Consider the following 144,179-nt stretch of genomic DNA (forward strand, 5'->3'; position numbering starts at 1 on the left):
GTGTATATGTGTGTGCACGCTTATCTGTATAGTGTTCATGCATATGCATATTTGTTCATTTGTGCATACATTTACATGAATATGTGACTGTGTGTGTGCATGTGCAGTGTGGCATACCACCGTCCCATCTGCCTGACTCAACATATTCTCAGTTCACTCTCCTTTGCTCTTTCTCTCCCCCTCCCTCTCCCTTTTTTCCCCCCTCCCTCCCTCCCTCCCTCCTTCCTCCCTCCCTCCTTCCTCCCTCCCTCCTTCCTCCCCTCCCCCTTCTCTCCCTCTTTCTGCCCGGCTGGCACGTACATGCATGTCTGTAGACTCTGTACTGTGCCTGCTGCTGTGGCACGCGCCAGCCTCACTGCAATGCAGCCCTGTGTGCATTAATTGGCAGAGAGACACTGGGTACGTGGTAAGCTGGGAGGGAAGGGTAGAGAAAGGGAGAGATGAAGGGAGCGGGGAGAAGCAAGAGATGGCCTACGGATACACTGCTCTGACAAAGTGATGGACAGACCGACGGACAAACTGTCTGGCAGACTCACAGACAGACAGACAGAGAAGTTGGACACGTGTCGCTGGGTGTTTGCAGGGAGATAGCCTGACTGTGTGTTTGCATGTGTGTGTGTGAGAGAACAGGGAGAGAATGTGTATGTCTCTGTTTGTGTGCATTAGTGTGTTTGTGTGCCTGCGTTTGTTTGTGTTTTTGTGTGTGTGTGTGTGTGTGTGTGTGTCTGTGTGTGTGCCCGCTCATGCGTGTGTATGTGTGCTTTGCAGATATACTGCTGTGGCAGAGCTCTGCAAAACCAAAGTCTGACTGTATTCTAGCCTTTGTGATATCCTCCCTTTCATATTTCCGCTGTGACTGAAGAGTAAAAGTTTGCTCAGTTTAGCACAACTTTCTCCACTTGAGTTTTTTTTTTTTTTTGAGGTGGGGGGGGGGGAATAAAACATAATGTGTCTGGATACTGATTGGGGAGAAACACAGAAATAAGAATGCTCTGCAACAGCAATAAAGTGCCATCACCTTTTCATTTCTTTACTGATTGTGTGTTGGTGAGGTGATGAGATGGGATGAGATTTTAACATCGTTTACTGAAATGTTCTTTGTGTCTTATCGGAAAGGCAGCAGCATAGCAGTCAGTGAGCTCTATTTACCATTGTGGATGGATTTTTAGGTGTTTACACTTAACATGCAAGAATCGTGTAACGTGTACACATGCACACACACATACAAACACATACATATACACACACACATCACCTACACCCACACATACACACTTGCTCATCTGTCTGTCACAGCGATTTTGTGTTAACAGCCTCCCTCGCACTTCTTTCTGGAAGTTATCCTCTCCGTTAGCTGTTGTCTGTTGTCTTTCCCAGGGCCTTTCTGTCACAGCCAATGACATCTGGCTCCCTTCGTCCCCGCACCCACATCAAGATTTAGGGAGGCCTTCTCTGTGCCAGTCAAAAGTGACAGCAGAAAACACAGAAACGTCATCCGGATGAGCTAAAACGTCTCATCGAAGGGATAAACGTAATTAATTTATAGAGTAACGTAGAAATTCAAAATAGTCTCGGGTGAAGACAGTAGTTCTCCCCACTTGTGTGTAGGTGTTGGCAGAGAGGTACTTGCATGATTCAGAGAAAATACACAACACTTGCTCTATATTGTAGGAAATAAAATAGAACACTGTGTCCTTTGCCCTAAATATCATAGTGGAGTATTCAGTAAAGGATCTTCATGTGATCATGTCCTGATCACATGAAGAAGTCATGCAGCTGTCATGAGTGCATGTATGACTTCCACATGATATTAGAAGTTTAGTCCTCAGACTAGTGTTCATTGTTAGAGACAATGCTGTAAGAATAGACTTTATGTTAGTGTGTATTGTAGAACTGGTTTTGACTAGTTTGAAGCGTGCATATTACATTAGCCATATATTGATTTCTTAGAAAAGGATGAACAAAGCAACTATACATGCTGAAGTGTATAAAGAAACTGACATTTCTACCCTTTGTTGGAGAATATCCCACAGCCCACTTGAGTGTGTGTGCTTAAGGTTTTCTCTCCATGCATGTTTGAATAAAGAATCCACGGAACACTTCTGAACCTTTGCTCATTCATTTTGACCTACGAGGGTGAAGCTCATTTTTCCCCTATGTTATTTAAAACCTCTTTTCTTACTTTTCGTCTGCCAAAGGCTGGTATGAAAATAGGAAATACCTAGAACTGACAGATTGTGTTCTAATGAACCCTACAATGCTACAATTGGCTTCTTGCATCCAGTATAATAATGCTTTGAGTGTAGTAATGGGTTGCTTTACCAAGACATGACTCATCCTCTACTGTCTTGCATCAAACAGGGATTTCAGAAGTTTCAGTATTTGATGCAAAATTGATTAGCTACCGTTATACATTTAGAGGTAATGACCTGCCTTTGCTTTTCTCATTTCTCTTTTCTGGTATTCATTCCTCCATTTCTTTTAGACCATATAGGCTTCTATGTCCAGGGGCAAGTGGCAGAAGTTGCTTCAACCTAATTGTCTTTCTCTACTCGTACTGTCCTCAAATGACTTTCTCTCTGTCTCAACTCTCCTCTCCCTCCCTCCTTTCTTTCTCTCTTGCTCTGCCCAGTCTCTGTCTCTGTCTGTAACTGTAGCCTGTGTTTTTCTCTCCCTCCCTCTCCCTGCGACGTATAGATACTGCATTGATCAGACACACGCACACACACACATACACTCGCAGACACATGCACACACACACACACACACACACACACACACACTCTGAGCCTCCCACTCCTTTCATCATTGATTCGCTCTGCTCTCTCTCTCTCTCTCTCTCTCTCTCTCTCTCTCCATTCTCTTTCTCTCTCTCACTCTCTCTCTCTCTGCAGCGGCACTTGTTGAATACAACCCTTGGAGAATAGAGAGAGGGGAGAGAAATAGAGGGAGAGAAACAGAGAGATAATGACAGGGAGGCAGAGGGAGGCTTTGAGACATTGCGAGATAGAACAGACAGTGAGTAGAGAGAATGGGGCTTTGGGGGATAGAGATAGAAGATAGGCTGGGAAAGGGAGAGAGAGAGACAGAAAGGAAGACTTAGAGAGAGAGAGAGAGAGACGGTAGAGGGAATCTTTTGAGATAGAGAGCAATACAGAAGAGCAGTGGAGGCTCTGAGACAGAGGGAGTGACACTTTAAGCGAAAGAGAGAGGCGACCAGACGGAGTGCATCAGAGTGCTCTCCTTCCACCTCCTACTACTCCTCTTCTGTCCTGGTCCTGACTGCTGGTGTGTGTGTAAAGCTCCATGGTGTGTCCTGACCAGAAGATTGGCTTGTACAGGTCAGAACTGTCTGGGATAGGGGTGAGCGTATCTGTCTGTAAGCGCATGTGTGCGTGCGTGCGTGTGTGTGTGTGTGTGTGTGTGTGTGTGTGTGTGTGTGTGTGTGTGTGCATTTAGAAAGAGCAGAGGAAATGAGTGTGCTGGTCTCTCCAGGTGAGTACTTTTGTGCCAGAACACACGTATTTCCCTCTGCTTGTGTTAAACTATGTGTGTGTATATCTGTGTTTATGCACACCACACTTTTACTCATGTATGACTGTGTGCATGCCTGTCTGTATTAAGTGGGAGCGATTGAGAGAGGCAATGACGTTTTTTTCAGTTAGTATTCCTGGAAACTGTTCTGCAGCATTGCTCAATAATGAAACTAGCAAGTGCGTGTATGTATGTGTGTGTGGGTTGGGAGGGGTGGGGGGGACAATGAACACAAGGTTCAGGGAAGGAAAGAAAGTATGCAAATATGCCTGGAGAGTGTTATTGACAAGGTGTCACTGTAAAGGGAGCTGTCAAAGTTAATATTAAATTGTGTGTATGAAATCAGTTGTGCTGTTTGTTTTGCTTTCTGGCTGGAGTTAAGAAAGAGGTCAAATGCTAACAGAGGTATAGAATAAGCAAAATCAAGGTATGTCTCTGAATGGGACGTGAGGGACTGGTTGAAGTCCCTGTTCTTTCGTCACTGATAAAAAAGTTGTTCTGAAGGCTCACTTTGATATTCCATGCTTCTGCCGTAATGATGTTGATGTCGATGCAGTTATTGTTATAAGACTCGAAACATGCAATAAGCCCCAAGTTCTTGGAATTCAAGTCATGTTAAAACAACATAAGTTATTTCACAATGTTCTCATTTACAGTAGGCACAGCATTTTCTTTGTGTGTACTGACTTGACTCCTCCTTTCTCTCTCCTGCCTCTACTCTCTCTCACCCACTATCTCTGCATATCCATCTCTCTTTCACACACCTCTCACTTCTCCCTCAACTGTATTCATTTTCTCACCTCATCTCAACTCTATTTTCATTCTTGCTCTCTGCTTTCTTTATGATTCTCTCAATCTTCCTTTCTCACCTCTCTGCCTCCCTCTGGCATTTCTTTTCATCTTTCACGCGTTTTGTATTCTCTCCATATTTATCACTTTATCTTCCTTCTCCACCCCTTTCCACATACCCTCCCTCCACAGATGTCTTTCTCACTGGCAGTGTCTGCAGTAAACATCTGAAACCCATCTTCCTCCTCCTCTACATCCAACATGTCCCAGCTGCTCCATGTGGAGATCCCCAACTTCGGAGCCACAGTGCTGGGCTCCCTTAACGAGCAGCGCCTGCTGGGACACTACTGTGATGTATCCATCCTGGTCAAAGGTTGGTTGACAGGAAGTCCATAGGGGTCAAAGGGTCATTTCATTTCAATTAAACATTGAATTTTTTCACAGATGTTATTCTCAACTCACTTAAAGAAGAATTAAGAATAAATGCTTTGATCTTTCAATAGAAGTTGAGAAGTATTGTTTGTTCATTTCCGAATGAGAGAGAAAAATCTTCTGAATTTCTGGAATGGAAAATGTCAAAAGTCATTATAAGTGACTTATAGTGGATTCTGAAAGTACATACAGTGTCATTGACACTCTCTGTTCCCTGTTATCTCTATCGTCCAGGCCAGGCCTTCAAAGCCCACCGGGCGGTCTTGGCTGCCAGCAGCCTCTACTTCCGTGACCTCTTCAGCAGCTCCTCCAAGACCCAATTTGAGCTGCCCTCCTCGGTCACACCTGCTTGCTTTGAGCAGATCCTCACCTTCTGCTATACAGGGAAGCTAACAATGGCAGCTAGTGAACAGCTGGTGGTCATGTACACAGCCGGCTACCTCCAAATTCAGCATATAGTTGAGAGAGGCATGGACCTGATGTTCAAGGCAAACTCACCCCACTGTGACTCGCAAACAGCAGGGTCTTTAGAGGAGACGGGATCTGAGCCACAGAGCCCTAGTAATAATGGAAACGGCCTAGCAGCGGCTGCCCTTCTGGGTACCCAGGGCTGGTCGCCATCACTCGTCATGCCACAACGTAAGATCAAACTAGAGGGGGCTGAACCGACTCCCCTGGCGATACCCTCGGGGACACAAAACAAGACCTCTTCTGCAGAACTGGGGAGTCGGCTGGCTAGGGCCAGTTCACTCTTCTACACAACGGCAGGAGGGACCACCATCTTCCCTGGGATGCCTCCTTACCACCTTCCGGGGGCTGGCGGAGTAGGCGCAGGAGCGGAGAGGTCCAGTCCTGGAGCTTCCAGCCTGCCCACCACTGACAGTCCCACATCCTACCAGAATGAGGATGAGGAGTTCGAGGAAGAGCCATATGATGGGATCACAGAAGACGCCTACAGTCAGCTCTACGGACGCTCGGCTAACCCCTATGGGAGTGAGTATTATATTATCAATATTGACTCAGTTGTCATGTCTTTGTTAAGTCTTGCAGTACCTAGTTGAACAATTTCAAGACCAACTGAATACTCAGCTGGCTACATTGATGATTATGCTTTCCTCTGTCATCTATTTTTCTGCATTAAACAATCCGAAACAATTTCATAGCTTTTCTGTTTTAGTGAGTAAAACATCAGCAACATCAACATCATTACTTTCTTATTCAAAGACAAACTCAGGAATAATGTATTTCATGGTCTATTAAACTAACTATTCTAGCATTTAGTTTGAGTCATTGACTCAAACAACCAAAGTAGACAAATTTCAACCATGAAATCTTACTGGCAACCCTGCATCCATTCCAGCTGTCTAGTAGTGTAATATCTAGTGAGTGCAATATTCTCCCTTGCCCTTGGCTCAGATCGAGGAACTTCATTTGATGTCAGACCATAGAATGAATCGCAAAATCACACTCTGCATGACTTGCAGAAATATACCACCATTTAGGAATTTGGAGCATAGTTTCTCCTAGTCCAGACATGTTATGTATTGTGCATGAAACTAATCCGCATTGATTGCATTCCACTTGCATTATTAAATCTATCACAAATCATGTATCCTGAACATTTTTAAAAAGCAGGATGTTGTGCCTCCAGTGTGTGTGGGTTCTGTAAGCATAAAGATAGCTTTATGGAGTTATGATTGGAGTGCATCGTGACCAACAACAGACTCCTTATCACAGCTACAACAGCTGGTCTGTACTGCTTTTTATCATGGCTTTCTTAGTTGTACGCACTTGCCCTCACACATACACAGATACATACATACAAACATAGAACCTGTATACACTTGTGTTTGCATTCACACACATACACACACATACACACACACACGCACACTTTACATCCTGCAGGAGTTTAACATCCTGCAGCTCAAAGGCATCAGACAGGTTTGTCAAATTCTAGAGTTTCGGATATTTATGAAATTCACTCTATCTGCAATCAGTCAGAACACCCCAGGGTGACATTGTGGGATATTTGAGAACTGTTCACGTCTTCCTCTGTGTGTGTGCACGCTTGTGTGTGTGTGTGTGTGTGTGTGTGTGCGCGCATGCATGAGTGCGTGCATGCACAAACACTTTTCAGTATGTGTGCCTGTGTGTGGCAATAAATGGTTTCATTTTTCTTTTATGTGTTCGTGTGTATGTGTGTGTCTGTCTGTGTGTGTGTGTGTGTGTGTGTGTGTGTGTGTGTGTGTGTGTGTGTGTGTGCGTGCGTGTGGGTGTGGGTGTGGGTGTGTGCACATGCATACACTCACAAGTGATCTTAGAGGTCAGGGGGAACATTTTTGTGCGTAAGAACCTAACACCCAGCTTGAGACCTGTCCCACTCCAAACCTCAAGTTGCTGATGCAGCATTATGACTTATCTAGGATACATCTGCAATGCTCTAAAACATTTATGAAACACAACATACTTGTATGGGATTACACCATCCTTCTATACTGTTTTTGAAGCCTCTCTTTTAATAGGGGGGGGGGCTGATAGTGTAGCTTTGTTTGTACAGTATATACTGTACAGGATGGATGGATGGATGGATGATGGATAGATGGATGGATACGCATTTATCTGTTCCCATTTCCCTATGTAACACAAAACCCTTGCGGTTTTCTGAGCCCTTCTTAACCCTTTCCACACCTGCTTGCTTTCATCAGTCCAGGACAAGCCAGAGATGGCAGCGGTGCCCTTGGCCCTGGAGAACCGCAACTGTGTGCTGATCCGCCGGGACCTGGTGGCGCTGCCTGCCAGCCTCATCAGCCAGATTGGCTACCGCTGCCACCCTAAGCTCTATACTGAGGGAGACCCTGGGGAGAAGCTGGAACTGGTGGCTGGTAGGCATGCACACAGACACGCAGACACACACACATCTACACACGCACAGTCACACACGCGCACACAAGTTGTGGTCAGTCACCAAATGAAAAAACATATCTATTACATGAGTTCTAAAAGGTGTAACTCATTGAAACGAATTGAATTAGATTTAAAAGCAGAGATAAAGTGGAGACAAGATAGAGATTAGACTACTTAAAATATTTTCTGAATGTGATGGTGTTGAAAAGAAAGCAAAAGCCAGTAGTTCAATAACGTGCTTTGTTTTAACAGCCTTTGTCTTAGATTCCTCTCCTGATCTCTTATTCCACTTTGCTTGGCTCCAGTAACGTTGTCCTTGAGCATAAGTTTCAAGTCTAGTTGTAGAATAGGGGATTAAATGGAAATTAATTCAACGGCATCGGTAGAGACAGAAAATGTTGAATTCAGTGATGTTATAGAAATGGGTTGTAATGTGACCAGTTTTCCCAGAGGATGCTCTTTTTTTGTTCTCCACCAGGTACACAGGTGTTCATGACTCGAGGCCAGCTGATGAATTGTCATCTATGTGCCGGTATCAAACACAAAGTCTTGCTCCGTCGTCTGCTAGCCACATTCTTTGACAGGTGAGTACGGGGAGTTATCTAAAATTAAGCTGGAGAGGCATGTAAATAAAATAGCCCAAATATTTTTGGACATGATAGTTCACGATAGTATTATTATTCCAAAAAGACCTACAGCTTGAGTTCTGTTTATGACTCCAACACTACAACTGTTGTTTCAAACTAACTTTCACACCCCATCTGTGGCCATGTTGTGCAATGCGGTTGTTATGTGTGTTCCCATGTTTATCTGTGTGCCTGTTGTTGACTCTGCCCCCTGGTGTTGACACTGTGTCTCTACAGAAACACCTTAGCCAATAGCTGTGGGACAGGTATCCGTTCCTCAACTAGTGATCCCAGTAGGAAACCCCTGGACAGCAGGGTCCTCAATGCTGTCAAACGTAAGTTCATTAAAACTATCCAATATACAGTATGTGATATCATTTTGAAACAATACAATTTGTGTAAATGGAGGGCTCTCTTTTTCTCTTGTTACAGTCTACTGTCAGAATTTCAACCCTAACTTCAAGGAGAGCGAAATGAATGTCATTGCCGCAGACATGTGCACAAATGCGAGGCGCGTCCGCAAGCGATGGTTGCCCAAGATCAAGTCCATGCTGCCTGATGGCATGGAGGTGTACCGTGCAGGAATGGGCATGGGGGCTGCTGTGGGTTTGGGCCTGGCATTGGGTGCCCCCCAGCCAGGAGTAGCCCTCCCATTTGAGCCTGACTTCAAGACCCTAGAGCAAAGGTTGTACCCAGATCGGAAGGACCCACTCAGGACTCACCCACTGCTGGCTGAGGGCAGTCCAGGGCCGGGGGTGGCTGGAGCAGAGGCTGTTGAAGGTGAAGGTGTCGCCCAGGAGGAGCAGGAGGAAGATGAGGATGAGGCAGGGTTAGAGGGTGTGGATGGGTCACTGGGGGCGCCGACTTTGATCCCAGGAGCTGAGGCAGGCGGACGTGGTGACACGCCCCCTGAGCAGGAAGCGGAAGGTTTCGGAGAAGGTCTGAGGGTGAATGGACAGTGAATGTCCTTTTGGGCTGCCTCTCACATTGTGAAATCTGTTTAACACCACACTTTCTTTTGTTTGCTCTCTTACTCTATCTCTCCTCCAGCACTCTTTCTCCTTCTCTGTGCTTCCTCAACGGAAAATATTCAGCACAAACGTTACGCTAGAACGTACAATACAGTACTTCGTTACACACACATGCATGCGCACACATGCGTGCTTGTGCACACACATACTCAAACAACACCAATTATTTTTTCAATAGAAACTGAGTAGACACAGGCATAGCATTAGCACATTAAAAAAAAATAAACCCTTTCTGCTCCACCCTTTTCTTAGTGTACTCAGTATTTACTCAGTATTTCCGCACCCACAGCAATATTACAATGGGCTTATAGCAGAACAAATGCTGTAATGACTCATCATTTCAGTGCAACACAAAAGCTACATTTTTTTTGCAGATTCTCTGTGGAGTGTTGTATAGAAAAAGGTTTGTAAAATGATATTCCGTTTTCTTGGAAAGCTGCCTCTGAAAATAACCCAAGTAACCTTGGTAGGAACAGATCACTCTGTGTCACAGACTGAGCTGTGCTCCCTAATAAGAAGCACATTTGGCACAGTGTTTGACCACTTCAGGTCAAATTATTGTATAAATTAATAATTTTCTTTGATTACATATGTCTGGCACAAACTCCAGGTTTTCACTTTGTGGCTTTGTGAAAGGTTGAAATGTATTTGAAAACCAACGATAACAAGATATTGTCATCAAGATTTTTAAGTTCTCCGCTTAGCTTGTTTAGGGTTTAAGTAAGGACTGGGCTTATAATAAACTCTTAGGCTCATGGTGCTGCAGTTTGTGCAGCAAACTGGAAACAGCTCAGACCCCACCCATATGGCCCTTCAGGCATCACTCAAAAATACATTAATTTATGAGTGGTACCATATATATCTATTATTCGGCTGTATGTAAAATTTCAATTTCAGAGAAAAGTGTAGTGCATTACCACCAGTGAGTTAGATCACACTTCTGCTGAATTAACAACGCAGTTTTATGTTGTGTGAACGGGAGCATGTGATTTTTGAGATGATGAACTCAACTTGTTGCATAAGGATAGGGGTTTTCTACGCAATTCGACCAAGGATCTAAAACACATGAAGGAGTTGTTTGTCTATGGATATTTGCCCATGACATGTTAGATTAGATCGTCAATGTGATGCCTGTGTCTGCTCAGATATGGATACACACACACACATACACACACACACACAAACAGACACACACACAGACTTGCGTGCACATTTTTCCACCTTGTGATCTTAGCCTTTAATATCTGCACCAATGTAATCAAAAACACTGTCCAAGCAGCTTAACAATGCTTTTAACTCTTAAGCATCCTTTTACAATAGACCATTCAGTCTTGGAGAGATAGAGACATCAGAGACATGAACAAAACCATGCACTAACACAGAGCTTGCATGCATGAATACAGAGAATGGATACAGAGAATTATAGAAAACAGAGCCACAAACCTGCATCCAGATAAGAAAACAGCTACTGTTGCCTCAAGATATGCCATTAATACGCAAAAGGAATGAGGGACTTTTTCCATTTCTCACTGGGATGTGACCTCAGTCTGACGCAGGTTAGCCCCAGATTGACTCGGCGCTGACCTAGGTTTGACCCCGGTTTGACTGTGTTTGACGCAGTATTGATCGGGTTCATAACGTAGGTCGGAGCATGCTGTCTCCTCGAGTAGACTCAAGATGTGGAATGGTGAGAGGAAGCGCACTACATAGTATGGTAGAAGAATAGCGCACTACCAAAGTGTGATGCCAGAGAGAAGCACTGTTTCACCTTGATGTGGTGGAGTGATTGGCACTAAGACTACATAGTCCTGCTTCCATCCTCTGACCTGTTTTTTTTTTTTTTTTTGTAAATTATTGAATTAAACTAATAAGAGCAATTTCTGCTGGCTTATTGCATTTGCACTTGAAAAGATTATAGGGTGGGAAACTAAGGAGTTTGGCAAGATGTGACTGTACTAAAGATTGACTGAAAATTTCCCCACATCTTCCTGATGAATTCTGTGATTAGGGGATTGTGGAGTTGGACAAGTGACAAACAGTCTTTGTGACGATGACTGTTCCTATACTTTGGGGCGGAGTGAGGAAATGTTGCACAGGGACTTAAACCTGTTTTTGTTGTACTCATTTTCTTTTTGATATTTGTTTTCATGCTTTCTGCCACGCTTAGGGATGTAGTCTAAACAGCCTTTCTTTGTTGTGTTGCGCATTGGTTTTAAAAGATACAGATACACTGTTGTATGTTTGATTTTATTCAGGTTTTCCTGATCAATAGTCAAAGCTTCACATGTAATCACAAGATCAGACCATCAATTTGAATGTCCGCAAAATATTAACGATCAACCCCCAGATTAATTTAAGCCACCAACGTTTTGGAAAGCTTAGCTGTTTATGATGTGGTTGAAAGATGGAAATATGTTTATGTTTGCTCTGAAAAAACAGTGACATATGGTATAATAGCATTCACCAGAAGAGTTTTCACTGAAAAAATTGGTAGCATAAACTAACAGCCAAGCAGAAAATATATGCCCCCTGTCAAATTTGAGCACTTTGTTTATGCTTTAATGCCGTGCCATTTCAAAGGTTGGGCCAGTTATTACATGTCTGTATTCTACTCATCTTGTTTATGGTTCTTTGGGGGAAGCTTTAAGATGGCCCTGCACAAGGAGCACAGGGTTATAATTGCACTAGGTAACGATAAAAAAAGTTTACAGTATTTTTTGAAGAAATGTGATCTGCCATAGAAAACAGGGCTGTGGGAGAATAACTGAGATCATGGATGAATGTAAACTGTAGCACTGCTTCGGCTAGGGGTCCAAGCCTTGATTGAATATGGTAAAATACTGAATCTCTTTTTTATATGACACACTTTTTCACAGCTGTATAGTATCTACACATCAAAACGGGCCATGAAATAACCCTTATTTGACAGTGAGACTGGGTGACGCTTTAACCCGGAGCTGTAGTGATTTTCACACTGTTCATGTGAATAGGTCTTCCAATGTGATGGAACAGGAGGGAGCGTTTCCCCTAATAAATATAGAATTGAACTAGGTTCATGTGCAGGCCTTTATGATCTTTCTGATCATGTCCTATCTATATCCCAACAAGCTCTTGATTTTTTTTTAACTATCCTGACAATTTTCTATGCCTCTGCTTTATGAGCTAACATTGCAATGACATGTAAGTGTTGTGTGTGTTAACAAGATATACTTAGGAGAGGGATACTGTATACTTTAAGATTTAGTAAATTATTACTTATCTCAGTTTGAGTTTATTCAGGAGCCGCTATCTTAATTCCCTCGCGTACAAAATTTGACATTTGAGAGGATGTAATCACCTACACTTTTGACATATTAGTGCAATCATCATCAGGTATCGATCTGTCCCAAAATGTATATATAGCATTTTGGAATGAAACCCGTCAATTACACAGTTATTTCTTAATTTAGATTACAAATAAAATGTTTTGCATTGCATTTAGATGAAATGCAATCCGGAAATCTGAAATCAGTGTACGACTCTGTTAAGCTGTACAGTAAATACCTTAATATATTTTTCTCTCTTCGTATTCTCATACACAGTAATTCTACTCCAGTATTTCTATTAAAATCTATTTTCTAACATGCTGAATTTACATGGCCACTATTTGATCGAAGAGGAATTTGAAAACAACTCCAGTTAAAATAAAGCAGTGAATAGCAGAGGGCGGGAAGCATTGATATGTTCCATTGTAATGATAAAAGGGTCTGGATCAGTGCCTTAGACTGTGTGTGGATGTTGTGATAAAACACCATCAGTTTATGTTCAGACATTAATGACCTATAGCTGTAGAATGCCGACGATGATGGAGCTGTTTCCTCTACTACAGTTGTAATTAGTGCTGGGTGATATGGTTGAAATCAGTAGCACGATAATTATAAGGATTTTTTTCGATATCGATATATATTGCGATATGGTTCACGTATGCAAAATCACGTTAAATAATCAAATGAATGTTCATCCCATTAAACCAAACGGTAATGTTTGGTGTGATGTCAAACAAAACTGAAATTTTCAAATAATGTTCCTACCACACCTCATTTTGTCAGAGTTTTTAAACAAAATTTGCTTGTTAAATCAATTTAGACAGCAGAATTGTGTATCACAATATCCCAAAATCATCAGATCATCACAATATGATTCCACTGAAGGACAATAAATGATAATATTGAATTATCGCCCAGCACTAGTTGTAATGCTAAACAATGTGGCCGCCAAGAACCTTGGTATAGGCATGTATGTAATATTTTATTCACTTTCTTACACATACAACAGTTTAATGACTTTTCGTTTGTCACCATCTCAGTACTTTGAACCGTTAGAAGAGAAACCGTACACATATCCCGTTGAAGTAATTGTAACATAGATGAACTCAAATGCTTTCATGGCTCATCAACAAGAACAAGTTGGATCCCCTAGACTGACAAGCTCTGAGTTCCTAAGAGTGAAAAACCATCTTAAAAAGTTGTTTTAAAAGTGGAGGTTTATTAATAAAGACTTGCTAGTCGAATGATTCAAGTTTTGATAAAAGTGGCCATCCGATGGTAGAGAAGGTTATAGCACTTTTAAAATAGAGATGCAGATATTTGTACCAACTCACACATGTTCATTGCCTTTATCAGTACCTTTAGGATGAGGCTTTTGGGAGGCTTCAGTCGTAGAATAGTCTTTTACTCATAAAACCCCTTTTTTTTTTAAAAAAAACAAACATTTTCCTTTCACCTTTTTAACTTGTTTCAACCAGCTTGTTTACTATTTGTCTGCCTTACTGCATAATCTGTCTCTGTCCCAGCCAAAAAATACCAACCTTCTTATCAAAAAACTGTTTTCTTGCTTCTCTCCCCGCTTGTAGTCTATTTTCCTGTACAGGGTGAATTTGAAAATGAATGATGTTGCACTAAAAACTGAGTAATTCTCAGAGAATGTCATGGCTAACCCTTAAGAGAACAAGCTCTATTTGAGGTGGCTGAAAGAAAATGTCCTGTAATATGTGTGTAATGTTATGTGCTAATTTACAATGTTTATTTGATTGAAATTGAGGTCTCCTCTACAGCAAAAATACTCTGTGGTTAAGATTTCATTTTTTTTCACCTAGGTCAGTGATGCTCAACTTTTTTCATATCAAGGACCCATAATTTAGTCCACATTGGGGCCACAAACCCATTTGATGAGATTTTGTCTGTCACACCCAAATCTGAGAATATTTTTTATTGTTAGATTTTATCCACAATTCCATGACTATCTGTATTGTAGGTAAAGCGATAACAGTGAAACTATGATCAAAATAGTCATTCTTCTACATTCTGTAATTGTGTTAACTTCTTGTAAATTAAATAATGGAGAAGTTCAACAATTCATAAATTTGCTGGGGACCCCCTGGAACCCCCTCAAGGACCCCCGGTGGTCCCCGGACCCCACGTTGAGAACCACTGGACTAGGTGACCAATGAAAAGGAGAAATTATGAGATATGGTAGGATTGTACATTATTTTGTTGGCTTAAAATACCCTATTTTCACAAATTTTCCTTTACAAATTGACTTTGTTACCCACTGTCCAACCCCTTACATAGTGCTCAACCACCATTGCTGTAAGTCTAATGGTTTTCAGCCCTGTAAGAGGCATTTCAAATGAAGGCCCTGTGATGAGGTTTTATAGCATGGCCCAATCTCTTATAAAATTGCAGATCTATTGTTCCTCCGAAGGGTTGGTCTTGGAAACGGTTAATTTGTACTCAAAGAGACACTTGTATCATAAAATGCATGCCATTCAGACACTCATTGTTCTAACCCAGTGAAACCTATGATCTTTACACACCATGTATTTTATGCTGAATAACAGTGTAGCTGTTAGCTAACAAAGTAGTGTGGAGTCTTGCAATGGCTAGGTTTGCATTTTTATCACACACTCTGGCCCTTTATTGAATGTTTGCATAAACTTAAACTTACTGTAACAACAACAGCAGCAGAGTAGTGACTAAGAGAGGAAAACGTAGACTTACTATTCAGTTGAGTGTGCATTTGAATTCTCAGCAGACTCAGAAAAAAATGCACTAAAAGTTTGTGTATGTAACTTTGAACATAATGCCAGCACTTTAGAATTACTTAGGAAAATGAAATGTCGAGAGTGACTGAAGGTTAGGCAGAAAGGGGGGAAAGCAACCTTCAAAGCCATGTGCTCAGAGCGCTGACAATCAGAGTAGGGATGAGACCCAAAGTGCACTATGGGAGATCTGTCATGAATTGCTGTGCTCCTGCTAATTGCCTTGTCATTCTCCAGCTTGCTATTGGTCTTTGCTAGCTTACTATTCCAGAACGGAGGTACATGGTGGTGTTAACTCAAGCCTCCTTGGTTATAAGTGTATGTCTCTGCAACAAGGACTGATTGATATCTGACTGATACCTTGGTGCTTCATGAACAGAGGTGTCCCATGTTGACATGGGCCATGTCTGTAATGCTCTGGTTAGCATGGGCCCAACCTGGTCCTCAGTCCAGGGTTAGTGGTAACCTCTCTACGGACTAGAGTCCTTATGAAGAAAGAGGATCTTACCATGCGACCCTAGATTTTGGTCATGATAACGATGTTATTCACTATCAACAGGGCTTGGACCAGGCAAACTGGGATGGGAGAATTTCAGTGTTGAGACTGCTTTATGTTTCAAACGAAAGATGTTAAAATGTTTATGCGCCTTCTGACTCAAGCATCAATAATATATACAAGAGAAATGCAAGTTGCCACTTTTGATGTTGCATAAAAATCTTAAAGTAACCTTCATTCCCATCATGGTATTTCCCATCACCAGTTTCAATTGTGTAGTTCAAGAGTAACTGATTTCTTTAAAATGCAATACAGAAAAGTCTGCTTTCTAATAAAAATCCTTACTTCACCATATACTGCCTTCCTCTTTCTTTTGTCTGTGTTTATATTTTTATGTCTTTGAAATATCTATGGTATTACCTCAGTAGGATGGGTACCTTCAGGCAAATACAGGGGTTTCCAAGCTGGACCCAGATGCATTAGACCAGGGAACCCCATTTGACAAGACTGTGCTCTAAGGAACCCCGTCTGAGAAGATTTTTGTTAGTATAGAAATGCATAACTATAGGTGGGGAGATAACAGTGGGCAAAGTATATATATATGCCATTATGTATATTATATTATTTATAATATATATGTATATTATTTATATATTTATATTTATATATCATAGTGTGCCAATGTGAGTGAAATAACCGTGAAATTAAATTATATCCTTAAAGGCCCTTGGAGGACCCTACTTTTGGGACCACAAGGTTATACACAGTTTTCTTTTTTGCGGAAACTGTATTCTCAACTGGCTTCAATTTTGTAATCACATTATTTTCAGAAATTTTGTCTGGAGCTATGAAAACCATTGGGAGGCTACATGGGACATCATGGTCTGCTCCCTGCTGGATCCACAGATAACCCCTGATATACCAACAGTAGCACATAAGCACCTCAACATACTGACACTCACTCACCGAGGTGAATAAGAGGATGGAGATATTGATTATTATTGGAGAGGGACGTATTGTCCCACCCCTGTCATAATAGGCTGAATCATTCAGAGAGATCTCTGTGCCATAGATGTATTAAACGGGTCTGTGCTCTGTCTGTGTATCTATTGCTCTGGCGTCTACTTGTAGTCCTACGCATTACGTTTCTGCTGGATAAACCGCGCGGCTCGGCGTGTTTTCCCTCATCTTCCAGCAGTCAACAGAGTAAATCTTAGCGGTAGATAAGCCTTATACAGTCTATCTGAGATAGACTGTATAACGCCGGGTAAAAACAACAGTACTCCAGGTCGGAGAACAACAGCTTCTGTCGTTCAGAATGAGTGACGACCCGGACTCTCCTCCCGAGAGGGAAATGAAGGCAAGTTGTGCTGACAAGTCGGCATGTGTAAGCTAACGTTAGCTAGCACTAGTTCGCTCTAGAATTGCTTGGTTAGCTTAGCGAGTTGGCTAGCCAGCTGGCTGGTGTTTAAGCTTACACTGTCTTTACTAGTAAAATACCACAAAGTGGTCACGGAGCCAGATCGATAACAGTTAGCTAACTACTCGGATCACATATCAGTAACGTTTTAACAAACGAATAGCTAAAGCTCTTTTGGCACTGTAACTTTATCTTTTGCGAGCTAACGCAAACTGTTATTGCTGTTATTAGCATGGTACTAACCAACGTCAACGTGCAGCTTGAAAGTTTTATGCCGGTGAGTTACATACGCTTACATGTGTCAGTTAAGTTGAAGTAATCAAATCCTGGTAATCGCATAAATTAAGCGAATATGCAATTCCAGGTTTTAGACAAGCGAAATAACGTTAGCAAGCGTTAGCCAAGGCTTTAGCTGGCTACATTGTACTCACATATTTTCTGTCTTGGGTCACGCATATTTATATTGTTATGTTTTTTCTCGACTGTGGAAAGTCACAGTAGAATGAAGTTAACGCTTGCAATTACTGAATTGGGACCGCATACATTTGCCAGCCATCACCTGTCATCCGGAAACAACAAAGTATTAACGTTAGCTAAAATGCTGGTTTCTTTTTCTGTTTCAGGATTTTCAGTTTCGTCAGATGAAGAAAACGAGAGTTTTTGAGTCGCCTGATGATTTACCAAAAGATAGATCCAGTCTGCTCGCCCTCTCAAACAAATTTGGACTAACATTCGTCGGGCTGGACAGGACGCTAAAGGTTTACCTAACACAACACATCCTGGCTGCTGACGAAGTGGAAGGCAACTCCAACGAAATAGGTATGGACATGCCCCTCTAAGACCATTCAGGGCTTTGAGTTTTTATTTCAGTTTTGCACTACCTTGTCATCCATTTCACTGTGACTGTCAATCAATACACTGTCAATCCCTTCCCGTACATCTCTCCTGCTTACAACCCATCTTTCCTCTTTTTTTCCCCCAATCCTCCCCTTCTCTCCAGTTGAGGGGACCGCAGCGTTGGTGGAAGTACCGGTGGCGCTGCCTCTGCATAACTTGGCCCTCAGCTGCGATGAGCTTACTCTGTCAGTATGTGGCATGTCTGAGGAGGCCGGGCTGTCTCTGGCGTTCTATGACGTCCGCACCTTCATGAACAAGGTACTGCTTCTCTCAGTTTCCTCAGTCTCTGTTCTTCCTCACGTATGCACCTTCTTTTTTTGGATAATGCTCCACAACATATAAGCCATTACAGTTGTCTAAATTAGATTGCTATTTGTGAAGCAGGGTTAAATTTGTTCGGTTAAAGTCACGACTTTGTTAGAAATCCTGATTCAAGAGTGTAACTTTTGAATTAGCTGGGGAGAGACGTACAGGGATTAAGCTGCAATCCTTGCTTTCACAAATGACACCTGTAACCATCAGTTAAAAAAAACAGCATTTGTTGATGATATTATTATACATTTTATTTGTATAACATGTTTCAAAATAGTTACAAGTACTGTAGACAATAAAACAATATTATTATATATTATTGGATGTGCCTGGATGACTGAACTTGATGAGTACACATTTTCCACATTTTTTCCTCCCCAAAATCATCCTGTGATTGACTGGTAGATTCAAAAACCCATATTGCCCATCCTAGAATTTAACAAAGGTGAAAATATTGCACACACTCATTGCTTCTACCGGTAACTGAGTTCATAATACCTATTAGCAAAAATGGATTGGAAAAAAAGTAAAATAATTTTCTTTTTTCAAGTATTTAATATGTGGGTATTTGGTAAAGTATGGGCCATACTTCATCAGTCTCATCAGTTTTTTTTTTTAAGTTTCGAAATGTATCCAATTCATAGTATTCTGTTACAGCACCACACGGCCATCTTGCTAGGAAATTAACAGGTGATTGTAATAAATTAACAGGTGATTACAATTACATGACAAACACAGCCAATGAGCTGTGTGTATTGTAAAACGCCATATTGGTAGGAAATGTATGTGAAATCATGAGAAAACTATGAATAGAGCTGCATGATAAGGGGAAGAAATTATGTTGTGACTATAAGTTAACATTGATTTCTATTTGAAGTGTGAAATGATAAACATTTGAGTTAATCTTATTTCCTTGTTACAATGATAAAGGCAGAGATTCGTTTGTCTACTCAAAATGGATCACTAAAATGAACATACCAGTATCATAACTGAAACCATTTAGGCTATTTTCAAAAATGTATATACTGTGACTGGCTGATGCTCTCAACAACTGTTAAAAAATACAGCTGTCATCTGACATGACATCATGACATGACACGCTCATTCTCTGTAAAGTCCTTTGAGACATACTTGTGATAAAGGGCAATACAAATAAATGAACTTGAAGTTGACGTGAACATCACCTTCTATAAAGTACAACAGGTGGCGACATCACCTGGCACCAAAGATCAGCCAATGGACATTAGCCATTAGATGTCAGGCTTTACAGAATTGGATTTGGTGTATTTTCGACAGCTCTAGTAAATGCAATTTTATTAGCTATTACTACTTACAAAGCGTTTGAAAACAAAGTTGGATGCTATTTTACAAGGCGCTGTCAGGTTGAATCACAGTTTGGGTTACATTTTTACTGGTTTGTTGGTATTTGGTCACTATGCATTCTTTATACAGCTCTCTGTGGTGGTGTTGGAAGCGTAGTCATTACAACTGCTTGTTATTTTTTGTATAGTTCAAATCTGCTCTCCTAAACTCACACTGCTGCCTAGTGATGAGAGTTTTTCCTGGCTCAAAAAGAGGCTTCAGAGCGGCCGGTCTGGCTTTGTCATCGTGGCCAATTTAACACCCAAACCCCCTCTATTACAATTTTATGCTTTGTATAGACACCAACTTTTGGCATAGACTAACATAACATTGTCCTAGATGAGCCATTCTTTAGCTTTTAAAATCGAGTTTATTCATATTTCCATGGCTAAGAGGACGAGAACAGACACCTAAGTTTGTAAGTGTTAATTCACAACTCGATTTGTCCCCAACAGGGAAGTTTATAAGTGGCGGGGTGGCTTCTTTACTTCCATAAAAGATTAGTGCCATTGCAATTTTGTTAATGTTAATAAAAAAAAATGTATTGAATCAGGTGTCATTATGCTATGATAAATCAGACATGTACAAAATATTTTTTTTTCTCAAAATGTTTGTTTTTCTTTCATTTTTTCTTTCTAATTAAAACACAAGTAAACAACAATCACAATTCTTCAGCTGTGTAATTAGAGCATACAATAAATGAACAAATCTCCCAGCTGTGTGACTAGAACATAAAAAAGAACAATTTACTCAGGTGTGGAAAATCATATGAAAAATAAATAATAGTGATGGAATCATTTATTTTTAGGATAACGTGTGCTCGATGTGTGTAAGATCACAACCGAATAGCTAAGCTGGTGGTGAATTATTTTTGGGACCGATTCATCCTCATTAGTAACGGTGTTACTAATAACCTCCTCTTCCTCAGTGTCATTCATTTCTTTAAGTTGGCTTGCTTCTCTCTGCCTTTCATACTATCCTGCTTTCCACTCACTCTGAATGTTAGACACTGCCTCTCTGGTCTGATTGGTTAACAGCTGGCAAGGAGGCCTATGATTGGCCAACAAGTCAATATCAGTTTGCACTATGCACACTGCACTAAGTGTGATTCTCCAACAAATGCGGGTAGATCAGTCTGGTAATAATAATTAAGGTAGTGCAAAATAATATATTTGGAAAAAAAACCAACAACCCTCAAATCACAATTTTAATTTGGATTTTAATTGTGGAACCCTGGTAAGCAGCTCTTTAAAGTCCTCATCATTTTCTAGATTTTGTCACTTGACCTCTTTCTGTTTTTTTCTGCCTCTCCAGATGAGACCCCAGAAGCTACCTTTTGCAGCTATGCACCCAGCAGTAGAACCAGGCACTTGTGTGCTGGACCTGAAATGGAACCCTGTTCAGGCGTCCATGTTGGCTGCCTGTCTGTCTGATGGCAGTATGATGGTTCTGGACGTTACTGACAGTGTTGCATTGCAGGCCGAGCTGCCTGCCTCCAGTGGCATCACATGCAGTGAGTGGGACACTGAGAGTAATCATTCTGTCTATGTATTGTCTTTTGGGATGGCTAAATAAAATGGTCCTTCTTTCTTTAGTACTGACAGTTTACTCACGTGTTGTTTAATGGTAAATACTCATGTTTTGTGTAGTACTAATAAAAAACAAATGGTAAGCATTTCAAGGAAATTAAGTTAGAACCGCCTGTATCTCCATTTTGCACTATGTGAGACAGATCTAGTAAATTTCTCTTGCTTCACACAGTTTGCTGGAGTCCCAAAGGAAAACAAGTGGCTGCTGGAAAAATGAATGCCACAGTCAGTCAATACACTCCGGTGAGTGGATGTAATTCACTGTAAGAAAATAGAAAAAAAATAGAACACTCATTGATCCCTGCTGTAACGAATACCCAATAACTGATAGAGTTTCTCCTCTGGTGAATAGGCACTGCAAGAAAAGAAAGTGATCCCCTGCCCAAACTTCTACAGCTCTGACAACCCTGTCAAAGGTGAGGTCGCCACTGCACTATGTATAAAATCACATTTTACCAATCGAGGCCTGTATACTGAGCTTTTTGTCCTCTTTATTGGTGAGAGATGATGCACTCTAATGTCATCTGCCTTACACGTTCTCACTCTCATTACTGCTCTCTACAACCCTCTCTTTCCCACGTTCTCTCACAGTTCTGGATGTGCTGTGGCTGAGAACCTATGTGTTTGCAGTGGCATACGCTGCTGCAGATGGGTCCCCCGAAACCCCTCCTGAGCTGGTGGTGATCTCTATTCCTGTGAGTTTACCCTGCAGCTAAGTTACACTTAATTCAGTCTACACCACCACTGCGATCCTTTAAAGCCTTGGGGCAATATAAATGCAATCAATCATTTTCACCCAACAGATACACCTAATCACTACACAAAGAAGAGTTGGCTGCAGTGTAATCTAGTCTGTTCTCTTAACTTTTCTCTTTTTTCCTCGAAGTCTCATTAAAGACTTCTTTTTATTCACAGCTATTTGAAAAAAAGAAAGAAAATATGTGTTCACAAAATGAGCACAAACAACAGGTTTTAAAAAGGCGTATCATACATTTGAAGTCATTGGAATTTTCTGCATATACCAGTGAAGTTGAATCTTGACTGAATTGGGATTCAGTCTATTTAGCTCCATTTGGGAATGGAGATAAATAGACCCCCTTTCCCTAAGAGCAATAAATCTTTTTTTCAAGTAAATTAATTGATAATGGGAAGGATCCATCTGTTTCCAATCTTGCATCATTTAACATTTTGCTACTGTCAAAATAGTAGGCAATAATTTATGGTAAGAACTACTACTAACCACTACTAACGGTCATCGAATCAATCCTTTTAATACCGGGAAAAATGCAATTCAGCGCAGTTCCATAACTTGATAGCTTGGCATCTCAGTGTCATGTCCAACATTTTGACAAAGAGCCAATTTGATTGTGACAGAAAAAGGATGATAAGGTCGAGGCGAGGTATCTGAACTTCAACGACCTGGTGTACGGCACCTGCGCAGAGAGACAGCACCACTACTTCCTCAGTCACATAGAGGACTGGTAAGAACAATCGCAACACACAGACATGTGCAGACACTACCCACAAGCACACACACACTGCATACACTCCTTCTGTTCACTGTGAAGAATTGAATGCGTTTCCTCCTTTTGCACCATTTTTTTCACCCAGGGACGTCGTTTTTGCGGCATCAGCAGCTTCCATTGAAGTCAGCATCATTGCCAAACAAGAGGAGAAGGTACCTAATGACATGAACTGCATCTTTAGCACCTTAGTGTTTACCATGTAGTTTTAGCTTCACATCCACACATTATTAGGGCAATAGACATGAATTAAGGTTTTCTGCCACTACGATGGATTTCCATTGTTTGGATTTCAGAGAGGCAGTAGACTATAAGACATGAGTCTAGATTTGCATAAAAGGACGCAGGAGAGGTAGGTGGTGTAGTATAGTGACATTCTTGTTTATTTTGAGATACTCAAAAACATAGAGGCAAGTGAAGATGCCTCTATCTCCTGACTGAGATGACTGATATACAAATTAATTCCCATTCTAAATACCAGGCCTATTCCTTTTAATTTGAAGATAATTTAGGTGTGTAGAGCACCTACCTGCCTACATTAATCTCCAGCAAACCTACTGACAGGCCACATGCCCTTTCCAAAATATATTCTGAAATATTTTCTTTGGGACAGTGAAGCCCGATTGTGGGCCTATCAAAAGTTTTTATGCATTTTTGTCTCCATTCCCCCACGTCTCGTACTGACTTGAATGGTTGGATTTTCTGCTGTGAATGATGGAAGGTTACTCGTATTAAGATGGTTTGACAAAAATGAAGTCACTGAAAATGTGCAAAACTCTGACAATGGAAAAGGACAATCATGGATAACTGCAACTGAAAGTAATGCTGTGTTTTCTGGTGGCTGCTGGCCAGATAGCTGATTGCCGACTTATCTCCGATCACCTAGCATTTTAACGGTAATTTTTGCTTTTAATGTAGGATATTTTCCTAAGTCGGATCCCCGTGTCGTTGTTAGGAGCATTGTAGTTGCACAACAGACAGACCTATCCTCACACTTTGTTTTAGTTCTTTACCACATAGACCGTAAAAAAAAAAACTGACACAGTGACTGGGCACGCAAGTGACGTCACTTCATTTGGTTTCAGCGGGGTGTGCGCAGCATGGCACTGAATCGCACACTTCTTGGTCACCATTTTGCTTACCTCTACCCATAGAGTCAACACACTGTTGACCACTAGCAGCTGTAACCATGGTAACAACGAGGGCGGAAAAGTGTTGACGTAGATGACAAAACATGTTTTTAAAACTGCTTTAGCTGTACAGATGTCCCAAATATTAAGTGAGATAGGTTTTCACATCATTAGGAATACACTAGTGGTTACAGGTTTTAAAACTTGAGAACTAGATTCAATTGAGAATTAAACTCTTAATTCAACAGATTGGATTACACTCAGCTTTGGTGTCTCTTAAGGAAGAGGCATGATTTTGATATGCTTATATGAGATTATTCATCTCATCTCAGTGGCTGATTACAGGGCCTGGGACAACCACAGAGACTGGATTTTTTTTTCTCAGCATTTGATTTATTGATAGTTGTTGAGATGTAAAGAGAATTTCACCAAATGTTACCAAAATGGTTCTAAAAAAAATTGCCTAAGTAAGCGAATTAACCATTAGGAAGTTTGCTTTTGGTGCACCTCAAACAATATGACAGTTGTCTGCTATGAAAACAAATGTGAAACTTATGATTGTATGGAAGGCTCCACACTGCTTGTTAAGTGTCAACTTGACACTTTTAGTTGTCAGATGTGTAAAGTTTCCCAACATGTAGATATAAGGTGAAGATGAGTGCAAAGCTGCTCTGGTGATGGATCTTATTTATTGCTTCACCAATAGTAGGCTACAGTAGTGGGACGGTAATAAGCGACCGTCCAACAAAAAAAAAAATATATATTTTGTACCATGTCATAAGAAAGGTAAATGCTTCTCAACACCACAAGAACGTTACTATTACAATCAGTTCATTAATTTGATTTGTTGGGTGTAAAAACTACACAATAAGCCTTGTGTGAACTGTCCCTCTTCCCACATATGCAGCTAAGTTGCTGGTGCTTTTATTACTCCAATGTGAGTAGTGACAAATGTAGCTATTTTTTAAGGCCATGAACAATGTTAATGTTTTGACTCCCAAAGAATTTTGGCAACAAATCAGTATGGCTGATAGATGCATCTGAATTTGCGGTTCTAGCTTGTCTAACCTGAACGTGACACCCTGATGATCTCAGTACCTCCCGTACACAGTGCAGCGCTCCCTCTTGATCAAAGATATTCGTATGCAAATTAGCAGATGTCATCTGGCGACTTTTAACGACTTCTTGAGCAGTCAATAACTACTTTCCTTGATTTAATCAAGCCTGCAGTGAAAAACATGTACAAAAGGATCTTGTGAAACCTAAATGCTCAAAAAAACAAAAACCTAACTTGTAACTTGTCCCGACCAACAGTTGGACTCAGCATTTTATTTTGCTTTGATCCCTGTATAGGGCTAACTTTAAATTGGGAGAACAACACTCAAAAGTTACGCAGACTTTGATGACTGAATGATTTTTGTCCTGTTTAGAACAACTGGGAGCTTTGGATGCTGGAGGATGCCAGCAGGGCCGAGCTGCCGGTGTCCCAGACCAACGAAGACACCCTGCCCCTTGGCCTAGCCATAGACTACACCAGCCAGCAGGAGATCCACATCTGTAAGTTCATTCTGCATCCTATTGCATATGGTGGTCTGTACTTTTTGCACAACCGCATAGTGCGACTACACCGACCCTACAAAGGTTTGTTCAAATCTCTAAATTTGAACATTAAAATGGCCTATACGAACTCCCTCTTCCTGAAAGTCAACTGGCAAATTCACTCCCATATTTTTTACATATATATTTTTTTAAGCATATTTAAACTCAAATGCCTTTAAACCTAATTTTGTTCTTTTAACCATACCCAGTTTTTGCCATCATGCTGATCGATTCTGATCAAAATGTAGTCAATTACCTCACTGTAGAGCCCTCAGTTTGCAGGGAACATTGCTCTCTAATACAGTCCAACAGAGCAAAGGGAAACTCGGAACAGTTACCTCGTTGGAACGGCCACTGTAGAGCACTGTAGATGGCTCAAATATCTTTGTTTTTTTTAGACACATAGGCTACATGCAGAACCATACCTACAGATGCACAACAGTGTGTGATATGTATACATTTACTATCATTCCTTGTCATATTCCATTTTTAAAAGTTCTCCCAGCTCAGGGATAGACTTAACAGGAATGCTAGATGAAGACGTCCAATCACTGAGCTGGTCCCATATCTGTCACTGTTTGGGTCTAAGTTATGTTTCAAGTTTAGATTATAGTGCTAAGAATGTGTTTTAATCATAAAATCATTATTTCTAAAACATTTGGACTACACTGTTTTGGATGATGGTAAAACTAAATTACTATGGTAATATTGATTTATATTTGTGTCTAGCAGTGGTGGTAATTTCCTTGCTGTGGTGGCACACAACTTCTAAATGAATACAGAGGAAACACTAAATTTAAATTACAATGTCCATATCTTCAAGCCAATTCCCATTTGAATAACATTATAACCAAACACAATTTGACATTCTCTAATCTGCATCAAAAGCATAGTTTAGTAGATTACTCATGGAGTGTTTGTCAAAGTTATTTTGCCAATTGGATATGTTTAGTTAAATGCCTTATGCCTAGAGTGACATTTGACATTTTTCACATTCATTTTAATATTAAATAAAATGGCAGAATTGCCTCTAGTGATACAGCCTTAGCAGTCACTCTTGCGTTTGTCTCCGTTCTCTCCTCCTCAGAGAGGAAAGGCAGCTTAAGACGCAGGTCAAGAGCAGAGGCTGTGTAATGAGTGTTTCTCCTGCACACTGGTGTACATCTTGCTGAGATCCTCATTGATTGGTTGCTTTATCTCCAGGACCACTGATGAGTCTCCCATGCTGTCCTTTGTGTCCTGAATGAGTAGAGCATGCAGTGGAGCAGTGTCTGTTTTCAGCTTGTGGCACGGCAGACCTGGTAGCTTGTGCTTCTCCTCAAGGTTGTGCTTTGTGATGGTGCTGCGGTGGAAAAACATGACATTGTGCCTAACCCTCCACAGTAGCCTTGACACCATAGGCAACTTGAGCGCTCAATTTAGTGTGGGCATAATCCAGCTGACCATGTTGGTGATGTCAGTCATAAAGACCAAGTCTTTGGTCGCGAGCTGCTAATCTTCTGAACAGGGGTGGGAAAATATCCAACTCAGAAGTATTGTTAGGGTTAGGGTTGACATTTTACTTCAGTAGAAATAAAATTACTAGTGTAATTTTAAAATATGTGCAGATTAAAAGTTGAGGAGTTACTTTTTACAAAAGAGAACAATGACAGATTTAATCTTTTCCATGCAATTCTAAAAGGCTGAGGATACAGATAAAACTAGATTATTGGCTCCACATTTGGCAAATTGATGAATGACCACTGTCTGATGCACGTTTTTTCCCTTCAATTTAAAAAAAGCCAAAAAGTGTACGCTCGCTTTTAAAGCAGAGGGTCCCTCTCCCTCTTCACTTGTTCAGATATACTGACCAAATCTTATGTAGTTTAACTCGATTTGAATTTGAATGTCAACAGTATACACATTTTCACTTTGGTTTCCATCTTAACGTTTCAGCATTCACTTGGTTTAATACTGTAAGCCCATGATATGGCCTATACAAAGGTTTTTGCAAAAACAGAGCTTTCTCCGCTCTGAGAAAAAAGGTCATGAAGTGCCGTTAGAGCTGCTACAATTTGGGCCATAATTTATGTTCCTTTTCGCTACTTAGTTTTAGTTCAGTTACCATGAATACATACATAAATACAGCTATAGCATGTGTAATGTTGCTGCTCTGCTTACATTTTTTCTTGCAAGGACAGCCATTGCAAAAATGCTTGAGAAAATGTTGTCTCGGATGCACAGCAAGCGTTTGTCTTCCCACCACTGTTCAATGTCTTTTTCGGTGGAACATATTCTATTGCTTTCTCGTATTCCAAAAGGTATTTGTATATGAGGTGATAGAAAAAGATTCCTCTTTGTCATTTGTGGCACCTTTTGGTGCCGTTTAGTTTCATATAGTTCTAAACAAACAATAGCATGAGTTATCCGAGACAGCCGTTCACACGATTCGCTGTCATGCTGACATGCGCCACATGCACCCTCACCCGTCAAAGCTCATAGTCACATGCCTACCGACACTTATTCTCTGACACTTTCTGAATTATTTTGTAGGTCTTTACCAATAATGACTGTAGCTTCAACTTTTTTCTAGATGGCAATATAACAAGGCCATGTGGATTTTTCTAATACTCACGTAAAACTCCTGCTCCTAATACACATTCCCATAATATGTAAATGCTAGATTACTCTTGCATAGAAAACGCTCAATTACAACTGTTTTACTATTTCTAAAACCTAACAAAACCCTCATAATTCCACATTTGTCTGCTCAGATACTGGCAAACGTTTATAATATAATTGTGGTAATTTAGGGACAGTTTAAGATCTTGTCAGCTAAGAGCCAGTGCTGTTTCGGTGTATTGTGTGAACTTTTATTTTGTAATGCACCGAGTGTGTTGAGTACTGCAGTCTGTTTTCTTTGTTTAAGCTTCAATACATTTTATGCCCAACACTCCCCTAATGATCAGATGAAGCTGAAATCCATCAGGTTACTTTGTGCACACAGCATCCACTGCAGTGCTTTGTTGGAGCATGCGTAAAGAATAGTGATAAGCTACCGTCTCGGTACACTGTTTTATCTTAAGCGGCCCAGTCTGCCAGACATTCACGTAGAGCTGCTGTTGCTGTCTAGTCACATCTCTCCTCACTCACTCAGAGAACTCTCTCCCCAGCAAGTAAAACCTGCAATTTGAGCAACATTTTGACATGATTGTAGTCTGATCAAAACCTCTATCTGAAGTGAGACATTAGATATAGAAAGCGAAGGGAGTGCAACGAGAGAGAGTTATTCGCAAAAACCCACACTCATTAAAATGGCTCAGACAAGCTAGAGGACCACAACAAACAACACAGCCCAGACAATCATGTTGCTGAATGCTGATGAGTTTTACCTTGTGCCTCTCCCCTCTGTTCACTCTCGCCCCCTCTCTATCTCTCTCTTTGCTTCTTACTGTCTCTTAAACTTTATTTTTCATAACTGCGCAGCATTAGTTGCTTTTTGTTTGTTTGTTGTTTTTTTTTGTTTTTTTTTTCTCCTCTGGGTAACACTTTACAATGGCCTTATTCCAGTGTATTAACCTGTGTATGCAGCACATGGAATGCATTTAAATTGCCATTATGTTTCCAACCCATTGTCATCACACACTTATTTAAAACCTAAAATAAATTCAGAATTTTTAGACACCAAACATGATAGTGCTATGGTAGCATGCAACATGATTACATCAGCATAAAGAGACATGCTGCAGAAGTAGCAAAAAATTACATTCATCACAATCTTATTAAATTCTCCAAATTTGGGTCAGTTATTTGATGTTTTCGGTACAGACCCTCTTTTGTTCTGTCTTCAGTGTGGTCACTAGTGTGCACCCATGAGCAGTGTTGGGGGTCGTTACTGGAAAATCATAAATTACACATTATTTGTTACTTTATTAGTTACTTACTACCATACCAAAAGTACTGAATTACTTATTTGTCCCTGAGAAAAATAATTAGTTACATTACTTTTGCGTTACACTCTAAAACCATTGTGGTAGGCTTACTTGCATTTAGTATATATACTATATTTATATCATGATCTGGGTGAATACTTGATTCTGATTGGCTGCAGGGTGTCCATTAATTCCTGATAATGGACACCTACTAAGTAGTTCCAGTGAAACTGTTCACCGTTCTAAATTAATGCGCTGGCTACATAGTATCAGCCTGTATCTAAAATGAGTAACCATAGCAACAGGGACACAGTCAAAGCCTCCATTTACAATTTTGTGTTCGTGAAAATCTTGATATTGATTTGGGGACAATGACATGGCTGGAAAGCTAGCTAGTCTTGTTGTTAAACATACTGTCAAATGATATTTTGTTTGTCAACCGTACGCAATGTTATTGACTTTGAATCTTGCTAGCATAACGTTAGCTTTCTGGCTCATAGCTGAGTCAAAGGGTTCTATGAGCTGAGCGGACTAGAAATATCTCCCATTGCCAAGTCGTATCTAAGGTTCGTCCTATTTACTGGAGTAGTGAACAATGTTCCCATTGCATAAGAACCTTATGGGATGGTATTGATTGTTCCAGGTATTAGTCAAACCCTCAGGTGTTACCAGGGAAACTGAGTTATGGCTTGTGAAAAACTTTAGATTTTGATTACAAAACGCATGAAAATATAAATTAATGGTCTTAATTGTTTTTTCTTTGGCAAGTGACCATGGTATAAGCGGGATAATGCTCTTTGAGGTGTCCATTATCAGCAATTAATGGACTCCGCGGAGGCAACCGGTTCTGGCCTCCCCCGTCGTCCATTAATTCCTGTTAATGGACACCTCGTCGGGCATTATCCCTTACATATATATATACACACACACACACACACACACACACACACACACACACACACACACACACACACTCACTGAGCACTTTATTAGGAACACCATTCGCTCACCACAGTTGTAAAGAGAGTTACTGAAGCCTTTCTGTCAGCGCCAACCATTCTGGCCATTCCCCTCTGACCTCTCTCAACAAGGTGTTTCCGTCCGCAGAACTACCGTTCACTGGATGTTTTTTGTTTTTCGGACCATTCTGTGTAACCTCTAGAGACTGTTGTGCGTGAAAATCCCAGGAGATCAGCAGTTTCAGAAATAGTCAAACCAGCCCGTCTGGCACCAAAAGCCTTGCCACGGTCAAAGTCACTGAGATCACATTTTTTCCCCGTTCTGATGTTTGATGTGAACATTAACTGAAGCTGCTGACCTGTATCTGCATGATATTATGCATTGCACTGCTGCCACATGATTGGCTGATTGGACAACTGCATGAATAAGCAGGTGTACAGGTGTTCCTAATAAAGTGCTCAGTGAGTGTGTGTGTGTGTGTATATGTGTATATATATATATATATATATATATCTCATAACGATTATTTTAATTGTCGATTAATCTGTCGATTATTTTCTCGATTAATCGATCAGTGTTTCCCAAAGCCCAAGATGACGTCCTCAAATGTCTTGTTTTGTCCACAACCCAAAGCTATTCAGTTTACTGTCATAGAGGAGTAAAGAAACCAGAAAATATTCACATTTAAGGAGCTGGAATCAGAGAATTTTGACTTATTTTTCTTAAAAAATTACTCAAACTGATTAATCGATTATCAAAATAGTTGGCGATTAATTTAATAGTTGACAACTAATCGATTAATCGTTGCAGCTCTAGTGTCCATGCACACTTGTATGTGTATTGCCTGTATGCCATTGAGTGTTCCTTCCCTTGTGTCCATGGGTATATGTGTATGTAGGGTAAATTTGCTTGTGGGCCCACAGTGTAGCCTCTAGGTCTCTGGGATGTATGTTTTTTGCTCTCCGCCATGTAGATATAATCTTCATGTGCATGTCTTTTGTCTGACCCCACCTCTCCATAACTGTATGACCTATCTCTACCCGTCCACAGCTGATGAGAAGACATTGCCTCCAGCTCCCGCCTTGCTGCTGCTGTCCACAGACGGAGTACTCTGCCCGTTTGCCCTGCTCAACCTCAACCCTGGGGCCAAGCAATTGGTTTCTGCCCCCACCACGCTAGCCCTGGAGGGAGAGAGACTGCCCATGGCAGGTCGGGAAATTTTGACATTTTGGTATCATGAATATGTCATTAAGAAGGCTGTACAATTATTCATAGATAGTCATATATCAAGATTTTATGGTTCAGCGGTAGTGTTGTGTTTGTTATATTTTCAATTCCCCGGAAAGTCCCAGTGTGGTATATCAGGCGCTTCCGTCATGCATGACCAATCACAACCTTTGAATGTGAAACGTGCACCCATGTTACCAAAACGAAAGTTACGCTGGAGAAGCAGGCAGCTCCAGTGGGAAAGAAATAGAGAGAAATCTTACATAAACCATTTTGGAAAAACTTAGTGATGAGCAAAAAGGAAAAGAATGGATCAGCCCATCATTAGTGAGTTTTTGTCCATAATCTGCTTTAGTCTATGTAAATTTCGCCACACACCAAATGTTCGAATATTAATTTAGACCATGCACTGAATAGATGACCGTGAGAAAATGGACTTGTGTACTCCTAGAGTTGGCAATTTATGCCTGTTGAATTTGCTTGCCCAGATGTAACGACAGAAATGTTGCTTTCTGTTCACAGGTTCTTTGGCTCCCCCAGCTCCCAAACCGGCTGCCTCCCTCCCATCTGCCCCAGTAGCTTTCCCAGCCCTCTGTCCTACTTCAGCTACTACTTCTACCCCTCTTCCCACTTCTGCCTCCTCTGCTGCTGCCCCATTCACCATTGCTACTACAGCCCTTGCGTCCTCATCATCGTCATCATCAGGCTTCTCCTTCTCCCTCCCATCTTCTTCCTCCACCTCTGCCCCTTCAGCTTTCTCCCTGGGGGGATCCACAGCTTTCGGTTCAGGCTCCTCCTCGGGCTTCTCCTTTGCCTCTAAGCCTCCCTCTGACACTCCTTCAGCACCTTCAGCGTTTTCTTTCAGTGCCCCCCTCAAACCTCCAGCAGAGGCAACCCAAGTCCCAGCTCCAGCTCCAACACCCCAGTCCCTTGCCACTGCCTCCCCTATTGCTGTATTGAGAGACACTCCAGAGTGTGCCACACCTGCTGTGAAGCTGAACCTCAATGACAGGTGAGTGATTATTCACATATTAGGCTCATCTCTGACTGAGGCACTGAGTGTTGTTTAAATTCCACATATGGGAATAATATTGTTTTTGTTGTGCGTGCCTGTGTTTTTCTGGGCGTCTGTCCACCTTCAAAATGGAGCCATGGCAGTCAATAGACTGCACCATCTCATGGGTCTGCACATGCTGTAGCCCTTGTAAATCATACATGAAATTGGGTATGCAGGTTGAAAATAGAGGTCCGTCAGTTATGATGGTCCAAATTCGATGCAATTCAATTGACCACATTAAGAGACCATTTTATTCTTTTTTTGGCTTTGTGGCCCCACCAGTTTTTCAAAATGACCTTGCGAAAATGGATCCTTACCCACTCTCAAGGTGGTTTGTAATTTTCATAATGATTAAATTGACTGTCATACTGTTAGGACAATTTTTCTGATAGGAGTGGATGTTCTGATAGGATTATGCCATTTCTCAAGATCATTAGTTAATTGTGAGTGTTCTCAGTACATTTGTTTATTTGAGAAAAGTGTCATACAGATGTAGTTGTTGCAACTGTATTTCAGATTGGATGCAATTATATTCCATCCCTATAGGGGTTGGCAATACATTCAGGATCACTTTAATTAGCCATAACAAAATGTAGACAAATTTGTCATAGTGGCACTGGTGCAGAGACATTAGCAGCTAAAATGGTATCACAAGGCATGCTGACACTCACTAATGGTAGATTGCACATATCACACTGCAGATATACTGTACACTAAGGATAAAAGCACTATGCACATTCATGGCGTAAAAGGCATAAAATACACTAACTTTTAGCACATGGACAATTCCTGAAGCTAATTTAGTATAGTCTACAAAGATTTGTGCTCACATGAGTAATGCAAAATTGTGCAAACAACACTTGGGTAATAATAAATATTAGATGATACACCGTGTTGGGGATTACAGTTGGCTATGTAGGAGGAGGTGAGGATGTGTCTGCAGATTGTGTGAGAACATGAAAGTTGAGTCTTGAACAGGACAACTCCTTTGACAATCACATCAAGATGATATCCAAAAGCAGATTATTTCCATCTCAGAAATATCTCTAGCATTAGACACCTCATTTTCTGACCTAGAAATACTGATTCGCGCTTTTGATTCTTCCAGAATCGACTTTTGCGCCACACTACTACACTACTCTCAGGCTCTCCCAGTGTCACACTTAGACAGATACAATTTTTCAAAACTCGGCAGCCCAAGGACTCAAGCAAACCAGAAAGAATGTGCAAGCACCAGGTTGAATGTCAGAATATGGTTAAAATTATAAGAGTCTGCATTCTTCTGTACAGATAAATTTCAAGCTCCTTCAGATGAAAAAACTGCCCTGAGAAGCAACTATTAGCGACCTGGAAACACAATTTTAAACCTGGGCCTACATCTATGTCACTGGTCTAATTTTCACACGGCATGATTGGTGAATATCAGCCCTATTTTTATTTATTTTTTTAAATTGCATACCATAAACTTGTAGATAAAAGTGGATATTTAACTTATTGAATACCAACACTACAACACTAGTTATTTTGTGCAAACTGAGTGAAATAATTCAAAAATATGAATACTGATTTAGTGCTTTCTTATCCTGTAGAAACATTTTTTTTTTTTTTCTTGGAAATGGAAGCTATCTTTCTGAACAAAGAGACTATTTTGATAGGGTCCTGTTTCATATTTCTGAGTTTAATTTCACAATGCATTTCATTTTATACCCGTAATTTTTAGATTGGATTACATAGTTTCAGTGAGGTCAGAAATGCAAGTATGTTGTATTTTGGAATGCCCTCTTTAATTCATCCAGCTCTATCGGGGCATCTAGTTGAGTGGCCTCTTCAATCGATTTAGATTTGATAAAAATTACTTGCATTCATGAATTTTGTCGGTTGTACATGATACTTCCATTTTATTTAAGTGTGTGAAGACCTTGAATGTTGAGTTAATATAATTAGAATTTAATACCATGGTACCATAGCTGGCTGATAAGTTTTTGAGCAAGAGCCCTGCTGGGTCTATCAGCATGCTCATGCTTGTGGCGAATTTTCAATAAGAGGCATTCTGCCTTTGTACTTGCAATATTCTGATATTCATGTTTTAAATGATGCATTGTTGCTCTACTTTTGGTTGGGTTTGAAATCTGTAACTTTAATGGCATTCTCTAATTTGAGCATTTTTTCATTATGCTTTTTCTGAAGATGAGAGGAAAAGATTATATAGCTTCCCCTGATACTGCATTTCATAGCCTGCCCTCCCATAGTACTTGGGACATTCACTTTAGAATGCATATTCTCCTCCAAAAAACCTGCAGTATGTGTCCTGAGAAAGTTGTTGAAATCAGAGTTCTGCAGCAGAGAACCATTAAAGCTCCACCGCTTAAAAGGTTTTTCTTTATTGCTTACATTTGATATATCTAGTATCTATCTAGTGTATATATAGTATGCCTTCAGTACCCCCCCTTTATATGAGACCAAGTATAGATGAAACATTCAGCTGCAGGATCATATTGCTAACATGTAGTTCAAATAATAATAGTAATATTAAAAAAACTTGGAATTCCCCTGACACCTTATCCCTCTGTGTTCCCAGCTGCTAGTCCTGATGCTTTGGTTTATTTCTGGGGAAACACCTAAACTTATGTATTTAGAGAACTTGATCTAATGTAATGTAATTTTCCATTGGGAACACTCTTCATGAAATAATTAAATGTGCTTTGTCAAACAGCAGTGTAGAGAAAATATGTACTATTTGAATGTATTGATTATCATGAGTTCATCATGTGCTTTCATGTGCTTTCCATGTGAGGGTTTATGACTGTCATGCATAGACAAGATCCTATTATTCCTGAGACCCACTTATACAAGATCCGTACAAACACCATCATGAGATGATAGTAGGAGGGGGGAGGCTTGCAGGTGGTTGTCCTTGAAGATATAAGCCTGGATAGTCTGACCCTTGTCAGAGAACTGCACCATTCCCTTTGCTATGATGTACCTCTCTCCATGCAGCATCAGGGTTCCCACGCATCCTGGAAAACCTGGAAAAACTGGAAATTTAGAGACTAGTTTTCCAGTCATGGAAACACCTGGAAATTGATTAAAATGACCAAATATCCTGGAAATAATCTATGTTGTCCTGGAAAATTTTAATTGTATTTTAGCCCCTCACTCAGATCGCCTACGTGTCAGTGGTCATCTGTTTAACAAAAGTAAATTTAACTTTAACTGAAATTAATATTTTATTCTTTTATTTCTATTTTATTTTATCTACATCAATACAGCTATAGGCTACTAGGGGTGCATGTTACAACTCATTACAATACCACCTGTTAAACAATGCTTTGACAATAACACACACCTTACGGTGTACATTATGGTGTGATTTAGTACTTTATTACATTTTGAAATTGTTACAGAGGTAGAACATAGTCAATTTTTGTCCAAGTTCGAAGTTCATATGAGGGACCTGGAGTATAAGCCAGTGTTTGGAGTGAGTATTGTAACTTCCACCATTCAAGTAAGTGTAACACAGAACATGTTGGTGTTTGTTTGTTGAGGAGAGCTTTGTAAGTAAAAAAAAAAAACATACCAGTGCTGATCATATCGAACAAAAAGAGGAGGCCAGACGACCTTATTGTACAGTTAGCAGTGATGAGTGTAGCCATCACAGATAATGAACCTGAGACACTTCATCATGAACCCTGCATCATTAAAAAAGGAGGAATAAAACTGGGGTTAAATGTGTCAATACTAGGCCTACCGGTAAATTATATGACCGTTTGTGAGCAAGTGCTGTCCTGTATTGTCAAGAAAAACTCCTGGAAAATGATTTCTTAAAAAGAGTGGGAACCCTGAGCATGTATCATTAAGGAGATCACTAAATCAACGGACGGCGAACTTGTCTTTATTACAAAATGATTCATCAAGCAGGTATCATATATAGCATATAGTATGCCTTCAGGCACAGGCGTGCATGCAGTTGAACATTAGATCATAGGTGTACATGCAGTTGAACATTAGATTATAAACAAGCTATAGACCTAAGTGACTGACTGATATAACAGATCACAGGCTGAGAAACATTTCGGGATGTTTGGTGACGTTTTTTTCTCTGTCTGCTGACTCTTTAGGTTCTCAGCACTGGAGACCCCAGCACCACCCACCCAGTCTTTCTCCTTCAACTCCTCTGTGCCGAAAGCAGTCGTCGCTGATTCCAGCAGTTTGGCCACCGCTCTGCCCTCAGCCGCCAAGCCACCTCCCATGCTAGGTAACAAAGTCATACCTCATCATCATACCTTGCATAAATATTCGTAGTTTCATTTTTAACCCTGTAATGCTCATTGAAATTTAAACATGGTCTGGTTTGTGATTCTGTTGTTTTTGGTTGCGTTTCAGCCCCAGTACGGCCAGTCCAAACCAACACACCACCCACAATGGTCCAGAAACCCACTCCAGCTGCCCAGTGCCGTGCTCCCACTCCACAGGTACTGTCTGTTCTGTCTGAGAAAGGTTTCTTGCACACACATCGACTCAACATCTTTTGTGGTGTCTTTGATATTTTGGTCAAAAGACATGTCACAAGACAACTCACCGTGACACACTTCACACACACACAGTCCCCACAGGTACACTAAATTGCTCATCACACCTGTGAGGGTAAGAGATGGAATGGATCAAGAAACATAATTATAGAAGAGTCCTTATAGGCTTTGGTGGGCTTGAAGGGGCCATACATCTGGACATAGGATAAAGACTATATAGAAAACATACAAACATAAATCAAAGGATGCCATTTTCAAGTAAATTGTCAAGCAGTGAGTGAGCAAGACTACTCAAACAGAAAGTAGGACTATTTGAGACTTTCAAGATGTTAAGATGTAAAGAATATTTACCTCAATATATTATTCTCAAATTTAATTTCGATAGGCAGTTCAGTACCCTACTATTCACTATTAGATTTGAGGCTTCACCACAGATTTGGTTGGGGTTTAGTTGCTCTTTAATAAGGAATACCACCTTGTGGTGGTGCTGGACATGAGGCCTGAAATTCTGTATTACCCCCTGCTGTCACAGGATGGGATTTAGCTGTATTTTGACATTGGAGACAGATTAGGGGTTTGGTGCCCATGAAGGGTCTCACAGTGTGTGTGTGTGTGTGTGTGTGTGTGTGTGTGTGTGTGTGTGTGTGTGTGTGTGTGTGTGTGTGTGTGTGTGTGTGTGTGTGTGTGTGTGTGTGTGTGTGTGTGTGTGTGTGTGTGTGTGTGTGTTATTCCTCTGCTTTGTTTCATCACCTACCTTTTTTGCACAATGTTGGCTTGACTGCAAAATATTGTCTTGGGGATAATAATACAGTTTAATGAATATACATGATATTTTAGATAATAGAAATTAATATGTCAACTTTTTTTCCATGTAATGCAGGTTGTGGTATTTACAGTTTTGCTGATTCTGAATAGTAGGCTTTAATGTGTCTCTCATCCAACCCTTTACAGGCAGCTCTTAGTGTGAAGGCCCTGGAGAGGCAGCTACAGCAGAAGAGAGACTCTGACCCCATCATGGCTGGTATACTGGAGGAGGTGAGACATAACACTCTGCGAAAACTGCTTCTATCACATTAGTTGTTGCGAACTGATCTGTGTTCATGATCATATTCATATGTTCTTAGGGAATTTTAAACGTGTGATTTCAGGGCTTGGAATAGTTTTGTTAAGTTTTGGAGAAGATATTTGTCTCATGAATATATGTAATATGGAATTCATTAAAATTTTTATTTGCACTCATCATGTACTTATGCGCCTAAAATACTCAGGGAAAGTTTTCTGTCACTATGGTGGATTTCCATCGTTTGGATTCCAGAAATACAGTAGACTGAGATTGGTGTAGAAATGCAAAAAAGGAGGCAGATTGTCTCCTTAAAATAAAGTTGTGTGTGTGTGTGTGTGTGTGTGTTTGAGATGGTCAAAAACATACAGCCATCACCTGACTGATCTATCTATTACTTCCCATCCAAAATACCGAGCCGATCCCATTTTATTACCGATAACTATAGACATATGCCGTATCTTTCTGACTATAGAAATTATGTCACTGACTCTTATCTAGCTGGCTAAGTGAATCTGATGCTTGTATCGATATTAGCAGTCTTGTAGTCTCCATCCGACAGACCTATCCATCTTCACAATCGATTCTTCTCACTTGTGAATAGAGCGCATGATTCACCTGCCCATCGCTTTATGTGTAAATTTAGGCTTAAAATCTCAACTGTATCCATTGAAACGCTGCTGCCACAGACCAGAAAGAGATTTTGTGATGTCACGCACATTTAAAGAGCTTGGTGTTGTCAAAATAAAATAACAAACTGGATGGAAAGAAATTAATCCGAAGGGTGATACAAATATATTGAAATCAGGTCTCTGCTGATTTTCATAGGGTGTGAGCTGTGATTTCCTTGGATGGTTTCGTCTCACATAACAATTTTTATAATAATAATTCATGGAGTAAGGGTTAAGATAGATAGTATTCATTTTTAATACTAACTTAGTTAATAGAATTGACTTTTCATTTTCATAATGGTTGCCACACTGAGCATATACAGCCATTAGTGAGAATTCCATTATTTGATATGGGTTACATATGGGTAATTGTAACAACATTACATAACATAAATGTATTGACATTGAGTGCAGGGTATAATCAATACACATTCATAAATTAGGGAAAGAAAATTAGGATTTTGCTTAACAGGTAGGCGAATCAAGAAAAACTGAAAAAAGGCAATGCAGTTACAATCATCACACATGTTGTTAAAAACAAAACAAAATCATAGATGATGGATGATTACTTTCAAGCAGAGAAGTGTCCTGGACTCTGTGATCTGCTGCAAAACAGTGATGTTACTGCAGAGGTCAGAGGAGGATGAGCCAGGCACAGGAGATGAGGGGCCAGACACTAAAGGTAGAGGAAGATGATAGAATTATAGTAGAGTTAGCCAGATGAGGATTAGCAAAATAATGTATGAGAGCCCTTTGACTCATTATTTGGACACATAGAATGGTATTGATTGGTGCAAAGGGGGTGCCATAATAAACCCTCTCAAACTTGGTACAGATATGTATCTGGACATGCTGAAAATTTTTGCCTAATAATAATATCAATCATAAATTTTCGGCCCGTGTTTTGTATTTTTTCAAAAACAATCTAATTCTCATGACCCGAAGGTCAGGATGACAGTTTACCTGACGAAGATCCCACGCCGTATCGAAACGCTGTCAATTTAACTAAATAAAATTATTGGGAGCATTCAATGAGCCACGAGCCATTTCTCTACAAATTAGATGCCTGTGGTGCACAGTTTGGCTCAGTACCAGAGAAATGGGATGTGCGTAAGGACTATTAGGAACTTAATTGTAGTGATAATCACATTGGGATCAAAGTATTGGCGTTCATATAAATGTAGAAAATAGTATGAAAGTAATTTGATTTGTAAGAAATCTATCTTTCTAAGTAAATTTATAAATCTCTATTTTTCAATGTACTGTCTCTAACCCTGTATTTTGATACACGTTTTTTTGAATTTTGGCATCTCTGAAATAATTTTCATAACCATAGGTTAAATTGGAATTTTCATGCTTATGTTATTGAACCAAGTGTTGCCAATTTTGATCAAGGCAGTTTGGTTCAATGTCACAACAAAGTTGTGGAAATGTCATGCAGAACCAGTGGTGAAATGAGTCTGGACCTTCTTTTTTTTTGTTTTTGTTTTTTTCAAATAACTTCACAAATTATCTGACTAGGCATGCCCTTGACTTGTTGTTGCCAGACTGCACACTTCCAGAAGGAGCTGGATGACCTCAAGGCACGAAGTGTTAAGGCCGACTTCAAGGTCGGCACCAATGATGAGATGAAGGAGCTGAGGAAGGAGTCGGACGACCTCCATGTTTTCACCCTGGAGATCAAGGAGACCACAGAGGTAACACTATGGTTGAAAAAAGAGAAAAATATTCTTTATAGAGATATTGTCCATGTGAAACCATATTGCCATAGTGCAAGACTTTGATAGTCTAATGCTTGTACTTAGACATATTAATTTACCAGTAGGAACTAGTCTGAGTTTATTCCAAAAATGTTCTGTCATACAAATCAATGTGTTTTGTTTATTTCCTTTCTTAGTTATGATCTTCTTGTTAAGACTAGCTTACAAATTGGTATTTTGTTATCGGCCTCTCCAAACCTTTTATGTCTTTGTGATCCTCAGTCTCTCCATGGGGACATTGGCACACTGAAGACCACCTTACTGGAGGGCTTTGCTGGGGCAGAGGAAGCCAAGGCCCAGAGTGAGCTCAGCAAAGACAGAGGTTACCTGCAGCTGCTGTACAAGAAACCTCTGGACCCTCGGAGTGAAGAACAGCTCAAGGTTAAACAAAAAGGGGAAAAACTAGTATTAGAACAGATGACCAGAGCTGCAAACTGAATTTGCTGTTTTTGATCCGAAATATTATTCTTGTTATTCGCGCATATCTGATCGTTGACTCTCCTGCCACGATTTTCCGTCTTCTTTTGACGTTGTTATCATGGTATCAATTGATTGAGGGGAGGGGGTCCCCCATCCCCATTTTCAACCCTGACGAGTTTGCAGCTCTGGATGACTGAAATTAGTTTTTTTTGTGTTTGTTTTCGGCGAAGCCTTTAAATTAGTCATCAACAATTATGTCTGTCTGAATGTTTGGTCCCCTAATCAGGAGATCCGCAGGCTGTATCAGTATGTCATGTTTGCTGTGGAGGATGTCAACGACGTCCTGGATGTGGAATGGGAGAAACACCTGGAGAAGAAGAAAAGGCAGAAGTAAGGATGAAAAATTAAAAATTGACAGATAACAAAATAATCAAGATATTTTATCCTCTGTAGTTTTTCAAAACCTGTTCACACATATTCGCTATATTGAAAAACAAGACAAGTACTTGCTGATAAATGTTACCTTCTGTTGCATGTTTAACCTTAACACATTTTCATTCATTTGACAAGAAATAATGCTCTCCCTCACAGACACATGGTGGTCCCAGGGCGTGAGGCTCTGTTCACCACCCTTGCCAACAACCTGTACATCATCAACCAGCAGAAGAGCAGGCTGGATCAGCTGATCAAGGAGCTCACTTCACTGCGCCTCTACAACAAGAGCTCAGCTTGGACCACTGCTCCACCAGCTATAAACACTCAAACTGCTGCAGCGGCACCTGCTGGGTAGGGGATGGCAAAGAACAAGTGGTTGGAGTGGAGGAATGTGAAAATCTCAGGGATAACTGAGTATTATATTTAGTGGATTTAGAGTTGGCTATGAATATAAGGGAGACCCTGTTCAGTAGGATTGGGAATCAGGATTGGGATTGGGAATGCTCATGCTTCCATTGGCTGCTGAAATGGAATTTAGAATTTTGTGCATTGATGGTAAAAGGCAGACTTTACATCTCACATTTATTTTTATCCCTGCACCGACTCTTCTCTTTAGATATTTGTGGATCACAAAATTGCACATCTGTCAACTAGGGAAGATGAACAAGGGTTGATATTGATTGGTGATATTTGTTCTGTCTTTTAGTTTGGACAGTGAGCTAGAGAGTTTGAGGGATGCACTCCTGAAAGCCAGGCTAGAGATCACTCCTCCCAAGATCACCTCTAAATCTCCAGGTATTATTTTCTTTTTATATATCTTTTAAAAAATATATATATATATTCATAAATGTTTTAATTTTTCTTCATTTCACCAAATACATGTGTCATATGGTAACAGTATGGTTGTCTCTCCTGCAGTCAAGATATCACCAGTAAAACAGTCCCAGCTGCGTAACTTCCTCTCAAAGGGACAGATGCCTCCTGTCCGCTCCACTGCTCCAGGTACACCTTTCCCTTTCAACCTAATATAGCAAAGGTTATACTATCTTTCAAAACATGTCAGCAGTTCATCTTTTAGAGAAGATTTGAAATTGCCCTGCTCAGTGGTGAGTGTTTAGGGCATAGCTGGAAAGCTGGAGATGGCGATGGTTATTTGATTTTCTTGTGTAAACAGAAAAATACAGAATAGATGTTTTAGATTTTATTTACTTACTAGACATTTTTGGTTGGATGAGAATATACCAGTGTGTATCCAGCTTTTTATATACTACAGAATGACTTAAAATCATAAGAAATCAAATTTGTTATGGAGAGTTCAAGAATGTCCTCACTTATATGTGAACAAAAACACCAGAGGGAAACCTGGGATTTCCACATTATGCCATTTTTAGCATTAAGCTTTCAAATTTCTGCCAAAGTCCTGTTGACCGCAAGTAAAATTGTAACATTTTTATTCAGATTTTACCATAAATGAAGAGATGTAACCTTGAAATTGATCTGGTCCTAAAAAATGTAATTACTGTCTTCAGCTGTGCAATTAACAACTGTGGTTGAAAAGGATATAAATCTGAAAACTGGTTTCACACGACAAATAATGTAATCAATATTTAGCTTATGGCAAGACATATAAGTTTAATTGCCAAATGGCAATGAGATTTTTGTTGAAATGACAACAGTTTTGATAGCAGAATTTAGCAGAATATTACCATAATACAGCTATTTCATAGGTGCCTGTTATCTAAATGACCTTTATCTACTCTCTTCCAGCCAACCTGTCTCGCTCAGCCTTCCTCTCACCCAAATACTATGAGGACTTGGATGATGTGAGCTCTACCTCCTCCCTGTCCCAGTCTCTGGAGCCCCACCCAGCCCACCTGGAGCTGGAGGAGGAGGAGGAGCTGGAGCCAGAACCTCTTCCCCTGCCCGTCATGCCGTCAGTATATTCCACCCCCCGCCACCCCACTGTGGTGAGGACTCCTTCCATCCAGCCAGGCTTTGGGGCCATCCAGTCCACTCCCTTTACCAAGGTTCATCCAGGACTGGGCCTGGGCATGGGACTCAGCCCCATTGCCAGCCCAAGTAAGTAAAGTATGCTAGCTCTGCTGCCACAGAGTTCACAGAATTGCATACAGCATGCAACTGAAAATGCCATAAACCGCCTACTTCTCAGTTGCTGTCAGATTTATCACAGTATACCAATGCAACTTACAGTCTCTTAAATGTTGCTCACTGTGTTGATATTCCAGTTCCAACCAATAAGATCAACCTTGGTGGGGCTGATAGCACAGCGCTTGCCACCAAGACAGTGAAACACGGAGCCCCACCAACTGAGAGGGCCGTACCCGTCACCATCCCTGCCCAACAGGCTGCAGCCGCTGCTCTCCGTAGGCAGATGGCCAATCAGAAACCAGGTAGGAGGAACATGAACCAACCACCAATATTCAAGGGCATGTGAAAGCATTAATTATCTTTGTGGAAAACAGTCATGAAGAGGTATTTACTTTCCTGGACTAGATTGTATGTATAATAAGCTCTATTTGTTGAATATCAGACATTGTCATGTCTACTGCAAGTCACCAGGGGGAGACACAGACCATCAGACCACAAATTGTGGTGAACCAACAGCTTTGTGTCCTAGTCCAGTACCCTGATGATCACTGACTGAACTGCAGTTATTTGTATATAATTCAAGCCAGACTTTAAACATCATCCAAACCGTTCATTGGATGATCAGTTTTTTTTTTTTACACATTGTGCCATCTGCGTGTGCGTGTGCGTGTGTGTGTGTGCATTGTGTCTGTTCCAGCCGCAGTCAGCGCTTCCCTGACAGAGTCCACTCTGAAGACGGTTCCTCAGGTAGTCAACGTTCAGGAGCTCAAGGACAAGGGACCTCCCATGCCTGTTTCCACTGTCATCAGGTAAAACTCCATCACCATAAACACTGTCTGAGTTGTTTTATGGAATGCTTTTTTTGCTGTGTGTCTATTTGCTAGATATCTTTATGTGTGTGTCCCTGCTGTGTGCATAAAGCTTTCCAGTTTTAAGTCCATCCATGGACTAGCCAGAGAGATCGCTTGTGCTTTTGTCACATCACAGCTGGCATAACCCAGTCATCTAATTCAGTCCATAGCTGGGGGCTAGAACGTAGCACAAAGAGCCCCTCTACAATTGGACATCACGTGCTGCACCTGCCTGTCATATCTGACATTTAACTCAACTACATTTCCCCCTCATTCTCTCCCACTTACCAGGACACAATGGCGAGCATTGGCCATTTAGATTCATAACTGAGTGCACAAATACAGTGAGCAATAATGCAGCTGAACTTGAGACTACACAGGACCTGAGAGTGCCAAAGATCAGAAAGTAAATGGAGGTTTGTGTTTGAAGGTCAATGGTGTAAACAGCTATAAGGTTAAGTATTGCGAAAATAATGTAGGACCCATAGAAGGAAAAGCATAGGCACTGAACAAAACATTTAGGCCTAATCAACAAGGAGCATATGATGTTGCAAGCTTACTCAATTGTGGTGGTACTTTACAACAGCAAGGCTCAGCCCAATTATTTTTGTAAACAAATATATAGTGAAAGCATTATAGCCGGACTACTGAGCTCTATTTCTTCTTGCAAATTAATCAAATGGATTGAAGTCTAAATGTGCAAATAAAAGCTTAATTTTTCTCAGTATTCCCCATTAATATTACAAGATTATATTGAAATCTGAAATTAAGTTTTAGGTGACCTATCTTCATCATTATCATTCATGCACACACACACAAACTTGGAGGTACTTAGAAGTACACTTGCTGTTCTGAATGAATATGCGCATGCAGTCTGGTGTGTGTTGGTGTGCACATCAGGGATTAGGATCAGCTTTAGTGCTGTGTGCGGTATTTTGTGCATGCATGCCGTAAAAATCTATATGTGTTCATTCCTGTTGCTATCAAGGTGTGTGCCTACGTCTGTGAATGCATGTTATTTGTGGACCTGGCTTTAATTAGTACCACAGCTGTTACAAAAAAGGACTTTAACATCAGCCAACCATGCCATTGGTTAGTGCCCACAATACACACATAGTTGGGATATCACTGCTGACAGCTGTCTGAGTATGAAGGATTATTTCACTCAGAATGAAAATGTAATCTTGGTAAATGCTTTATTTTTTACTGTTGATGAATGATCATAGCAAAATTAAGTGAAAATTAAAAGAGAAAATGGAAAATTAAATAGAAAAGAGAAAAATAAAAGGGGAAAATGAAAAGTAAAATTCAAGAAAGTTAAATGACCTTTCTTGTTTTCACGTTGCTTCCTCTCATTTCCATGTGGCTTTTCCCAAATGCCATTTTTATTTTAAATTGTCAAACTATGCAAAATGAAGAGGCATGGCCCTTCCATCAATCAATGCAGCAGATTGTTTCTCAAATAGCGGAGGGTGTAGTGGCAACTTACAGTAGGTAGGTCAAACGTGATTCTGAGGTCTCAGAAAAAAAACGTTCTTTCTTCTTTTTTTCTGTATTTTCAATTTAACAGAAAAACAGAATATCTACAATATAGAAAACTGCAACAACTTAAAAATCAATAAAATTGGTTATTTGTTTCACTGCTTCAAGTTCCTGTTACTATCCCAACCAGTAGAGAACTCGCTAGCCAAACTATTTGATGAAATATACTCCTAACTCATTACCCATTAAGATAAATAAGGTTATCGTTTCTGAAAACAATTTTATTATCTACAGTAATATGCTGTTGATTAATGCTTAAACAACCACTAATGCAAAACGATGTACCATTTAAATGCCCATGCATCAGTTTGGCTGAGCAGAGAGCAGAGGAGCACCTCGAACTGACCGCTCTATTAAAATGAATGAGAAATGGCACACCAGTAATCTCTCACTGCTGAATGATTCAACCTGTAATACAACCAAAACAGCTTGGCTACATGTGTTATAAGATCAGTTGTGCCACCTCCAAAATCAGTCAATGTGACCTGCTTTATTATGTTTCTGTCCATGTGGTTTCCACCTATGTCATGGATGGACTTAGGTGTTGGATTGCAGCCTCAATAAGCCCGGGCAACAATATGGATGAATAAAGTATGCAAGCACATTGTCTCATCTATTGCAAAGGGTTACTCTTACTCGTATGTCCCAGCAACCTATACTGTACTCCGACATAGTATAGATTATTGGCACTGCCAGACAACGCACCAGTTCGATCATTTCCCTTTACAGACAGCCAATATCAGCACAATGCTAGTAGCCAGGAGAGCAGAATGGAGCAGGGTGACTCTTCAATGTTGTAGTTTGTCTTCCTTTTGCCTAGTCCACTGCGTTTAAGTAGGGCTAAGTTTAACACCTTAGCACCAAATCCACTGCTTTCTTATGAATTTCCTTAGGTTATACATTAATGAATTGCTTTTTAGCGGATGGCCTTCTAATTTCAGGCCTCAGTGGCCATATGATAGTCATAGTGGGATGTGTTCTCAGCATTATGTAGGTGGTTGCTACAGCCTGGTGCTTTGCATTTTGAGAGAGAAGATGGTTAAGTTAGGGCCATATGTTTTCCAGTCTTCCCTGGCTGTAAATCATGCAATTTTAGTTTAAACAAGATTAAGTGTGCCTGTTTGCTGGGCCATTCTGGCTCCATGATGAATGATAAGATACAACGCGCTCGACTCACGATAATACCCTGACAACTGGGTGCTGGGTCCTTAAAGTGGTAGATAATCAAAAAGAAACTAGGACTCCAAATTGACTTTTTATTTGCCACACGGACATTTCGGACAATATTTAATATTTAATTGTGTCTGGCTATTGTGTTTCAATATGTGTAACATTTTTCAACTTCTCTGACATACCAAGCTGATAGCAGCTGTGGCTACTGCTACACATAATGATAAATAAAAACGTGTGTGTTAATATACACACGTTTGGCTCTGTTTCTATCCTATATGTCTGAAATGCCTTGTGTGTGGACTTGTATACTCCCTTGCATGTGTATGTCAGAAAACCCACATGGGTATGTTAAGCGATGAAGCCAAAACACCAAAGTGACAGTCATCAACAATATAGGTATATGAGCAAATGGAGTGACATTGCATTGATGCAAGTAGGCATTTGACTACATGCAAACAGTTTTGCATCAAGGGGTAAATGTGCATGTCTGTGCTATGCTTCTACTGTAGCCTATATACTTCGTTTTGCCATACAATTTTTCAGTTATTATCAATGATTGCACAAACACTTTAGAACAATGCGATAACCCATAGATATTTTCCAAAGTAGGTTTTCTTTGCTGTGTGTGTCTAAGAGAGTGTGAGTGTGTGCACCTATATGAGTGCTCATGTGTATGTGTTCATCTAACATTTTCTTTTTGGAAGTCAAATGTTGCCTCTATTCTTTGATCATGGTGAGCTTTTTAAATATATCCCTGTACCAGAACATTACAAAGGACAAGAAATATTGAAATATAAATAGGTTGTATGCCTGTTGTATATTTACACAACATCGTTGTCGGTAGGTTTGAGTGAAAAAAACAAAAATCCAACTATGTGTTTGTGTTGTGAAGTTGTGACCAATGGTCAGCACAGATATTGGTGTAGTGTTAATGGAGTTAAGGACGTGCCCAATCTTTTTCAGGGCCATCAAGATCATTTCAAGATAAATGAAATGAATAAATTAAATATATTTGAATTGAGTTTATCTGGATGGACGCTTCTTGTGTGAGATGGGCGACCAATTTTTTTTTGTATGAAAGGCTCTCTGATTTTAAAAACCTAAGAGGATAATTTCACCAGACACTTTTTTTTCAATGGAAGAAGAATTGTTGGTAAATATTATACTACAATTTCTGAGAATTACCTGCCACTGTGGCAGATAGTGTTTCCCATCCTGGAACTGTGCTGTATGCATTTATGTGGATGGCTGTGTATGAGGCAACATTAGAGCGTTCCGCTGTCTATGAGTTAGTGATCAGGGCCCATGCAATTTTAATAAACATTGCTAAATAATTAATTGTGTGGGAGTCTGACCTCACTCTCTAAGTTCACGATATGCAGGAAGAGCACAATACAGCACAGGTGTGCACCACAGAGTGGATAGAATTAACACCTCTCCTCACCACACCGCTTTGTGATCTAAGTTTTTGTCTGATCATATTCAAAGCCAGGTCAAATCAGTAATTGGACCTCTGTTGTTTACTGGTGTTATAAACCAGGACTAGCTGAAAGTGAGAAGAATAGAGCACACACCCAAACTAGGTGCTGGCGGTCGGAAAAAGTCACAAGGCCAAAGAGTAAAAAGATATATTGCATTTCTCTCCACGCCAAAAAAGATGGTTTATTCCAACATGTTTTGCCTTATACCTTCATTGTGGATCATCGTCACAGGACTTTAAGTAGGTTAACTCACACCTGCAGAAAATTGGGACACCATGTCACATGTGTAGGCAGCCTATAAACTAGGAGGACTTTTTTTTTCTAGCATCAATCAATAATACACATTGCATGGAGAAAATTGAACATTTTTAGCCCCGCGACAGCAGGGGCTCTATGGATCGCATTGTCGGTCGGTCGCTCTGTTCAACACTTTTGCGTGGGTGAAAGTATACCACAGGGAGTTAGACTGCAGACTCAATCAGGAGACCCAAGTTCAATTGCCGGCAGAGATGCAAATGCAATGTTGTGGGGCTGCTAGACTCGTAGTCTTGTTTCTTGCATTACATGAGTAGAAAAGTATAACTATAATAGATCAAATGTATCTTCGGAATCCCCAATAAGATATATAATAATAAACATTTAGAAAACCTTTAAAAGTCTAATTATATCCCATGTAATTACAAGAGATCTCCACAGTGACATCAGAAGGATAATGAAACACCATACACACAACCGTGTCTTTTTAAAAATAAAAGTTTGTCATCAGGGAGTTAATCCATTTTTAGAGGAATGGTCAGAGATATAACTGGACATTTAAAACTGGTATTGGGTATTGTGGTATCCAAAGGTAACCAAAAAGCTTCCTGTATCAAGAGCATTTTATCTAAATCACCCCCTTTTCTTGGCAGGTTAACTTTTTCAGTACCAATATATTTTAAGTGCAGAGATGGGGTGATTGGCTTCAATAAAATGAGCTGCTACAGGATAATTTTTATTTTTACAATAATCTCTTGTATATAAGGATATTTGTAAGAAAGAGGGTTATTGGTATTATTTAGCCTACATATAAACTTGCAAAGTCCAAAGCCATGGTAGAGCCCATGCAACACCATGGCATTGTAGGTAATAGTCCATTTAAGAAAATAAAATAATTATGTGAGAGTACAAACATGGCCAGGTCCACAATACATTCATTTAAGAGAAGTAGATTCTCATTCCACTCATTAAGAAAATATGCCATCGCTCTGTCCTCCATCATGTGGAGAATATTTGTGTATAATGACTCCACATCACGAGTTACAAGGTTGGTATCCTCAATCACATGAGTAGGCAAGCTTTCAATGACATTGATCATATCCCCAGAATCCGTGTGATTTATGAAAAATCGACAAAAACAGACAAGGCTGAAGTCAATGACTTTATTCCAGAGACTATTGTTGACTAAATTTCAACAAAATTAAAATGTAATTAAAGAAATAAACTTCTCCAATCTCCTGGTTTATCCCGCCATCCATACATTATATTCTGCGCATACTGCACAGTGCTCTCCATGGTGGGGGGCGTGGAGTGTTTGCAGCTGGCATGTGCTTGAGGAGGGGCCAAGCTGTGTATCTTTTTAGTTTGTTGTTCAATTGCTGAATGATAGAGGTCCGCATTGACCCAGAAATTAGACATGGTACCTTTTTTTTAATGTCATTAAATTCCAAAATGCTGTCTCCTAGTTACTTAGACAGGAAAGCCAAGCAGTTTCACAATGTTGCTATTTTGGAATCAAACCAAAAAAAGTTTTTGCACACCTAAAGATGTTTGGGTGACAGTTGAGTAGGACAACAACCAAAAAGGTTTAGATGCTGAGAAAGGAATAGTATCCCACACACTGTCTAAACTTGCATGATAATTTATTTTCGGTCATCAGACCTTCATCAGGCAAATATGTTTGTTGTTTGCTATTTTGGAATGAAATGGTTTACAACAATTTTTTCACATGTGGAAATTAAGCCTAAAATCTGTGCCTTGTCACCACCTGTTGTACTCTATAGAAGGTGACATCACCTGGTACAAAGACCAGCCAATAGCAGGTGGCCAGTTCAGTACCCTACATTTCACCATTAGGTGTCAGGCTTCACCACAGGTTTGGGTTTGGGGTTTAGTTTCTTTAATGTCAACATTAACATAATTGCATTTATTCAACCTTTATTCAACCTTTATTTAGTTCTCTATTCGCCCTCTTTTTCAGTGGTGCTGAGATTTCAGAGAGGTAAACAATTTAAAAGGCCTAAAATAATCCAGATTTAACAAGGATGATATTTAAAAGCAGATCATCCTTTCAAATGAAAACAGAAATAAAATAAATGTAAAGGATATCAATCAAAGCAGTGGCAGTAAGAATAAATTACTTAAAATGTCCCAAGGATACAATCGAGTGAGTTTCACTAGGCATTGTAGGCATTCCAGGACTGAGGAGCACAAACTTTAAAGGAAGTCTTACCTATGTTTGTACTAACTTGGGGAACCTGGATTACTAACCAGTCCTGTGAGCAAGTGTGGTATGCCTCAGTATTCCACTGTAAAAGTGATTTAAAGGACAAGATGGCAATTTAAACAGAATAGCTTTGTAAAGAAACAAGTGCAAATTGTGGTCTCTCCTTACAGAGAGAGAGAGGGCCAGCCAACATTTTTTTAATACAATATACAGTGATGGGTACCATAACTGTCACCAGTAATACATCTCAAAGCAGAATGGTATACTGCATCCAAGGGCCTTAGAGTAGTGTTGGCTGTGTTTCTGTAGAGTAGTGTTGGCTGTGTTTCTGTAAATCAGTATAAGAGAATAAGCCGCTAGGCTCTCTAGTTGCTCTAGTACTTTTATTTGTCACACAGTTTCAAATACAATGCCTTCATCCCTGATTAGTTTATTTCCCAACAGTCAGAACCTCACTGGGTGTGCGGTTTGTCACTTTTTGATATCGTGTTTCTGTAACGTCATCATTATCAAAACTGAGAGAAAAAGTGCTCTGTCAAGCCTCTTTCTTCTGTGAAAAGAAAAGAAAGCTTTGTTTCTGTACAAGTAGCCAAGTTTCATCAACAAATATACGTTACATTTGTCAACATGAGTTTTAAATTTGTCAACCATCAATATGCCTAGGTATGCATAGGTTTATAATAAGGAACTCTTTCAGTATGAGTACCATTGATAGTGCAAATATGAAGACTAGTGTAATCAATCCTTTTTCGTTTTAAATCAACATTTAAAACCAGACAACAATTTTAGACAAGTGGCTTTTGCATTGCATTGAAGGCATGTTGCAGATTTTCTGTGGCCAATTGTACAGAGTTGGAGAAACAAAGAATAGTATCATCAGCGTAATGACGGACATTACAGTCTTTTAAAGACATAACAATGTCATTTGAACAGAACAGGACCATGGATTGAAACTTGAGGAACACATTTTTTTTATCTGTTTCTCAATGCAGAAGCAATGCAGAAGCATTGAGAAACAGAATGTGAAAAGGGCCTATTAAGATGGGTTGGCAGTGGGGTAAAATTCTTAATCTTAGTAATTCTTATTCCAGAACTTTGCTAGGTTTGCATAAGAGCTATCAGCCAATGAGAGGGTACATCAAGTTATGCTGGTATCCACTTTGACACTGGTATGCCACCCACCTACTACAGCACATCTTGAGTATACTTACACTCTCTGCAGGTGCAAACGCACATGCAGACACTCAACAGCTGGACTGTAGAGAGGCAGATGGCGCTCTACGCTTTCGTTTTCAGGAATAGTGAATAGATGCGTCTCTCATTATGAGTCCATGAGGGGTGTTTGTTTTGTGTGTCTCGTCAGCATAGATTTATCAGCTGACTGACTCCATCTAATCTGATCTTGCCCTATGCAAGACAAGCAGAGGCCAGCAGTCTTTATGGCTCTCGCTCTCGCTCTTGGCCTTCAGCACTTTTTGCTCATTCTCCCTGTATTTCTCAGATCAGCTGATGTCTGCTTTCCTAGCTTGTTTTCTCAAGCTCTCCACATCTCTAGAATAGCATCTTTGCCATATGGTCCTGTCAATAGTTTCTTTTTTATTCAGTTTTGTCTTCCCAATGCTCTGTGTTAAACATTCTGTCCATGTCCATACCCTCTCTTGACCTTATAAATTTGTCTTGTGCTTATTTATCCATTTCATTGATGGGCATGTCTCATTTTTCACTATAGCACTCTCCACTTCCTCCCTCAGTGTTAAGCTCTATCTTCCTTTTGGCTTCCCTCATTCACTCCATTATTCACATACTCCCTCCCACCCACCCCCTTCCTTTCTCCTGCTTTGCCTGCATCCCACTCTTTATGCCTGACTGGGCTGTGCTCCACTTTTGTGGTTGATATTTGGGCAGACCCCCCTGGGGCCTTTTTCCAAATTAGCCCTGCTCACAATAACGAGTAAACAAGACATGGCATAGAAAAGAAGTTGATTTATAAAAGTGGGTTTTCCCCTATCCCACACTTTCATACACACTCTTTCACTCTCACAGACTCTATTGGTTCCAAAGTTTTTTAAATGATACCCAGCCCTAGCTAGTCAGCAAATTATGAATTTCTGTGTCCATCAAGCTCCCCAAAGGCATATTTTGGTAGCCCAGACCAGGTTTTTGGTAGTCCATATAGGGCTACTCAGCGACCCCGAGGAAATCGGTGACAGTTGCCTCATCAACAGAGAAACTTATCTTCATGAATAATTCATGAATAATTTGACATTCAGTGATGGTAGACAAACTCTGCCCTCATGCTATAGAAAAAGTGCACCAAATCTTGGTGTTCGCTCCAATATCGGTGTAGCCAGTCTCTTTGCTTGTTAACTGATGTTATTCATGACATTCATATTATCAGAAAGTGTAAGGTAAAAATATTTAGTTTAGATCAGTTCTTAGAATTATCAAGGATGACACATTAAAATCACTTATTTTTAATTTGGTACATGACTCTAGAAGCAGTAGAAAGTAGGTGTCAATACTATATATATAAAGAAAAAATAGTTTCTTTACTTTGTAACCCTTAACTTCCTTTCCAGTTCTTTAGGAATAATCACAAAATGTTAACTTTTCCCCTTAATTATTTCTCACCCATGAGGAGCAGTAAAAGAACAGACACATTGCATGCTAAACAATGTAAATGTAGGCTTAATACTGTGGACATAGTAGACCTCTTACTGGTTTGTTATTTAGGTGCAGAATAGTCTTAGTCCATGATCTCATAGGATGCGTTTTTGAGCAGGCACGCGTCTCCTCCAAAGTATGCACCTTGTGCTTTGCAAGCAGTGAGTTTGGGGTGCTCCAAGCTAAACATGTCTTAACTTAAGCCTCCTCACACACTACATCAGTTTCAGACAGAGAAATAAACCACAAGGAATGGGCTTCTCATCCTCTTCAGCCTAGGTCAGACCACAAGACTGATCTAGGCTGACGGGACAAAGATGTGCGTCACACATGAAGACAAGGGATCACACACTACCTGATTCTGACGTTTAAAAACATTTACCCATTCATCTAGAAGAGTTCACTGTTAATACAGCTACACAATGGGTGTTCTATCATTTCGTGCTCCATGGTACAGCAGCTACAGATCACATTTACATTACAAATGTATTTTGAAGTGACATTATTACAAGAATTTTGCATGAGACTTCTTTCATTGTAATTGCATTGATTCAGGCACATTGCCATTTAATACAATTTTATAAGATGGAAAGAAGATGAAAGAAGGAAATTGTATAGCAACTTCTTAATAGTTGAGCAAGGGGAATTGGGAATCTTAATAATATAAACTATCTACATGAGTGGGCATTGTTGTTGTTAAACATGACTACTCTTCCAGTTCATTCTCTTTTTTCTTCTCCCTACATCTAATCTCCCTTTGCCTGTTGCCAGTGTCATCCTCAGATTTCAGTCTTGCCGAGGCTTGGACAGCTTCACACTACACAAGCTCGACCCGACTTGGCCTGACAAACATGTTTGAAAAATCAGGTTGGGCTAAATGGTCAGTCGGCAGTCTTGAGTCCATTCACAATCAAGGATAATCTGTGCCGACCATTAGGCCCCAGTACCCCCCAGGTCTGACTAGCCCAGACTCTGGATGGGCTTGTAATCGGCATTAAAATTTCCTAGTTGTGACCTAGCCTTAACTTGTTGTTGTCTATTTTCAATGTTATCCCCTTTTTTTTACTGAAGATTATCTAGTTAAACCCAGCATTTATAATTCCATGGCTACAAAAATGATGCAACTCTCCTTGTGCCCTTTGAGCTCTTGCTCTCTCTGTTACTAACAATGCTTACAGCTGCGCCTTGCATTTGCGTAGGAGAAAATCGCATTCCATGTGATCACAGCCTTACACATGCAGTGTTTCCAATATGTTGATTATTTTTTTCAACAGGGAGGGTTGTTGACAATACATTTATCACACCCAGTATCTCATACGTTTAGGCACTAATGTCTCTCACTCTAGTATAAGCCAATGAGGCTAGCATTGACGAATCTGCTATTGCAACATTAGGTGATTGTTATACTCCCATTTGATTATTGCTTCTTTGGTGAAGCAAGTACCAAATACAGCTGATTACGAATTGCTTACCTCCTCAGTATATTGTAGCCTACGTTTCAAACTTTTACTTCTGTTGTCAACTGACTATTGACCAATGCCATGCACTGCATCATCACAACACCCAAAATGAATCTAAAAAATGTTTTACTTGGGTGGGCATTAATTTGCCTGTGTGGGCCAAGTGAACATTTAGGCCTCATTTATACCTGATATTAAAATGCGATCTATATCCAGATATGCTATCTGGATAATGACCAATCCGATCACACCCTTTGCATTTACACCTGACATTTAGATATGTTCTTGTCTGCATTCTGTCTGCATCAGATTTCATTTTTAGCAAAGTAGGTGGGGAGGTAGCATTGTCAATATAAACAAACATGGCGAGTATAGGGTCATTGGACGTGATACTGTATAGATGCAACAGAAATGACAACAGGTCGTTTTTACTGCAATAGCGCTTGCAGCTCCTGTGAGTGCTACTACGGTGACTTCCTTCACTATTGATGAAGGAATGGAATGATGATTGATGGGAGTGGATCATGCTTCAGTGTCTTTCAGTGAAACTGAGAGGATGGCAAACTCCAGAGTGAGCGATGATGTTTCTACCTGAAGAGCAATGCAAACACACCGTACAGATTGCATTTACATCTGACTGACTCGATTCGATTGCAATGAGAGCTGTGTGCATTTACACCTTAAAGTAACATGCATTTTTCTTTTTCCAGATAATCCAGATACAGATCACATTTTAATACCAGGTGTAAATGGGGTTTACCTCTTACCAAATGGAGATACAAAAGTAACTTGAAAAATTAATTTGTGTGCATTTATGGTAAACCTGGCCTATAGGTCAAATAAAAATGAATTCTGTACATTGCTCTCGTCCTCAAACATCCTCTCAGCAGACGGCACATCTCAAAGGTGAATGATGCGTTGTGCTTGTCTTCTTGGAATGTTGGTTGTGTACACGAATACTTGGGAAAAACATTCTCCACAAGGCTGCAAGTAGCCACTTGGAATTCTTGGTATCTGTAAACGGTTAAAATATAGATCACGTTGTTGCTTTGCCAATAACAAGTGAAGCTGAGTACAATAACACTGATAGCAATTGGCTGTGAGGAAAGCAACATTAACAGATTTCTTCAATGATGTATTTATTTTGTTGAAACCTTTGAAGTGTCATTGGTGTGGTGTTTTGCACTGCACTTCCCAGTAATCACATCACAACGGTTTGCCATTACTTTTTACTTTATCACTGGACTGACAGCACCTCCCACACCCCCAAACATACAAGCATGTACTATTCAACTGAGACAAGCGAAATTACTAATGGAATGCTACTATTTAAGCTAGTGCCTAAGAGCAACCATGTCTGCAGAGGCTGTAATATCTACACTATGTAAAAATATTAAGCATGTTTTATGAAACGATGCGATAACTGTTACATTACTGCATATCTATTACAGGCAAATACATGACCGACTTACTGCTTACAGTAATTTTAGACTAGACCTTTTTTTACTTACCACTACTTAGACTAGCAATAGATCTAACAAGATGCAACTCAATTTAGGCATTGGCCTACTATTATAATATAGTTACTTGATGTAGACTGCAGCTTATAAACAACAGTGAAACCTACCTGTCCAAAAGAAAATAAAATCTTTGAGTACTTTTCATGGCCAGGGTGATGTTCACTGTACCTTTGGGTTTGGAGACGATCCCTTTCCTTTTTAGCACGCTTGCCTTCCTCTGAGCAATTAATCTGTTTGTTCTGACTTGTAGTTTCTGTTAATGCAGCTTGGGTTTTTGCTGGTACCGGCCTTATCTTTGTCTGTTCAACCATGGTGGCGATCGCACCAGTTATTAGGTATTCCCAGCACAGCTGGGAATACCTAAGCAAATTTGTTTTTGGTCAGATTCTTATTATTCCCCTATTGTAAATGGCTCTAGCTCCTAGTCTGATTGGTCAAAATTTGTCAAATTTGGCGCACACAACGCAATTCCTAGTAAGCAGGTCTCCAAGCAGTTTTGGCACGTTTCAGCCACAGGGGGCGCTATAACATGCAGCAAAACTTAAACGTTCCTCCAGGCCGCCTTGTTTGACCTAGACACTTGAAACTTGGTATATAGCTGTCATTTGGTCTACTGAACAAATTTACAATTGTGACCCATAACGTCCACCTGGACAGATTTTCCGCCGTCTTGGAAATTTGGAAAAACTTTTGACAATCTCCCCTCCTCCTGAACCCAAATGACACCAAATTTGGTATGCATGGTCCATGGACATGCCCGAACAAAAATACAATTTTTTGGAATGATTGAGAAAAAAATGGTGGAGTTATTAGCCAGTCAGATTTTGACAAAATTCAGCAGAAGAATTTAGCAGAAGTCCACTTCACCACTTCAATTTGTGCTAAGCTAACCGCTAACGCTCAAAATCACACATTAACAGCATCTACTCATAAACCGTGACTCGCATTCACTCCTGATCGCTTGTGGACGCTTCTCACACTGTTCCTTCCTGGGGCGCCCCGTGGCTCAATTGGTAGAGCGTGTACCATTAAGGCAAATTCCTTCCCGCAGAAGCGTGGGTTAAAATCCAGCCCTTGCCCTTGGCTGCATATCCTCCCCCTCTCTGTGGCCTCATTTTACTGTTTCTCTCTACTACCTATCAATGAAGGCAAAAAAAAATAAAAATTCCATCACTTCCAGTGTGCCAGAGGATTTTTCCTGCGAAATGGCTACCCAGTCATAGGTGTTTAGAACAGCAAATGTAAAAGCTTTCATGAACTGTGTATAGGTTGAATCGCTTGTGTGATGTCAATCGACAATAGTTTTTTATGAATTTTTATGAAAATGTGATGGATTATTACTTCAACTACCCAAAGTTGTCACCAAATATTTTTCAGCGCTCAGCAATTTTTATGTGATTTGGTGAGTCCCTAAAAAGCAGAATATTAATACAGAGTATTATATGAAAGAAATAAGACCATTTTTGACTTAGGTTTTCACCCAACCCCCTCGTTCACTGCTAACAAAAGCCAAAACCCACTCACCCAATCATACACACAAGACGTAGTAGTATAGTGTAGTAAAACCTGTACCTACTTGGCGATATATTTTCAGTGGGTAAATATCATATCTTGTCAACTATTTGGCATAAGTTTGTAAAAGATTGAAAATGCACCATGAACATGTCCTACTTTCTCCAGTTATGAAGCATGGCAAAAGAGAAGTCTTTTTCAGGGTCTGGCATGGAAAAATCTGATTTCATTATAGCAAAACCTTGAGCATGTCTCAGGAAGAGAGCCATCTCCTTGTTCAAAATGCAGCAACAATGCTTTTAAGACATGATATGATCACTCAGGCTCAGGTGTTTTTACGTTAGCTTCTGGTCAGTTCAGCCTTGCTTTAAAACAGTGTTTCTCAACGTGGGGTCCGGGGACCACCAGGGGTCCTTGAGGGGGTTCCAGGGAGTCCCCAGCAAACTGATGAATTGTTAAACTTCAGCATTATTTCATTTACAAGAAGTTAACACAATTAGAAAATGTAGAAGAATGACTGTTCTGATCATAGTTTCTCTGTTATCTCTCTACCTACAATACAGTCATGGAGATTCTGGACAAAATCATATCTAACAATAAAAATATTCGCATATTTGGGTCCGAGACACAAAATGTCACCTTTTAGATCTTTTAAATCACTTCTTAAAACATGCTTTGATTAACTGGCACACACTCTCTCTCTCGCTCTCTCTCTCTTACAGTTCCTCAGTCCCAGCTCCAGCAGCTCAGGTGATCCAGCAGGTATTGGCAACAGTGGCTTCAAACCAGGCCAAACGAGTGAGTATCATCACCTATCCATCCACTCAAAGAGTTAACCCTCTATCATTCATCTTTTCATTTCTCTGTCCACCCGCACAGCCATGTCATTCTGTCAGTCCTTCCACAAATATTGCTCTTCTGCTCATTAGGGTTGGGCGATTGGACAAATACATTGGGGATCGGTGATAGACTGAACTCATCGCTGGTGGAAATTACCTGCCGATTTTTTTCTGATTTAAATTACCTTCATATTTGGTTATTTAAAATGTTGCCCAGCGCAAGTCTCTCAGGGTTCCCACAGCCCAATTTTCTGACCACTAGAGGGCGACAACACATTTGTACCCTTTCACACACAGATTACTACTGCTTTTGTTGTTAAGCAACGCAGGACACGCACTAGCCTTTACACAGCTACTACAAGCCTAATGCAGACCGGTCTTGCAGTCCTGCAGGCCAGGAAAAGTTATCATGTAAAAAGTACTCTTCAACGGCACCCGGATCTAGAGGCACGGGCTAGTGCAAGCCATGGAAGGTTAGCCTCTCGACTAGTAAGCCAGTAAACATACGTGATAGTTTGTTGTAGTTTCTGACTGGTTATCTTTGCGATGTAGTGTAACACATCATAACATGCACCTCATATTGTGTAAAGTTCTCCTATCACACAGCACAGAAAGCCGCTCTGAACCGGCTTCTTGACGGTCTGAAGGCTTATTGGTGTCTGAGAAATGCTGCTCTAACCATTTCACATAGAACTCTTAAGTTGCTAATAAAAAATAAAAAAGCTTCATGGCTTTTTTCATTTGGGGCTTATCTCTCCTGGTCTGAGACCATATGACCCTGCACCATGGTGTAATGACCGTCTGTGTTAACACGTGTTTAACCTGCCTGCACATATTTTGCATTAACATGCCATTGTAGTACGCCCTCGTGTGGCTTAAAGTTGATATTACCGTTTTGGCAGATATTTTGATGGTTACTGGACCGGTTTTTAAATTCTCACAGCGGCCCAAGCCTACACAGAGAAAATTATTCATGCTTTTGTGTTGTCGCACATGGACTACTGCAAGGCTTTGTCTACTTGCCTCTGCCAGGCTTCTCTGGGTCGATTCCAATTGATCCAAAATGTGGGTCTCACAAACATAGGTCTCACATTACTTTAGTGCTGTCCTTTGGTGTTGGCTACCAGTGAATTTTAGAATCAGCTTTAAAGTTCTTTTAATTACAAAGCATTATTGCATGGTCAAGCACAGTTATCAGATTATCTGAATCAACATCTTTAAACAATGATTTAAGACTCATTTTTATTCTCTTGCTTTTGATTGCGTCTGATGTTACATCATTATCCCCTAGATTTGGCGTACTTGTTTTGCGCTGTGGCAAATATCACTACAGTAACAAGCAGATGCTGCCTTCAAGTGATGATGGAATATTGTAATTACAGGTAGAGCGTGCTTGACCCAATAAAGTGATAAATGCAGGCAGTGGCAAAAATTTTGTTTTTGTTCTGTTAGGTTGACCTCCAGTTACTTGAATTTTTTTAACTTATTCTCGTATTTTGTTCTCTAAAGTAAGGCATTCTGCTAAATATTCCTTAGCTGTTTTGCAAAGTAATTTGAAGACAAAAGAAAATTTACACAGCAATGTCTGTCTGGAGTAATAAACAAAGTTAACTCCACTAAAGCTGCATGCTATCTCTTAACCCTGAAAATGTATACAGTAGCAATCGATAAGGGAATTTATAAAGAATCTGATTGATGAGGAGAATCTAAAATGGCACCGGATTCAGTAAAATCTTAACGATACCCAACACTATTTAATATTTACTTAAAGGATTATTAAGATTATTTTCAACCTGGGCCTTATTTTCCTAGTTGTTAGCATCATGACGACCGATTGTGTTCAAAATCTCGTCACTTCACTGTAGAGCATTACATACCTCCAGTTCAGAGGGAGCACTGCTCTCCAATACACAATTAGAGGGCCAAAGCAATCTTTACCAATCAAACCCAAAAAGCGATTAAAACGCCCTTTCAACACAATAACACTCACACTGTGATTGAACAATTGTCCCGACAGTTAAGTTACAATAGTCCATTTGATATTTTTTTAGTGTTGATCACACACCGTGCTGGCTGCTGGTCTTCTACCACATTCATGTCGGAATGAGCAGAAGAATCAGGGGTTTCATTGATTCAGCTTGAAAGTGTTTTTTATGTGTTTGTATGGTTGATTGTATTAGTGTGAATATAACTGATAATTTGGATTTTTAATACCTTGGACTGCAGGCATCGGTGGATTCCCTGCTGCGTTTACCTCTTGGGTTGACACTTCCGCAATTTGTGGGCTATGTGGGAGATATCGGAGCCTGCAAAAAATCCCCACATATTCCACTTGTAATTACCACTAGGGGGTTGATCATTCAGCAGTTTGTATTTACAGCTAAAACTATATGACATGAATGCAGAATCAGAGTACTTGAACGGCCTACTTGCCAACCAGCTCAAGCTAGTTGCAATACCATATCTAATACTGCAATATGGGTTCCTTTGCTAATCCTCTGCTTCTTCTGCTTGATTCTTTTAGTGTTGTTTCATTGCTGTGAAGTGTACTGAGACACCCTGGTGTGATATTGCACTTTAAATAAACTTTGACTTGACTTAATCGAGGAGTTCAAAGAAAAGCAGTGGTTGCTGACACACTACTTAGCTAATGCCCTAGAGCTGCCTGAGAGCTGTGCCAACTGAATACTGGTTGAGATAACTACTCACTGGGGAAAATGCCACTGCACTCAGTGATGGAGGAAAAGTTTCAGAAATGCTATGGAATGGAAGCTCCTTCCATTATTACATGTGAAAGTAGAGTGTGTAAATTTCATTTTTTTTAGGCCCGTGACAGCAGGGGCTCTATGCATCACAATGTCTGTCGGTCGGTCGGTCGGTCAGTCTGTTCTCCACTTTTGGTCATGTGGGTTATATTTCAGACTTTCAATCGGCAGACTCTCAATTCCCAGCAGATAAGCTTCCACAAAATTCTATGTCACAGGGCCGTTAGACTTTTAGCCTTGTTTTAGTCTTATTTCTTTGACTTTCATAATAGAACTAGAGAGGAGGAAGTGAACTCATAGCACGCTCTCTGTGTGTTTTCACGCAGATGGAAAGAGGCTAATTCATTTTCCCTGTGAGACCTGCAAGATACAATCAGGGAATGTGATCTATACCAATTTTTTTTTCTACTAGTATTTTTTTGGGAGACTATCCAACAGAATATTTGTTGAATAGATGTTAAAATGGTCAAACCTAAAGGAGAGGAGGAGTAAACTTATTTTACATCATCCTAGTTGTTAACTTTCATAGACCTGCTAAAATTAAAGCCATAACTGTGCTGCCCCTTTAAGAGACCTGATAGACTGTACGTCGCTTGCTGGCGCTGTTGTCCTTCTAGACTTGCCATAGTTAGGTCTGCAGTTACCAACGGCTGTTTTTTTTATTTACTTTCAAATGTTTACTTCATCCCTAAACAACATATGTCTGTAAGTAATAAGTAATATTTCGTTTAAACACTTATCTTTACGTGATTCTTAGCTTTAATACGTACCTGAAAAGTCCCTAGTTTCTTCTTTGACTTTTAATAAATATAAAAACGTTAGCAATGCTAATCGCGTTAGCATGCTATGGCGTTTCTAATGTTAAGTTAGCATTTGCGCTAATCGCTAGCTAGATACAAACTAATAGTAATCCAGTTAACATTTACACCAACTAACCAGCACCTACTGTGTATATTTGTGTTGTGTGTATTTGACATATATTGAGTCAAAAACAAGTAACGTTAGGGGACAATGTAAAAGAAAGGCAGAGACACATTGTAATTTGGAATTTATTTTGTTTCAGTTTCATTGTGCTTTCAACAGTAAACATCCTAATATTTAGTCTACCTGCTGCCTCTTATGATGATGATTATTGAAGAAACCTGTTTAACTATCTGCCAAGCTAGTCAGTACCTCAACACTCCAGTGAGGGCAGAATACTAACAGAATATAGTCTCCAATTATTTGGCCTGATCAAACACTATCTATAAGAATCATTTTAATGGGGCAACTGCCCATATTCAATTTAAATAGCCTAAACCAGATCAAAAGTGTGAGACTCAGGGACAGCCAGCGCATTTCTTGTGCCACTTGTCCATTAAAAAGAGAACTGATTTGTTTTTGTAATAAGTAGATTAATTGCTTGGTCAGCTTCATTTCCGAACTGTTTGTAGATATAGCCGCACCATAGAAATTTCAAAAGGATGAGTAGTACTTTTTATCTGAGGTTGAGATTTCTTCCCAAAACTACAGAGAGCAGCTTCAATGATTAAGAAAAGCCAATCTTGAAATCCTACTGTGTATTTTTGATCCATCTATATGCTCACAACTGTAAAGACCATTCAGCTCCGGGAAATTCACAGTTTGCTCACAGCTTCCCTGTGTGAAGACACACCATTAACTGCAGGGGTGAGAAATGCCCCAGCTCCCTCCTATGTGTTACAAATTGCACTTGGGTGAGAAGGGCAGGGGAATTCCTCACACAAATCTACATCACTGAGGCCCAGGTTCAAGTTTATGGGGATGACCCAAGCGTAGGAATACACAGCCACATTTATGCACATACATACAGTGCGTTTTAGTATTCTGAACTAGAAAAATGCCTGGTTTGTGTTTTATTTAAATGAGTAGAAACAGAATTATGTTTAATAGAAAATGTTATATGCATTAATAAGCATTACAGACTTCTGTGTGTTTATTGCTTGCGTCTGTCTGAGGTTATAGCTTACTGCGCCTGCTATAACCTATAGTGGTCTGTTCATAGGAGGCTATACAGGCCTACTTTTTAACTCCCCCATATCAGGGACATTTAATGTTTTTTTTTGTTTAAAGATTATATAGAGTAAAGCTATAAAAGTCAATGTTTATTTGGAACTGTCTCCTCAGAATCCTAACCAAGGTATCCTGAAGGTGTCCACTGAAAGTGCAACTGCCCCCCAGTCAAGCTTCGTTTTTGGTAAGTATGGTGTTATTTTACATATGCATCTTATCTAAGTGGTCCTTTTCCTATTAACTGAGTGTAGTCCATAAATAAATACAATTGCAATCCAAGGGTTGGTTATGATCCTTGAGTAAAGGATTGTGTAATTCTGAATAATGCTGAATAATTTCCAGTTGTGTGTCTTCATTAATTTCTTTTTCCCATCTGTATCTTTCAGGTGGACCGCCCAAAGCAGATGTTCCTGTGGTCCCCACCAGTTCAGTGGAGCAAAGCAGCAGTAAAGGCTTCTCCTTCGCTGCAGCGTGAGTCGACTTAACGGTTATTTAAAGAGGCATTCTGAGATGCAAAGGGCACCTGACATTAATTATTTTCATGTTCAACAGTCTGGTCTCTTTGCTGATTTCTTTTGCAGGTCCTCAAACTTCAGTTTCACTTCAGTTCCTCAGGGAGCTGGAATCTCACAAGGTACAAAAAATACAACCGCTTGATATATGGTACATGCAATAGAGTGAGATTTAATCAAACTTGGATGCCCTGATCAATCATTTCCTTTTTTTTTTTCTTCTATCTCCCCTCTATAAATCTTTAACTCCAGTGAAGGATGCTAGTAAATTCTCCTTCAGCGGAAGTGGCAAGATGATGTTTGGCCAGACAGGGGAGGAGCCTTTTTCCCTCACCCCCAAGTCCACCTCCCCTGCTCTAGGCCCTGGCTCCCCCACCCCACCTCCCAACATGTCAGGAGAACCAGTCAGACCCTCCTCCACCACACCTGCCCTCAGGGTAGAGCCCCAGCCCCCTAAAGCAATTGGAGGAGAGACTCTGGGCAGCTTTTCTGGACTACGCGTAGGCCAGGGAGAAGAGGCTAAAGATCCTTCTGCCAAACCCACTGCTGCCTCATTTAACTTTGGGGAGAATGGACTTGGTCTAGGCAAGGGAGCAGCACAGTTTAGCTTTGGTGCAGCTGTCCAGAAGCCCACTGAAGATTGTACAGGCACAGACTTGTCCAAGGGGGCAGCGTCAGTGAGTTCAGGCGGTGTCTTCAAGCCTCCTGAATCAAATACTAAGCTGGCCTTCTCCCTTCCCCAGTGTAGCTCAACTGCTTCAGCTTTACCCACGTCTTTCAGTAGTCTTCTTGCAGCCCCTCTAGACTCCCCAGAGGAGCCTAAAGCTCCCACACACCCTTCAGATCCCACCCCGACCCCTGAATCAGAACCCGCCCCTGAACCCACTGTAGAGAGAATTAGCCCACCTGCTATAGCTGAGCCAGGTCCTGCAACAGACACAGCCACCACAGAACCTACAGCAACCACAGTTAAAGTCCCAACACCTCCAGCATCTGCGCCCTCACCTGCCCCCACCCCAGTCCCTCCTGCCTCCATCACCCCACCAGCTGAAGCAACCCCTCCAACACCAGCTGCTGCTGTCCCCACAATAGAAACCACCCCAGAAACGACCCCTGCTCCTGCACCCCCCCCAGCCACAGCCACCCCTTCGCTAGAGGCTGTTTCCCAGTCGGCCTCACCAGCCTTCCAGGTGCCCAGTTCTGACAAACCAGGTTCCATCTTTACTCAGCCTGCTCCTGCAACAACAGACAGCAGTTGCATTGGAGTCACACCAATTATCAACACTGCTGCCCCTGCAGCCACCACCCCCACCCCTACCATTGCTAACGCTGCAACTGCTGTTGCTAGCACTGTTTTTGGGCAACCTGCTGTGCCCCCAGCCTCCTCAGCCCCAGCAGCTACAGGATTTGGCTCAACTGGGTTTGGTACCCCCTCCGGAACTGGCTTTGGCAAAACCATATTTGGCCAGGTGAGTGGCTTTGGCCAGCCTGGCAGCAACACCGGCACATGCAGCAGCTTTTCTTTTGGCCAGGCTGGGTTTGGAGCAAGCTCCAGTAGTGCTACCACAGGAGGTGGTGGTAGTCTGTTTGGCGCTTCCACTGCTAGCAATGCCAGCTCCTTCTCCTTTGGCACCAACAGCGCCAACACAGCCAGCAGCACTGGCACAGGGCCGTTTGGGCAAAGTGCCACCCCAGCATTTGGACAGCCAAGCTCTGGATTCGGACAAGGGTCTGTGTTTGGGAGTAACACTATCACAACCTCATCTACAGGATTCAGCTTTGGACAGCCCTCAGGTGAGTGTGTGTCTGTACTTTGTGTTTTACTGCTAAATGGTAAAGTAAGGTAAGAGTTTGGGCTCAATGACTGTATTTATTAGCACTGAACAATGTGACCTAACAATTCAGACTTCTTTAACATATGTAAACAATATAAATGGCTGTGTGGAAGTGTGTGTTTTGTTATGGTAATCGTGCATAGGGAGGCTCCATGGCCTCTGTATGTAAATATAGTGCCTAATTCCAAACTACCTAAAACATGGTTATATTATTTATTTTCAAATAGGATAGATTGCATTATATCTATTCCGGTAAAGTACTGCTGTATTGAATTACAAGGTTACATGAATTGGATCACAAACTCGATTATTCCATCATATCCTGTCAACATAGGCCTGTTATGAATGACTGGGGAAATCAAGTTTGTTTATTTATGTAGCCCTGTATCACAAGCATGTCTCAGAGGACTTTACAGAGAATGAGCCTAGCTCGGTCTAACTAAACAATATCAGTGGTGAACAGAAAGATATAGGACAAGCATAGTGAAAAGCACAAGGTAGACAAGAGGAGATTTTAGCAAGACAAACAATCTACCTACTCTACATAGCCTAACCTACCCGGCACCCCCAGCCTTAGACCCTAGGTGCACACAAGGAAAAACTCCCAAGAAAAACCTAGTAGGAAAAACTTGGAAGAAACCTTGGGCAGGCTGAGGCAGCCCAACACAGTTGTTGAGATACATCCAGGAGGGAACAGCATCAGGGATGGGACCAAGGCCAGCGCTGACGACCGCCAGGGCCAGAGCAACGCCTGTCCAATGGCAGGTAGAAACACTGCACCGGAGTCTGGGAAGGGGAGAGAAGACAGCTGCACACAGAACACACAGAGTCAGAACACGTCGGGAGGGAGCAGCAGCAGGGATAGGACTAAGGCCAGCACTGGCGACCATTGCACTGCAACAGAGTTTGAGAAAGGGGAGAGAAACAGCTGCGCACAAAGACAACGAACACATCCAGGTGGGAGCAGCATATGGGATGGGAAGGCCAGCACAGACGACCATCAGAGCCGAGGCAGTACCCGTCCGCTGACAGCAAGAAGACTGCACTGGAATCTGAGAGAAGGGGAGGAGAAAACCAGCCGCTCAAACACACACACACACAGCTGTGCAAAAGCAGCACAAAACACAGACATATTTGGCCACAGACACACTCGTACACAAAGCAGATAGGAAGTGATTAGACACATTGTAACCAGGAGGCAGCCCTATGCTATGTTCCCAACGGCAAATTGCTATATAAATACTGTCTAAGGTAAGAGAATAGACTGTGTCGATCCCAAGCCAATGGTGCTATGGTAGGTCGTATGATTGCGAGAATAAATATGTTTTGAGTCTAGATTTGAAGATTTCAACAGAATTAGCTTCCCTGACTGTAACCAGCGTCCTGCGATCGGCGGGCACGAGGGGAAATATAAGAAATGTGGCCTCTTTGGCAGGGGCTAATTTGCGAGTTGGTAACTCCACTGGTTGTACTCACCCCTGCCAGGCTGAAGGCTCTGGTATTGGCTTGATGGAGCCACTCTGAATTGTATCATTAGGAAAGGCATCTATCATGGTGATAGGTCGCATTCGGGCCTGACAGTTGGCATAGATTATCCTATAGTGTGAACAGGCTCAAGACTGCAGACTCTGGCCATTTGCCCCGAATTTTTTAAACATCTTTGATTTTGTCTGGCCGAGTCTGGTCGGGCTTGTGTAGTGTGAAGCTGCATAAGACTCAGCAAGACTGAAATCTGGGAGTGACTGTGGCAACAGCCAATGCAAGTTAACTCAAAGGGGAATTAAAAGAGCTGTGGATATGTAATGGGAGGAGTGTTTTTTTCTTTTTCTAGTAGTGTTTGATGTTAGTCATAAAAATCGAATATTCATTCGCAGGATCAACATAGAGTTTTAGTTTGCTTGTTTTTATATATTGAGCTACATCATAAAAATAATTTAAAGAGTGGAACTATGGAGTGTGCAAAAATCTTGAGTAGCTATATCTATAGACCAGCCACTAGAGAGCTTCTGATGTCATTTTAAAAAAAATTGTCCATGCTTTCTCTGGATTTGTTTTGAACTCATGCCCCAGTACCTGCTTTCGGTAGCAATTGTGCCCTTATCAAAGCCACAGAAAAGCGTAGCAATGTTCCCCATACATAGGTTTATTTGTTATTTTAAAATCAAAAGTTGGTCAATACATAGAATTTCATCTAAAGCGATCTCTAATGTTATGTTCTTGTTATGTTCTCTGTCACACCAGAGACTAATCTCGCTAATCTTGCTTGTAAACTCACTGCACACACATGCCTTTCTTACCCATCCGCTTGTTTGAGACCAGCAGCATTGCACTCAATCTGACAGAGCCTCCCGTTGTTAAAACGCTCCCAACTCGCATGTGTTTGTAATGGTGTGTGTAAGAAGTAAGTTGACACGTTTTTGTTATTGGAGATGTGTGAAACTGCTCAGCACTCAGATAGAGAATTAACATGAGTGCAGTGTAAAGACTGTTAAGGCCGATGTCCACTGCCTCTAACTAGTGTGCAATCCGTATCCCTCGTAGTCATGTAATGTTGGGGTCGTGGATGTAATCTGTCCACCAGCAGTGTTTACAGCACGCATGCAGCAGAGCAGAGACAGCCAGACTTGTGTTTTTTCGTGGTGTTTTTCTAAAGTGTTTTTTGATATTTATTTCACTATGGGTGAGCCATGCATCAGCTGGAATGTATGTTTATTTAATAAATTTTAATTGGTCGATCTCACATTTTTTTTCATCTCAGTCAATGGCTTCAATCAGGAGACTGAACACTTGACTCAGTAAAGTGGTTATTGACAACAACATTTTTAGGCACAGAGCTGACAAGACAGACAACAAACTAGGCTACAGAGCAGGTTTAGGAAAAAAGGCTGTCAACATGCATTCATTGGTTTCAATCGGGAAACTGACATTTCGGGAAAAGAGATCATATAATACATTGATTTTCTATTTCTTTATTGTGTTTAGATGGAGCCACAAGTCAAAATAATTCAGTACTACATCCGCAGCCGTTGGACACAGCAGCACTGAATACAATGGCTCAGTGTTGGCTCCGACATACGCATGTCTAAAAACCAGATCAGAAACGCTTCTGGTGGATGTTGGCCTTTATTTTGTTAAAATATTGCTGTGTGTCTCAACACGGTGTCAAAACCCAAAGCAAAATGCTATGCATCGAAGACACATGCACCTACTCCCACTGGAAACAACTAGAGGAAGGAAGGAATTGGTACCTAGTGAGATTCAGGGCCCCTCTTTACTTTGTGGCCACATTTTAAGAGCCATTCCTTGCCCCTTGGTAAAAAGAGTGAGTGTGTCGCTGTCCAAGGGGGTTGGAGGTGTGGCAGTGGCTATGAGATTTGGGGTGGAGTGACATTCTCAGACAAAGAAGGGTGGAGATGGTGTACATTCTGTCATCAACCAGTCATCAACTAAGGCACGATGATTGCTACTGAGACGTAGCTTTTAAATGAGCAAGGAATTGTGTTTGTACATTTTAACTTGCAGTTTAAGTCCTCCTAGTCATGAAAAAAATTAGCACGTACTAAATTTAAATTCAACTTGAGCATTAGGTCTATTTTTGGACCTTTGTGTGTGTCCCCATTCTGTTGTTTCCCACAATGTGTTAGGTTGTATGTTATATGTAGTACGCATGGGCAAATAAACTCAAATGGGTTTGCATTGTGATTGAAAAGTCCACTTTGTATCAGCATACTTGCAGCCTAAATATAGGGAGGAAGGTAGTGCAGTCGTGGCTTTGGATCCCTGATGTATCCAATCACCCAACCCTAGGTGGCAATGAGGGAGTTGCCCCATTCCCAAGGATTCCCTGAATTCCCAACTACTCTAAACACACACACACATACACACACACACACACACACGCAGGGCTGTGTAGGCCACAGACATGGACAGCTGATCTTAATGTATCAGCTCAGCAGTTAGTCACAGGCTGTCACTGACCTGACTCCTGACTATGCTGGGGGTCTGGCTTCCCAAAGTCAGCTCATTCTGTTGTACAACAGTGGGTTAAGAAAGGGCATGGCAAGTCATATAATAGTGACTAGAAAATTTGTGTCGCTTGAGATATGTGTTAAGCCACTGTAATTTTTCAAACTTTTGTCATTCCCCACAGCTTTCATGCCGCTTCAGTGTAGCTGCAAAGGAGAAGGAATAGAATGGGTGAAATTATATTTCTCAATATGAAAAATAATATTTCTTCTCTCATTTAAACACACTCATTCACACACACACACACACACACACACACACACACACACTCACTTTTCACATATGCCTGCAGGACAAAGCATTGTTTCTGTGGGAACATCACCAGGATGGGAAATGTGTCTTCAAGGGAGGATCATCACACAGGGGATAACACTCCTGCCTTTGTTTTTTTGTCATTTTGTATTTAGGAAATTTAACCAGGGATTAACCAGGGATTAGGTTATAAATGGAGCTACTCATAGATAATATAACATTTCCTGATCTCAAGTTAACATCTGTCCTGGACAGTCTGTCTTTTCTAACTTGGCTAACATTCAGATTAGATTATTGTTATTATTATTATTATTATTATTATTAATATTTCAAGTTGAGCAGTTGATACCAATATGTAAGTCATATTACCTGGACACATCCTCTGATTGGTAATAATCACTTTGTCATCGAGTTTAATCAAGTTTGTGGCAATCTTCCATGACTGAAATTGGTAATGTAAAAATTGGAGCAATCATACAATATGCCTACATTACAGTCTAGAGGTCTGCATGAGTTGTGGTGGCCCGTGGGTCTCCTCACAGATGGTCTTGTTATGGTGGTGGTGTTTTTGTTTTTTTCAATAGCCATGGGCGGGCGTGGGCAGGCAGGCGGGCACGTATGAACCTGCGGACATTATGTGGAAATGATGCATGCAGGCTTACAAATTTTAATTCCACTAGGAAATGTTTTCTGTAGTTGTCACGTTTTAAACTATCCACAGCAAACCAAGACGTTTTTACAAGCGTTTATACAAATAACTATAGTGTATCTCTCAAAATCTATATTCGCATAGGTGATTTTTCTAATTAGCAAATGTCTATTTTTAAGAGCAAATGCAACTAAAATACTTGCATTGTTGAGTCCTATTGCCAAGCTGCACTAAATTTGACTCTGCTAATCGGTAGCATTACATTACAATGCAATACGCTGTGGCATTTATGATGTGTTTGTGGCCCTTCCTTTTTTTCCTCCCTGTAGGGCACAGTGCCTGAAAATAATTATACTAAGGTTTGCTGCTCAGAGGTAATGTCCATTGCATGTCATTGTTGTTGTTGTTGACTGGGGGTTGACTACCAGCACTTTTGGGACTGCAATCGTTTACAGGGTTCTCCACATCTTCCAGCAAAATGTGGCTGAATCAGGTGCTTCTCAGCTCGAGGACAGCAAACTTCCAGAAAACAAAAGGGACTGGAGCACACTGATTGATTCACAGCCTTTAATTGTGCAGACTAACGTTTCAACACTACTGTGCCTTCATCAGAGTCAAAGCGGACAAAGACATGAAGCAAACAATATATATAGTCAACCTAGACTAGGTGTACAATTGTCATTGGATAATTGGTTGAACAAGGTTTCAAATCTATTGGATAATGAATCCAATGGTGGTAGTTGCCATAGTCAGTGTCCAAGTGCCACACCTCTAACAACATGTCAGAAACAAAAGAACATAGACCTCTCTTAAAGTTACAAAGATAAAAGTACAAATACAAATATCCATCAGATGGCATAAATGAAGAACTGACTTTGTCATGTTTCCTCTAATTTGTCATATCTGACGGATATTTGTACTTGTACTTTTTGTACTTTTACCTTTGTAACTTTAAGATAGGTCTATGTTCTTTTGTTTCTGACATGTTGTTAGGGGTGTGGCTCTTGGACACTGACTATGGCAACTCCCACCCTTGGATTCATTATACAATAGATTGTAATAGACCCTGTTCAACCAATTATCCAATGACAATTGTACACCTGGTCTAGGTTGACTTTATATGTTGTTTGCCTCATGTCTTTGTCCACTTTGACTCTGATGAAGACACAGTAGTGTCGAAACGTTAGTCTGTTTGCACAATTAAAGGCTGTGAATCAATCGGTGTGCTCCAGTCCCTTTTGTTTCTACAATTGTTTACGTTTAGCATGGTGTAAAGGTTGATACCGTTCCAAAAGATGAAACGGGTTTGGCACAGATCTTTGACACCGTTTACAATCCATACTTCTGTTTCTTGTCAGACTTTAAGTAGCCAAAATGTTTCTGTACTGGTGAACTTGAATGGCCTCTCATTAATCTCTTGCTCATTAGAGCTAAATTTAAGGATTGAAGCCGTGGGGATGTCTTTTTCTTTGCTGTCACTTCAGCTTTTGTTGTGAGGGACAGTCATTTTGTTCATAATCATTGCTAGCCTAATAAATGTTAACAAGCAAAACAGTTGTGCGTGTCACAGATTTTCCCCCAGGAAAGTGGTTAGTGGAGGAGCTAAATGCCTCAGAGGGAGGGGGCAGCTGAGCCAATAATAATCACAACCAAGGAGCTTTGCTAAGTCAAGCAAGCTGGATAGGCTAATTGGTGTGATGTGTAATTTCATAATTGAAAAGCCAGTAGAGGCATCTAAAGCCACCAATGATGGTCACATTCTCCATGGGAATGGTTGGATGAAATCCATCCTGGATTGACACATCTGAAATAAGTATGAAAGCAGAAAGAAATCTTGAATGTACCAGAAATGTAATCATTCAACACACACACACATTACTGCTGGCTATTTGCACATCTCAGTTCACTTAAGAAAAATGCCTTGTCTAAAGATAAAATAGTGCATTCTTTTAGATTTTAAAGTTGCCAAGCCAAAACGAGCCTTGTGGTGCTCTGTCCTCATGGCAGCTAAGGTTATCCTGCCTGTAATTGGTCCTGAGCACCTATACAAAGGTCAAAAGTCTGTCTGTCTGTTCTGTCCTGCACAGTCTACAAAATATCCCTGTGAACAATAAATTGACTTACTAATTGAAACATAAATTTATACAGCTTTATACAAAATTGGTAACATTTATATTTATTTTTCATCTCACTGTGTCCTGTTTTATGAGCCACCCACTATAATGATCTATAGTGACTAGCGGCAGAGTGATCTTTCTGGAATTCCAACCAGACACCTCCAAGATTTCCCGACTGGGGAAAAAAGCTTAATATAGTTTTTCTGCTTTTTCTCTGACACTGAGACTTGCTGCCTTGATGAAACCTGCTACAAACACATAATGGTAACTGAGTCTGACAGACTCAACACACTGCATCTCACCTTTTTGAGTTAAGTTAATAAGACCCGAACAACACAATCTTTGCTGGGTGAATTACAGCCTGTCTTTCTCTGGAGGTCGTCTTGATAACGCCGTTTTTTTTTAATGCTTTGCTTACCATCAACAAATCCTATGAAAATAACAAAATCAACAATGCGTTTGCTCTACTCCCGTTACTTTCTGACTTCCCACGTACCGTTTTTAGCCGTCAACCCGGAAGTCATTGGCTCCAATTGTAAGCTAAAAACCTTGAAATACAGCTCACAAAGACATAGTTTCAATTTTAAAAATTGCTAACTGTTACCGCGAAAATTCAGGCTGTTGTAGTTATTACCAAATCAAATTCAAATGGGAACAAATTCTTCATTACTACGGGGTCTATTTTCAGTGCTACGGAACTACTTTCCTGAGATCGCAAACGTGTTTACAGCCGGCTTATTAAGTTGTTTGAGGAAAAAGTCAGCTGGCCCGGTGCATCGCGATGATGAAATATGTTGCCCAGAGCAACGGCATGGCTCTTTGACGTGTTTTTAACCGTTTTTTAAATACAATGGAGTTCTATGGCTGCTGGGACATGGACGAGACTTGTTGGCAAAACAAAATCATTGCTGATTTTGTTATTTTCATTGGATTTGTTGACGGTAAGCAATGTATTAAAAAACACCAGCCTTATCCTTTAAGTCTGGGGTTTTATGTTGTTGTTTTTTTTTTTTTAAATGTAGGCCAGTGTATAATATTTCAAACTTTATTTTAGGCCCTCTGGAATTAAGCAGGGGCACTGTGCCTTCGCTATAAACATTTGGGAGAAACTAAGTTGCTGTGTTGCTGTGGTTGGTGTGTACCTCTCACTGTGCAACTTGCGTAAAAAGTAGCTCTATTTTTACCACACAGTGAGCTGTTAATGTGTCAGCTTGCTGTCAGAATGTGGAAGAAAAATGATACACACCTGAAACTGAATTTGTTTTTTTAAATATGTTTACGTTTCTCACCCACTCAAATTCATTAATGAAACATAGCTTGTAGTCACTATTAAGTCTTAATAGTTATTAATACTTATTTGTATTCAGGGTTACAGGGAGGCTTGAGCCTATCCCAGCATGCATTGGGCAAAAGGCAACCCTTGACAGGTTGCCAGTCCATCAGGGCCCAAATGCACACAGTGCTGTCATACATTAGTATTTCCTTATCTGTGTAGCTCACAGAAAAAGTACAGTATCCCTCTTTCCCACTACTTCCCTAACCAGGCTCCTATCGTTTCAATTGCGACGCTGTAGGCTTAGGCTCAATTGCGATGCTGTAGGCTTAGGCTGAATGCATGGTACACATTTGCAAGAGGAGGCTGCAGGGAAAGGTGCTGGCATCTATGGACAGTGGTTGGATCTATAGTGGGCTACCATTGTGGACATTACCACAGAAAAAAGGGAAGAGCTTGGGGATTTATTTTCACGTTTCACTATGCCTTTCCCCCTAGGCATCTGTAACCTACAAGGAAAATTGTGCTCCTGTCACTTTATTCTAATGCCACTGGAATGACACCATCCAGCTGCACACCTACAGAGTTAAGATTTCATAGAATGCAAGATTTCATAGGATGGAGCCAACTCCATTGTTCATTGAATGTTCACACATCTGGTTTCACAGGCTATGCGACTGTTAGTAGGACAGAGTTTGCAGAATATGTCTGTATCTTCACTGTATTTTTCCTTTCCCTCTCCTCACAGCTTTCGGCAGCTCCTCCACCAGCTCAGTGTTTGGCCAACAGCCTAGTGGGGGGAATGTGTTTGGACAGGTATTGTCCACTGATTGTTCATTTTACTTCATGGAGCAGCCTATAAATAGCATGGTACTACAATTCCTATTTATCCCATTCTCCTGGACACCTTGCATGACAAAGATTTCTCTCCCAGCAGCAGCCGTCATCTGGTGGGAGTCTGTTCGGTTCAAGCTCAGCCAATGCAGCGGGCTCCTCTGCTGGTGGAGGGTTCTTCAGTGGCCTGGGGGGTAAACCCAGTGAAGATGCTGCCAACAAGAACCCATTTGGCACCGCCGCCTCTCCCGGGGGTTTTGGCCAGCCTGGTCAGACAGGTAGGCTTACACAATGAATAAAACAAGACTGTAATGCCTTTAATTAATTATTAAAGGATACACAGGCACTTATTAAGTGTGACACTGTTCACATTCAAAACTGTCTGTATTAGAACAAGAAGCTTTCAAAAGTGATTTATTTACATATCAAGGAAGTAAGACAGGAAGGACTATTGTTACTAGCAAATGGAGTCACAGACAAGATCCCGGTTTGCTCCAAAATCAGGGATAGCCACTGCTTACAAACTCATTACACTGTTGGCCTAGCAAGTTACACAGCATGAGTTTGACATGTTCGAGGGGGTTGAACACATAGGCTACGATGTAAGCTATCGCTATGTATCAAATTTTTCCGCCAAACAACTCTGTGTCCAGGCGCTTCGGTTCTGCAGCTATAATGTATGTGTATGTTTTCTCCACCACCGACGGCGCACAGCCTCGCTTACGCACAGAACAGAAGAGGCTGAAAACAACTTCGCTTGTGTGACTGGCATTTCATAAAATTTTGAAATGCCACAGGAGCCGTGGTAAAAAGCTTAAAGTAAATAATCTAGACGTGTTGGGAAATGAGAGCCGAAGCGAGTGGGAGGCAATCGCATCAAAGTGTAAGCAGAGCTTGATTTAGTGGTCTCTGACTGGCCCTCTCTCACCAAGTTCACACATGTGCCTGTGTTCCGTCTCTGTGATTGGCTAGGACGCATAACCCAAATCCAGCAGCAGGCACACTCTCTAACTTTTTTCTTTTCCTTTATGTCTTGTCATTATCTTCTGTCTTCTTTTGCCAGTGGTTGCCATTGTCTTGGTATTGATCGATTTTACACTTGTTATTGTCTATCTTTATGCTCAAAGTAATAAGGACTTGTAGTTGTAAAATCGTATCAAGCGGAGTACAACACAAATAGTAACCCTTTGGGCTAGAAATTAAATATAAAAAGTTTTATAGCCAGGGAGATGTGATGCATGAAGAGGAATGCAGCTCAGACATTTTGCAAATCTAGCATAAAGAAAGAGGCATTGTAGCCTGTGTGAAGTGCAAGCAAATGCCCCCGAGTCCCAAACTCAGTCCCCGTTTTTTTGCGGGAGCTAGGGGTTTCTCAGGTTATGCTCTCCAATAAGCCTATTTTGTCCCAATTCTCAACATTTGACTCATCTCATAGGTAGTTTAATTGCTGATAAAACAGTTTTGACATCATTTGTAGTGAAGCCTGCAGCTTTTTTGTCTCTTGAAAAGTAAAAGGATGTGCAAATTTTTGAAGTTTATTCTAGGAAGAACAGAGATCTAAGGGTAAATCAACACAACATTTCCAAGCTGATTTAGAGGTTATTGGTAGAATTATCACTGTATTACTGTAGAATTTAATGAATTAACAGGGAGAAACGCTTAGTCTTTACGCAGTGACTACCAAAACAGAGACTAAATGACTTAAAATGAGTCAATTATGCAGGCACAGCCTATTGGTTATGTGCAAAATAGATTAGCTGTACACCTATGACCTAGGTTAACAAACATTGACATGCTGAAATCTTGTAAATATTTGTAGCTCTATGTGCCAATAAATGACAAATGTCAGAGGGTGCTTACCGATGCCAGAGTGGCCTGATTCAGTGATCTCATATTGAAGAATTGCTATAATCCAAGACGTATGTTCAAGGTAATAGACTCTGTCATCAGCCCCTACCCCAGTAAAAGTACTGAAGCAACTGCAGAGAACTGAGCAAGCTTTTAAAAAATGTTTTTACCAAAAAGGGTGAGCATTTAATGCTCCAAGTCACTCCCCACAACTAGGTTATATGTTACTAGGGGAATTCTGGTAGTCTTAAGCTGTTTTGAACCCATTTCTCTTTCATCTCTATCAGAAACATCTCTATCAGTCTCACCACATTCCCACTTGATGTTGTTCCTACAAAATTCTAGAATGAGATCTTTGACACAGTTGTTCCTGGTATTTTATTGATAATCAATAACTCTCTGGCAACTGGCACTTTCCACCTCTATTTTCAAAAATTCTGTAGTTCAAAATCATATTTTCCTAGTGGGCCGCAACGCCCACTGTGCATTTGTGCATTTTCCGTTTTCCACAGTTTCAAGTCTTTGAAGATTCTCTGATTGACAGCTGAGAGTGAGTGACAGTTGGCTTGGTCCTCTGGCTTGAAACTCATTGTTTTAATATAGGGTGAGTGCTTATCATGATGCATCCTCAAATGTCTGCCATTAACAGTCCAAGAACCAGAGGATTTGGGTAAGCTATAGGACAACTAGCCATCCATTTATTAATGGACCCCTTTCATCTGCTTTTTGATCTGATTATACTTAATCAGATTCTTGTGAAAAACTGTGCTTTAGACAAGTATGAAAGTGCCTCCTAAAAAAGAGCTGTAGCTGTCCTCTGGAGTTCATAATTTATTAAGCCTGGGTCTGTGAAAGAGTTGAAATGATCGCAGGAAATCAATCCTCTGAACACCTACACTCACTTTATTAGGTACACCTTGCTTTACGGAAATGTCTCACTCCTCCAGACATTGAGTCATGTATAAATAAAGCATAGTATAGAGCATGCTGACGGGGTTGAGAGGTTCAGTTACTGTCTGACTAAATATTAGAATGGCAAAATGCATGATTTAAGCGACTTTGATTGTGGTATGATCATTGAAACCAGATGGTCCAGCATCACATAAATGGCCACCCTCATGGGAGTTTTGTGCACTACACAGTCTAGAGTTTACTGAGAGTGGTGCATATAGTCAGCTGCAGTCATGAGGGCGAAAATGCAAACAAGTTGTATAGAATAAATTATTTAATTTACTTGAATTTTAATTTCAATTTTAATTTAATTTAATTGCACATAGAGCAACAGTGTTTCATACTATCAATTCTTGTAGTTTCCACTCTTTTAAAGGGTCTAAATTAACTTTTTTTTACTTGAAAGCACCGATGCTCCAAATTTCAAACTTTGGAGCACCAACAAAAATATAGATGCACCCCAAAAAATGATAAAAATGGAAAATCATAATATAATTTCATAATCTGGATATTCTGGATATCCAGAAACAAACATCAACACTAATTATTTGTATAAAATGCCAAATGATAAACAAATATTAATATACATCACTCTTACCATCTGTTGTTGACATGGCTTCCATCTTCTCCACAGCCTAAACCGCATACCCACCAGTGCGTCTTGAATTTAAATTCACACAATTTCAATTTTGGTTGCATCTCGAAGCCAGAGCACTGTCTTTTACATACATAGCTACCATAGAACTGCATTGAGAGGAGGTGAAAAACTTACCTGACTTAACTGATCTGATCTTGTTCCTTCATAAAACGTTTGAAAATGGCCAGCTACTTTTCATAGGCTGGCTCTTCATGAACCTATATGGAAGTATGTGTGCCAGAAAGTTAAATGTTCTACCAGAGTGAAGCATCTTTTTGTATGGGTCTTTAAACCTTGCCTTTAGTTGCATGGTCTTGTGTGAGCACTGAGCTGATCCAAGGTCAGTGAGTAACACCAAATTGACAACCAATTAAGGGAGAGACATGCTGTGAAGCTCAAATGAGGCAAGAAAGACCAAGGTCAGTGATTAAGTTTGTGGTTGTTGTGACACTCCCTGAAAGTGTTATTCTCACCATGTTCCAGGGATGAACATTAGAGGAGCAGAGAGAGAGGCAGTTGTAGATAACAGTGGTGCATATTGATATATTAGTACTTGGTTGAAGTCCAAACCTTCAGATTTATAAGGATGCAGTATGAGACAGAATATTTGCATTGTGGGCTTGCCAGCCCACAGTGCCCAATAGTGTTCTTCTCGCCGCTACTCCAAGAAATCTGAGGTGAAGAGTTTATATCCCCCCTGGAGTTGGACAGAACCCATTGCAACCTGGCACCCAAGCCTGTCACTGGGTAAAATATATCAGATAGTGGGCAGCCACAGGTGGAGAGAAGACTGAAAAGTCCTCAGTGCTCTCTAGACTACATAAGAGGCTATTTAATATCTACCATCTCTGCACTCTGTGTTGGTAGGATCTAGCAGACAAGTTTAATGAGCACTCTAAATTAAGACTGTCCAGAGATTCCTTTAACCTCTGTACACAGATTGTGGAGTGAGTGTTGAGTTCTGCTGTAACTAGAAACCATTGAGCAAGACCACTAGAAACGGTAACTCCCTCATTTTACCATTCTTGGAAATCCTTAATTTAATCGGCCCATTTCTCCGCTAGGTGCCACTAGCCTGTTTGGGAACAGTGGTGCCAAGGCCTTTGGTTTTGGACAGTCCTCCTTTGGGGAGCAGAAACCTAGTGGGACCTTCAGCACTGGAGCAGGGAGTGTCGCATCCCAGGGCTTCGGCTCCTTCTCCCCCGCGGGAAAATCAGGTACAGCTATCCCCACATTCCCTTATATTCCAATAGTACTTTTATTCGTCAGCCTTTAATGTATCGTAAGGAAGCTACTCTAAACAACTACACAAAGGTGATGTCTGCTTGTACACTGTGCTGCTGTTCACACAACATCAGATTATTTGTCATCCTGACTTTTTGAAGCCAGTGGTCTTGTTTCAGTGTGCTGTTCATAAGGTAATTAGAATTGAGCCCCGGGCCTAGTTAAATGTAGTACCATTATTAGGTAATTTGAGTCTGTCTTTAATCATTTAATTATGTTGGTTATAGCATGCACACACACATGCTGGTGGTGATGTTTGGTATTCTTTCACACACTCAGTCTCTGATTGTGCTCTGGCTTAGTGATCATTAGGTTCAGTGATAGAGGGGCTGGCAATAATAGATGAACAACCCCAATAAACCCTGTTCTCAATACACACACATACATTCACCATTTTGCTTAGCAGCCCACTCCCCCAGCCCACATTGTGTCCTCCTTTGTCATCTGAGTTACAGCAAGAGTCCCCTTATCTCCCCACACCAGCACAGCAAAAAAGTGAGGTAGTAGATGCTCTGTCATTACATGCCAGAAGTACTGTTGAATGCACCATTACCTCTCAACAATGCTAAGTCATAGTACAATGAGTCAAAGATGTCACATATTTCAGTGTTGGATGCATATTTATTATATAAAAAGTATGTAATTATTTGTTCAAACCATATCATTTCAAAACTGTTGTTTTTATCATAAGTGATCTTGGAGCCATTTTACACAAGAATCCTTACTGTTAGCCATGTGACAGGAACCTGGAAAGTTCACATAAGAACTCCAAGCTGTGCAGAGAGCTTAGTAAGTCTCCCCTAAAATGTTGATAGTTTGACGTTTCCGGTCACTAGTACAAAATTGTGGCCTTGGGAAGTTGAAAGCCAAGGTTATTTTTCCATAGTCAGCCAAGCTATTGCTTGATAAATAAGTTAAAATTGATGTTCAATAATTCCAGACAACAATGGCATTAACATAAATTTCACAATGGCATGTGTGCCAGCCATATTTAATATATAGCCTATAATTGGTTTATGTGCTGAAAATTAGATTAAAATTAAAAAATAAAATTAACTGTTTTAACCAGTTTTATAGCTGCTGTTTAATCAAATACTAGAGTGGAATGCTATCTCATTGCAACTTATCAATTAATAAAAAAAATAAGCATCCACTGCTTCTCCATTATGTCATTCATAGTTTCACATGTATAGAACAGTAGTGTGTATGCAGGTTTTCATTTCAACCAGTCACTATAGCAGCTGATTTCACTGATCAGTTTCTCCTCTCTGGAAGGTGTGCTATTAGTGAAAGCAGCTGCTCTAGGGTTTGGTTGGAATGACAACCTGCTTACACATGGTTCTCAATCCAGTTTTGCACTGTATTACACTTATTGTCCTGATGGGAACACTACAAAATTTCAAGTTTTGAAAGGCCATAACTGCTACATCACCCGTCCAATTTTTATGAAACTTCAAAACACCGTCAAAACAAATCTGATTTGAAGCCTATAACTTGAGCCAAGCATGTATGTCTGTGCCATTTGCCTGAATTTACCCTCTCTATTGTTCATACCAGTTAAGAACACATGAAGAAGTAGCTGAATATGAGCATTGAGACAAAAGTTTGCCCTAATTGTTTCATTTTGTTATGCTAGGGTTTCTGAGCAAGAGTAACTGTTGGCTATGATTCATCTCCTTATAACCATGAAACCACATGTTTGGTGTTGTTTCCTGTAGTTGGTTCAGATTACATTTTAACTCATAACAAACCTAAGAAACTAGCATTGCAGTTTTCCCGCAAGAGGACGAGACCTGCAAGGCGTCTCAGTGTGGTTATTTGGTGTGCACCCAAGTTCGAATGGCATAGTTCTCACCTGCGCAAACAAACTGAAATACAGGAGTAAATACTCCAAAGTTTGAATAAACTGTTCCAAGCATACTTGGTGTGAATTTGCCTTAACAGGACAATGACCTCAAGCGTGCAGCCAAATCAACACTGTCTGACTTCAAAACAAAAATGTGAAAGTCCTTGATTGGCCCAGCCAAAGCCCACACTTGAATCCCATTGAACATCTGTGGAATGACTGCACGATAGCGTTCACAGATGCTCTCCATCCAACTTGATCAAGCTTATGCAAATCTGCAAGAGAGAATGGGAGAAAATCCCAAACCCGAGATGTGCCAAGCTGATACAGACATATCTAAGAAGACTCGAAGCTGTAATGACTGTCAAAGCTGCTTTTACAAAGTAGTGACTAAGGGGGGGTTGAACTTATTTAAATATATATCTGTATTTTAGTTTTTTGTTTTTTTTTATGCTAAAATTTCAGTGAACATGTTTTCACTTTGTCATTATGGGGTATTTTGTGTATGGGGCGATTTGTGTAGACTGACAAAAAAAATCTCAATTTAATCAGTTTTGAATTCAGGCTGCAGCACAACAAAATGCAAAAAAGTCACAAGGGTTGAATACATTCTGAAGGCAATGTACATTAGCCCATGTTGGTAGGAATGGCCAAATTTGTGTTTTAATTCTGTAATTAAAAAATGTTGACTCGTCTCTGTCAAGAAAAAATTGTTACACGTCTCCATTGCAAAAATGGGGCTTTAGTATTTGTTAATTACAGGCCACCATAAACTGTGAGGTTGATAAAAGTTGTAGATTACATAATTCCCCTTTAAAGAAATATGAACCAGGGAGTTCTTTTAGTATTCTATTTATTTTTACAGCACAGGAGCAAGATCAGGTGTAATTAGGTGGGAATTTAAACACCCAGTAGTAGCAGCGTGTAGGACATCTGATTGACTGAGTGACTGAAAATTTGAGCTTTTTTTTTCCTCATATCTTCATGCAACATGACTATCACTCTACAGCTGAGGTACAAAACCTAAGGCCATAACGTATGGCTGCTAATGGGAGCAATACCAAACACGTGTTCAGTTTATTAGCTTATATTGCAGCAGTGGCGGATTCTCCCCTTAACAGACTAGTTGTGAAAAAATTGACAGCTGGCCTATTTAAATCAACCACAAGGTTTAAACTCCCTGCTACCTTCCTACACACTAGCTCCTAGCCTACTTAGCAGATTAACAATTTTGACTGGATCAACTACAGATAAAATTAAATGTAGAACAAGTTTAAGCACAAAGAATTAACTTAATCCCTCCCAGATAGGTTACTTGGTTTTCAAGATGGAAATTGAGTTTCTTTCATTTGAACCTTTTGCTATCCTTATAACATAGTAGTATAGCCATAGCTAAGCTATTCCCTAGCTCCACTGGGATATTGGTACCACTCAACACACTAATGCCCTATCACTGGCCTACGTCCAGGGGATATAATCTTGTTACATTAGCACAATCAATTATTTACTGGGGCATGCTGGTAGCCAGGCTGTAATTTCAATACTCGCTTTTTTCCCTGCTACTCCTATCTCTGAGGCTTTGAGTGGGTGGCGAGTCCTGTCATGCACCTGTGAAAATGTGGTGTTGCTGAATGAAAATATACTGTACAAAGCAGATGATACAATATACGTTTATTCATCCTGCTCAGGCAATTGCTTGCAAGATACAATGGGAAAAATGTTCACATCACTGAAAACTTGAGATTGGAATTACCTCTACAATATTCACTTCCTTCACTTATTCCATTGTGCACTATTGTAATCCTTGAGGTAGGTGTGAGCTTTGGTTCAAACCAGATGTGGGACGGACACGTAGTGGAATTTACATGTGTGAGACATGGCAGGACTGCTCACACAGAAGCGTATTTCTATATGTGGCCCAGCAGCGGAAAGTGAAGTGGAAATCATCCACTTTACTTTCTCAAAAGATTCGCACATCAAAGCAGTCATGTGTATTTGTTTAGGATTATTTTTGAGTCAGTGTTGTGACTTGTGATTGGGCAATCTCTGGACAAGCTTATAGGACCTATGTGTGTCTGTCTTTCTCATGCGCTCCAAGTAGCTCAAATATTTGCTAAACAGCTAATCTTATTGTTTTTTGTGATAGTTCAATAGCAGACCTGATGTTCATTTGGCATGTGATATTTCAAAAGCAGATATGACATTCATCATCCCACAGTGACTTTTAAATGTTATGTCAATGCAAATGTATTCATCAACAACAACAACAACAGTAAAGACATTGGTAGGTTGGTCATCAAATATATATGGTTCTGTGGTGATATGATGCAAATATGACCATCTATAGTGTATTTTCACTGCATATTTCTGTGACATCCGCACTCAGAGAAAATGGATTCAATTCCAAAACTATCACTGCAGGTCAGGGTTTAGCTCTGCCCCACGGCCAGTGTCTTCACTCCAATCTGTTAACATGGGTGCCTCAAGGACACGGGCTGCGCTAGGCGTTTGTTCTACATGTGGTATGAACCAAACCTTAGAATCTGGCTGTTCTTCCCATCTGGAGTAATACAGCCTGTATACACCTTTTATCCTTTTTTACACATATTTATACTCATAGGCCACAGTCACATTATATTTGAAATCCAATCAAACTAAGAGCATTTGTCAAGCCTGTCTAGATATCCAAATGACCAGATTCTGCACTACTAAAATGATTATATTGAACTCTAATCTCTCACAAAATAATAAAACCTTTTACCAAACTACTTTTGTACTCTCCTCTACAGCTGGTTTTGGCAGTGCACCCGTGTTTGGCAGCCCCCCTTCCTTCGGTGGTTCTCCAGCATTTGGTAGTTCAGCATCATTTGGCACAAACCCCTCCTTCAGCAGTCCCATGGGTTCCTCGGCCAGTAAGGTCTTTGGAGAGGGAACGGCAGCTTCCAACGTGGGAGGATTTGGGTAAGAAACCTTTTTCTTTCTGTAAAATAAATATTTCCTGTAAAAATTATAATTTTTTTCTTTAGTCTCAGGTTTTTGGAGTATGACAGGCTGTCCCTTTCTAAATTGGCAAATTTTTGAGATACAAGACATTTCTAGAATTTACAAACTGTGAATAGAGCCCAAACGCAGAATGTACTTGATATATTTGACACCCATAGAGTAATTTATGATATAGATTTTTGAGCAAGCAGATCAACATGTCCAAGCTTAGAGCAAACTGACACCTCAGAGCTACTGTTTTTATATTTACACATGGAGCATGTCACCAACACCACCAGTTACAAACCCCAGCTGCTCCAACTGTATTTCTACTTTGAAACAGTATACAATTGAGCAATATTGTAATACAATCCTTACATCATTTATTTTTAAACAAGCAACCTTTCGAGTGTGAAAACTTAAGTCAACAATAACTTTGAAACTCTGACGTTTAATTGACCAACATTTTACTGCTAAATATTATACACCAGTAAATGGGAATTTCTTAACGGCCTGACTCCCAGCAAGTCAGCCTTAGAGCGAAATTTCATTTTAAGATTACAGAAGATTGGATTAATTCATCCTCTATCTCCCTACCACCGCTTCAACCTCTTCAAATGATTTCTCCACCCTCAACCCACCACATTAACGTGTGCTGGGACCAATGGGCACGGCTACAAAACCATGGAGCTCTATGCAGTACTAGATTATTCCACTCAGATAATCCCACTCTGGGGTCATGCTGCCTGCAGATTAAACTGGCCTGCTCCCTCTCCCTCTCCCTCTGTCTCGCTTGTTCTCTCTTTTCTCTCCCTTGGGAGTCTTGTATTGGGCGTGGGTCCTGTAGAAGGGATTACCGCCTAAACCCCCAACTCTCAATCCTCTACTACCCTCATACACACACACACACACACACACACACACACACACAACAGCTGACACCTTCTGTCTCACATGCATGTTTACTTCAAGGGAGATAGACAAGGAAATTACCCTGGACACTGTCTCTCTTTCCTGTCCTTTTTTCCTTCTTTCTCTCTTTGCTGTAATAAGATGTCAGCGGGTTTAATCCAGCAAGGGCTGTCAAATGGCATCCAGCCCAATGGCTTAGTGTTTTCTCTCATTTTGTCTTATCAGCCCAGCTCAACCAGTTGTTGTTTTCTATTTTATTTCAGTCAGTTGTATCCTTTTGTTGTTAGGTCATATTTTTCATACTCTTGTTCAAAATCACTGTTTCTTGGAGAGGAGAGGATATGTTTGATAAGCTGCACAGACATTGTTTTCCCAATTTTCAAAGCCTGCTGCATGTTCTTATAAGGGTTCTGATAAGCACCACCCTAAACCGCAAGTGATGGTCACACTCAACAGTTTAATGTAATTACGTTACATATCTAAAACAACAAAACATAGAAATAAGAGAAGGATTTACAGAAAAAAAAAACACAACTCGATCAGAGAACAAACACTAAATGAAAAAAAACCTCAAAACTGGAAGAAGACAAGATGAAGACTGAAGAAGACAAGATGCAGCATCATATCTTTCTCTCTATTGTACTTTCTGTAGCACACTCTTCCATAATGTGTCCTCTGCTCTTACTTTCTCATTCTGTATATGACTGTCTTCTCCAGGCTGCACATTTGCTGTCAGAAGTAATCTAATTTTGGATAAATGCTGTATGTGTAGAATCCATGATCAGAAATGTCAAAAAACTGGAGACCATGGATTTGATTACATTACTTTACGTTAATACTCTGTGTTGGGCTCTGAAATTTAATCTCCTCAATTTTCTCTTCTCTCCAACCAAAATGCGGCTCTGCCTTCTAGAAGGTGGGGAGGGAGTGTTGACAGAGCATAGCTACATCTTCTATTGCAATTCAAAACAGGTCTCATAGCATTAGACCTTGGAAGTAATGGGCTCTGATATTATTTGCCCACAGGCAGTTTCCCTGCCCTGCGTATTGTTTCATCATTTGCTTGTGGGGGATGGGACGGGCAAGTTGATGATGTTACTTGTTTACTCTGAGTCCAACCTCATAGAAACAGGTTTTTCTTGCCCTTACAATATAGAGCACCATCTCATGGCTGACAAGCCATTATTGCAACCCATGCCACATCCTCTGTGTCTACTTCCTTCCTCAGCTTCGCCTCACCCCCCAGTGCTCCCTCCTTTGGCTCTATAGCCAATCAGAGCGCTCCATCATTTGGGAGCCTGGCCCAGCAAGGCTCAGGGTTTGGAGCCCAGCCCAGCAGCTTCTCAGGTTTTGGACAACAGCCCCAAGCTGGAGGTGAGTCCTTGCAGGATTTCAAACTACTACTTTGTTGACTACTACTTCTCTTTTGCTTTTTTTGCTTTTCTTTTTTCTTCGCACATTCAACCGGCTCAATAGTGCTGTCCAGTGAAGCCGACTGCTGTTGCATGTCTTTTCACTTCTGACACCATGTTGTTATGTACAACTTATAGAGCTAATATACAGAGTAATGAATTGACACAAGGCATGTTCCCATCTCTGAACAATCTGTCCGTTTTTAAACATTTAAACATTCCCTCCACACACAAATAATATCAACTGATACTACTGGGCAGAGCTGAAAAAATAATTGAACAGCATCTGCACTGATTCAAAGAACTCTGCTGCTCCTTGTATGTTTTAAACGCAGTCCACCAAAACAAGATTCAGACTATGTGCATGGCAATGAATGTACAGTGCCTATGGAACCTCTTTTCGGAATTTGTATTATACGCAGTCACTACACCCTGTGCCGTCGTACTACTTAGCAAAACAGACATGGTCAAAGTTGCATTTTTTTTAAGCATCTATTGATTGTTTTGAAAAGCGATTCGGCATCTAAGCCATCGGCTGGAATGAAATGGAGGAATTCTTCCAGCGCACCATCTTACTGCAAGTAGCATGCCACCACAGACACCTGTTATTTTTTTACTAACGTCCTTACTTTCTTGAACCATCAATGCAAACAGTCCAGTTTCCTCTATTTCACTCCTTATTTGGTCCCTAATCATATTTGCCGTAATGTCAAATAACTCGTTCTGTATGTCATGGTGAGAATGCTTCACATTTGTAGGATTGTCTGAGATGTTTTGCGCAACAGTTTTGTCGAACCTCGCCTATAATGTGTGAAACTTCAATAAAGTTGCCCCTGTTGGCAATGTTCATCTTCCCTGTACCCTCTTTGTGCAGCTGTTTGGCATTCTGTGAAGTGCAATGACTGCACAACTGCTTGCATGTATTCCCTGTTTTCTCTCACTGTTTTTAAATGTCCATCACTCAATGTATTGCTTATTTTTGAGCCGGCTTCTTTCCAAATATTGAACTACTGAGGTACTGCAGCTAGCAGTGGCTGTGCTACTATGCGGTTATGGTATGGCTAGCGGCAGCAAACTGCTTCTTCGGTGGCTACCTCTCGATCCTGTTCCTTGGCACCCTTAATCTTTCTCTTGTCAGTGATATACGTATTTCAAACTGTCCAACCTTCCCCCTTATTCATCCATTCATCCTTCTATCGCCGTGTTCTCCCTCTATCCCATAGTATTCCCAGGTGGTAATGGTTTGCATGTGTCTGGTCATGTTATGTGCACAGCACATAGACGGAGACATTAGTTCTGTTTGTCTCGTGGATAACTGACTTGCTATGACATGGGTGTAGAAATATCATTGTTATTGTTATTCAGCAAATCGTTTTTTCTGTTTTGTAGCATTCTCTGGAAGCAACTTTGGGTCCACAAATCAGTAAGTATGGTTCATGTATTTGTGTGTGTTTACATGCGTGTCTGTTTGCAAGGTTTCTGTTTTCAAAGTGTGTGAACTTATGTGTTTGTTATAGACATACCAACTCTGCCCTGTTCCTTCTCAGCAGCAGTATGTTGTGGCTGTTGTGTGAACTTTTCCTCCCACTACACTGCCTTCTATATAGAACCCTTCAGCTTTTACAGACTTCATATTTCCATATACACCCTTTTCTGTCTCCTTTGTTTCCTCTTCTCTATCCTTTGTCTTCTTTTCTATTATCTTTTTTTCTTTGTGTCTTATCTGTCCTTGGTCCTTGTTTTTCCCTTTCCCGCCTATTTTCTCTCCTACTTTTCTTTCTCTCATCCCTCAATCCCACTTTGTACCTCTGCTGCTCTCATGCCTCGTCTCCTCTCCCTTTGCTGCTGTATGTCACATGGCAGCCAGTATCCCCCAGGGTGCATTGCAGTGGAATGCAGTCTGAAGTGTGGAGACATGGCTTAGCCTATTGGAGACATTCACATGCTTCATTCTGTCTCTCTCTCTCTCTGTCTCTCTCTGCTTTAGACTCATTCTGTACCTCTTGTTCCTGACCCGACAACTTACACACATTTTACGGATTGTAACATCAAAATACTGGTCCAAGTTGTGTTGTTGAAATATGAAAAAGAAGTCTTTAACAAATTTTTGACTCAAACTAAAAAATAAAATAAAAAATGAAGCATAGCCAATCCAGGCCCAAAGCATTGCTAACCAGTCATGGCAGGAGCCCTCCGCCATCCACGCCTTAGCCTCACTGTGTGCAGTGTAAAGCTTCTCTTGTCTCGGGTGAGCATCTCCATTATAAATTGAGACAGCAACCTACATTGTCTCAAGATGAAAGGTGGGAAATTAACTTTTTAATCCAGAGACTTTTTGATTAGCCACTGTGTGGTAGATTTCTAAATTCTACCAGCCATTTATATTTTTACCAGCCATTTTTTAAAATCAATGTTAATGCCTACATATGATACATGGTGTGGCTAGACGGTTCGAAACCCAACCATTCGTGCATCTTGCCTTGCTTGTCATGTCGCTCCTGAAATAAGGTATTGCTTATTTTTCTATGGCCCCAATGTCGTCTCCTTTGCTTACTGCAACGCACCACCTCTCTTATTATCTGTGTCTGCTGGCCTCTTAACTTGCCACATAACTTGCCACATTCTGCTTCCAGTTTGACAGTTTTATTTTCAAACTACGTTATAAGTGTGGTGCCCAGAAGTGGTCATTGGTTTTGAGTGTTAGGAACATACAGTAGACCACAACAACTAGCCTACTCCTGCAACTGTATGCAGCTAGAAAGATGGCGTATGCTATGTTCTGGATGAAGGTTAGATACATTGATAAGTTTAAATCAGGAGTGGCAGTTGATCTACATAGCAAATGATCATGCCAAAACTATTGGAAATCCTATGGAAAAGACGCTATTGGGGCTCATCAGAATAGTGTATAGTGCATGACATTTAAGGGAGGTTGGATCATTTCACAGTTTTATTTATGTTGGTAGAAAAAATTGAGGAAATCCCTTATCTTTTTTTCATCCATCTATCCATCCAGTTTTTAGCCACTTATCTGGGTCAGGATCGCAGTGACAACTGGGCAAGCAGAGCAGCCCAGATGTCCTTTTCCCCAGCAACTTCCTCCAGCTCCTGGGTTATCCCCAGGTGCTCCAAGGCCAGCTGTGATATGTAGTCTCTCCAGCATTTCCTGGGTCTACCCTGGGGTCTCCTCCCTATTGATTATGCGTGGTACACCTCTAAAGGGAGGTGGCCAGGGGGCATCCTTACAAGGTACTCAAACCACTTCAACTGGCTCCTCTCAATGTGGAGGGCGTCCTCCCGGGTTACTGAACTCCTCACCCTGTCATGAACGGTGATGCCAGCTGCCTTGCAAAGAAGCCTCATTCCCACAATCTCGTTCTTATAGTCACTACCCAGAGCTTGTGGCCATCGGTGAAGGTCAGAACGAAGATCGACTGGTGAATCAAGAGCTTGCTTTGTAACTAAGCTCTCTCTCAACACCACAGTCCGATACAAAGCCTGCATTACTGCAGCCGATGTACCTAACCAGTAGTCAATCTAATAATCTTTCTTACACAAGATGCTCTCAAGTCATTCATTGCAAGTCCAAGTCAAGTCTCAAGTATTTGAGGGACAAGTCTGAGTCAAGTCTCACGTCTTTGGTCACGAGTCTGAGTGAAGTCTCAGATGGTCTGCTTAAACCATAACGGTTATTTCTAAGAATTGTATAGCCGGCTGATTACATTGTCTTATTTGGATATTCAAATATCAGGCACTAAATTAAATGGTAATGTAACCTAAATGAAGCTATAGATAGGAACCACAATTGTACAATAGCAAAGCTCAGCTTTTTATAGATAAAAACTGTAGTTGGCCTTGAAACATGAACATCTGACGAATATGTCAGATCAGGAACAGGAACCTATAGATTTCGTTTTTCGGGTTTACATCACTCTTTCCTTTCAACCCTTGTAGTTTCCCCTTCTCTGGTCCAAAAAATGAGTACTGAGGTCCTAACTCTTACACACTGGGCTTGTCTCACAATGCAATTTCAACATAGGGTATCTTTGTGATAGCTGGCTTCACAAAACCATGGCAATCCCAGCGAACTGGTTACACAAGGGTGGTTATCACCTTGTTTTGTTAACCCAGGACTTTCCAATCCAGCTGCGAGCATGTTCACACAAAAGGGGCGGTGTTTGTATCAAATCCAGCATTTGAAATAAGATGAAACTTGATTGATGCCCATGGGGAAATTAAGTTGTTGTAGCAGCAGAATATAATAGCATTCAGCAGGGAAAAAGAAATAGAATGTAAGCACACAATTAGAATATGAAAATAAGCAATAAAATAGTAGAAAAATATACAAAATAATACACAAACACGATAAACTAGACTATGTAAACATTTCAACATTTTAAGTAGAAATTATGGGAAAGAAATGGATTACCAAAATTTATGAACAAAGTAGTATAATGAATAATAATGAGCAATACAAACAAAACAGCAAAACGTAACACTGTTTCTGCTGCCAAGACCTAGAGAGGATTACCGGAGAGAAGTTGCAGAAAGGGTGAATGCATAAATAAATAGGCTCATCACTGCCTCATTGTTAAAGTGTAGTTGGCATACTTTTAATATTTTCATCATTTTATAGCTGTGAAAAGACTTTCTATTCACAAAGTCCACCTCATGTCCCCCAGGGCTACAGTGATGAGAATATGAGTGCAATCTATTGCACTAGTCACTCTAGAAATAAAGCATACTTATGCAATTGTAAATTTCATTCATTATTGATAACGATCGTCAAATAATTAAGGTTATGTGCTATTTGATAGAAGCCCTCTTTTATAACCAGAGTGGGAAAATGGCCTCGAACCGCTACAAACCTGTAATATCTCCGATAAAACATCTGGGAATGCAAAGGGGTTCTGCCGGTCTCTAAACATCCTCACCTCGTCTTACTATTTGTTAATTCATTAGTATTACCTGTACAGTTCTTTTTACTAGTCATCATTCATTTGAATGCAATGTTTTTGACCATATCTGGTTTTGTAAATGGAATTTTTGCAACAAAGGATATTTAAAAAGTCTTTCCAGCGTTGATTTGTCAGGAGGCAGGCTTTGTATCTTTAGATCCAGTAGCCTCAACATAACGGAATAGGTTAGGTGTGCAGTCTAAGTTACCATGGCAGATGTACCCAGTTTAAAAGTGAGCCACCATTATGAGATGGAAAAGCCAGGGTTACGCCCAAAGTTAGTTTGCTAACCAACCAATCTTGCCCCTGGCTCTCCATCGGTGATAACACATGTAAACATTGCCTACAATAATGCTGGCATTGTGCAAAAAGTGATCTGGATGGGTATGTTCTCAAGTGTCTGATAAAATTTGACGTTGCCAATTCAGCATCCTTTATTGTGATACCGCAGGCTTTGCAAATTGCAGTCTTTTATTGGTTCCAACAGATTTAGCCAAATATTACAAAAGGCTCTGCAGCTGATACCGTGCTGTTGTTTGTCCGTGCAACAAAGTGACATTTAGATACATCATAGTCACGCACAGCCTAAAAATATTTTTATACAGTCCATCAATGCCATGCTTTTACAGACGGTCATTGTTCACAAGTCACTAATCTACAATCCAAGTAGGGTCTGAAGTCATTTGACAAGTCTAAGTGGAGTCTGAAGTCAATTTGTACGTAACTTGAGTGTAACTTGAGTGCAAGTTGCAAACTCAAGTCCCTATCACTTCTCACTCGTTAGAGTTAGTTAGTTAATAAGACCCTGAGATATCTGAAATCCTCCACTTGGGGTAGCTGCTTAACCCTCACTTGTATGGGACTTATTGGATCAACTGGGCAACTGGAAGAGAACGTTGGCCTCAGACTTGGAGGTGCTGATCCTCATCTTGACTACGTCATCCTCAGCTGCAAACTGCTCCAGCTCTCACAGCTCTCACTCCGAGGATAAAGGGATAGAGTGGCTTGCAGCAGCTACTCCAGCAGTCCATACTCCTGCAGCACCTCTCGCAGGATATTCAGAGAACGCGGTCGTAAGCCGTTTCAAAATCCACAAAACGCATGTAGACAGGATTAGCGTATTCCAATGACCTCTCGGCTATCTGCGAGTGGGTAAAAAGTTGGTCCACTGTTCCACTACCAGGTCAGAATCCACATTGCTCATCGTGAATCTGAGATTTGACAGTCAGCCAGAATCTCCTTTCCAGCACCTTGGCATAGGCTTTCCCAGGAAGCTAAGTACTGTGATTACTTGATAGCTGCAATACACCTTCCCGTCCCTTTTTTGAAAATGGGGACCACTACTCCTGCCTGCCAATCCAAAGGCACTGTTCCTGAAATCCGTGCAACATTGAAGAGATGTGTCAACTACAATATCCCAACAATATCCAGAGCCTTCAGCATTTCAACACTACTCTTGTCCAACCCCGGTGCATTGCTGCTGAGGACCCTTCTGACTACACCAGTGATCTCTGCACAGGAGATGGGCTCAGATGCCCCCAAAAGCTTCCAGCACTGCCTCCTGAACAGAGGGTGTGTCTGTCAGGTTTAGGTGTTTCTGAAAGTGTTGCTTCCACCTTCCAACAATGTCCCGAGGCGGGGTCTGCGTTTTCCCACTCCTGATGAGAAGACCCTGGGTTCTGTCCTGCCTTCCCCTCTCGAATCAACAAATGTTTTTTCAGAACCTCTTTGAGGCTGCCCAAAAGTCATTTTCCATAACCTCTCCAAACTCCTCCTACACCCTGGCTTTCGCTTCTGCAACAACCACACCTGCAGCCTCTCTGGCCTACCAGTACTTCTCCGTTTAGTCAGGATTCCCCTGTGTCAACCAGGCCTGAAAGCCTCCTTCAGTTTAACAGTCTCCCTCTCCACCAATGTCCACAAGTGGCTTCTTGGGTTGCTGTCATGACAAGCACTGACCACCGTCTGGCCACAGCTCCTTCCAGCTGCTTCTATAACAGAGGTTTTCAACAGAGTGCATTCCAACTTCATGTCCCAAACCTCCACCAGAATACAGGAGACGTACAGTCGGAGGTGAAAGTTGAAATAATTCTGGACAGGCCTCCCTGCCATCTGATCTAACTCGCCACCAGATGGGGATCAGTTGACAGCTCTGTCTCTCTCTTCACCCGTATGTCTGCAACATAGCCTAAGGCCTGATGAAAGAAGAAGTGCTGGGCGTTTGTGGGGATACTCGCAAGTCCCTGGCTGGCTGCCACACAGTTGGAGTTGGTGGATCAGAGGGCCAACTCAGTGGCAACTGTGTGTTACAGACAGAAAAACTAACAGTACTTTGGAGTACTTGGTCTTCTTGAAGACTGGGGAAGGGGTGCTGCAGAAGGCTTCACCTACTGACTCCCTAGTTCTACCAAGAGTCTTCAGCGCTCACATTGGCAACAACTGGGTTACCTGGAGGGGTGTGATTGGGAGGAATGACCTCCCTGATCTGAACCCAAGCAGAGTGTTATTGGACTTCTGTGCTAGTCAGGGATTGTCCATAACAAACACCATATTTGAACCTGAGGTACATAAGTGTACATGGTACCAGAGCACCTTGGGCCAAAGGTCGATGATTGACTGTAGTTGCTTCATCAGACCTGAGGCCTTATGTTCTGGACACTTGAGTTTCTTTTTTTTTTTTTTACCTATTTATTTTTTGTTTTATCTGTATTACTTATCCAGTAAACCTTTTACTTTAGGTTGTGAGCTATATCTTTCTAGTGTCTGGTTTTTATTTATCCACGGGGCATTTTACAGGCTCAGAGCTCGTATTAATAGTGAAGCCAGAGATTTAGTTTCAGGACAATTCCTTATCAAGATTAGACTCAACATCCAAAAATTGTCTTGGATATTTCCAGATTTAAATTCAAATTTATTTAAAATATTTATTTATACCATTTCATTCACAAAGATGGGAATATTTTCAGTATTTGTTGGGGTGTAAAAAAAAAAAATTATTGGAATACAGTGAATCACAATTCACTACTGCAGTTGCAACTGACCATTTGTAACATTTCTGTTAACTTCCGCCCCCCCTTAGTTACTGTTGCTATTTCTGACAAACTTTGAAGATGGACACAACCATCTCAGTGGTTTCCCAAAAACACATTTTTACCATGTTATGTCCTTGCTGGAGTCAAACCACTGCAACAAAAGCCATACTTTTGTACTTCTGAGCCATACTCTGTGTGGTGTTGGGGGCTCTGTTGGAACTGTCGGAATTGTCGGAGCAACATGTTGGAGGAAGTAGACGGATGCTAAGCACGGATTGATGGATCGCTATCTCAATCATTATTTTGCAAATGGTCAATTATGGTGGTTCATCAAAATAAAACTGCTTCAAAATAGTTAACATAACAGTTAAAATAAACAGACCTTAGTCCCAAACACATCAAGAGGCCTGTAGCCTATTGCCTATTTTTATTAATTGAACTACCTGATTAAACAAGGGTCAAACAAAATATATAAAATAAGAAAACACAGAAGCAAGATATTTCATCTATTTCATTTCTCCTTGTGTGTATGTGTGCACGCAAATGCCATTGTTAATATGTAGCTGTCCTTCCAGCACTGCTGCATCTCTTCTTTATTTATTATGTCTGTTTTCCTTCTTCAGTCTAAAAGCCTTGTATTGATTAACCACTGCATGAGGTCCAGGCTATGCTGGAGGAAATAAGCCAATTATTCATAGTTCTACTAGTAGTGCCATCTCAAACAAATAAGAACCCTCTTTATTTAAATAATCTCTTCATTTCTGGTTTGTGTCTTATTCTTTTGTTCCAGATCATCTGCTCAAACGTTCGCCAGTTGGAGGAGCTAGTTTTAGCAAGACCCCAGTGCTACAGTGCTTTCTGCAATCAAGCTCTATGTACCACACATAATGAGAATGGAGGGAAGATTGTGTTGCATGGGGATGGAAGGGCTGGTTAAAGCAAAGCTCTATTGTCGGATTTACAAACATTTTCTTTGCGTAAAACTTCTCAAGATTTGTAAGGAATAAAGTTAACAAGCTTCCCAAGAAGCTTTAAAGGTGCACTTCTTTATTCTTTTTTTTTTTTTTCATTTATGAACTTAATGCCCTATTAGCAGATCATAGCATTTGCGTACGACAGAGGAAAATTTGATCCTAATATTAGCCATGCAAACAAAAAACAGGTCAATGTGAGGTGGCATAAAGAATGGCACCTTGCCCTATGCCATATTTACGTGTGAATGGTTGGCTAATTAGCATTGAAATGCAGTCACTCTTCCATCTTCATCTCCAAAAGGATTATTGACCTATTTTCAATTTTATTTTCAATACTTAAATCATCCCACCTGACTAGGTGGACTTTGCATTTTTTGTTTACATAGATTACTAAAGTCTCCTAAACCTGAAACACAGATTGCAAACTCTCATCCAGGAATAACTACTAGCTTCAGTATCACAATCAGCACTTTTTGTTTTTCCTCAAATAGTTGAGTGTTAATATTGGATTGTAAACATTACCTTTTTTAATTCTTTACTCAAGACAAATGGAAGTTATCCAATTTAGGAAAAGCATAAGTCCTGATATAGCAAGGATCTTTTTCTTATGAATATACATAGGAAAGTTGAGATTGTTTTTCCCTAAGGTTTTGTGAGTCCGGCACCAGATTGACAACTTTTGAAATACCAATTTTACTGTTATTATACAATTACAACCAGTACAAATGATGGACTACTATGACTTGGTGCATTTGGATGAATGACTGTGTATATAAACAGTTGAATTGAGAGAATCCGAACATAAGAGCTAAAAGCACGTTATTTACAACCTATTTGCAAATCCTAAAATGGTACAAATGGTCTTATAAAAAGATCCATAACTTAACTAAGAAAATGTAGTTGCATTGGTAAACATTTTTTCAGTTTCCAGGAACAGCTTGCAGAAAGACTTACTGCATAATCATATTCTTTAGCATTTCTTCAGCTTAGATAAGAGTTGATAACATTCATATATCTGAGTAACTTTGTATTTTAGAATCATTTTGAGCCCAAAATTTTAAGCTTTATCCTTTGCACTTTGATTCAGGGAAAGTTCAAAATCTCCAAGTTTTACTTCTCTACTCAAAAATTCCTGTCTTTGGAAAATGTATAGTCTGTTTCATAAATCATACACATTGGTGTTCACAACATGGCTCTATAAATGAAAACCCTATCCAACTATCATTGTAGGCTTTTTTTGAGATAGGTGACAAAAATGTACAACCTCGTAGAATGTATCAAAATGAAAGTTTTTCCACTATGATGGAAATAATTATTGTCAAAAGTCGATGATTGTCAAAAGTTTTTTGCAGTAAACCCCATGCTGATGTATATTTTTACATGGAAATTTTGAAATAAATGTTGCATTTCTCTTACTCAATCTAAGTAGAATTAATTCTTTGTTGTTTTCCAACTACTCCCAACTATTTATGCCTCTGTTTTGTTCATACAAAAACTAGACATATTCCACTTATATGATATGGTTTCTCCTTAAAAAAAAAAAAAAAACTCCTACAGTAGGCTTTGTTAATATAAAGGGGCTTAGGGCCTAGTCTCTCCACTATATGCATGAACTGTGGCATCTCCATGCTTAGTATTTGCTAGGACAGAGGAAAATGAATTCCTAATATTGGCCATATTAACAGAAAACAGGTTAATGTGAGGTGACATTAACAATGGCGTGGCAGCTATCCCTAGGCCATGTTTAGATACTGATGATTGGCTAATTAGTGTTGAATCCAGCTTGATATGCATTTCATCCTTCCATTTTCAGGAAGGAATTCATGGACTGGCACAAAGAGCTAAATTGGGCTGTGGGAGAATGTGGCTAGTTGATGGGAACCAATGGCTTGTATCAGAGCCTGGATTTTGTGGCATGTGGCTGCCATCAACAGAATTACTTGCCTGGCTTATAGCCGTGGAGCATGTCACTGTCACTCTATTCTCCCTTATCTTGCGTCTCTCACTTCAAGGGAGGGTAGGGGTTCTGGCCATCCTGGAGTGGCAACGGAATGTCAGGGTCATAGCATGCGACCTGCGCTAGCTGCCTGCCGAAATGGTAAAATGTAAAATGTACCTGTTACCCACCAGACTGGAGCCATTGGCTTTGGTACCCACATCTCCGAAATAGATGGCTAATGAATCATATGGGCATAAATATTTTGTTTTGAAACTGGTTAAACTGGTGGGCTAAGTCAGCACAAACACTTTGAATCAAGCCTTAAATATTATCTAGTTTGTTTTGCATGTGTGCCTGAGGAGGAATAGTGACGGCCTAGTACACATCAATTACAATTATGTATAATCAGCAGCTGATATGTTTGATGTCTCACTTAAAGAATTATAATTAGACACATGGGCAGTTACAGAGCCCAAAGTCTGTAATGCTTTCAGCTAAAGCGGATAAGCTTATGAGATTTTCTGCACCCACCCCACAACTGGCCTCTCTGAAAGCATCAAGGACAGAGTAGTTTTTTTTTTTTATTGTGCCACAAATATTAAAGTGATACTCAATAGTGACAGGTTCCATGGCAGACTGCTTTTTCTTTTGTCCTGTTCTGCCTCCTTTTATTCTCGTATCACTGCTTGTGTCACTGTTCCATGTGATGGAAAGCGCAGGCAAGTCTCACAGACACTCGGGAGGACGGCAGCTGTCTTCGTGGAATCCAGATAAAAATAGCTTCATCCTACCACCCCACCCCCCAGCCTCATTCTCTTTTTTTCCACCTCCTCCCCTTGTAAGAGATGATTAGCAGCACCCCCTCTCCTAACTTGGTCACCTCCTGCTTTGCTAGCTGGCATGTCCATGGTCTCTCCATGTGTCTGCGCTTCCCCAATGTAGGGGTCCATTGGGTCTTATGGCCTCCCTCTCCAGAGTGGTCCTATTGGGACTTTTACTGGTTCTGGCTATTCGCATGTCTCCCACTATGTACTCAAACAAGCCTGTTTAGGTCACACCGTCATGTGTGAAGGCTCTGAGGGAATGGAAAGCACCGGGTCTCCCAACTCAGGATGCACCCCTGTGCAGAGTGCTATCCAGAAAGTTTGTGCGCGCCAGCTCCTCTCCGAAAGAGCAGGGTGCAATTTTCCCTAACGAGTAATTTTGTGTGCACAAATAATTCAAATCCAATAATCCATATAAATAAGCAAGGGAGAGCTCGCTCCTTTCCCCTCTTCACTCTGCACACTGTGCTGACTTAGTACAGAACAGATTGCTTCTCCCAAGGAGACCTCCTACTAGAAGAAGAGCAACTTCACCTATTGGTGGCCTTACAAATGTGAAAAGGTTCAGAGATTTAAATGGATAGATGACTTAAGAACAAAATATTTTTTTACAATAGCAACTCATGGTTAGAAATGAAAATGAAAGAAAAAACAACAACAACTATACTGCTGGATCAGAAGGCCACAGATATTTCTGAGATGACAAATGTAATTTATTGTTTGGAAGGGGAGCAGTTGCTGGTGTCTGATCATATTCATCATAGAGTGCTTGAAAGCTGTTATAGAGATTTTGTCCAAGTCATTGAGAGCAACAGACTTGGATGCAGAGGGACTAGGTATTTGGTTTTGGAACATTTAAGCGTATCTGACTTGAGGATCAGGTGTTGCAAGAGATAAGTAAGATAGGAGATTACTAAGAACTTCCTTGGTTGGATCACACCGAGAATGGTTTTGTAAATTAGCATAAGCCAGTGAGCATTTCAGCTAGACATGACCAGTTTATTGAGGAGTGCAGGTGGCAGCGATGGCTTCTGTAAGGAGCATTAGTGACAAATCTAATGGCAGAATTATCTAACATATAATAATATCTAACATTTCAAGGGCACTCTTATACATAATTGGATTAAACCAAATATAAATCTCCAGCGAATTGTCCAACGTTTTCCCAACTGTATATTGAATTTTCATAGGCAATGTTGGTTTTTTGATCCAGGTAAATTCTCTCATTTGAATATTATTCCAAATATTTCCTTTAGATGGGAATCTCATATGTAAGATGAAATCTTGGGGAGCATTGTAAACTGAATGTTTGCAATTGTTAACAGAAAAAATATATGTGAACATCAATAAGGCCTAGTATGTATTTTTGTTTATTTATTTGGATATCCATTAGTTGTTACCAAGGCAACAACTACTCTCCCTGGGGTCCCCATAATACAGTTATCACAGCAGCCCACTCCCTCCCCCTCCCCTTCCATTAACACAAATGTAAACATTACAGAACATCTCAAGTGGGATGATAATAATACCATCAGCAGTAGGACAAATTGGTGCTTTGTGCAAATACATATCTCAGTCCATCATTGAAGGTCTACATTCACCAGTGGCTTACTGTTACAGTACAATATCAAGTATCTGACAATGTTTACCCATGATGCATGATCATAGAATAACCTTTGATTAATTTAATTGAAAGTTTGCCATCTGATGCACTCACTTCATCCCTACGTGTCTCAACCTTTCAACCATAGTTTCTGTCCATCAATATTAATTTCAATCTTATTTTGGTAATATCTTTTTTCTTCCAATCAGTTGTATCATTAGTTATTGGACATCTAAATGTTTGGGTGGAGTTCAAAATGAACAGGACAGTGCTAGCAAAGTAGCATGATTATACTTTAAAACTGGATTCAAAGAGATTTCAATAACAGAAATAAGAAAACAAGGACCTGTTACTAATACATGTTTTAACTTTTTCTGTTTTTAATATAATATTTATATAATATGTTTATTTGTATATGCGTGTCTTTCAATTTCCTAATCGTTTGACATTGTGCCCTTGGCATGAATATGAATTCAAGTAACACTTCAGGCCAAAGCTGTGCTGATTGCTCACCAAAACAATGTTTTAATCAATGATACGAATGTAAAGGCCTATTGAGATGATATTCTGATTAGCCATTGCAGGTCCTTCAGTACAAAACAGTATGAGCCTTTACCTTGCTTGTTTACCCTTCAACTCCTTGGTCTTTTGTGCTACGCTAACATCACCATGTCAAGTCGATTGCAGGGCTTAAAGACCTCCGGCCAGGTGCCGGATTTCCGGCATATGGACGTTTTAGATTCGCAAACTATTTTCAACAGGAAAAAAAAACTCACTCCACGTGGGTTTTTGTTTTTGATGCGTTTTATCCAATCATATTCAGCGAAGCACAGTAATATTTTACATTTACCAATGGAATGCGAGCACGTATTTTTTTTTTTTTTATCCAATGAACAGCAAGCTACTTTCTATCACAATGTAGCACTGATTCCGTGGTGTAGCACAGCTGAAAATTTGGGAACGAAGTTTATGAAAGCTGGTGAAGATACACGCGTCACTGAGACAGGAGTAAAAAAAACAAACGGCGATAGGTATGGATTGAATAAACGGGTGGAGACGGGAAACCGTTTGACACTTGGTGTGACAAATTACAAAACCGGATGTTTGTTCTGCACTGTGTGCTCAACCAGCAGAAAGAAAGTGCTCTTTCCACATGAGGTAAATCCCAGACACAACGCCGCTATGCGCGCACTCCGATATCTGACCACACCGGGAGCGATAGTTACAGCTGCCGCTCCAGCAGCAATGACAGACCTGAACGTGATCTGTCTTTCACAATTTACAGTCGTCATTCAGCATAAAAATGTGCCATTGCTTTTGCTGTTCTCTACAGAGCTCCCCAGGGGTCACCTGGTAAGAAAAAAATAATTGATGTAGAAATCCAGTAATCAGTGCGCACGGAGTCCTAAACCATGCTCGCCGATTAGTAGACCGTGCACATGGATTTGTAATATGTATATTGATAACGTCAAACAGGGACACCACAGCAGCCCACAGAGTTGCATATAAAATTTCATTAACATGCTTTTCTACAAGGATGATTTATAGGGAGTAAATGGGTTTCATATTGTCACCAAAACACACATCGGATCATAAATTAGACCTATTGATGTGATTAATCAATGGTTATGGTTCACATATGGTCTAGGTGCCTAATGGCTATTACAGCTCACTATATGTATGCCAAGCGGTGTGTAATGGCTCTGGCTCACTGTATATAGGCCTAAAAGTCCCTCTTTGATGTTATCAACGTAGATATTACGAATCTGTGCACATGGTTTACTGATCCGTGGGCACGGTTTAGAAGTAAATTGTAAGAAAACTGTGCCCACTGATTTCCGCATCTTTTTTTTTTTGTAAGTGTTGACCCCTGGAGGGCTCGACACTTATCCTTATTGCACTAGGTTTATAGATAATAATGCTGTGTGTTGAATATTCATTCATTCATTCATTCAGCACAGAAATGTGTCAATTGCTTTCGTTGTTCTTGTTATTGGAGTAGTTTTATAGAGAAATGGAGAAATTACCAGTGTTATCTTCATGTGCTTCGTGTACACAAGGGCTGGAAAGTAAGTGTGTGTGTGTGTGTGTGTGTGTGTGTGTGTGAGAAAGAGATTTAGTGCCCGTGTCTTCCTGGCAATGCCATTTTCAATATCTGCATGCCTTCATACTTATGTCTTCATGTTTTATAGATAAACAGTTGGCCAAACTACCAGTCCCTAATGCCCTTTGCTGATTGGTCAGTGAGGACGAGCACAGGAATCACAGGCCATGTGCTCTCTAGAGCTTTTACACAAATTACATCCAAACATTTCATGTTTGATCGCTTATAATGCCAGAATATGCCGGTCAAATCAGCTGTAGGCTAGCAAATGCTCACGTCAGCATCTACTTAGTACTGATACAATCTATTATCAAGGAGGGGGGGATGAACAGTCCTATTTGGATCGTTTTGCTATGACTGCATTGATTAGAAGGAGAGAAAAGCAGAGCAGGGTGCTCAGTAAAATGAGTAATGGTTATAGTGTGAAGGCTCCTTACTGTTACTGGAAGAAGAAGACCATAATATTATTATTCCTGTTTTTAGTAGTTCTCTGGCTTTAGCTCATTTGGCAAAAGATAAAATTGTATCCACACTGTGTAAATTATTTCTCATTAAAAGTGTTTTATCCTTTCTCTACCATCTGAAGATACAGTAAATAGTTTTTACTAACAAACCTAAACCGCTGTTAAAAGATTAAGTACTGTTTTTTTCTTCTTAGTGCTGTAGAAGCATTTTTGAGCTACATATATATATATATATATATATATATATATATATATAAATATATGCAAATAACAACAACAACGAACAAAATTAGCTTGTTATTAGTTTGTTAGGAATTAAAAAGAGTTGAGCTTTTAACAACAGTATTAGCAATAAATTGTTTAAAATTTATGATAGTATTTCTAGACTGAACTTTTAAGTTCTTGAGGTCACAATGCTTTAAAAACCTCCAGTGAAAAAAACAATCTTTGTTCAAGTGACTAGAAGCCAATGCATTTTTGTTACACAGCAGCATAGCTTGTTGTTGACATATGGAGGTGCTACACATGGCACAGTCGTGTGGAATGAAAGACATGACACCCCACCGACAGGAATATAACCCCACACACGCACACACACACACACACACGCTTACCTTAGACTTCAGTCAATACACTGTCATATTTGATGTTTCCTCAAATTTTGGAGCCATTTCCATTTACCACCAATACCGTATTGTTCTTGGAATGGTGCTCCACGTTTTCCATTTACCTGGACTGATACTAGCCCTAGCACCACCCTCACCTGTCCTGAAACAGTTATCCCATTTGGTTTTTCCCAACCTCTTTTAAGCTCCATTAAGTTCTACAACAGTGGAAAGGGCAATTAAGATATCTATGAAATGAGGCACTAATATGATGTGAGTGAAGGTCTTAAAATGCATGAAATTCAATCATGGAGAAGACAGGCGGTGGTCACGATGGGGTGTTCAGTTCAGTTTAACTTATCACAAAGCAGTTTAGCTTTTTACTGTATAAAGGATAATTTTTTTTGTGCCAAGACGCTTTCCCTTAGTAACGGCAGTGATGCCTGGTTTTATTGCAAAAGCCTTGGGAGAGTTGTAGGAGCTGTGGGATCCAACTGTGCTCATCACGTAATTACACTGATGGGAAATGAGGATCCCCTGTTCCAACTTGGGGATGTTCAGTGCTTAATAGCTATCATTAGTTAAAATTGAAAATTATATGTCAGAGTAAGCAGTTATTGTCCTTACACAAGGTCCAGTCTCAGTCATCCATACAGTCGCGTTCCAGATGCACGCCAGATGTGCGCCCAACCTTTGGCATTCAAACACCAATCTATTGCATAACTGTAAAGTGACACTATCCGCATGTATTACAGCAGAAGCCAGCATGTGCCCGGCTTAACTGTAACATCAATTTGTTTATTTGTTATCTGTGACATTACATTTAAATAAAAAGTTACATAATATTGTTTGATACCATCAATTGTGATCTCTAAGCTGTATTGTTATATGAACTGAATGGGCTCCAAAACCAGCTTGTGATTGAGGGGAAAGATGTGGAAGAAAATGGCCCTAAATAAAATCTTTTGCTGTCCCTCCTTCAAATAATATGTCCTATTTGTCTCAACTGGAATGCCAACTGACTAGGCATGTGGCACACCCCAAAACCACATCTCCAATCCAAACACCGCATAGTTTGTACCCTCACTTTCACATTTAACTCACTGATCATTTCATGATAACAGACAGAAAGTATTCAACTGCCTTGATGCTAAACTGAGGGTGTTTTTGTTGTTTTGTTTTGTCAACAATCTCCACAAAATGCCCCATAAAGAAAACATGTTTTTAGAAATTTTACAAACTGATTTGAAACTGATATTGAAAATGAGATACATATATTCCATTTAAATAAGTATTCAACCTCCCGAGTCAATACTTAAAAGCTTATTTGGTTACTGGATTATGGGACTTCTCCCATTCTTCCTTGCAGATTGGCTCAGTCAGGTTGGATGGAGTGTCTTTGAACAGTTATCCTCAAGTCATTTCACAGATTTTCAATGGGATTCAAGTTTGGTCTTCAGCTGGGCCACTCAAGGACTGTTGTCACATTGTTGTCAAGAAGCAATTCCAGTTTTGATTTGGCTTTATGCCTAGGGTCACTGTCTTGCTGGAACATAAATCATTGCCCCAAGATTTTTGGCCTTCTGAAGGAGGTTTTCCTGAAGAATTTGTCTGATTGATTGATTGATTGATTGATTTTATTTACTGTATGTGCCATACACCACATGGTGCCCAGCCCATATGGCTTGCAAGACACAAAGACATCACATTCAACAAACAACAAGACTAGGTCAAAACCTAGTATATGGCTGGATCGTGTATGAGTGTGCCTCGTGCCACGGCCGGCCAATGGTGTAACTAACTCCGCTCTAGACTGCTAATACAGAATAATAGTCCATACATCCATACTGATCTCCGTTCCAGCGCGTCCCATCTCCTCTCTCCGCCGCTGTCGTCTCCACCGCGCCCACAGCCCGCATTGATCCTCCCGATCCAAGCGGCAGGTGTTCTAGTACCCATCGGTGCCGAAAACGGTGTTCGCCGGACACCCGCTGACGCATCGTCGTCGGGACCCCCGCCGAAATCTCGGCTGGATCACCGGGAACAAATCGGCGCCCAGCTATCGGCACTGGCCGGAACCGTGGCCCCGGGAAACTTCGAGAAGGTCGGAAATAAGCCCTCGGCGTGATGAAACCTCCATGCTTGTTTGTGTCTCTGTCTCCGCCGACAGAACAGAGGGCTGTCAGGTGGACTGAGCTCGCGCATATGCATTGAAATAAACGGTGATATGATATAATTGTATAGATTCTACTTTAGCTTCAGCTTACATGCATGATATTGGTCAGCCTGCTTACTGTGTGGGAGAAATGGGCTCCTGATCTCAGCGGAGAAACAAGATGGCGGAGAAAATGAAGCTTAAATTTCTGGCTCTGTGGTCCTATGATGTGCCACGTGCCACGGCCGACCAATGGTGTAACTTCATACTCAGTCAGTCAGTCAGTCAGTCAGTGACAGACATTCGCGTTTATAGGGCTGGCCCCGCTGTTGCGGTCCAGCCAAAAAGAACCAGAAACAAATAATAATCAAAACATACAAATAGAAGACATGCATTCCAAAAGACTCAAAAGTAAGTCACTCTGCTACAAACAGAACAGGCCGCAAGTTCATACAGCTAATCAATTTTAACATTGTAATAAACATAAACATACTTTGCCTTCAAACATACAGCATACAAATTCATCTTCAGCAACACCCAGTTCACATAACAGTACATAATCTCTCTTCCTCAACGATAGAATTGAACCTGCCCACCACAATTGCCAGTGGGAGGGTCCCAGTTCTCAACTGGGCACACAAAGACCTTCTGGATCTTTCCAAGGGTAAAGTAACATAAGGTTCTGGACTATACATGTTCTTAATTTGATCATATGTTCTAAGTTTTGGTTTGAGCCAAATGTCAGTAGCCCATTTTTCTTCATAGGCACAGAATAACGTGTTTAATATAGTGAACACTACATCCTAAACCATTTCAAAAAATATATTTCTGGTCAGTTTCACTGAATACAACATTCATATCGTTACAACCTGGATAGTTTGATGTGCTTTGTCCCAGTTAAAAAAAGTGTTTTGCTATTCTACCCTCTGGCATATTAGAGAGGCGGTTTCAAAGTCTAAGCATTTCCCGTTTTTGCCTAATCACACATGGCTCCCAGCCCATGTCCCCTTGGATCGCCAGCACAGGTGCAAATTTATTCACGCCCAGAAAGCAGCAAATTGTCCAGTTTTGAATTCCATTAACCTTGGAAAATGCCTTACTACCCCAGACTCCAGCTGCATAACATAAAACTGGGGATACACATGCATCATAGGGTTTTGAAAATGTAGCATAAGTTTGTTATGCCTGTATTTGGCTCCGCTCATTGTTCCCTGTATCCTTACAAGCCCCCCACAATATGATGCCACTAGCATACTTCACAGTAGGAATGGTGTTAGATAGGTGCTGAGCTCTGTCTCTGCCATTTCCGCCACACACAGCACTTTTAATTTCATGAGACCACAGAATATTTTGCCTCATGCTGTCAGTCTTTCACATAGCTGTTCCCACACTCCAGGCATAATTGTCATGTGCCTTTTTCAGGAGTGGCTTCCTTCTGGCCTCACTGCCATACAGTCCAGATTTGTGAAGTGTTGCATTGACTGTTGTCCTTCTTGGAACATGTCCCATCTCCCATGCTCTGCAATTCTGTCAGTGGTCTTTCTCGCCCCTGTTGCTGTTTGGCAAGATGACCAGCTCTAGCAAGAGTCTTTGTAGTTCCATAGTTTTCCATTTCCTTGATAACATACTGGGTTATTTTGTACCTTTCCTCTATGCATGGGGAAGCGTATAATGCCTTTATGTGCCTTTGTCTGAATTCTATGGACAGTTGTTTGCGCTTCATGGTAGAGTTTCTGCAACAACATGAATTGTGATCTATGAGACATTATACAGACATTTGTGTTTCATTCTAAATCATGCACAATCAATTGAATTGGCCACAGGTAGATCCAATTAAATTACAGAGACATCTCAAGGACATTGTAAGGAATGTGGATGCACCTTAACTCAATTTAGAGTTTAACTGCAAAGGGGTTGAATACTTAGTAACTCAAAACATTTCAGCTTTTCAGTTTATGAATTAAAAAAAAAAAAAAAAAAATTGTATATGATACAATCTAAATAAAAACATCTACTTTTATGTGGTAGTATGTGTAAATCAGTGACAAAAAATAAAACCTAATTTAATCCATTTTGAATTCAGGCTGTTACACCACTACATGTGGAAAAAGTCAAGGGGATTGAATACTTTCTGAAGGCACTTTACATCTATCTTTACAATCACAGTAAACATATGGACTAAGTCCTACTCCAAACAGGAAAGTTGTGAAGATGCAGAGGTCAATACTGTTAAAAACTGAGTCTCATAGAGCCAGAATGGCGGAACCCGTAGATTCCCATGGATCAGTGGCTAGCTAAACCCAGCATTGTCCCAGGGATCACAAAGAATGATAGAGAGCTATTGCAATTGTAACATTAGCACCATGGGGGTATTAATAGTAACGCCCGGTGCCAAAGGTACAGTGGTACAGTATGAAGTGCTCACAGTGTGATTACTTGGTATTACAAATAGGGACAGGTGTGTGTACGCGGGGAGACATTGCATCTTACATACAGACACTGACGCATGTAAATATAGCAGTGAATGTGCAGCTCAGGAATGTGACCAGTATAGCATAGACAGTAGAGGTGGCATAGGTCATTGAGTCAAGCAGCTAGACACGGCTTACTGGGTCGGGAGATACAAATTATTTGCCCTCTATTATACCTTCTACTACCACCCCTAAAGAAATTTAAGGTTGTTTTTGTTTTGTTTTTTACATTGTATGGATTTTCATATTGAGCCCATGACACAAGAAGGCATTGATATCCAGGCATGGAAAATACCCCAAGAAGTGAAGTTAAGATAACCTCCCTGAAATCACTCACTTATTCCAACAAAAAACATTGTATTTGGTATTTGGCCATGTTATAGGCTTAATTATCCACAGATCACTGTATGAGTGACAGCAATTACAATGACTGCAGTTAAACATGCAGCATGTTATACAGAGTATCACTTTAACATATCTGCTATAAATTCTCCCTTCATCATCATTAGGGTTTGCACATGCTCATTAAAAGCCCTGAGTGACTAAATCCCAAGCTTGTCTTAAAACAAGCTTGGGAAAAAAAGTCAGTGTCCTTAAGATCTGCAGTGATTCTCTGAGCCTGTGCTGGAAGGGAGAGTGTCAGCTCCCTGCTCATGCTGTAGACCACAGATTATTTTAAGCCCTCACCTACGTGCATAATGTGATAATATACCAGGACATCAGTGGAACATTCAGGAACTCAATGGAGCACTTTGCAATCCTTTTAGGACTCCTGAGAGAGTTATGGTACTGTCACACTGTAGAGGGGCATGAAAAATTCCTCCACTGTCATTTACATTGTTAGTCAATGTACCTGTGTACTCTGATGACATTTTGGCTACTAAATTCTGATTCATAAATTTCATCTAATTTCACCCAATGTTTGTGTGTTGGTGTTTTTAAATGGGTGCAAATAGTTCTCTCTAGTCTTAGACAATGCACATTGCTGTAATTTAAATTTCAGCCAAATTTCCCTTTAAACCCATTTGAAAAAAAGTGTAGTTTTGTTTAAGATAATAACAATAATAATAATATTCATAATGTTTATTACTATAGCACTTTTCTTACACAAAGTACAAAGTGCTTTATAATTCTAAGAATAAAAACACACATGAATACACAAATAGGACATACATAGACTTACTGTGTATGATGTAGTATGTACATGATGATGTATATGTAGTATGTATATATGATGTACAGTATATGTTCTATGTATACAGTATGTACTACACACAAAACACACACACACACCTATGGGCAATTTCGAGTCTTCAGTTCACCTGACCAGACAAAAGGATAGACAAAATAATACAACTGGCCAAGTCTGAAAAGAAGACTTAAATCAGTAATGGGAGAGAGAGAGAGGATAATAGAGAGACAGTCAGACCTATGAAGCTGTTTGCAGCAGTGACTGCTAGAACAGTTTCCATTCCCCTCACATCAGCAGACAGTGGAGTATTCCCTTTTACCTGCTTTCACCTTTGCTTCAAAAGCAACAGTCTGGAAATTCATAGGTCGTATATCTTACAGCAGAAAGGCAGACAAGCCATCATCGCTATTTGATCTTGGGTCATTACCAAGACACTAAATGAAAATACAAATTCAGTGTGAATAAAAAAAGGTGTCAGTTATTTATTGTTGATGTCCAATAGAGTTGTCAGTTGATCACTCCATTTCTCTAATATTGACCAATTAAGGTTCACGCCTCAAAAAATCATATTATTATAATATTTATATAGTCCTCATATTATGATGCCTAGTGAGAATAGAATGAAAGCTGTTTTTGGTCACCCTCAATACTTTTGTTTGATACGTGGAAAGACGAAGGAAAAATATGTGGTAATGGACACAGATTCCAGCAAAAACAGTTGCAGTATGCTGTATTATACACCAAAATAAGCCTATTTTCCTTTTCTTAGCCAAGTATAAAGCTCAGAAGAGACAGCAAAAGACCATGTTCAGTGTTCAAAATGCACACTTTCAGTGTGCCTGTAAAGTTCCTGAAGCTGCAGTTGTGAATTTGGTTGATTGTTCCTTGGTATAGTTTGTCCAGATGTCTTAGGATAAACACTACACCAGGGAATTCCACTGATTAGTTCCTCTTCTCTGGTTGAATATGAGCTAATCAGTGAAATCACCTGGTGCAATCATTGGTTGGAATGACAGCCTGCATACTCTCGGCACATGATTGCCCATCCCTTAGAGGAACTGAACTGAGACAAAGTGTAAATGTCACCTCCCACACTCTAAATGTTTGTGACAAAACAAGACAGATACATTTTACCACAGATCTCTCACGCAATAATCAAAACCATTAATAAAAATGAAGGTAGTTATTACTGAATAAGAAGATATAAGTCTGTTCTACATCAAAAAAAGTGTTGCAACATCCACAAATTAACATAATTGTTATATATTTTGATTACTGTTTAATTTGCAAATAGTAGTGGTAATGGTAGCAGTTGTGAAGTCTATGCAGCATAGACCTAAGTGGAATGGGGATTTTGCTTGCTTGTGCAAAATTGTGATCATCCACTGGGTTCATACACAATGTATGTTATCAAATCATCGACTTATTGCTCCCTTGGCATGGCAGTGTTAATGAAACAGTTGACTCTTCCATTTCATTTCTCTGTTTCTGGCCTGTCTTCCTATCTTTCTCTCTTTCTCTTTTCTCTTCTCTTGATTTTCTTCCATTCCTACACGCTATCTTAAGTCCCTTTTTTTAACTCCTTTTTTTGCTTTCAAATATTACAATCATGAGTAGCAACAAGAAAAGTGCCGAATGAGAGATATCGAGCCGTAACATCCCCTCCAATGCTATAATAATCTTGTTTGAATGAGGCTTACATCATGCGGTTCCATACAGTCAATGTTATGCTCAACAGTGTTATGTGCTTTGGAGAGCATGAGCATTCAACTGTTAACTACAGCCTCGGGGGATTTGATATGTGTATAGGCTTTCTTTAAAGGTTTTTCAACTCAGCACTTAAGACTACATTTCTTTGTCCGGACTCAGAGGGTATATATCTAGTCCCAGGCTTGAATAAATACAGAGCCCAAAATGTCCTTGAGAGACTATCACACTGAACTCACACACACAGTGTATAGATGAAACTGGTAGATACAGGCAGTGGTTATTAGTCAGGTAGGAAGGAAATGCAATGTGTACCTGCTTCAGAGCAAAGGAGACTGCCTCTAGGTTTCAATTTGGATATTCAAGTCATGCAAGGGAGCTGTTAACTAAGTCAACACTGGGAACTAATAAAACATTATATATAAACAGTAATTTTGTTTTTATATATACACAGTTACAGCTACATTATAGCTACAATAGTTGCTATAATGCTATACACTAACTTAATAATTTGAAAATAAGTGTAAACAAAGCCTAGTTTGTCTAAGTGGGAAAATACTTTGTTGAGAATTCAAACTGACAAAGTGTGAAGATGCAGCTTTCTTATAAACAGGGCTGTTGCCTGAGTTTGTGAGACATCTTTTGGTGAGACACTTATGTATTTTGAATAACCTTGTCATGGTGTGCATATTTTAACATCACTGGTGCAAAGGCTAGCTCCACATTTAAGCTGAAAGAAAAAGTGAACAAGCAACAGATAACATTTGCACATTTTATTCATTCATGAAAAAGACCTGTTTTTTTCATTTTTCAGGGGGTTTTCCCCAATATTGTGCATTTTCACAGTTTCACATATTTGCCAGAACTTAACCATTTTCAAGTATTGGTGTAAAAGTCAAAGCTAAACAAAAGAACACATACTATATTTTCTTTATTTCAGTGCTGCAAAATATCTTCAAGAACATTATCAGAAAACAAACCAAACAAAATGAGAAACAAACATGGTAGCCCATATTATCCTATCTGCTACAGTTAGGGATGTATTTAAACCATGGGACTATGTCATCAAATAATTTGATTTCTGAAATAAGGAGAAAACAGCAAGATGAACAGACATGGAATATCAACTTTCTTTTACATGAATATAACCAATAGTAAAGGCTAGGAAATGAAGGTAGGTGGTCCTGAGTGTGAACTTGGGATGTTTTATTGGTTCAGATAATGGGCAAACTTCACCGATGGTCTACTGAGTTGTCATGGGGGTTAAAGGACTACAGAAAGATCCATAGCAAAGGTAGCAGCCCTCAGAAGAACTGTAATGGTGTGGGTTTAGGAGAGGAGGCTTTCATTCAGTTGGCACAACCCTAGTAGAAAAACAAGTAGAAAACACTACAGGAAAGAATTTTCCATATGGCTACACTTTGTATGCATGTGTGTCTCTGGAAATGCAAATGAGTTAAATGCGTTGAATGATCAAAAACGTTTGAAAACTACCGCAAGTGCCAAAAGGTTTTTGATCTCAAGAATCACTAACGATATCCTCCTACTGCATACTTTTGGCTTTGTCCAATTTTGGCACTATTTGCCCACCATGCTCCATACAAATGATGTGCGATTGTTTTCTGAGACATGTTTTTGGAAGCACACAAAGCACTTACAAAGTACTTTTAGGATGTGAACATAAGATACACATAAATAACAAAACGTGAATAGATTCAGACACACATATACACAGAGAAGCGGTTTATTGCTCATGATCCCTATGATATAACATAGTGTTGATAGTGGAGAGGCACCCACATGATAACCCCAATGACGTAAATGCTCTCATCCATTCCCTTTTAGGCTTCTGCGTAGCTGCTCACCTTAGTTTAATAGCAAAACAAATAGCTCCATTACTGTGCATTGGTACATAGGTGTGTGTCTTTGTATATGGCTTTGTAAAAGCATGTGTACAAGTGTATGTGACGTTCAGAGGGTCCACGTGCAGCGCTGATAAATGTAGTTCACACTGCCAATGTGACACTGCTGTGACAATCAGATACCACGCCAGGCCTGCTCCTTCCCCCTCGGGGGGGCCTCTGTCCCTGTTTTATGACAAGGACATAACCTTCCCTGCACTGTGAGAGAGAGAGAGAGCAGTAGCACATCAATGAAACTCATTCGTCCTGCCTAAATCCCTCAAATGAGATTTGTCACATGCACACACACACACACATTGTGTGGGCCACTCTGCGTGTCGAGGACTAATTACATTACACTGTGTCCAGCTTGAGTACTATGCATGGCGTCCATATGCCAGTGCAAGACATTACAAGAAATTCCCCCACAAACAACAATGGCCCCATATTGCCTTCCTCAAGAAATTAGCCAGGCATAAGTTCACCAAGTTCATAATGTGAGTCACAGCTTTTTGTATTCAAAACAAACCACAAATTGAAACAACTTGTTTGTGGGTGACATCCAAGTTCAGCTTGAAAAAGGTCAATTTTATTTTAAGATTGTTTTAATGTCTAAATCGATTACATTTGTTGTCCTCTAATCACCCTTTCCCCAGTGTCTTTTCACTAGCTACATTATGTCTAAACTGTGACTGTGACAGCCCCCCTCACACACACGCACCCTTTGACCCTGACCTTTGCCATCTGACCTCACTGAAATCTCATGTATCACTCCAGCTAGCCCTTGTACAGCACAGTGCAGTCCATCTAGGGCATCTGAGTATTTTGCAGCAGATCTAATTATGACAACAGTCCCCAGTAGCCTCTTGCTTCTCTCGCTCCTCTCCATCTCCTTTGCCCTGCGACTGAGCCTGCAGCAGAGGCTATCTCGCTTACACATGAACCAGGCCAAGTGGGAGTGTCTGATTGGGCGATCATATGGGGCTAAAATGTAATTATTAAAGCAATTTAGCTTGTGGCAAATGTTCATCATAGATTTGATGTTAAAGCCCTGGTGCAGCTGGGTTATAATTTGAAATAGTAAACTAATCTACATGCCACTCTGCAGAGCCTCCAGTTAACTGATATGCAAAAGAGTAGAGAAGTCGTTATGCCATTTTAACTGATATAGCTGACTTGTCATACCATTAGATTGTCAGGGGAAACATATCACACATAATTTAAGTGAGGTCTTGGTAGAGATCTCAGCCAAATCAAGATACTACAGTCTCAATTCACAAAATTGCCATATTATCTAAGTGGATGGACAGATAATTCTGAAAAACAAGGAAACCATGTGACCTTAGTCGAGTTTGCAGAATGGATGTACATTTTATAGTAAGGAAATACTAATGCAGTGCAACACCAGTAGCTCACAGATCTTGGTCAAGTAAATGGAAACCAGGCTTGCATGCAAATTATTTCTTTGACTGCAACCAAAACACAACAACTGCTATGCTGTGCACTATAAACTTGCATAATAATGTGTCAAGCAAAACAAAGCTGAAAATGTAAAAACAAAAATTCCCCATTGACAGAACAAACTCATACAGGGCCAACACAAATCTGTGCCCCTTTACCCACTTAATGTTGGGCTTTGCTGCCACGGTTGATAATGTTGATTTTGTTGTTTTGCTGTTCATGATAAGGAGATAAAAAGCCCTGACACCAAATTCAGCTCTCCCCTCCCCCTGCATTTGAGAGATTTCAGTTTGGAGCTGAAGCCCTGCTCAAAGATTAACGGTTAACTGGGCATCGTCTCGCTTATGGTGGTATTTAGCTGACCGGAGCTGTTTGTGTGTGTGTGTGTGTGTGTGTCCGAATGCATGCATGCGTGTGTTCATGTGCGTGTGTGTCTTACAGCTGCTGGTGGTGAAATAAAAGGCAGAAAAGCACCACATTTCTGCAGTGGGAGCTACAACTGGCAAAGCCGAGAAGTGGGTCATCTATATGCCAACCAGGCAGTCAGGATCAGACTTGCATGCCTACCGCTCTGCCTTTCCTCCTCAACAACAGAGAAAAAGAGGGAGCAAGAAGAGGGGAAGGGAGGGGAGTGGAAGAGAAGAGTGGGAGAAAGAATATCGGTGTAGATGAAGATTGTAGATCCGTAGATTGAGGATGAAGAACAAGAATATAGTGAACATAGAGACAGAATGGAGCGAATTTTTTGATTTTAATATATACTATTGTGTGCACACAATACAGAAAGAAGAGGGACATTATAGATTTAAAGGAAGGCAACATTAATAAATAGAATGTGTATAAGATGTCAGACAGAGGTGAAGGAAAGATGACAAGAAGAGGATAAGGCTTTCTTGCACACACATAAAACATTTCAACATATGGATTCCCAAGGGAGTGATGACTGATCCACTGTTTTCTCACGGACAGTGCCGTCTTATTCTCCAGTTATGAAAAGCAAAGTCATTTCCCCCAGCTGCCGCTGCTGCTGCTGTCTGTGATTGCTTATTAATAACTTTATTGATTGTTCGATGTGAGCAAAGCAATCACTGACAACTGTGGTGAGAAACAAGAGGCCAGACAGGATGGATGAAGAGATGAAAGAGAAGGGAAGGGAGAAGTGCTTTATGTGTGCTGCACAGTGACAGAGAGCCCTGAGATGGAGTGATAAAAAAAGACAATGGAAAACTTTTTTTTTCTTGCTAAAGGGAAGTTGTTGAAACTGTTCTGACTGCCACTAAACACAATAAAGTCTGAATGAAATGAGGTTGACTGATGAGTACCTTTGAGCGCCTTTTGCTTGAGCTAGTATTACATGTACAATTTATTGTGTTGACCACACGTTTTAAACTTGAGTGCCATTGACAAGGGTTGGCTTTACTAATGTTCTCTATATGACCTCCTAAAAAGGGACTCTAGAGCATCTCATGGTTCTCTTTGCCTCTTTAAGATCCAGGGTCAAAATGCACTTGAAACACTTTCAGTTACCTTTGTGTCTGCCAGGAAGTGCTGATTGTACCTATCAGGCAATATACTTGTCAGGTAAATTCAACTCAAAGAAGTATTCAACTAGAATTCTGACCCAGGTCTTCCTCTGCGGCGTTGTTCCTGTCCTAAACCCACACAGCCAGCACCAACAGTCTGAAGGAGAAGGGACAGATGAGCAAAATACTGCATTGCACTTTGTTTAAGGCTAAAAAGTTTGCAGTGGAAAGCAATGTAAACTTAAGGCAGCATGGATTGAATGTCTTGCATGTTTTTAAAAAAGTACTAAAATCTACATCACCCAATGCAATTCGTATTCACTCGCGTGAAGCACAAAACAGTGCTTGTTCATGACAACGACAAACAAAATTAAATGCACTCTCTCCCAGCCCATAAATAAAAAACACAACTGGTATTCTTACACAAACTTTGCGCATGTCCATGTATGTAGCATGTACGTAGACATGGTCATGGAAATACTTGGATTTGTTGGTTTTCAATCCACCCACACCCGCATCCCTTGACCCAAATCACCAAAAGATTTTTAAAAAAGAAAAAAACACAAACAAAGAAATTCTCATCTCTGTTTTTCATTTTTGCAATGACTTCATTTAGCACAGTGAGACCCGACCCAATTTGAAGGTAGAATGGTTGCAGTTTGTTCACTCCAGTTTGTAAAAGTACGTTCCAGCTCCCACTTGAATGCAACACCTGGCCTTTTTCTCAAAGCTGGTTTAGTCCTTGTTTCATTTGTGTCTCTCTCTCTCTTTCTCTCTCCATCAGTTCATAAAACACAGGAGAGAGGAGGAGAGAAATTGAGAGAATATAGAGGCAAGGAGGAGGAAAATAAATATCAAAGGAAAGTTATAACAAGAAAAAAAGGAGTGAGAGTTGGTGAAAAGCAGGAACCAAAAAAAAAAAAGAAAAAAAAGATGATACTGTCAAGGTATCCAAGGCCAGTCTGGTCAGTGGGTCTGTCAGTCAGTCAAATAAGTCAGTATTTGGGTGGGATAACCACCACAGGGTCACCAATCTTTGGCCGCCACATCAGCACCTGGGCGTCATTGGCATTGGGCTTGACCATGGCATTAGGGGGGATGGGCTCGTTCTTGCCCAGGATCCGAGGTTGCTCCTGGGTCACAGGCTCATGCAGGACAGCCCTGTGACCCAGAGGCTTGTCTGGGTCCACCTGGATGTGGAGCTGCATCCTCCAGCGGATCGTCTGCAGGACTAGGGTCTCTGAGGTGGCCTGGTTGATGGCCACCAGCCAGGTAGTAAAGCTCTGGTCACGGTGGATGCTGCTAAGCTGAGGCACGTTGCTGTCACTGACCGGCACACCCCAGGTCACGCTGGGGTAGAAGTTGTCGTTCATGCTAACGGTGAACTTGCTGTCCTTCTTGGTAGGGCCTACGATGGTGCAGGTCTCTGTGGTGTTGCCGTACCAAGGGTAGTTGACGCCATCAGAGTCGCTGATGGCCTGTATCTTGCCGTCACGCAGGTCAGGGAGCTCCCAGCTCGACCTGGAAACGGAAAGGAGTCAAAGATGAGGATTTACCCAGAAATGGAGCTAATATATTTTCTGAATCAGTCAGTCAACTATCTAAAAACGTCGGTCAGACTACAAGAGTCTTGAGTCAATGCTTCCATCCACAACAGTTCACTGTAAAACCAATTCCAAGATAGGTGTTGTATTGTTTCTTGCTCCATGTTGAAGAAGCTACAGTTTACATTTATGTCACAAATATATTTTGGAGTGACATCATTTCAAGAACAAAAAATTATTTCACTTAAATTGTAAATGCATACTTATGTGGATTGATTCAGGCACATTGCCATTTTAGGTTTATTCCTTCATATAAAACTGTAGCCTATAACAACTTATCAAGAGTGGAGCAGGAAACCTCTACTGATATAAACTGTCTATGTGAGTGGAAGTTGTTGTTAAAAGCAACTTCTCTTCCAGTTCATTCCCTTGTTATTTCTCTTTGAGCTTAACTCCCTTTGGCTGTTGCCAGGATTGCTCTCGGATTTCAGTATTGTTGAGTCTTGTGCCGCTTCACACTACATGAGCCCAACCAGGCTCAGCCCGACAAAATCAAATATCTTGTCAGGCCAAAGTACCAAAGTCTTCCGCCTTGAGTCCATTCACACTACAGGATAATATGCACAGACTGTCGAGCCCAACTTGCTTGACAAGGATATCATCTAAAATTTCTCTTACCCAATGTTAAATGGGCTGAAAGGTTGAAAAATAAGGATAAGAGGAGATTTGGGGATATCGTCCTTCAGCTTGGCGACAAGTGAATATGTTCTACAAACATTCAGTGGCTGTTGAGATTGAGGTCAGCTCAGGCAAATTAACTACACCAAAGGATTCCTAGAGTTAAGCGCTCTCCTGCCTGTCTCACCCTTTCCCCATGAGGAGGAAGTTGAAAAATTTGCATCTCAATAGTGTGACATGGTTTCTGCTTGGTATGACCTTATCTAACAATACATGACAGATAACAGCAAGACATTTACTCAAGGCCTACCACTTGGACCCTTCTGCCTATTTTCAAGCTCTAAGAGTGAAATTTAGGAAAAAGAAAATGGCTTATAGTATTGAGACACAGCAGGTGACACTGGATGACCGAGGGACCTCGTAAACTCCGGTCCGCCCGCCTATTGATTTTCTGCTCGCAGCAGGAGAAGGATTACCTTTCTTTCCCTGAAGTCAAGGATCAGCAGAATGGAGAAGATAACAGTATGATCACCAGCCACATGACATGCTGCTTGCTTACCTCAAATAGCGATTTATATATTCACCCAGGGGGTGAGATTAGCATGTCAGGCATGATAATGGCTAGTCCGTTTGTGTGTGTGTGTGTGTGTGTGTGAGAGAGTGTGTCCATGCATACACTTGAGTGCGCATATGTGCATTTTTGTTCTGACAAATCACCTTATCCTCCCAATCTATGCCTCCGAAACAATTTGCAGCAATCTCTCCATGTTCTCAGATACCCAAAATATTAACTCAACTCCCATGGCGAACATGTGCATCAGATTTACTGTGGAAGACTTCTCTTATTTATCATTTATGAACACATGACTTGATAGAAATCTTAAGCTCTTCAACCCAATTGAAAAGACTACGTGCCCCACAAGCACAAGCGCTGGACAGCTAAACTCCCCTTTCCCTCATCCAAATGCATTCTCCTTCATCATCAGTAGATTTCTCTTATCAAAAACTACTGGGAGTTACTCATTGGAATAAATCTCATGGGAAGGACCCTCTAATCTAACCAAGCACCATGCTGGTTTGTTTTGCCAGGCAGATGAAGACCAAACACATGCCGGTCACTTTAACAGCCATCCTTGTGTTCATATGAAATGTTTCTGAACTGTCTCGGTGAAAAGGGTATTTTATACTGCAGATAAAAGCAAGAGTTTGTGTGTTTACAAAGCATGGAGCGAGGTACATGCAGACTGTGCACTCAGAGACAGAGACAGAGGGTTGGCTGATTGTGTCTCAGCAGCTGGAGAGAGGGTGTAATCAATCACAGCATCCTTGAGTCTAACCACCAGTGAGTGAGTGTGTGTGTCTGTGTGTGAGTGTGTGCACGCATGTGTGAGCACTCCAAATGCACAGTCTAGACTACTATACTGCCCTACAAAGGCAAACGGCAGGAACTTCTTTTTGTGTGTTGTATGTCAAAGTTCATGACTAGGGCTCAGCTTTCATTTCAAGAAGAATTATAGCCATAAATGCTATTAAACAATGGTATTAAACAAACTAGCCAATTTTAAAACTACTTTTGACAAGGCAAGAGAAAACATTGAAGTCATTTTTTTCAGTTTCACTACTCACACAGTTACTGCTCTTTGGCTTTGTCGTGCAGTACAGACAGACTTATTAAGTCACAACATAAGTGTATCAATATGTTTGTGTGTGTGTGTATACCTATTCATAGACATACACATACTGTACAAACCTAATAAAACTTTACCACAATTTCTATATAAGAGAGAGAGACAGCAAGAGAAACGGAGAGAGGATGAAAGTTGATGTGTGACGTATTCAGAATCCAAGGCGCAGAGCCAACAGAGAAATCATCCACATTACCATCCTCAGCCGTTCTGTCCAATTACAGCATCCTGAAGGTTTTTACTGCCATGAAAGACACTACTTAGTATGAGAGTCTCAGCAGTGAGAGCAGACTCACTTCTTGCATCCTAAGTGTCACTGCAAACATGGACGGCCAGCCTGGCCATAAGTGGTCTTGAGATTCTGGTAAATAGCTTTTGTCATTCTCTTCCTTTGCTGTGAAGAAGAGTACCGGGCAGAATAGCAATGACTTTGATATTGGAATATGTTGATGATATATAAAATATACTTTTGAGTGCATTAGCTATATGTAATGCAAACTTTAAACAAATCAAGTAACCTGAGAATTACTGATGTCTCCAATTCTGCTTTGGGTTTTCATTGGGAGGGCTATCCTGCTTTTTGTTTATATTAAAGATTGGACCTTTAAGTTCATGTTGAGGCTTTTCTGAACTTGTTCTGTGAGAAGGTCCTAAATGCATGTCCTAAAATTAATTTTCCTCCATATACAGAATTCAATATATCGCTAACCAAGGGACATTGACCAAGGGGCATAACCAAATTGACTTTAGCTGAATAAAAAGCCATTATTTACAATACAGTTGTGTGGACTGGATGAATGAGATAATTATTGTAGACACTGCAGTTTACAAAGAGCACTGATCAGTGCAAATGAGATACTACTATTTGAGGGCAATTAATTTTTAGAGAGTAAACAAGGGTTTTTAATACCATATCTCTCTCTTTCTCTCTGTCTCTATTTCTGTCTCTCTCTCTGAAATACTCACACAGACAAACTTACACAGCCACACTGGGGTGGAGGTGCTGGGGAGGGGACTGTGTCTCTAATCTTAGACATGCAGCACTGAAACATCCTATGCTGGAATGGGTAGCGATAAAGCACGTTTCGGGTATGTGTCAACTTGTGGTTGGCCACTACAAGAACACCGTTTGTCTAACATTGGTGCAAATTTCCCACATGCATACACACACAGGCAGAGAGAGAGAAAGAGAGAGACAGAAAGAGAGACTTGTTAACAATGATTGCAAATAGTGTTCCTGATATAAGGCACTACAGCATGTGACACGTGTTTTAAACATATTTTAAAGCTGAAATTGTTTAAGTTTGTATTATTTGTAAACACTGGAGCAAAATAACTGTATTCTAATAGTGGGATATGAAAGATGCATAGAGATCATTTTTGATGACTATGTCCTGATCTTCAAAAATCTATCTGTAGGCTTCAAGTACTTCAACGTCTATAGTCTTTTCCAGTCCTGCAGCCAGAATCCCACATTAGAGATGACTATGCTACTGACTGAACTAACTCACAAGTGCAATACCAGACAAGTCAGCCTTTCTGACTTCTCCATCAGTGTTATACTCATCTCCCTCAGCACTAACGTTACAGGTGTGTCACTCAAGCTAGAGAGAACTGTAATATATTTCTAACAGAGTGAGTCTCTTTTGTCTTGGACCTGTATGTCCTGTACCTAGCTGTGCTGTGTGCCACTTAGCATGTTCAAAACCACACGCTTCACTTTGGCCAAGGATATTATCTTTGCCAGAGTGACTTTATCTGACTTTCTGTTTAGAATGTCAAAGCTATACATGTAGTCTGTTCCCTATGGACGTATCACAATGCACCAATAGTGCCCTAAGAAAACACAATTGATTTTGATGCCTTGCTGATCATCATACAGCTGCAACTATCCAACCTTTAGTCTGATGTAAGAGGAAAGTCTTCGACACACTGCTGCTCGCTCAGGTGTTTGAAATATGCAGGCAGTCATTGCTGGGAGAGGGATTACTTTAAACAAAAACATAGACAGACTAAAAGCAAGAGGCCCTTGAGCTGCCTAGAGTCCCACCATAATCACCATTATATATTACACATAACCAGTTATGCTACTGAGGTCATTAATTAAGCTAATTAATACATGAATTAGCAATTATTTCTCTAATAGAAATGTCATACATAAATATTAGCAAATTTATGCAGAAAGGAGTGCCAAAATATTCTACTCAGATCATCTACTCTACAGGGGAAACCTGTGGTTTAAGTATGACGTTTCTACCATGTGCTGGTTCTTGAGTTATTGTGTTCATGAGAGTGTGTCTACACGCACACACAAACACACACACACCACAATGACGACGTAATGTCCCATATACCATGAACCATGGTGGAGGGACATAAAAAGCACAGAAATTGAAGAAAGAAAGTGAAGATACATGTCGGTGTTTGAGACAAATTAGTTCTGAGATGAGACCAAGAGCATCACATTTTAGTCTTAAGCCTGGTCTTGACCCACAAAAATGTCATGTACACACATTCAACACACTTGATACATTTCCAGATTGTGGCTTTGACTATTTATGCATTGCATATTTGAAAGTTACTTTGCTGTGTCAGCTGTTTTAAATCTCTTGTTTAATTTTGCTAAACTAAAATAGTGTCTTCGGGTGTGTCTGTGCCAATGATATGTGTGTGTGTGTGTGTGTGTGAGAGAGAGAGAGAGAGAGAGACAGAGAGAGAGAATGCTCATGCCTGTGTGTGTATATTTTATCGATGAGCAGCACAGACCTACCTGCAGAGAATAAATCAGCTACTCCTGCATACAAGAACATTAATTTACTTTTGTACATATGTACCAGTGCAGACCAGAATACAGAAGAATTCAACACCACCCAGCTAGACAGATACAGGCCTACTAATCATGGACAATTTCCAGTTTTCAATTTCTCTGAAGAATGTATTTACTGCCAAATCATTCCATCATTAGCCTACTCTTAATTTAAAAAAATGCTTACACTGTCAACGCAGCCTTTTGAAATGACATGGCCTAAAATGTTCTCTTTCTAACCACTTGGAGTTGGCATTGAATCTCTCCTTATTTGGTATGAGCCTATTTAAATTGTTGAGATACTCTGCCAGTCATTTTTACACCTGATCAAAAAATTATAAAAACTTCTGCCTAGATAATATCGGAACACCTTCTTTGATGGTAGTCGTTGCAGACCGAAGTGAAGAAAATGTTTAATTCTCCATGTCTTTCTCTCTTTTTGTGCGACAAGCCCTGAGCCACTGAGGGGTGAAAATGAGTTTAGTGTTATCTGATTAAACGCCTGTCATCTCATCCTTTTAATCGGGGCTGGGTAGTAACAAAATAAATGCAACAACGTTATTTTAAATAATAAAAAAGGTCACTATATTCTGTTACCTTGCCTAAACAAATTATGCTTCAGATCACATATAGGCTATTTATGAGAAATTAGAGGGTTAGGCTAGGCTACTTCTGGGAAAGTGAAAGCGAGAAACTCAACGCCATTTAAATAGTGGCAGGTGCGTGGTGTGGCACAGCGGAAAATTTGTTGCTATGCAAACCTGAAATAAGCTTCCTGAACTTTGTAATTTTTAATTTTCGTATCTCTACCTTTATACCTCAAACTGAAAGCCTACTGGGTTTGGGTAGCCTAATCCCTGGGATTACGTTACTGATTACAGTTTTGATGTGGTATCTAGTAACTGTGATGGAATACCTTTTCAAAGTAACCTACCCAACTCTGCTTTTAATTATTGATAACCTGAATTGTGCCGGCCCGCGTCAGAGGTGTCAGCTGAAGTTACCCCGTGATAAAGTTATCCAAAAGAGCTCCAGGTGCTTCCATCATCATCATCATCAGCGTTGGGCTCGTTATTCAAAAAGTCATTACTCGCTATTCAATTTTAAAAGCAATATTATATCTTTACGCATTAATCCCTGGGATTCAAATTGGGAGTCGTATCCTCAATTACCTGTAAATGATCGGGGTAACCAAATAGTGTTGGTGTCCAATGTTCTTGTCACCATTTCGCTCGATAAAAAAAAAACAGCCTGGCCTACTTGCACCAATAGAGAAAGTAAACTCTTCTGCCATTTCTCAACTAACTCAGCGTGAGTGGTGAAAACGTGCTGCAATTGTGCTGAAAACAAATCAATGGATGATGGTGGGATGGGCCTATAGTTTGTGGATATTTCTACCTCAATCTGACAGTTAGATGGATGCTAAAGTAATGACTGTTGACTACTGAAATTTAAATAGTAGTACAGTGCTCCTTACGGGGAAAAGCCGGCTATGACGCGTAACCGAGTGCCAACATGCTCATCACCAAACAATGATCATCATCAACACCCGTCTCCGAATAATATAAAGAGAGCTGGTGATACTCACATCCCCTTGTTTCCATACTTATTGTAGAACTCCATGTGGTTGCAAGCTTGAATCCAGCCGATGGTCCATGTCTCTTTGCCGGCTACTGGCGGCACCAGGACCCGGGCAAGTGCTCGGAAGTGGGGTGTCCGGTAGCGCAGGACCACACTGGAAGACTCGTCGATGCTGGTGGGGTTGGAGTCGATGGAAGAGTTCACCTCCAGGACGACGATACTCTCTCGGAAACTCTTGGGCTTACACCTGATACTCTGGATACAGCCCATTGCATTAAATAGCAACACAATCCACAACAACGTCCAGAGGTCTGGAGAAGAAGAAAGACGCATGGAAACAGCAAGAAGGTCACCACAGTTGGATCCACATCATCTTGCCCAAAAATAGCATATGAGAATCAAAAGTGTTTATTCATAGCAGACTGTTTCACTAAAAAGTCATGCATCCTGCAACCAGCTCTTTGATCCAAAACTACTGTCAGAAAGAAGAAAATGCAAAACAGAGGGCGATCTTCACGTTCACGGGCGCATGCTTTCCGGTGCGTAAAACGCCACTTCACCTAAAAAGCGAAGATAGGCTACAACTTTCTGTTCCGTTCAAACTGTCATGTCAGAAGTCATTGCCTCCTCAAAAGTGCTCTATCGCCTCCACGGAGCGAGACGGCGCTCGACCTTGTGGCAACATGCATCCATTGGGAAGGTGTGCTTCATTGCGTACGGTCCAGGTTCATTATGAGATAAATAGGCTACAATTAATTAGAACCACTGACGTTACATCTCGCCGTCATATTAGCCTCGTGTCCTTCTGACTCTGTAGGTCCATTATCATGTTCCCTATAGGCTGTCATGCTATATGCATTACAAAGCCCCTATCTCCAGTCTCCAGTCTCTAGTGACAGGACTTGTAATCGAGAAATATATTTTAGTGTGCACAGTGGACGCTGACACCAGAGTTATAAATGACAATATGGCAGCGCAAAGGTGACGCTCAAATTCTGTGGTGTAATGTCCATTTAATCTGCAGTAGCCTCAATTAATCAAAATAAAAAGTGATATTTAACGATTTTTAAAAAAGGTTCGTTCCATATCTCAATACACAGTGCGGATTAAAGGATCATGCATTGCAATTGCATGAAGTGTGGTCTATTTTCAGTCGACAAAAACAACATGCACAGAAGTCTACCTATAAAACAATTCAGCGGAGAGTCACCAATTTCATCAGCTAGGTGAAATCTTGGAGAAATTCAAAGCCGATCTGAATGAACGGCGGCTCACACAGTTCCTTGGTCAGAGAGGTAATTCCGTTATCTTCTCACACCCGTTCCCGTTATTTCTCCTCTATTGCTGCAAATTATTTCAAGGTCCCACAGAGGTAGCATTTCGGCAAGCATTTAAATCTAATCGAGTTTGGGGTTGAGCACCGCTACATCCAAAGGCAACCAGGTCAACTTTAGCCCCGATTTAACGGGATCCATGTTTTAAATTAAAATAAATAAATTATAAAGCTTCTAAAGGGATGAATGCGAGTTGTCACATATTTCGACCAAGCCGGCAGTTCGAGTCCTCTCTCTGATGGGATGCAATTTAGCCTAAATTCCTGCACAAGCTGTCATTTCTCTGTGCTCGTCCCATCGCAGCCGCGGCAGGTTCACCCTCCCGCATTGGTCTATTTCAGCGGCTTGAGAAGCAGCTCCTTTATAAGTACCTTTGAGACGACACTTCCGCTCTAAGCTGCAGGCATGCTGGGAAATGTAGGTCTAAATGATGCTACCCCACACAACGCATGGGAGTGACTGTGAGAGCAAGGCCATCAGTCAAATTGGTCCGAACTTGCTGCAGGAAATTTTATGTACAAATTTATTGTTCTATACTACAAGCCCCCACAAGAAATGTAATAGGCTTATGTGTGTCCACTTGGTTCCTACACAGCAAATTTTCCAGTGTCAATAAGTATTGATTTTTCAGTGACAATTATTTGGAGTTAAGAGTTGGCTGTAGTAGTATCTGAAAGTGTTAAATGAACTTTTATGAGTGTGGACTTATTATTTGATAATACAAGATTAAAATATAATCAACTAGAAGGGCACTCGGAGAGCGCAGACCCCCGCCAAGGTTCGTGCTATTATTGCTTGTTCGTGAGTCGGATCCGGATCCACTCCAAAATGTAATGGGTTCTTCCTAGGCCCATGCTAAACCCTTCCACGAAGTTTCATGAAAATCGGCCCAGTAGTTTTTCTAACAGACAAACAAACGGCACCGAAAACATAACCTCCTTGTTGGAGGTAGGCCTAATAAGATCACTGTAGACTCACTGTGGAGTACGAAATATACACATGTCTCTGTAGGAATATTATAATGATGTCCTGTCAAGATTAGGCTATTTGTGTCATTGTTGCCTCAACATGTCGTTTTGTCCATAAGGAGGACATGAGTCAAAATTCATTGACTCATTCAGTTTCATTCACTTGTATCTGTGTCAGTTACCTCTGTTGGTCAGTAGATGGCTGTTGCCATTGCTGTCATGCCTGTCGTATGTTGTGCCATAGGTTGTAGGCTAATAACTGTGTCGAATTGGAAGGGGGGGCGTCATGTTTACTCCTGTTGTGATGTCACTAACGCTCTTAGCTGCCACCGTTCCTTATGTGGAGGAGCAGTGTCAGTCGGGAAGCAGCAGCCTGCACAGTTCAGCAGTGTTGCAGAGAGGCTCTGCTGACCGAATCATCCTGGGGTGCGTTGCATTTGGTAACGATTTCTCCTCGTCTCCTCGCCTCGCGTCTCCTCCTCGGCTCCTCGGTCAGAGGTCACGGGGGAAACGAGGAGAGGAGGAGAAGAGGCGAGTGAACCGTGTCCTGTCAATTGGAACGTCCTCGCACGCGCCACACTGACGTGACGTTTCTGATGTGTGGTATTTGAGGCGCCTCACTGGCAATGAACCAAAGTTTTATTCTTTTTATTCCCCTAAATGACCATAGCTCTAGCTGTAACAACATAATGTGCAAAATACACAATGAATTGCTGTTAATGAGGTTTAGTAAGAATGTATTCTCCCCGAAGAGAAATTCCATAACTCACACAAACACAATTCATAAGAAAGATTAATACAGAATGAGAGACGGATCAAGGCTACTTACAACTGTGGATTTTATCTGTCATTTTTCTCTACACGTTTCTGACGGTATGGAGCTGAGGTTTAGGCTATAGGCAGTGTATTATCTTCAATCATTATTTCCGCATGGAGGATACACCTGAGTATCTTCCGACCACGCCTCTTTGGAGGACGGAGGCGAGGAGAGATGAAGGATCCTTCATGCGTCTTAAAGGGCCGCGAGGACGGAGGAGAGGACGCATTTTGACCAAATGGAACAAACATCTGGTTCAATGCCTCCTAACGGCCACTAGGGGTAGAATGAATGAAGGAATGAATGAATGAATGAATTAGTATGTGAGTGAAGTACTTTCTGGATCCATGTGGTTCTTCGCATCTAAAAATACTTAACAAGCTTTTGTGAATACAGAGATAGTTTTTAATAGGCGCCTTAGCTCAACATGAATCTTGAAACGTGTAGTTTTCCAGTTTATTATGTAGGCTAACTTTTTATTATAAGAAGTGAACAAATTATCTGTTTTGCATGACATGCTGAACATGATGCATCAATGGATGATTTCCTCACTCAAGTATAAATAGTAGGCTGCTCTTGTTAATGTATCCGTCTTCTTGACTGAGTGGCCTGCACTCGCAGTTTGATCCCCATTCATTGCAATACGGCTGACTGTATGAAAGTGATCGGGAAAATCTACTTTGATGCTCTGAAAACTCTTTACACAAATAAGATAGACTACATCTTAGTTGTGTTCATTTTATGTGATAGAATCATTAGTTTTACACTTGCCTTTCAAATAGACGGTCTCCCTCCCTTTGTTTAGGCTCTTTGTTTATTTGCTTGCTTCATTATTCTTCTTTTCTTTCTTTCCAGAGGGAATTAGTCTTTTGACAGATAGCGCCATCTAACTGTCAAGTCTGACGAGTGTATAGGTCTCTCTCTATCTCTTTCTCTCGCTCCCTCTCCCTCTCTCTGATTTTAGTGTCAGGGCTGGATTTTGAAGGGTTTTTGTATATGTGGATGCTCTGCCCTTCAAAATTCAGCCCCTCTGACACTAATGTCATTTTTAGGCCTAAACAGTGCCTTGGTTCTTCTTCATTAATGTGTGATGTCAGCTTAGCCTAGATAGATGTTGGGAATTATTGGAAATGTACAATTGATATACTTGGGTTTGATACTTTAAGCTCTTATATTGGTCAGCTTCACAGACAAAACAGGTGGTGAACGTGAAACTAGCTGACAGGTGCGCTAAAGGAGCAGGAGGATCACTGCAAAAACTATCCATCCTGAGTCTTGAAAACATTTTTTTTTTTACGTAAAACGTGAAAAAAAAATCTTCCAGTGGGGCGAGATCATTTCACTTATTCCAATGCGTATCAACTTGTTTCAAGGCTTTGTTCAATCAAGTGTCGTTTGTGGAGTGATCTGCCTTTTTTCTTGAGAATTGTCTCGTTTCTATAGAAAATTCCTGAAACACGGAACGTTACATTTGAAACCAGCGGAAGCATATCACCCTATTGACAGAATAATTAACTTATTTTAAGAAAAATATTTAATAAGACTGAATATGAGACTAAAACAGATGTGATTTTCGCCGTGACAGTGCCTCTGCTTTGCCGCTATCCATTTAAGCACCTTGGAGAACTCCCGTCCATAAAAGAGCGCACCGCAGAGGATGAATTGGGATTGTGCGTAAAGTACGTCAAAACTGCTGGGGAAAAACCACAGATGCTGCACTGTCTGGGCTCGCCTGTCTTCACTGAACAGTCTTTGTGGATGAATGTGAATGACTGTTCACTTCTTCAGATTTTAGCGGACTAAATCGGTCTACATTAGATTTGCTCGAGCAATTTCTTGGATGTCAGTGTGGCATTATGAATATGGAGTGTGCTGGAGAGATTTGAGTGATGCTATATGGGCCATATTCACCCGTCGTCTGGTAAGATGACAACATTTGCCTGTGTCTTGCGCATTTCTTGCATGTTTCTACTCTGGGTAAAATCCATGTTAGTTTTTCACCGTTCCACATGCAGCAGTAAAGCACCTGTTATTTGTATGGTTGCGCAATGTTATGGTGTAACAAGATGCTCATGATGTTATTTTATGTCCACGCTGTAGATCGTGTTTCACTGGATTGGACGAAGCAAATGCCAGTCAATCCACTCTTCATGCCTGCATGGTCGCGGTATAAACAGCATGGCCAAAGCACATTCCAGTCGGTCTAAATATATCTATTAAGGCCACAGGAGGGGAAGGACTGGTGTAGCGGTTTATCTTGGGACATTTCACTGTCCAATTCGCTTGAATTATCTTTCGAAGATTGTAAATCGGTAGTTGCACCCAAAGAGGCGAAGTTGGCCTAATCCAAACATGCCCTCTAGTCACAGTTTGAGATCCAGGACGCGGGACAGAAACAGCGTCCTGGGCAGACCTGAGTTCATGTCCCTGAACCAGCCCCTCCGAGGCGGCGGCCCGTCCGAGAGCCGAGGCAACGCGAGGCGACCGGGTCAAATCAAACACCAAACAAGCCAGCCAAGTGAAGAACCTACCGACAGTGCCAACAAGGACAGGAGAGAGCCAAGCAAAATGCCAGAAGAAGACTGTATGCAGTTGAACCCTTCGTTCAAGGGAATAGCAATGAACTCCCTCCTCGCCATTGACATCAGCCTATCCAAGCGCATGGGGGTCTGCGCCTACACGTCGTCGTCCTGGGGAGGATGCCGGTCCATGGTCGCCCTGCTCGCGCTTACGGGGCACGGCATCACGTGGATCATTGGTACTATCGTGTGTCTCACAAGGAGCAACACTCTGGCTGGACAAGAGGTCCTGGTCAACCTGCTGCTTGGTAAATGCCACTCTACACCCACTAACCGCTCCAAAATATTATTTGCAATTCAACTTCCAAATACATAAACCTGCGTGCGTCATGGTTTTAGCTGTCAAAAAACAAGGTGCCCTTTATTAATGCTATTCAACAGCCTGTGGGTTCTCAAACCTTTTAATCTCATGGACCCCCAAATAGAAAAACATCTTTGTTGTTGTTGATTGAGTACTGAATTAAACAGTCTACACACTGTAAGCCTGTGTGGGGAGGCAGCAGTGGTGAACACCAGTACTGCAATCCAGCTGATGCTGATTTCATTTTATTTTCACCTCTGCAGGAAAGAGCACACACCCCTCTCACTTGGAGGAAGCATGCGTTTCTCAGAAAGATTGGGGGCACTTCTCTGTGTGTGTGGACCAAAGCCAAGTCTGTTTTTATGTGTGTATGCTTGTGTGTTTATTACAAGCCTCACTATTTAAATTTAAAAGTGAATCACCATGCTCCCTTTGACATTGGAAAGGTGGGAGGATTTTATTTTTATCCCTCTGCTGCCTTGTGTCTGTGTGTGACTGTTTGTATGTCTGTGTATATGAATTTGTGTGTGTGTGTGTGTGTGTGTGTGTGTGTGTGTGTTTGTGCGCTTGTGCGCGCACGCACACATGCACAGTCATGGCCCAATCGCAGATTATTGACCAAAACGCAGTCCAAATCTCCTGGACTCTGATTGCAAGCCGGTAAATCTCTGGATTTGGGACACTGTTAGAACTTTTGTGTTTGGGACATTGTTCAGTTGCAAATGCCTATTTATTATGTGTGGGTCCAGGATAATTTGGGCCCATTTGGATGTGTCAGGGAAAAATCTAACAACATCAACAAACTGCTTATAGGAAATAGCTGTGCAGTGCGTGGGGATTTAATAATTACCTCTGACAAAAATTATGCTGTCAAGCATTTTTATCAAGTATTCAGCCAAAATTGGACTGTCAGGATGTCTTGTCTTAGTCAGATAAATAAAGACTGGTAATGTCTAAGAAACTGTTGAATGTCAACCACAGAGGCTTGAATGACACAAAGTCTGTCAAAGACAGACTGTGCAAAGGGACGTCCCCCTCCATATTAACCACAGTCTAGTACCTCCAAGGTGTCGTATTCTTTGGCCTTTTCTTCTACTTGCAAGAGGGTGAGTGTAGGTGAAGCACGTCACTCCATTTCTCAGAGAGCCCATGTTTACCTTAAAATAAGCCACCATTCTTTTTCAGTCTTCATTCGATGTATGTGAAAGATAAAGGCAGCTCCTATATGAGCTGTAATTATTACCTGTGGAGTAAAGACACACGGTGAGAATAAAACTCTCTCATTTAAGTAATACAGTTAGCAACCTGTGGGCCCAAAAGAGACTTTGTCCCTAGATATTCCATTACCACAAGCTGTTTTGACATTCAGAGTCCTGCAGTTGACACAGTTACAGTTATAGGCTCCTTTAGGACGCGTCTGTAAGCAGAAAAATTCTCATAAGAGCAAACTTTGGAGGGAGATAACTGCATCTGTTTCCAAAACTTTACATGCCTATGTATCCATAACGTCTAATTGCACATGTTTTTAATCCCCTGAATTAAAGTGTGCAAAGTGACACTGCACACACCAGTCAATATTCTTCAAAGGCATTGCTAACTTAGTAAATAATGGAAAACTGCTCCTTTTTCTTTGGGTTGCTTGTAGTCCAGACGTCCTGCTACAGAATAACTGGTAGGAATGTTAGTTTATCAGTAGAAGCATGAAGTTATTATTTAAAAGGAACTTAATAACATTGCTATAGGTCACTATAGCCAAAAGACTGTTAGTGTTAGTGTAACCGAGCATAGATATCTTTGGCTACAAGCAGTCAACAGAATGTTGAGTTCAAATTAAATTTACACCCTTTGGCAAAGCAGCATTTATTTTTTATTTTTTTTTGCCATTATTAGATAGCATAGTGAAAAGAGACAGGAAAGATTGGGGAGAGAGAGAGAGGGGTGACATGCGACAAAGGTCCCAGACCAGATCTGAAAGCAGGAAGTCATGGTTACATGGTACGCACCTTAGACCACCAAGCCACCAGGACGCCCCAGACAAAGCTGTATTGCAGTAGTCATTGTTTGGGGCAGGGGAAGCCTCTTTGGTATTAAAAGGTGGCATATCACTGGTCCTGATGTGGGAATTTTAAATTTTTTAAATATCTTATCTCTGTAGAGTTGCAAACTAGAACAGCGCTGAAACTCTCCTATATGTTAAATGAGTCAAATTTAATTCTGTAATGTTTGGTTTGAGGGTAGATGGGCTAGTCAACCTCCTTAACATGGTCTCCCCAAAATGACCTTCACCCCCTCTAGTCAACATGCCACTGCAGAGGTACAGTGGCTCTTTATCCTAATACAGGGCTGCAGACCAGGCACAAATTATTGCATGCACAAGGAAGGAGTGGATAGCTTATCTAATTCAGTTTGTCTGGCCACCAAGAGTCAGTTAGAATCACAGACTGTGCTCTCTCGCCCTTGCTAGAGTGGGAGAGAGAGACTGAGAGGAGGGAATGCACAATGTGTTTGTCCAAGGGTGTGCTAATACTCCCACATCTTAGCTTGGTAGAGAGAGAGAAACAGTGAGCATTGTGGGCTTTCTCACAATGCAAGTTGATCTATGGAGGCCTGGCCACATATCTGCCCACACCTGTTGCACTTCTTGGGGATGCTGTTTCCATTCTCAATATAGCAGTTTCCCCTTGAACTGTAAATCCGAGTTCAAAGCCCCAGGACACGAGTGGCTCTTACTGACAGGGAGACTTTGTTGGCTGCTCAAAACAAACAGTTTTTGCGGCAGCTTGTAACTGTTAGAGACTGGGTGCTGTCTTGGTGATTGAAACATCCTGCTACACTGTGGTGACTGCAATTGTGCCGTCTATCCTAGTGAAAAAGTTTCACAGCCAAGAACAGTGAAAAACTCACCGGATCTGAGTGACACAGTATTGTGTCTCTACAGCGGCACAATGGAAGCGCACTGCAGAATACAAACCCTTGCACAGGGAAAAAAGGAGCAGCACACACTGCCAGCACAAATTAGCTAAAGACTATGACTCATAGTAACAGAAAAAAATAATTTATACAAAATAAAACTACACACATATTTTGTGTATTTGAGCCGTTTCATTGCTATTACAATGCAAAATAGTGCAATATGAGTTTTAACATTTACACTAAAAACCGCTGCAAAAATGTGTATGCATTCTGAAAGAACAGCTTTCTTTATTTAACATTTTATTTTATATTTTTTATATTGTCTTCAATAGTACTCTATCTTTCATGCGCAATCCCCAATCTCTGGTAACCTGTTATTTCACGTGGGTTACATTTTCATAACCCCCAAAACCAAACCATCAAAACCACAGTTTTGCTCAGTTGTTTCCCCCCGTTCCTGAAGAGCTGCGTCTTGTGATGCAAGAGGGTGAAGATGCAGACAAACCTGACAAAACAAACTGAACTGACTGGCGTTAGTCAGTTGAAGGACATCACATGCAGCCTTGTCCTTATGGCTGGTAATGTGACGTGTCGTTGCTTGGTTTACCTCCTGGCTCACCTTCAGTACGTGTAAGATGGGGACTGCCAGAGGGCACCCTGGGGCCCTGCAGCAAATACACTCACATCTCATCAGTTTCAGTGATTGGCTCATGCCCTGAACAGTCCTGCCTTCTTCACTTGAGTGTACTTTGAGTTGTCATTTTTCTTTTCTGTCCTAGCCCGTCTGTACTTCTTCTTCTTTCCTCTCTCTCCTTCCTTATTTCATTGTCCTTACTATTTCAATGGTTTCTTTTTTCCCAGTGAACATGGAGATGACGCCTCCACTGCAGTCTGATTTGAAGGAGCTTGAACAGAAGTTGAAATAAAGCTCTAAATAGGAGAGTGGGTATAAGAGAAGTAAAGAGCGGGCAGCATAATCAATATGTCAGACTACTGACAGTTTGCTAGAGCGGTCGGATGGGCGTGTGTGTGTGAGGCAGGCAAGGACTTGACCAGCAGCAAAAGATGGTGATGGTAGGGATATTTTTGGGAGTGCAGTGGAGCTATAAAAGGCATTTGCAAATGCATGGTATGTGGTATGTAAAAGACAGACGTGTCTCTCAAAGCCAGTGTTGCTCGACGCCCTATTAGTGACTGTTACCATGATATGTGATTAGCCTACATATATATTACAGTTGTTTTGTGCCTTATTAAGAACTCACTACATTATATTAACAGCCAAGATAAAACAAACATAAGCAGTAATATAAGAAGTAACAGAGCTACGGAGGCATGCAATACATTACAGAGTTTCTACATCGATTCAGAGACTTTTGAGTGAGATCCTGTTCCCACTCTGGACCGTAAAGGAAGGTGCTGCCTTCTGTCTTCCACAAACCCCCTTTTTCTCACGTGCTCTTTCAAGCCACTGTGGCATTTCATTACTGTTGAGTCAGGTTTTTGTTTTGCAGATTTACAAATAACAAATGGAGTAGTGGAGAGAGAAGCTAATTGGTCCAGGCCGGTGCAGGCGGTTTGTTTGTTGTAGTGATTTCACTTCCCTGGTGTAGTTTTTAGTGTTGCATGTAATGTGTTTAGTTTATTAGTTTATTAGGACAAATTAGTTTGTTGTGAACAGATCTTCTCATTCACAGCAATGACTGAGTGTGTGGTTATGGGGGAAAATGTCATTATTTTCAGGAACCTATTGGTTAGGCTCCTGAAAATAATTCTGTGTGATATCTATGCACTTTGTAGTTTATAACATCTCAACACAAGTTCTGTCTCCATAACCCACCCTCACTCACTCTCCCATTTTTTTTTGACAGCCCTCATCCTTGACATCATGACTGTAGCTGGAGTCCAGAGACTGGTCAAGCGCCGAGGACCCTGGGAAATGACGCCGGGTTTCCTGGACTATATCGCCATGGACGTGTACTCCTTCCCTGCCGCACACGCCAGCCGGGCGGCCATGGTCGCCAAATTCCTGCTGTCCCACCTGGTCCTGGCTGTGCCGCTCCGCATCCTACTGGTGCTCTGGGCCCTCCTGGTGGGCATGTCCCGGGTGCTGCTGGGGAAACACCACCTGACCGACATGGCGTTTGGCTTTGCTCTGGGCATGCTCCACTTCAGCTTGATGGAGTCTGTGTGGCTGTCGTCAGGCACTTGTCAGACTCTCATTTCCATAGGCACGCTTAGCTGGAGCCCGTTCAGTTGAGCCTTTGGTATACGGCTATGCATCACAAAGCTTATTTTATGCTCTAGAACCTAGCGATGTTAAGGGCTTAGGAAGGTCTAGTTACGTTTTTTGCAAGGGTCAGAGGTTCTACTGCATATTGTGAATATTAATACTTGGATCTAGGCGCAGGCCTGCATGTAATGCCAAAGACACGTCAGGCAGGTCATAAGATTCACAAGGCCTTCATAATGCTTCTGTATCTCTGATCAAAGCAACCCACACACCTGCACTGCTCCTTCACCTCCTGTCAGTGCTAATTGATCGAGGTACAATTGAGAGAAATTGCTAATTGGCAATGATTTGATAAAAGCACAAATAAGATGGTTTGGATTTTGATTTTCCTAACAGTATCACCACCATCCTCGTCCTCAGCCGGACCTCTTTATATTTCTAACCTCTTTTTATTCTTCCTCCAAGACGCCCTGCGCCGCTTCCTCTTTAGTTTCTTACCTCTTTTTACTTCCTCTTTCTCTGTTCCCTCTTCCTCTTTACTGCAATTATTTTTTGAAATGTTAGAGCTTTTATTTTGGATTTCATATGGAAATCATGTTGGACATTGAAAACTGAGTTTGGTATAAGTGTGTATCATTAGATGTATCATTAAAATACATGAAGTAAATGATGTTGGGATATTCCACAATGTTCCTTATTGGCATAGCAATGATGTTGGATAAACCCGTCTGACTGAAATGATCGATTCTATTCACAAGCAGAATTGTTTATCAAAATGTGACCTTATTTTGATGTTACTGAATTTGGCTTGTTTGTTGAAAACAAATACCACACTTACTGTATAGAATCAAGGATTTTTACTACAGGGCCAAATATAATTTCTTGTATGCTTTAATGAGTTTAAGCCTACTTTATTGCAGATATTTGTTCACAGCTCTTTCACTGCAGCCTTTTCTGCTGCAGTCTACGCTTTAGCCTAACAGATAATCACAGTCTGTTTGTCAGTGGTGCTGATTCTATACTCTGCTAAACAACTGAAGTGTGTGTGTATGTGTGTGTGTGTGTGTGTGTGTGTGTGTGTGTATGTGTGAGCGTGAAAAAAAAAACATCATTTTTGAAATACCCGTTTTTATGCATTCAGTAATTTTCTCTTCTGAGTGCTTATTTTATGGACAATGGAACCAAACTTGCTTGGACTTTTTTGCTGTGGCAAAATATTTCAGTGGGTTGGATCTGTGTGTAAATACAGTTTTGTGTACATCAGCATGTTTTGTTTTGTACAAGGATGAGTATATCATATTTTCATTGTGTTTTTGTCTGTCTCATTAACAAAATGAGGTGGACAGTCAGTAAAATGTGGAATGCCTTCTTTAATATTTCTTATATTGTTTGTGCACGGTCATAAAGATGCCATTTACCATCACAGTTTTTGGTTTCCTCTTGATTTCCAGGGTGAATTGTGTGTTTGTGAGCGTGTGTGGGTTAGAGTCATGCTGTGCATCTGTTTACTTAAGGTTATGCAGATATTTTACATTGAAATCTGGGTACATCTCTGTGCCAAGGGCCATAAAGAAAACATCAGTAAACATTAATCCATAAGTGATGTCTGTTCTCATGAATCAGCTGAAGCCTAGGGAAGCATCATTGCCCCATTATTGTAGCTCTCCGCAGCAAATCCTTCCTCCATCTAAAAGTGGTTTCACATAATGATATCTTCAACGGGGGAACTCTTGCGTGTCTGTGTATGTGTGTGTACACAAGCATCCATGTGAGTGTGTGTGTGTGTGTGTGCCTGTGTGTTTCATGCCATGGCATTTGTGCACATATTTGTGTCTATACCCAAAGATGGCTTCACCATTGTAGGCTCAGCTGTAAGCACAGACTGCTGAGGCGAGCTAACAAGCCCCCAGTCAAACCCATCTACCCCTCTGTCTGTCCTACACAGAGCAGGATGGGTCAACACACTAAAAGTTCACTATACTGAGAGAGAGAGAGATCATAATAAAGTCTGTGGGCTAACACACATTCACATGAGGGTATCTGTGCATGTGAAACTGCATGGGCAAATAGTAGAAGAAGATGTCAATGCTTTCTTCTGTTGATGATAGAAAACTAAATGCACGGGTCACTGAGCTTACAAACTGCTGAGAGAAAATTGGACCTGCCTATATTGATATTGATATATTGATATGGACCACTGCTACTCATAGGGGGATGTTAGTTCATATTCACACATGCCTTTGAATTCTTTATTTGTCACATGCCATAATGTGCAGTGAAATGCAGTGTGGCATAAATCCTCAAGGCTGTGCTGAAAATTGAAGATGAAATATAATCTAATTTAAATACAACAAAATATACAGATAGAGAATAGAATAATAAAAAAAAAAGATAAAGATATAGAAAATATAAAATTTGAATTAAAAAATATAAAATAACTCAAATACAACAAGAGTAATGTCTGAAAAGACTTAGCAGTGGTGTGCAAATTGCAATATACATGTGTAAGTATGCAAGTTAAATATACAGTACTTATTGCAAGTACTTACTTGCAATATATTAATGTGCAAAACCATGTCAACAGAGTTCAGCCAGTGGGCAGTGTGTGTCCTCCTGGCAAGGTCAGAGTTCACAGTTCTAATAGTTCTAAGCTGCTAAGCTGATGAGGAGACAGACAGACAATTGAGGAGAAATCAATTTTAACTGGCAACCATATTCAATAGAACTGGTATATGGGCTGGGAGAGTGTCCAAAACAACAAAGCAGCTAACTCTCTACTAGGTGTGTTGCTCTCTCTCCTCCGTCCCCTCCTGCCTTCACCTGTTTCTTCCTCTTCCTCTCTACCCCACACAACCTACAGAACCTATTACACATAGGGGCAACTCCTCCCCCCATGAACGCTCCACAAACCCTTGATTTTATTTTTATTTTACTTTATTTTTCTCATTTTCTTTCTTTTTCTTATTTTCCCCGTTACTTTTCCGTAACTGCAAAGATAAAAGACCCCCCCCTCCAGGCAGTGTGTGAAACACACTGTGCAACAACGTCTCCAACTGTCATAAAGGCCTGATTTCTTCACAACCCGCTGACACGGCTGTAGTTTCCTGTCATGCTGCTCTCACCGCAGAACATCTGACAGGAAACATCAGCAGAGCCTTGGTGTGTGCTCCGAAACTGCTCAGACACCGACAGCAGGAACAGAAACAGCTTTAAAAATACCCCTTGACTGACTTTTCTTCATCTCTGGCTGGGGATTTCATTTGTGATTATCTATTTATTTGCATCATGCTCCACACAGATTCTATCTTTCTCTTTTCTTTCCCCCTCTTTCTGCTAATCTTTTTAATAGTAAAGATTCTTAAATTATGTGTAGATTAGAGTAAGGTGGCACACATTAGGAGTGCATTAGGACCAAATTTCTCCATTTTTCTTAATCATTCATTGATTAACAAGCAATCCAAATCATGCCATTGATAAAGGTATTTCCTTGGCCAGAGCAGATTTGAAGAGACAGGTGGAACAACAGAAGTGGAAACAGAGTGAAGACTCTCCTTGAGGAACTTGTTGCTTCTTATTCTAATCGCTGATGTGAGGCAGGTGGATCTGACAGAGGGAGAGACGGGCTCAAAATTTGAGAGTGTAAAAAGGAGGAGGAGAGGAAGAGTTTCCGTACTCAGCAGGGTTCTATGCTAAAAAAAAAAAAACCTAGCACTTTGAAAATAAAGTAAAAATGTAATTAATTAAAAATATTATTTGTATTTCACTTGAACTGGTTTGAACTGAACTCAACTGTCTATTCAGTTCAACCGGCATGTCAAACTAGCTCTGATCCTGATCCTATTCATCTGTATAAAGCACCATGCAGAAGAGCCTTGTTTTGTCCCTTAATCCAAACCTGTTTCCAACTGTGCCGCAGTTGCGATGCAGGTGTAGGAGCCTCACCCCTCTCCCTTCTCCTGTCCATCCTCACTCTGTAATAACAACAGTAATCAAGTATTCTCAGAGCCTCGTCCTTGACTCAGCGTTTTACTGAGACAGCCTGTTAGACCCGATTCAGGATCCAGCGGCTTGAAAAACACAGAGAACAGCGTAATCCAGCATTCCTGTGAATAGCTTTTCATGCTAAATGGAAATTGTCAGCTTTGTTTTGAACGCCTGTGAGGACCAGCTACTCAGAAGTGATAGCAGTTAGTGAGCTTATTATTGATAAAGACTTGTGATATAAGGCAATACATTTTTTCTAATACTGTAGTTTATGATTACATCAACAAAGATTTGATGCTGAATCGAAGCAGAAGTAGAAAGAACTTTTAAAATGTCTTACTGAATCAACTGTCCCAGGATATCTGAGATGGCTCCAAAAACCTGAAGCAGGGAGTCACACCATGCTAAAATTCAAAATGGCCTCTTCTCCTACATACAATATAATGTAGCCTAATTGGAATTAAAAATACACTACAGTTGACCAGTTTCCTCAAACACATCAAAATTCTGCAGATTATAACGCATGAACATTGATATGGAAATTTAAAGACTGAAATTAGGCAAAAGGCAAAGGCAAATTTATTTATATAGCACATTTCATACCCAAAGGCAACCCAAGGTGCTTTACAGAGAACACATGCAAAAGCACAAGAAACAAATGATAAAAACATTAAAAGCGAGCAAGCAAAAGGACACAGGATAAAAACAATAAAAGCAAACAGGCAAATGCCCACAGATTTAAAAAAAAAAAAAATAATAATAATAATAAAAAAAAAATTAAAAAAAATAAATAAGAAATAAAAAATAAAAAAAATAGTAGTATAAAAGAAAATCAATTAAAAGCAATGGTAAACAGGTAGGTCTTTAGCTTAGATTTAAAAGTAGTCAGCATTGGCTCAAGTCTCAGCTCCACTGGCAATTTGTTCCACATTTGAGCAGCATGGAAGCTAAAGGCAGCTTCACCATGTTTTGTTTTTACTCTGGGAACAGTCAGTAATCCAGAGCCGACCGACCTAAGAGGTCTGCAAGGTTCGTATTGGGTCAGGAGATCTGATAGGTATCTTGGAAATTAGTTTTCCAATCTTTGTTAGCAAGTGATTATCATGTTGTAGTTTTCAATTTTCATACTGTAAATAGATCTTGTTTGAGTGCGTCATAGGCTGGTATGAATGACATGAAGAAAAAAAAATAATTTATGCTCTTTATCTTTCAACAGGAAAGGGTACTTTACCAATGCCGTTGTGTGAAAATTAGTATAAAGTTGGATTGTGGTGCCTCCTCCATTTCCAAGAATTGCTCAGTATTGAGCAGCACCTTATTAGCACTTACTTCACCACTAGCCTACACACATGTAGCCACACCCAGACTGATACAAGCAAGAGATAAACAAAACCACAGACAGACAGACAGACAGAGACAGAGAACACAAGTAAAAGTGGTTTAAGTGTAAGGTGTGAGGCTTTAGATGCAAACCTCCATAAAGCATTCCTCACTCTCTATCGGTTTGCTGACTGTTGTGTTACATTGTGGCCAGTTATTATGTTGCAAGTATTAAGTTGTGGGATGCTACAGAATTAGTTGCTGCCTCTTCCTGGAAATCAATGTGAGACCAGCTTACTCTTGTCTAAACCTTCTTTTTGTCCCACACAGGTTTGCTTGTGCCGAAATCAAGGCCTCTACAACTCTACAGAACACATACAATATACCTATGTGCTGATAGTGCCTGCAGAGCTGCTTCTGTAGGCATCCATTTCCACTGAGTTAGTAGACACTACACTTCCTACTGTTATGTCTTTATTCTCCGTCTGTGTCCTCCCCGGTCTTAGATTTGCACGTTTGAATTCTTCTGTTGAGATAGATAGAGGTACCTTTAGACACCACAACTTCAGCTTTCCTGGTAACACTGACCTCTGTATATAGGTCTGCTCTAAGCCTCTTATCATATCTTGCTTTAACGCCTGCTGTTTGCTGCCAAACACCTAATCTGCTGGTTGAGCTCGTCTGTAAAACTCACATTTTGCCATCTTCCTAAGCTTATGACAAGCTTCTGCAGTATAATTGGAAATGTTCCTTCATAGAAATGTAGAAATTATTGTCTGACCTTAACAGCATTCAGACTGCAACATGCAGGTTAATCAAAGCTTATTTATTTTTAGTTTGCTATATTGTGGCAAATAAATCTACCACACACTGTCCTGATAATTGGTTTTAGGCCAGTTGGGAAAGCGGCATGCATGCTGGATGGCTGATTGTAAACATCAATGTGAATTCAAGGCTCTTTGTCAGTTACTACAATGAACAATAATGTAGCTTGAGTTAATTGATCATTTTTCATTTTGTTCTTTTGTGGAATCCCTAGGCTACTAAATTCAAGTTTAAATGGAACTACATAGTAATTAAATGTGACTTTGCATGACAGGTGTCTTTAATGCTAATGAGGATGATCCTCTTTTATCCTTGGAAGATGAGTCTCTTCGCAGACCAACAGAGTCTCAGTCCTGTTTACCAGCAGGACAAACCACCTTGCTACTCACAGAGACACATGACAAGTGAATTGAGTTGAACAAAAATAGGATTTATACCAGGGGAGTGAATTTACCTGCTGGATTAGATCGGATTAACAATTCTGAAGTCTAAATTTAACGGCATGACACATGAAAATGCTGAAATGTAATGTTTGAAATTGAATGTGTATGGTATTAAAATGCAATTTCCCTTTGAAGCACAGCACACTTCTATTGTGTATTGGGCCTACCTTTTTATGGACAAAGTATGACAAATTTTAAATGTAAACATTACATCAAAATTAAATCAAAATGCTAGTAAGTGTGATGTCAGACAGAAGGAAAACATTAAGAACATAAACTGTTACACTTTTTCAAAGTATTTGGTGCAGCAACAGGTAAATTATAAGTCTAGTCTGAAAAAGACGAAGTCGTATTTTTTACTTTTTGATACCACACTTTGTAACCATATAACAGATTAAAACAGCTGGTGGACCAGTGGCTGCTATTTATGTCTGAGGACTGGTAGAGAGGGGAAGGACAAGTGCTCCCTCTAGAGGAAATTGTCACTAAACTGCAGTGAAACAGGAACTGATCTTGTTTTGGCTGACACTACGGACTAGTTATGGACTCTAGTTACTGACACTAGTTATGGACACTAGTTATGCTCTGCTCATTATAAATGGAAAAGTTGTGATTTTTTCTTAATACAGGCTCAAATACAGCCTATAACTTTGTGACCATGGTTGACCATTGTCTGGTTACTCTTGAGATATCAGAAATTTTGAGTTTTGTAAGAGTTTCACCAATTATTCAAAATGTTTCACTTCATAAAAGGAACAACTTTTTCATTTGTAAAACCTATAGACTTAAAAAAAAAAAAAAAGGCACACAAATTCCCATACCGAAGCTGCTAATGCTATGCTAAAATGATTGATTAAATGATTGATTGATTATTAGATACTGTAGATAAACTCGGATCTGACAAAGTTCAAGCACAGCAAATAAAAATCAACTCACTGACCACCTGCAAAAATCAGTAGAAGTCCAGAAAGTTCATAATTAAAGAAGATGGTTCCACTGTCTTCTCTGACACATCGAAACCACCTGACTTTCTGCCAGTGTTTTCCCCTCCCTCTGTTGTTGAACATTGATTTCAGTCCTTATGATCTAATTCATGTACAGTGTTTGGTTTGTTCCTCCTCGTCACTTTCACTTCAGTGTGGCAAACATCTTGGCAACAGACAGAGATGTCCAGTGGTTAGTGCCTTGTTTATCAGCCACTGTTTCTAGTACAAGGACTGTGTGATGGACTGTCTTGTTTCCTACTGGGTTCTGCATGGGCTGGCTGTTCTTGCTCCTTGTAATTTCCTGCCTTCTTTTTTTCTCCTCTCTCTGGACTTAGGTGACTGTATTATCTTTCCGGTCTCATGAGTTATAAACATTGGGCATGCTAACAATTCATGAAAATGAAAACCCGTCTATGTCTCTGAATACTTGATTCTGAGAGCTCTTTATAACTGTACTCGCCAAAATCCCAAAATAAGCAAATTAAATGACCTAACTTTGCACAGACAGAGCGGCGTATCAGTAGATTATATCTGGGGCATGGGTAAATTAATCAGGAAAACGGCCTTTGGTTTGTTGTAAGTAATGAGCCCAACAATGTATTGAAGTGACGTGATGTGACATGCCTTTTGGTTGTTTATGTGGGAGTCTTGTAGCTGTAGTGCAGCAGTCAGTCAGCTTGATCTCTGCACTGCTGCAAACTAGATCCTGGTCAGCAT

At 40.6% G+C, this 144,179-nt stretch overlaps 4 protein-coding genes across 7 annotated transcripts; 3 read left to right on the plus strand and 1 right to left on the minus strand.

Annotated features, from left to right (window-relative positions):
• The first annotated feature begins 4,570 nt into the window (after nucleotides 1-4,570).
• LOC139664793 (nucleus accumbens-associated protein 2) lies at nucleotides 4,571-16,240 on the plus strand. The gene is made up of 6 exons (XM_071543750.1): nucleotides 4,571-4,696; nucleotides 4,990-5,748; nucleotides 7,464-7,640; nucleotides 8,141-8,246; nucleotides 8,526-8,623; nucleotides 8,721-16,240. The coding sequence occupies exons 1-6, from the start codon at nucleotides 4,585-4,587 to the stop codon at nucleotides 9,248-9,250; spliced, it is 1,782 nt and encodes a 593-aa protein (XP_071399851.1). The 5' UTR covers nucleotides 4,571-4,584; the 3' UTR covers nucleotides 9,251-16,240.
• Nucleotides 16,241-17,099: 859 nt separating this feature from the next.
• On the plus strand, nucleotides 17,100-97,897 carry nup214 (nucleoporin 214). 3 transcript variants are annotated; one of them, XM_071543751.1, is made up of 36 exons: nucleotides 17,100-17,254; nucleotides 17,938-18,133; nucleotides 18,315-18,469; nucleotides 21,200-21,398; nucleotides 21,647-21,717; nucleotides 21,827-21,890; nucleotides 22,066-22,169; nucleotides 22,849-22,955; nucleotides 23,086-23,152; nucleotides 25,558-25,684; nucleotides 31,648-31,806; nucleotides 32,347-32,836; nucleotides 37,000-37,136; nucleotides 37,265-37,353; nucleotides 38,362-38,445; nucleotides 40,689-40,838; nucleotides 41,124-41,282; nucleotides 41,608-41,711; nucleotides 41,913-42,107; nucleotides 42,463-42,551; nucleotides 42,675-42,758; nucleotides 43,524-43,835; nucleotides 44,003-44,167; nucleotides 44,563-44,674; nucleotides 59,273-59,348; nucleotides 64,300-64,369; nucleotides 64,572-64,656; nucleotides 64,767-64,819; nucleotides 64,950-66,491; nucleotides 75,598-75,665; nucleotides 75,784-75,961; nucleotides 80,184-80,336; nucleotides 85,039-85,210; nucleotides 87,372-87,517; nucleotides 88,945-88,978; nucleotides 96,336-97,897. In XM_071543751.1, the coding sequence occupies exons 1-36, from the start codon at nucleotides 17,213-17,215 to the stop codon at nucleotides 96,370-96,372; spliced, it is 6,075 nt and encodes a 2,024-aa protein (XP_071399852.1). In that variant the 5' UTR covers nucleotides 17,100-17,212; the 3' UTR covers nucleotides 96,373-97,897. The 3 variants fall into 3 exon arrangements, with proteins under 3 accessions (XP_071399852.1, XP_071399853.1, XP_071399854.1); XM_071543752.1 differs by having other exon boundaries at nucleotides 75,787-75,961; XM_071543753.1 differs by lacking the exon at nucleotides 80,184-80,336.
• Nucleotides 97,898-112,385: 14,488 nt separating this feature from the next.
• Nucleotides 112,386-126,411, minus strand: fam78ab (family with sequence similarity 78 member Ab). Of its 2 annotated transcripts, XM_071543756.1 has the most exons (3): nucleotides 125,946-126,411; nucleotides 124,770-125,073; nucleotides 112,386-117,989 (listed from the first exon to the last, which is right to left on the minus strand). In XM_071543756.1, exons 2-3 carry the CDS (start codon nucleotides 125,030-125,032, stop codon nucleotides 117,464-117,466), a joined length of 789 nt encoding a protein of 262 aa, XP_071399857.1. In that variant the 5' UTR covers nucleotides 125,033-125,073; nucleotides 125,946-126,411; the 3' UTR covers nucleotides 112,386-117,463. The 2 variants fall into 2 exon arrangements, with proteins under 2 accessions (XP_071399857.1, XP_071399856.1); XM_071543755.1 differs by having other exon boundaries at nucleotides 124,770-126,411.
• A 3,822-nt stretch (nucleotides 126,412-130,233) lies between these two features.
• On the plus strand, nucleotides 130,234-137,259 carry LOC139664795 (inactive phospholipid phosphatase 7-like). Its single transcript, XM_071543754.1, has 2 exons — nucleotides 130,234-130,708; nucleotides 135,543-137,259. The coding sequence occupies exons 1-2, from the start codon at nucleotides 130,234-130,236 to the stop codon at nucleotides 135,929-135,931; spliced, it is 864 nt and encodes a 287-aa protein (XP_071399855.1). The 3' UTR covers nucleotides 135,932-137,259.
• The last annotated feature ends 6,920 nt before the right edge of the window (nucleotides 137,260-144,179 follow it).

Source organism: Centroberyx affinis, unplaced genomic scaffold (genome assembly GCF_046629955.1).
Source record: "Centroberyx affinis isolate AG114_WGS23_722 - 3 ecotype Tasmania unplaced genomic scaffold, CSIRO-AGI_Caff_v1 ptg004373l_1, whole genome shotgun sequence".
Taxonomy (NCBI): Eukaryota; Metazoa; Chordata; class Actinopteri; order Beryciformes; family Berycidae; genus Centroberyx; species Centroberyx affinis.

Excerpts from the sequence above, each read along its gene's own strand:
- LOC139664793 (XM_071543750.1), top strand. The coding sequence starts at position 4,585 with ATGTCCCAGCTGCTCCATGTGGAGATCCCCAACTTCGGAGCCACAGTG. Across the intron at positions 7,641-8,140 it reads GAAGCTGGAACTGGTGGCTG|GTACACAGGTGTTCATGACT; the intron begins GTAGGCATGCAC and ends GTTCTCCACCAG. Across the intron at positions 8,247-8,525 it reads CTAGCCACATTCTTTGACAG|AAACACCTTAGCCAATAGCT; the intron begins GTGAGTACGGGG and ends GTGTCTCTACAG.
- nup214 (XM_071543751.1), top strand. The coding sequence starts at position 17,213 with ATGAGTGACGACCCGGACTCTCCTCCCGAGAGGGAAATGAAG. Across the intron at positions 32,837-36,999 it reads AAGCTGAACCTCAATGACAG|GTTCTCAGCACTGGAGACCC; the intron begins GTGAGTGATTAT and ends CTGACTCTTTAG. Across the intron at positions 59,349-64,299 it reads CTTCAAACCAGGCCAAACGA|AATCCTAACCAAGGTATCCT; the intron begins GTGAGTATCATC and ends CTGTCTCCTCAG.
- fam78ab (XM_071543755.1), bottom strand. The coding sequence starts at position 125,095 with ATGCGTCTTTCTTCTTCTCCAGACCTCTGGACGTTGTTGTGGATTGTG. Across the intron at positions 117,990-124,769 it reads AAGTATGGAAACAAGGGGAT|GTCGAGCTGGGAGCTCCCTG; the intron begins GTGAGTATCACC and ends TTCCGTTTCCAG.
- LOC139664795 (XM_071543754.1), top strand. The coding sequence starts at position 130,234 with ATGCCCTCTAGTCACAGTTTGAGATCCAGGACGCGGGACAGAAACAGC. Across the intron at positions 130,709-135,542 it reads CCTGGTCAACCTGCTGCTTG|CCCTCATCCTTGACATCATG; the intron begins GTAAATGCCACT and ends TTTTTTTGACAG.